Below are 144,179 nucleotides of genomic sequence, written 5' to 3'. Positions count from 1 at the left end.
CCCTGTATAGAGATGGCCGGTTAGCTCACTTGGGAGAACGTGGTGCTGACAACACCAAGTCAAGGGTTAAGATCCCCTTACTGGTCATCTTTAAAAAAAAAAAAAAAAGACAAAAAGCTCTAACAGCGTCCTTGTTGATTTTGGGGATCCTGAGCAAAATCTTTGATGCAGTTCATTATAATCAACATACACTCCTGCCATGTGCCATATGGAAACACTGGGAGATGATGGCTCAGACACCAGAGCCCTGATTACTGGAGGGCCTATACTGTCGGCCATTCGATTGCTCATCCTTTCAGCAAATATTGACTTACTATTACCTACCATGGGCCAGGCACGGACTTGGCTCTGGGGGCACACAGAGGAAAAGCTGTGGTTAGTGAGAAGAAAGCAACACAAGCCAACGGCTACGCAATATGAGAATCCCTGAGAAGCAGCTGGGCTGGACAGCAGAGAGATTACGGCAGAGGCACAGGAGGCTTGGACTCTGGGGCTTCACAGAGTCGAGCACATAGAAGGGATGCAAGAAACATTCGTGGGAGGAAAACAGGATAACCAGGACTTGGAAGATGAAGAGGAGACAGCAGAAAGAGCAGGCATCGCAGGCAGAGGAAACCCGGTGTGCAAAGGCAGAAGAACCATGGGGGCTTGGAGAGAATTGGGGAGAAGGAGTGGTAAGAGGGGAGGCTTAGCAGGAGTCAGGAGCCTGGTGGCAATGAGTCCTGCATGCCACGAGACAGACCGGACTGTGTCCCACAGGCATGGGAGTCATTAAGGATTTTGAGCAGAGGAATGACACATCTAAGTTGGGAGAGAGTTTCAAGGAAGGAGTAATGGGTGGAGTGTTAGGGGAAAAAAAGCTTAGAAATTCCTGAACGTTGGATTTGGAAACTAGGAGATGATTTGGGTCATTCTGGCATCTCAGGGGAGGGTATATTGGAAAGGGGAAAGGCTATAGCAGAGAGACAGGGAAGAGGGCACTCACTACAATAGGGAAGGTGAAACGGGCCAGGTCTGAGCCAGTGTGGGGCAATGGGAAGCAGAAAAGGGGACACATGAAAGAGAGATTTAAGGGGAAGAATTGGCAAGCTTTGGCAGCTCCTTGCTTGTGAAGGGTAAGGAACAGGCAGGATTAAAAAATGACCTCTGGATTTGCCCATGAGGAAATCCCCGGGATCCTTGACGAGAGAAGTTTCTAGGTAGTGGTATAGGAACAAAGGATCATTCTGGGTGAGTTTAAGAGAGGACAGGAGGTGGAGACAGCCACTCCCGGAAGGTCTGATGGGGGGAGCAGGGACATAGGGCCATAGCTGGAGGCCGCTGTGGGTTTGTTTGCAAGGGTCTTTCATTTACAGATGGGGAATATTGCAGCACACTCGTGTGCTGATGGGAACATGCAGGAAAGAGGGGGCCATGTGGGGCCAGCAGGACTGGCCCAGGAAGGTGTGGAGAGGTGGAGAGGGGACGCGGGAGTGCGGGTGTGTGGGCAGGAGGCTGGCAGGAGCATTCTTCTGTCTGTGAAATAGAAAGCTGCAGCGGGAGCTGTGGGTGAGGATGGAAGCAGGAGTCAGAGGTGTAAGGAGGGATGGAAGGGACGTCCTCACCCTCCGGGGGAGCAGCAGGAGGAGCTGGGCCTGGGTAGTGACACATCTAGACTGAAGAGGGAAGCTATGAGCCAAGTGCCCACACAGGTTACCAGGAGGTCGACAAATGACAAGGACAACAAGAGGGAGGGGGTGGGGTACTGAGGAGAGAGACTAAAAGCCCCAATGGGAGGCTCTGAGCTGCGTTGTGGGTGCAGAAAAAGAAGCCCCCTCCTCTCAAGAGAGCTGCGGGGGGACGGGGTCTTTGGGTAGAGCCTGGTTTCCATTTGGGTGAGAATGTGGAGAGTCAGGGGAGTATGTCAACAACCACGGTCTCCGGGGGCCTGCGGTGAATCCCAAGTTACCATATGTTGAAGTTACTTTTGCACATGACTTTTTGTAGTAGATTATTTTCTCCTTTTTTTTTTCTTTGACCGGTAAGGGGATCTTAACCCTTGACTTGGTGTTGTCAGCACCACGTTCTCCAAAGGGAGCCATGGGCCGGCCCCTACCTTTATTTTTATTTTTATTTTGTAAAATGTATCTGGCAGGCGTGGGGATCTGAACCCTTGACCCTGGTGTTACCAGCCCCGTGCTTTCCCCAGTGAGTAAAGCAGCCAGCCCCCAAACCTTTGATCTTGGTGTTATAACACCTAGTTCTAACCAACTGAGCTAACCGGCCAGCTTTTATTTTCTCCTTGAGAGTGGGGATCAGGACTGCAACCCCCGCAATAGCTAGGACAGTGCCTGGTACACAGGAGGCACTCAGGAAAGGAATCTCACTGATGGTGGCAGTGGTCACTGGCCAGCAGGTTCCTTGTTTGCCGCTTCCCCAGGGGAAAATGAACATATTGAACCACCCGTGCCAAACCAGCCCACTCCAAACATTTTTCTCACTAGCATTTCCTCTCTCAATTAATTAAAAACTGAACCAGGATGGAAGGCAGAGGCTGCTGGGTGGCACTGGGGTTGTCTCCCATGCTGGACTGGTTCCTTAGGCATCTTCAGAACTGCTCCTCACCATGGTAAACTGCAGTTTACCATGAGGAATGTGCTTTGGGGTGAAAATAGTCCCAACAGTCCCCAGGACTCCAACCTAGTCACCGCTGCCACTGACCAGTGGCCAGGTATGCTGACTTTGGCTCTCCCACTCGGTCTCTGGCTCTGGGCAGAAATGACTGCCCAAGCCACCAAGAGGGGTGAGGTGGGGACAAATGGGGGGAGGCTAGACACAACCCATGGAAAAAATAAAATGGCATACCCCATGGAAAAAAATAAAACGCACAGTAATCTTTTGGGGGCAAGGCAGAAAGTCTCCACTTCCAGACTCATCAAGAAGGGAACAACCACCTAAAAATAGGACCAGGGTAAGAGTAAGGAGGAGTGGAGAGAGAGATTGGTGTAAAGCATCGAAACAGAGAGGGGACTCCAAGGCAGCCACACAGCTGCCTGCACCCACGCCTGTGTGTTGCTTATCAAGGGAGCAACTTAAAGGAACACAGATTCCACTTGGGCAGTCATGTTTAAGGCCTTTACTGCCCTCATGCATCCACCCTGCAGCTCGAATCAGGCACGTCCCAGGCCAAGGTGGACTCAGAGACATGACACACTTCAATAAAGATTTTAAAGTTTTCATAACACAATATGTTCTCAATCTGCTCCCCAACTTCCCATCACCATGGCAAACAAATTCCCTGTCAAACTGGGCAGGAGGGGATGATTCCATCTCATCCAGGGACCACTGATGGTGCAGGGTTTATACCACTATCAGTTGTTCTGCACTATACTTGGAAGATTCCAAAGTACCTAAATGTTTACGTCAGTGGGGTTCCAGAAAGAGCAATGGTATTCTAAAGCAGTCCATTGGGATAAATTCATACCTAGCCAATGACCCTGAGGAAACTTGGTAAAGAACAGAGACAGACTGAAAGGCAACCTGAGATGCCCCTGCCTCTCTGAGTTTACTTATGAATCCAGTTTTACTTAATATCATCTTTTGATTAATAACTTATTAAAATTTCTCCACAATATGAGCTGGGAATTCAACAACTCCTGACTCCTCCTTGCAAATGTTGGAACCACTCACTCTTGAGTTGAAAACCCTTTGGGTAAGTACAGAGCGTTTGAGTCAGGACTAGCCACTGGGTATAACTAGCTGCCCTAGCAAACTAATACACCCTCCGTCAGTCACTGTCTGTTCACACAGCCCAAGGTTACAGGCCACTACACTTCCAGAAAACACCTCTGCCCACCCTACCCATCTCCCACCACAGCTCTGAGTTCTGCTGCAACTATACAGGGCTCTGCCTCGAGGGTACCTCAAGTACCCCCACCCAAGAGGTCAGCACTTGTGCCAAATACACACCAGAATCACTCAGTTGGGAACATTGTTTCTCCAACTGCGGTACCCCCAAATCAGAATCACTTCAGACAACTGTGTTAAGTGCACATTCCTGTGCCTGACCTTGAGAGATTCTGCGTGCAAGGAAATGTGGGGACTAACCCTGACTGCAAATAGGAACAACTGACTTTTACAGCAACTGGGTCAAAACAATAACATTCACTGAGCACCTACTATGTGCCCAACACTGTTGTGTTAGTCCATTTCTGTTGAGCTTACGAAAGGGACTGTAGTTACTATTTACAACCAGTGGGCTGAGTTAAGGGGACTGACAAGGACAGTGGGGCATGGAGCTGGGATGACCCTAGGCCTGCAGGGTGGGGAGGGAGCAGCATTACTGGAACCCTGGGGGCACTGGGGCTGGCCCAGCAGGAACTGAGGCTGAGAACAATGTCACCTCTGCCTGGAGGCTTAGGTAAGAATGAATACCTTGACCTCTTCCTCCTCTCACCCACTTATCTCCTGTCTGTGCCTCTCTCAAGCCAAACCCAAGGGAAAGGCAAAGGGCTAGGGAGCCAGGGTAGTGTGATCCATTGAGATCAGCCTGCAGGGCACAGGGTTCAGTGGTGAAAAGTGAGAGAGTGGGGGGTGGAGGGGGTAAGGGAGGGGAGATTAGGGGATAGGGTGGCCTCCGAGTCCCTTTGATAACTGAAGGACTTTCGCCCCAGCTTCTGGGAGTGTTGCTGGCAGACTGTCCTCAGTTGTCAGCACTTGCAGGGGTATTAAGTCCTGGTACCCTGTTTTCGTTGATTCCTGGCTGCTATAACAAAATACCTTAGACTGGGTGTAGTGGATTGAATTATGTCCACCCAAAACTCATTGAAGCTTGAATTTGGTCTCCTGAGTTTTATGTATTAGAAACAGCCCCCACTGTGACTGTTAAGAGGGTGGGAAATCCTATTATGGTAATTGAAAGGTGGAGCCTTGAGGATGTGATTGGATTGCAGGACCATGCAGTAGTGAGTGGATTACAAATGGTGGTCAGGGGAGAGAGTCTGAGGGCTTTAAAGGAAGAGAGAAGAGAGTCTGTCTTTCTCTCTGTTCTCCCTGCTTCCACCATCTTGCAATGTGAGACCCCGGGGTCACTGTCACCAACACCACATGGACTTTGGACTTTCCAGCCTCAGAAACTATAAGCAATAAATTTCATTTTCTTTATGAATCACCCAGTTCTGTGCATTTTGTTAGCGACAGAAATGGACTAATACACTGGGTGGCTTATAAAGAATAGAAATTTGTTTCTCACAGTTTCAGAGACTGGGAAGTCCAAGACCAAGGCACTGGCAGATTCAGTGTCTCGGGAGGCCTGTTTCCCGTGTCCTCACATGGGAAGGGGCAAGGCAGCTCTCTAGGCCCTGTTTTATAAGGGCACTAATCCCATATAAGAAAGCAGAGCCCTCATGACCTAATTACCTCCCAAAAGCCCCACCTTCTAATACCATCACTTGGGGGTTAGGATTCAACATATGAATTTTGGGAGTACACACTCAGACCATCACCCACCCTCGCCTCCATGGGGATCCCAGCCCTACAGTTCTCTGTGGGGTGGACTGAGGTCTTTGTTGAGACTGCCCCACAGCCTGATAGGGACTCTCCTCCCTTTGACAGGTGTTGACCCCAAGAGCACTCTTTAATAGATCTTTCCCATGCTAATCTCCATCTCAGAGTCTGTTTCTTGAGGACGTCTACCTGCAATGGGGTGCAGAACAGGGGGTGGGAGAAGGGGGGGATGCAAGGGAAGAACGAGCAGAACAGGAGGCACTCCCCAGCAACACCAAGGGTCTGCTGAGTAAACTGTAGTCCTACAGCATAGCTTGGATTAAGTAGAACAATGCAAAGTGCCGGCGTAAGCACAGTGCCTGGTCCCGAGAAGGCACTCAACAAACTTCCCTCCCCACATCAAGTTAGAGACTCAGGAGCTGGAGGGAGTTAGGATAGGCAAACCCAGACTTGTTAGAAATCTGTCCGATGCCCAGAAAGGCTTCTGTTTACATGTCCACCAGCCCAGGCTCCTGAAAAGGAGTGGAAACAGGCAAACAGCTCTTCACTCAAGGCCTGGGGCCAGAGCTCCTGGTCAGTCTCAGAGTCAGAGCAGGAAGGATTCTGAGTCAGTGTGTCCAACTCCATCACAGTAAGGACCTTCCGCGCTGTGGGAGCCTGCCTAACTCATCGTTCTGGTTTCCATGGGACCAAATGGCTGTATTGCTCCTCTGGTTTCCTTCCCTAGGATCACTCACGGCATTCATTTAACATATGAAGGCCTGGAGAGATGGACCTCCTGATCTGAGACTTTCTGCCACACACACTTAAATGGTATTTGCAGGTATGTAAAACTTTGTGCATCCTGGAGCAAAAACATAAAGAAGGGGCCACTTTTTTCTTCTCACAAGATTTTTGTTAATATTGCTAGAACAAGTTATTTATAAAAAAGTAGACTTGTTGGTGAGATATTAAAAAAAAAAAAAAAAAGAAGAAGCTCAGTTGGTTAGAGCAGTGTTATAACACCAAGGTCAAGGGTTTGGATCCCCGTACCAGCCATCCACCAAAAAAAAAAAGAAGACTTTCAATGCAACGATCACATATGATACTCAGATGTTGGTTTCTAACACCTTTTGGCAATGAAGAAAACCAGCACTCCTCAGGGAAATGGCTGATTTTAGGCCTGGGCAGGGAATCTAAAAGATGAGCCTGGAGCATCTTGTGGAGCCAGAAAGTATCAAAAAAAAGTGAATACACACACACACACACACACACACACGCACACACACACACACACATGCACACATGCACACATGCACACAAATGCCAAGGAAATACAGAAGCCAACTGAAAGAGCTCCCAGTGGCCAAAGCTAGAACAATTTAAGCAATAAAATAAATGATATCATATTGGACTATAACTCTAAATGTACAAAAAAAAAGTATGATGCTATAATGATAGAAATAATGATTGAATAAATGGGGGGAAAAAAAGCTAAAAATAAATAAATAAATAGAAGAGACTAGATAACTCCACCATGCAGAAGACTTACAAAAGTTTATGTAGATACTTGTCTCTCACGGAAGGAGAAAGCAGCTCCCACTCCTTAAGTGTGGGCTGTGCGTAATGACTTCCTTCCAAAGACTACAGTATGGAGATGGGGGAGGAAAACTAACTTCATAGCAAAGAAATCTGACATAAAGCCATGAGGGCACTTTGCCTACGTCCTCTTCCTCCCCAAAACCCATAACCCCAGCCCAATCATAAGAAAACTATCAGACAAACCAAAATTGAGGGACATTCTACAAAATACCTGAGCAGTACTCCTCAAACTTTCAACAAACCATGGAAAGTCTGAGAAATTTTCACAACCAAGAGAAGTAAGGAGACACGGTGGCTAAATGCGATGTGGTATTTTGGATGGGATCCGGGCAGGAGAAGCACATGGTAGGGAAATGTAAATAAAGTACGGACTTTGGTTAATAATATTATAATGATTACTATTTAATTAATAACTAACAATATTGATTCATTAGTTGTGACAAAGGTACCATACTAATATCAGATGTTAACAACAGGGGAAACTGGGTGTGGGGTACATAGAAACTCACTGAATTAGCTTCACAACTTTTTTATAAAACTCAACCACTGTAAAGGAAAAAGGTTTTTTTTTGTTTTTTGTTTTTAAAGTAGATTCTATTTAAAATAAAGGAAAAAAGAATGGCATTTATACACCCAGCTCGGAAGAGCCCTGAGCAGAAACAATCAAATGAGGCTAATCTCACCAATTCCTTCCCTCCAGGCATCTCCCCTGGCTGTAAAGAGATAGTGAAAGAAATGGGGGCTTGAGGTCATAGGATGTGAATGGGAGCAAGAACAAGGGAAGGATTCCTGAGTCCATTTCATCTTCTGTAAAGTGGGAACGAAGACAACATCCAGGATTTTATTTATTTATTATTTATTTATTTTTTGGCAGCTGGCTAGGATGGGGATCCGAACCCAAGACCTTGGTTTTACAAGGCTGTGCTCTAACCAACTGAGCTAACCAGCCAGCCCTGACTCTAGGATTAAATGAGGCCACGTGTGTCCACCACTCGCCACCCTGCCTGGATGTGAGTGGTGGCTGTTAGGAACTAAAATTTCCCTCTCTCAAAAGGCCAGGAGGTGAGGCAGGGGCAGGAACCACGGCAGCAATAATGAAGTCACCCTGCTGTGATCCTGCTCGGAGGCCAGTAGGAGCACACAAAGCTTCGGGGAGCCTTCACAGGTGGGGCACCCTTGTGGATTCCAGTCCTCGCTCTGCCACCTCCTTGTGGACTGGCAGACGGCCTCTGTACACCATGATTTCCTTCTTGGTGAAAATAAGATATTTGGACTACAGAGGAGCTGGTGGGAGGAGGGTGGGACTTAGGCTTAGACAGAGCTCGGTTTGAATCCTTACCCCCCCCACCAGTGGTGTGACCGTGAGCATGCCTCAGTTTCCCCATTTGTAAAAAGATGAAGATGCTAATATCAAGTTGGCAAGGTTCGTTAGGATAATTCAAGCAGATGATGTTAAAGAGACTTGCCCACAGTAGGTCCTCAAACATTGTCAGCAACTTTCCCTACTAAGTGTTTCCTAGCCCTCAAGTTCTAGAGTACTGAGAATGAATGAGTTTCCATTCCGTACCCACTGGATTGGCCAAACGTTTGGGCAGCACTGAAAGGCTGGTGAGGATACAGGCGACAGGAACTGCTACATGCTGCTACTGAGAGTCTAAATTGGTATTGATCATTTTGGAGACCAATTTGGCAATATCTAGTAAGGCTGGATATTTACAATCCAACTATTAACCTAGTAATTTCACTCTCAGATACATACTCCAGAGAAACTCTAGCGAGAATACAAGAAGACTGGTATTATTTGTAATAGCACAAACTTGTAATAGCCTGAATGCCCATCAGCAGAAGAATGGATAAATAACTTGCGGTGTATTCACCCGGTGGAATAATCTACAGACGTCAGTCTTCAAATGAGGGAACCACAGTTCTCTCAACATGGGCACATCTCCCAAATATAACATTGAACAACAAAAAGGGGAAGTTGCAGAAGGCCATATACAGAGTGATATAACAATTTACAATTTATATACATGTATTACATATTATTATCTATTAAAACTTTATATTATACATGGTACATAAACTTTTAAAATCTATATACAATAATACAATTATTTATGAAGACAATACAAGGGGTCTTCAAAAAGCTCATGGAAAGATTCATATTATCTTTTAATTCCACTTTTCCACAAACTTTTTGAAGTCCCTTTGCGTGTACAGTAATAATATAAAAACATGCCCGGGAATAATAACCAAGTTCAGAGCGAGGGCTGGAAGGGAATGAATTGGGGAAGGGTACGTGGAGGACTTTAGTTGTGTCTATAACATTTTGTTTCCTTTATAAAAGAAAGCCCTGAGGAAAAATATAGCAAGATGTTAAAATTTCATAAATCTGATCAGCAGGTGCATGGGTGCTCGTTGTATTCACTGCTATGCATTTCTGCTCGCTGAAATCATGCAGAAGTGTTCAAGGTCTCTCAACACTTCATGAATTTCATTCTGGGGCCCCTGGGCTCACCCTCTGAAATCACCCCTTCGTTAACGGAGCTGGTTCAGTCCTCCCTACACACGTCCAGCCGCCCTGAGAACCCTGCCCTGCCAGCGCTGGTTCTCTCCCCGCTTCCCTGGAATGGTGGCGCGTCCACTCTGGTTCAGTTGAGTGTTTGCCTCCACTTCGGTTAAGAGTCGTGTGATACACAGTCCTCCCCAGGAACACTCGACACGATTCTACTTCATCACCAGAGAGGCTTCGAGGACTGAAAAGGACCAGGGAAAACATTGATTTCTTCACCAGGAAACTCCTCTCAGTCATGGGTACCAGGAAGCCTGAGGACACCTGCCCAGAATCAAAGGCTTTGCCAGTCATCGCCACCGAGCCCCACCCAGAAGGCCCGAGACACTCTGTCCCTCACCTGGTTTCCGCTCAGGAGGCTTCTGGGGTTGCCGCCTGCCTTTGCCAAAAGCAGGAGCCGACTCCAGGGCTTCCAGAAGTGCGGGTGGGGCTGAGCCATCGCCCCTCCAAGTTATTTCCCGAAATCCACACTAAAGAGGCATTTAAGGAACTATCTAATCGGCTTGGCCGTGGGTCCTGAACCATCCTTCATCTTCCCCCATCAGAACCCTCCCCAGCCCCACACACCCGCGTCCATGCCATTGTCTTCTGCCTCCTCCATCCCCTTCTAGAAACGCAATGAGAACTCAGTAACTGCATATGGAATTCTGGGGAGAAGAGGCAGAAAGCTGGGAGAGCGGGCAGGTGGCTGGGTCTGTCCCAGTCTTGCCACTTTCCAGCCTGGACTCCATTCCATGAGAAATGGAGTGTCCCCACAAGGGTGTCCCCACCCCCCCACTGTGCTCCCACACTGAGCATCAGCAGGGGTGGCTCCAAGTGCTGCCAGATGGCAGCGAGCAGGCACAGAAACCCCTGCCCTCATGCAGCTTACGCTCTAGCCGGGGAGACGGACAATTTGTGGGTAGACGAATAATCACATCCATCCTACTACTGCAGGGGAGACATGAGCAAGACAGAAGCAAAGTGGAAGAATGGGAGAAGGGGGTCCTGAGGCTGGGGAGCCCACGTCTCATCCATGGGATCAGGAGGCCTCTCTGGAAAAGTCTTTCTGTGCAGAGGGGACACCTGAACACAGGGCGGGAGCCAGACATGGAGACATATGAGGGAGAAGTGGTCTGAGAAGAGGGAGCCAAGAGGAGGTGACAGGAAATGCAGGTGGTGAGATAGCCAGGGGCAGACCTTATCACTGTGCTGTGAGGGCAATGTCGTGGCTGCCATTCTAGAGAAGAAGAAACAGAGGGTCTAGGAGGTTATGGGGCTCACCAAGACCACAGCCAGTAGAGGCTAGCTGAGCCAGGTCATCTGACTCCGAGAGCTCCGCCTCCCATCACTTCCCACTGTCTCCCTGTCCTAAGACACGCACAGGTCCCTGTCCCTTAGGCACAACCCTGGGCCAGCTGTGGGTGAAACCCAGAATGCTTGCATTTTAAAATTTCATGCAGCACAAGCACAGCATCATCTGTGACACTCTCGGGGGATCTGGGATGGCACACCACACAGTTAAACATATTAATATTTCTATAGCAAAACATACTAATCTTCAGACTCAGTGGGTTAAACACAGAACTATTAATTGTCTCAGTTCAGGTGAGGTTTTGCCATCAAATTCAGCTCATGTTTTGATGCCCAATTAGTTACCAAAACCAACAAAAAACAACTTCTGGTTTTTGGAGCCTTCGGGATTTCCACTAAAAGCACTGGGGGGTGCAGTGTTACAAATTCTGAAAATGATAGCTCTGCAAATATGAGAGGTAGCAAAGCCAACTGGAAACTAGGTCACCCACATTCGCATCTTGGCACAGTCCTGACTGTGGGAAGAGCGGACAAGGGAATGGAGAGCCTGGGTGCAAACTTCCTCCTGGCAAAGGAAGCAACTGCAGCTGAGAGCTGCTGGCAGCATGTAGTCAAAAGTCGATGTGGAAGTCCACAGTCCATGTCCGACGGCCAAGTTAGGAAAGGCAAGGTGGAAGCTGTACAAAAGAAGCCACCAGAAGAAAGATTTTGTTTCAGCTCTTCTTGTGCCCTTGCTAGACCTTGGTTAGGTTGAAAATGTGGTCAGGAGCAGAGAAGTTACAGTTGGGAGAGACAGAAAAACATCTTAATTTTTAAAAAAAAAAATCACCTTAGTGCATGATTCTTGGTCTTCCTGCCCCATCCCACCTGAGAAATGCAAACCAATGCAGAGAGCCCTTCCTGGGCTCCCACCCCCAATGTGCCTCAGCCCGCCCCCCCCCCCACCTCTTCTGCTCAGCCCCTTAGAAGGGCCAGAACATGAGTCTGGGGACACTGAGCAGAGAAGACAGGCTTGGAAAATCCACCACTTCTCTCTGCAACTCAGCCTGGGGAAAAGGCATTGACCCTCATCCCCACCCCTGACCTTGAGTTTCAAGATCAGGTTGAAATTCACAGTTGTGGTCTCAACTTCCGCCCTCATCAGCTTTTAAGATTCAATCAGACTCAAATGGTAAGAACGAAATTATATAGCCCCACGCTTTCCTTGGGAAGTTGAAAAAATTCACTCACAAATGTTTATTGAGTACCTACCATGCACCAGGAGTTTTTGATACATCAACAATACAACAAACAACCTTGCTCTCACGTGGAAAGGGGACACAAACTTGAATCAAAATATTATGTGCAAAGGTGATATGAGTCTTGGGGAGAAGGTATCACAGAACGAGGGGGAGCAGGGTGACTGGGGAAGGCACCACGACTTTATACAGGGTGCCAAATAGACCCAAGAGTGGAAGCGGGAGTGAGGGAGCCATCCCAATAGTTTGAGAGTAGTGTTCCAGGAAGAGGGCACAGCAAGGGAAAAGACGTGGGGCAGGGAGTGTGCCTGGTAAGTTCCACATACTGTACGGTGGCCGGTGAGTCTGGAGCTGAGTGAATAAATAGCAGGAACAGTAGTAAGGTGGGGGGAGCAAATTGCTTAGGAACTGGCAGGCCACTTATGAGGACTCTATCCTAATTTCACTCTGGGTGAAATTTTCTAAATTTTCCAAGACTCTCCCAGCTACTCCTGACTCCCAAGCACTTCCAGGCAGCTTGGGAGAGGCGAGGCAGTGGACCAGTAGATCCAGGGAGTGGCCCAGGGACCCACTGGCTTCCTAGCAGGGCCCTACCTGGGAGCCAGGCAGAGGTGGGAGGGAAACCCCGCCCAGAGAGGAGGCTTGAGGCTGACTCAGCTGACCCCAGGGTCAACCCCTTCCCTCTATGAGAAACTTGTGACACCTTCTACCTTGCCCCCCTCCTGGAACTGAGAAAATATGTGGGGATGCTGCTTTCTAATCACTTCAGAGTTGCCTAAGCTGGATTTTCCCGGAGAAATTTAGTAACATTCATATCAGTAAAATGAATTTGTTGAATGTTCAGCTTTTTTTTTTTTCCATCCTGTTTTTGGCCTTATCAGAAACTCCAAAAATAAAGATTCTTTCTCAAGTTGGACCCTCACTGTGACCTTAGTGTTCCTCTTCTGAAGAAATCAAATACAACAACTGAAGCTCTTTCATGAGCCTGGCCCCACAGCTCACCTCCAAGCAGGGCTGTCCCTCTGGTGGCCATGGGTGAACCAGCCAACTTATGGTTTTAAGAGTCGGCCTCTCATGTAATTCCACTACAGAGAAAAGCTGCCGTGGTCGACAGACACAGGTTCTGATTGTTAGAAAATTATATTTATATTTAAAATTAAATTGTATTTCTCACTGTAAATTGTGAATTTTTTTTTTTTTTTTTTTTAAAGATGACCGGTAAGGGGATCTCAACCCTTGGCTTGGTGTTGTCAGCACCACGCTCAGCCAGTGAGCAAACCGGCCATCCCTATATAGGATCCGAACCCGTGGCCTTGGTGTTATCAGCACCACACTCTACCGAGTGAGCCACGGGCCGGCCTTAAATTGTGAATTTAAAGGCATTTATCCACTCCTAAAAGAGGCAAAGAGATAAGACTATTGGACAGATGGGCAAAGGCCAAGATTAAGGTGATGATGGTGGTGGTGGTGGTGATGTTGAAGAAAAAGATGATTTTTATTTATTTGTTTGTTTATTTTTTAAAAAGATGACCAGTAAGGGGATCTTAACACTTGACTTGGTGTTGTCAGCACCATGCTCAGCCAGCGAGCCAACCGGCCATCCCTATATGGGATCCGAACCCGGGGCCTTGGTGTTCTCAACACCGCACTCTCCTGAGTGAGCCACGGGCCGGCCCTGAAAAAGATGATTTTTAAAAAGCAAGAGAAGTAATGTCAGGCTTAGTGCTTTCTTCAGACCTGCAAACGTGAAATTAAAGCTGCAGGCACCATGAGGAGCTGAGCTAACAGTCTGATACCCAAACAAATTTATGCCTCCCTCTTGTGGTTGGATGAATTTCTGCACCGGCCACTTTACTAACAGAGATTCAGGCTCCTGCTTTTCTTACAACCAGCCAGGAATTGAGGCTTGGTCACTGGCTTTCCAGAGTCCACTTTTTCTCTTTTCATCTACCTTCCTGGTCTCTAACCTTGAACCCTACACTCTACCAAAGTTTCCTCCCATAGGTTTTTATGACCAAATATACCAAGTTCAAATTTTAGTATAAGTAATAATTTACATTTGTCCAGTAACCTAACATTTACAGTTTGCTTTCACATCAATCATCTGAATCCTATCCTTGTAAGGTAGATATACTCATTTTAAAGGCAAGCAGATTGAGTCTCCAAAAGGTAAAGTAACTTACTCAAAATCACACAACTAGTTAAATATAGCACTGGGAATTAACCTTGGATAGTCTAACCCCAGATCATAAGCTTTTCATTTATACTGCAGCTGACTTTCAAAAGGGGAAATTATCTGGTTAATCTGAACTACAGAGAAGTAGAAGAGAGATGCCGAATTTCAGCAATTTCAAAAACATCACACAGGGGAATATATATATAAATGAGGCTTGGTATAAGTGGAGAGGATTACACTGCCTCTAACCAAGTATGTGACTTGGGACCTGAGGGACTGGTTCATATAGGTTCAATAGTGCTACAATCTATGATTTACAGGGTGCTATGAAGTTGAGGTCTGCTAAAACTGGTAGTGGGTGCTAGGAATTTAAATGGGTTATGACAAACAACAGGCTTTTTGTGAGCCAGGCTGGGATACACTCTGTAATGTATTCCTTGTGTATTCTAGTACACTTGAGAGATAGAGAGCCTCCTGGCAGGCAACATATCATACAAAGGAATTTGTCAGCTATGGGTATCTCAGAATAATAGCCCAGTGACCCCAGGGTCAGTTCATGGAGGTATCAAAAGTGTTCAGTAAAATAGTGGCCCCCAAACTTCTCCCTGCTTTACCTTGGTCCACCTTTGGCCTTCATCCTTTTCCCCCTTCCCCAAGAAGACCCTTGAACAGACTCTTTACAAAAGAAGCTTATAAATAGACAACAAAGATACAAAAGTGTGCTCAATTTCTTAAATCAGATGGAAGTGCAAGTGAAACCACAGTGTGATACCAGTACACACCAAATAGAATGGCCAGAATAAAAGAGACAGGCAACACCAAGTCTTGGAAAATAGATGGTACAGCTAGAACACTCAGTGAGAGTGTAAACAGTACACTTTGTTGTCATATGCCTTATGACCCACTCCTAAGTATATACCAAATAGAAATACCTACATATATTAACTAAAATAAATGTACAAGAATGTCATAGCAAATAGCTAGAAGAGAGGATTTTGAATGTTCTCGCCACAAAGAAACAATAAATGTTTGAGGTGATAGATTTGCCAGTTACCCTGGTTTGATCATTATACGATGTATATATGTATCAAAACATTACATTGTTCCCCATAAATATGTACAATTATTACATGTCAATTAAAAATAAAATAAAAATTTAATAAACGAGCAAAAGAATGTCATAGCAGTTTATTCCTAAGAGCCAGAAGCTGGAAACAACCCAAAGCCCATCAACAATAGACTAGATAAATAAACTGTGGTATATTCAGACAATGGATGATGATGCAGTGAGGAGAATAAGCAGATCATTGCTACACAAAGCACAGATGAACCTCACAAAGATAAGGTCAAGAAAGAAACTAAACACACAGACACAAAAATACATGTTGAATGTGTATAGGTCTATTCATATGAAGTTCAAAGGCAGGCAAAAGTAAGGTATGGTCAACATAGCAGTTACCTTTTGGGGAGGGAGCATAAAGTGGGCTTCTGGGGTACTAATAATATTCTGATTTTTGATCTGAGGGCTGATTACCTTGGTGTTTTTACTTTATGATAATTTATCAAACTATATAGTGATAAATAGCTTGCTTTTCTTAATGAATATAATACTTCAATGAAAACATTTTAAAACTCTTATTTAATAAGAATACAGGATAAATATCTATCTAAATGGTAGTGGGTTGAAACTGTATGAACAATCTGGTATATTTTCACATTGGTTGAGTAGCTGGTTGATGACTAGAGGCATTGATAGCTGGAAACAGTTACAGACCAGCTAGCCAGGGAACTGCAAACGGGAACAAGTAGGAGTCCAAATAGGGGAGTCCAAAAATAGTGCAGATGGCAAATGGCAGGAATGGCATGCATTTGGCTGTTGGTCAGGACCATGCCTGCACACGTGGAGATGGATCACTGTCATGAGCCTCCTCATCCAACATAAAAAATGGCTTTTTAATAGACCCTCATACAATACCTGCGAAGGCAGGTATCTGCTGCCTATATTCATCTATTTACTTGTCTTCTATTCACCTGTCAATCCATCCGATGTGCTGTTTCTCCAACTGGGGCCCAAGGGTACCCAAGAAGTTCACTGATGGAAGATCTTTTGGGGGTGGTTATGAAATTTTTCCTGTGAAGGAGTCAATAAACAACTTAAGTTTGAGAAACCCAGAACAACAGGCTGAAAACTGTTCTAAAAATCTACAAGAGGTACAGAGACAACTAAGAGTCCTTCGAATATCATATCACAATATACTGTTAAGTAAAAGAACAAGTTCAAAATAAAATGTATAAATATGTAAAATATTTATATGTGCATGACATAAACTGAATGGATTTATATCCAGATGTGTTCACCCTGGATAATAGGATTGTGGATGATTTTCTTATTTGCTTTTCTGAGCTTTTCTGTATTTTCCACATTTTCTATCACAAATATATATGACTTTGGAAATTAGGGGAAAATTATAAATGTTAATTATTAAAGGAAGAAGACCCTTCCCAGACAGAAGGTGTATAAAAATCCCACTGCTCCTGGCTAAATGTACTTGTGCCCTCACATAAATAAGACTTAAGCCTGCACCTTTATTTAATCTCTATCACAGCTGCTCTATCCTCAATCTTATCCTAGTTCCTCAGTTTCTAGAAGAGAGGGAATGTGACGGCCACTGGTTCTATACAGCACCCAGCAGAGTGCTACCTGCAGGAAGACACCTGTGCACAAAACAACCATCATCATCATCAAGAACCAACAGCTTCTGGCAAATGTCAGGCACTTTTATATGCACCGTACATGTGTCCTCTCATTTAATATTTACAACAACCTTCTTCAGTAGGTAGTGCTATACTCCTTAATTTACAGAGGAGGAAACAGAGGCATAGAGAAATGAAGTATCTTGCTCAAGGTCACAGGCACTGCGTGGAAAGGCTGAACCCTTGCTGTCTAGAGCCGGCGTTATCAGCCCCTTCACTTGTCCAAAGGTAGGAGCAGCGGCTGTTAACATTTCTGAGTGCTCTCTCCATAAGCAAGGAGCCTGCTGAAAGCTTTATAGCCACGTCATCAAATTCTCTGAAAACCCTGTGAGATTCCACCTATTGGTCTTCCCAGTTCACAGCTGAAGCAGCAGAGGCTTTGTGATTTACCCAAGATCTCACAGCAAGCAGGAGAGGGGCCAGCACTCCCACCCCAGCAGTCTAGTCTAGCGCCCGCCCTAGAACCACAGCCTCGCCAAACGTCTGCGCACTTTTGATAATGCTTCTCCCCGTGGTGGGTTTCAAAAGCAAGCCTGAGCCCTACTGTTTTTACCAGGTTTTCTTGGAGAGGGGAGGGGAAGAGACCATGAGAATCTTGTGACTGTAGTTGGGGAAGGGAGTACACGGGAAGGGAGAACCTAAGGTCTCTCTTTAGCTCAGTCTGTAATGACCTTGAGACCAAAGACCTGCGACCTCTTAACTCTGTCACTAACCCCCGAGGAGTTAAAGGGGGTGTCTGAGAATGCAAAGCATTCGACATTTCCTCTGAAAGCTGGACAGAAAATATTAAGCACTGTGATCCAAAGCAGTGATACTGAGATATTTTGCCGTGAGCCATCCTGCTATAGGGAACGGCATGGGAGTCTGAGGAGTGATACCCCTTGTTCTGCAGGCTACAGGGGGGTCCCATGTGTGTGGCACTGCTCCATGGAAGTTCTTGTTTGTTCACCTTTGGTTGCTTGATGAGGCTTCCCAGAAATAAACAGTCTAACCTTTTGGCTTAGTATGGCTTTGGGAAATTGCCTGGAGTTTCTCAAAGAACATGTTAAAATGCATCGAAATTAACTGGTTTATTTAAAAGATATTGTCAGTACTAAAGGTGTTTTTGATACATGTTCCCAGTATGGGTTGGCTCCATTTAATTTTGTCATTAATCTTTCTTGTTAGTGATGTGTGCATGGACCCATTGTGGCTGTGGTCATGCTCTTGTACGTGTGGAATGAAGTTATTATGTTGGATTTCTATCCACCTTCCCCCAGGGAGACGGTGGGTCTGGGTGCAGTAATGTTTATAACTAATTGATCATCAACCAGTTACAGATTTCTTTGTTTCTCCCCACTCCCACAGTTTCACTTGATTTACCAAGAACATGTTGTTTCCCTAGTAATAATAAGAATGATATAGTGTGTTTCTGTTAGAGTAGGATCATTTAATTTTTCACTTTGTTCCTTGTACTATTCCCAGAGTCAATTGGTAAAAAAATTAGGAAGTTTTACTATAAAGATCAAAAGGTAAAATAGTAAAAATATATAATAAGGTTTTTGATATTCATAGATTTTGTTTAGATTAGTTTATAGTATAATTGTTTTTAATAGTAGTATAAAATATAATAGAACGTTATAATCAAGTTTCATTATATAAAATCATCTTGTATATATTGTGATTTTGGTCATAAATTAAAATAATAAATATAAACATAAGACATTAAATCGTTAAATATAAGTAAGATTTTATAAGAATTTAGAATGTAAGTTTATGTGTAAGTTTAAAAGGTCAAGAATTGTGATTCAGACCAAAAGTCTGATGCTCTCTAATGCCAAGCATGCTGCTATTGTATAGTTTCCTGGCCACAAGCCACAGGCTTTGGGGTGAACTATTGATGCATGAGTAGATGTTCTTGTCACAACATGAGTGCCTTGGAACGTTTTGACCTTTCTTTTTCAATAGAAACAAAATAAAAAATGGGTTTTTTTTGTTGTTTTTTTTTTGTCGTTTTTTCATGACCGGCACTCAGCCAGTGAGTGCACCGGGCATTCCTATACAGGATCCGAACCCGCGGCGGGAGCATCGCTGCACTCCCAGCGCCGCACTCTACCGAGTGCACCACGGGCTCGGCCCAATAAAAAATGTTTTGATTAAAAAATAAATCAATATATAAAAGATTAGGTAAAAACATATAAATAAAGCAAGATTCTTGTGGTTGTCGTCCACACTTGCACTAGCCATCTGTGGTCCGTCTCTCTTTCCTCGCCGACGCCACACCACCTATTCAGGTCCAACGAATCCTGTGGAGCTGGTCTCTGGCAATAGTTCATTGGAGTGAGACTCCACTTTCATTATGAATGATGATGACGTATTAAAAAAGAAAGAGTGCCCACACTGTGAGGTTGTTAAGATGAGTCTGGGGATCCTATGGAGCCTCTCACCAGGAGTGTGACTTTAGGCAAGTCAGTTCCCACTCTGAGCCTCAGTTTTCTTGACTGTGAAATAGTGATCACGGTATCATAGCAAGGCTTAAGGATGGTCAATAAATATTATTAGTGGTTATTGACTTATCACTTAATAAACATTGTTAGTGACAGCACCATGTTGAAATAATGAAAGTCAGCAGTGCCTGCACATGGTGGATGCTAGTAAGTCTTTTTTTGGGTGGCTACCTGGTGAGGGAATCCGAACCCACAATCTTGGTGTTATAAGGCTATGCTCTAATCAAGGATGCTAATAAGTCTTAATGAGTGCAAACAGGAAGAAGAGGCACATGAAAACAAGGTGCACGTTGGTATAGAAATGCTGCATCTTGAAAGTATGAGCTTGACAGTCATGAAAGAAAACAAAAATGAAGACTAGAGTCAGAAACTTGAGTCCAAATGATGAGCCATACTAATCCTCTACGAGATTACTCAACTGAGGGGTGTTTACTCCCCATCTTACTGGTTAATCACCTCTCATCCTTGAAAATCCTATGTTTGGGTTCTCTGACACCCATGATCCTGGGCCTCCTCCTACCTCCCCAGCTGCTCCTTCTTGGTGTCCTTTACAAGTTCGTCCCATTTCCAGAGTTCCACACCTGGGAGGCCTTTGGCCAGGTTCCACAAAGGCCCTGTTCTCTTCCCACTCTCTATTCTCTTATAAGATGATTTTATCAGACTCAGGCTAATTTCCAAATTTACATTCCAATTTAGATCAGACTACTGAGTGCCCCCAGTTAGCAAACAACCATACCTGGACGGATCAAAGGCACCTCAAATTCAATGTGTCCAAATTCAAGCTAAAGATTTTTCTGTCCTTGTCCACACTGCTAAACAAAACAAATCTCAGCCCACCAATCTGCCTAACCCTCTCAACCTGGGAGTCATAGAAATCTCTCTCCCCCTTGACCTCCTTGCCCAGTGGGTACCTCTGCTCCTGGGCACCTCTCAGATCTATCCACTTCACTCCTTCACCTGAATCCAAGGCATAATCTCTTGGCCAGACTCTTACAGTAGCCTTCTAACTGGTGTCTCCACATCTACTCCTGACTCCCCCAATTCAGTCTCCTCTGCAAATCAAGAGATCTCTAGAGAATACTGACCTGATCATTCCTCTGCTCCTCATAAATCCCTTTAATTGCTTCCTAATGCTCTGAAAAAAAAAATCCAAAATCCTCAACCTGGCCTGCAAAGCTCTGCATGATCTAGTCCCCGCCTACCTCATCACATACACTCTCTTCCCACATTTTCTGCCACCAACCACACAGTTCCTCTTTCAATTTCTCGAACCAGCCAGTTCCTCCCTGCTAATTGTGATAAGGAAAAAAATTTATTGTGAAACTTCTGGTTAATAACAATGGCAGATTAGGCACACATATTTACCTCCACCCTGTTCTAAAATCCAATAAAATAATAGTAAGAGTATTTTTTTTTCAAGACATAAATCCACAAGGCCAAATGGAACAGAGCCAAGTTATTCTAACCAAGACGATCCTAGACCAGCCAGCACCAGCCAACCCACAGCTGACAGCAAACACATAAGTGAGCCCAGCTGAATCAGCCACACCTGGGCCAGATCATGGGAAACGCCATCCAACACATAGACACATAATATGTAGTTGTTGTTTTAACCCACTAAGTTTCAGAGTGGTTTGTTACATAGCAATAGCTAGTTGGTAAAGAGCTTCCCCAGTAAATGGTCCAGTCAGACCTCTCTACAGAGAGGCCCAAAGTCAACAAGCCCCCTCACATGCAAAGAACATTCCAATCCGATTTCTTGTGCTTCCCACTTAAAAATGAGCAGACCAATATTGCCAGACATCTGAAGGAAACTTCTTCCATGAAAAGCAAAACAAAGAGAATAAAAGTAACTTGGAGCAACCTGACAATGCATGGAAATAAAAACTAAACACACATGCACATACACAAAACAATCACTTATATTTTTCAGGGACATTAGACAAGATGTTGTACCCATGAAACAAGAACAAGATCTACTGGAAGAAAGAGGAGGTGGAGGAGGAAAATAATAATGAAGGAACGAGAGCTCTTGGGAATTAAAATATCCTAGACAAAATTAAAAGTATTTAAAAGATTTGAAGACAAAATTGAGAAAATCTTTTAGAATACAGAACAAAAAGGCAAAGAGATAAAAAAAAAAAAATAGGAGAGAAAAGATAAAAAATAAGAGAACCAGTTCACACAAATTCCAGAAAGAACATAGAAAATGAAGGAAAAAAAAAAAAAATCAAGAAGTACCATTTTTTTTTTTTTTTTTTAAATCCCATAGCTGAAGGACATAAGTCCCAATGATAAGCTGGAGCTGTTGTTCTGGTTCATGAGAGTCACTTTTTAAATTTTCAGGACTTTTGCACAGTGGTTGCTAAACATAGCTACTATTAAAAATTGCATTATATTAACTTACAATTAAATAAATTGAGTTAAAAGCAAATGTAATGAGCACTCACAATTCACAACTTCCTAATTATTTTACATTTTACTAGATTTGACATTTTACTATCATCTGTGGTTTTGATGTTATTTATGCCTATTGTGTCTTTGTTGTATTTGTGTATTTGTGTACTTTCATCTTACTCCTTAACATAACATAAACAGAAATACAACTAATATTCATGTCAGAAGAAACACGAACAACTTCTTTGCTGAATCAGAGAATACACAGGTATTTATTCATAGTTTAATGTCAAATCGTGCTTGAATTGAATTGCAACCACAGGTTGGTTACAATATAAGAGCTCAACCAAAAAAAAAAAAAAAAAAGCAATATATGCAAATCAATTGGCCATATAGAGTTTACAGCTAATAGTATTGCATATTTTATTATTTTTTGCACATTATGAGTATGACTTTCCAGATGAAATCCCATCACAGATGAATGATGGGTAATAGGCAACACTGAGAGCCAGAAGATAACAAAGCCATGCCTTCAAAATTCTGAGGAAAATGATATCTAATCTCAAAATGTGTACGCAGCCAGACTATCGGTGAATGTAAGAATAAAGACATTTTCAGAGATAGGACTTCTCAGAAAGTTTACTTCCCATGAACCCTTTCTCAGGAAGCTTCTGGAAATGTGCTCCCCCAGAGAGGTTGACTTAACAAGAGGAAGGCACAGGATGCAGGGCACACCCAAACCTCCCTTTATTCCACTATGAATCTTTCCCACTCCATTGCCTATCTTTGAGTCTCTGCAAAAATGCAAGCTCTGAATAAATAACCTTTGCCTGTTCTCATTTGGTTGGTTTTCGTTTATTTCCAAAGAGCATTAAAGCAAGCATGGCCCTCAGTGCCCGGGGCCCTGTGACTGCACAGGTCACATGCCCACAAAGCCAACCCTGCCCAAACAGCCCAAACAAGCAAACTGTTGCCCTCTGCAGGGGTTTCCAACTGTCCTCCAATCTTGCAAGCCAAGACGACCTCAGGAATCCCCGAGTCTCCTGATGGGTAGCCTTCTCGATGGCCTCCTTCCTGGCTCCATGCCTGGACCTGGACTACTGGGCCCAGTAGAGTACTACCTGGCAATGCCAGCATCACCCAGGAAGTTTGTGCTGTGCCTGGGCTTCCTGGATTGGGGCATTCTGCACTTCCCCCACTTCTAAACCTGCTGCCATACTCTCTCACAAAGCACCCTCAAAAGCCCTCACAGCCGCAGTTGTGGGAAGCAGTTCCTTCCTACCTCAGAAGGCCCAGCTCCATTAACCTGGCCCAAGGGGTGGGGGGCCTGCCTGCAGTATTGGCCTGCTCAGGGCTAAAGGCAGACTTGTCAGGCACCAGAGGGTGCTAAAGCTCCCAAACAGGACTCGGTGCACAGACCCCATTGATTTCAGGAGCAAGGTTATTACAGATATTGGTGAAGATCTACAACCAGGCACCTGGAAGTACCTGCCCTCAATATGAGGAACTAATGTACCAGAAGGGAAATGTGCATTATCCATAAGTAAAGGGAGCAGGTAGCAGATGTCACAGATGTACAGCATACGTGGCCTCACCCCCTCGCCAGCTGTGTGACCTCGGGCAAGTTACCTAACCTCTCTGTGCCTCGCATCCTCCTCTGCACAAAGGGACCAATAATGCTTCCTCCCTCATAGTTGGTGGGGTAGAGGCAGCTGAACAAGTTAACACCTGTAGTGCATTTAACCTAGGACCTCGCCCAGGGTCAGTGCTCAGCGAACACTTTGGTTAGCATGAGAACTCTTTTCAGGCACAGACGAGAGAGCCAGTCAGGGGCTGAGGTGGCTGGGAGGGGCTTGAAGGAGTAAAGGGAGGCTATGAAAAGACATTTGAATTGGACTCTGGGGCAGGGAGAGAGAAGGCAAGGGCCAAGACATCTTTATTCTTCTACTTTAGGTAGACATATTCTGTGCACTTCTCCCCCCAGAGCGGCACCGCTCCTGTTTTGCTTCAACCCAGAAAATATGACCGTCTTCCCTTTCTTGTCTAATGATGTGCATAATGCCATCTACTCAACCACCCTCTGGTAGCAAACCATCATCCATCCCTCCGGCTTCTGGCAATGGGCTGGACCAGGTGGTATGTCACCTGCCTATTGCCAGCCCGGAGCAAGACTACTTGTAAATCAGCATTACATTTAATTAAACATAAATGGGCCATTGCATTAACTTGTAGCTCCACAGGGAGTGAAAAGCACCAGGCTAGAAATTTGGAATATCTTAAGGCTCATGTTTTAACTGAATTGCTTAGTCGATTTGCAAATTTGCTCCTTCAATTTCCATTTCTCAAAGGAAACTACACCATTACATTTCCTGCTCTGTCCCCAAGACTGTCTCACCCCATCACGTCCCTTCAACATGTTGGATGGATAAACAGGATAATTGGCGTGCAATGCTTGATTTGGTGTAAAAACACAAGATGTAAAACTCACTTATTTTCTTGACACCACATTATCATAGTTCCCAGTCCTCAATTAACGGACCAAACGTGTGCTTTTCTGGTCTATATTTCATGGAGTCACAGGCTCTTCCTCACGTGTTCAGGACTTAGGATTCTGTGCTTAATAGTTTCCCTATTGCAAGCTACAAATTTGCTGTCTGCCTCGCCCATGTATTCATTCTGAAGATCATTTCTCTTCCTCTCCCCAAGCTCACCATCTTCCCTGGGAGCTTTTACCCACTGGAAGTCTGTAGACTGACAAAATGCGAAATAGTCTTACCAAACTGGGAGATGGGACAGGGACCACTCATGGCACAACTACAGTGGGAAGCCTCCCTTCTTTCTGCCTGATGAGTGGGCAGCCTCTGGAGAAAAAGCACAGTTCTGTCCCTATGAGACCTTTAACCATACAAGAGATGCCCTACTGAGACAACAGGGATGTAACACAGGCTTTGGGCAGTGCTATCTTGTCAGAGGAAACCACACTAAACTTTGGGCTCAGAAGCCCAGGTTCTGGTCCCAGCTCTTTCACACACCATTCCCAGGACTTCAGGGAAAAAAGGCATAACTCCCTGTCGTGGCCTGTTTCCTCACAGAGCTAGCTGATGGGGACTGTGAGTGAAGGAGCTCTGTGAAGAATGGAATGTCAGCCTTGCCAGCATTCCTGGCAGCCTGTGCAGCACAGACATCCTGGCAGGCACAATGAGGCAGGAAGCTCGGCCATAGGCAAGGCGGTCGCGGGAGGGAGCGTTAGAGCCCAGACCCAGAACCGAGAGACAGCCTGTGTTGTCAGCATGGGTCCTGTGGCCAGACTGCCTGGCTTCACACCACAATCGCACACTACTGCCCATGGAATTCCTGTGGACAAGTTAGTAAACATGTCCGTGACTCAATTTCTTCACCTGTGAAATGATGCTAATCAAAATAGCACTTACTTGTAGGACTGTGGTGAGGTTTCAATAAGTTATCCCTGGGATGTGCTTGGAAGGGAGCCCAGCTCCTACTAAATATTCCATCACTGTTAGTAATTATTGTTATCTGGGATCATACCATCTGTTTTGCATCCTGGCCCTACCACCTACTAGTGTGTGATGTGGGACAAGTCAAACCAAACCTCTCTCCAATTTTTTTCTTTTCCGTAAAATAAGGTTAGCAATTCCTTTGTTGCAGAGTTGTTTGCAGAATTACATGAGATAATGTCCGTAAGAAAAACACCTTGCAGCGTCTCTAGAGCTATTCCTTTTCCATGGCAGACTTTTGCACAAGAGAACTTTAAAAAGCCAAACGCAGACAAGGAGAAAGGGTGGGGGAAGGGAGGCAGGAACAGGTGGAGACCCTTTGATCCCCATGAGCCTCAGGTTTGACCTGGCTCCAAGCACACAGGATTTTCACATGCGAGTTGGCAGATCCAGAGGTTCTCAGATCCCGCCGGGTCTAGACCCTCCTGAGTCTGCTAAGCAGCGAGCTGAAGCCCAGGGCCATCTCCTAGGGACCTGGGAACCAGGGCCAAGCAGAGGCTCTTTCTGCTTCATTCCCCAAACGGTCAGAGCTGCCTGGACTGGGCAGTTCCCCTCAAGGAGAGCTTCTGACAACTCAGGAAAGGCTCAGCAATTGGGACCGCGGTGACCCAGAGCTGAGGAGGCCCTGAAGTGCAGCTTCCCCCTGTGCGAAGGCTCATCCTGCCTCATTCGGTGTCCTGCCCACTCTCCTAAGAAGTCATCGCGGGCTGCCTGCTCTCTCTGTCTCACGTAATTGTTTCTGTGATCAGCAGCACCCTAAAGACAAGCTTAGGCAGGACAGCAACCAGAGCCCTCACAGATAGCTGCTGACTCCAGACTTAAAGTCAAATGAGAATTGACCTCCACCTCCATCACAGCCTTCAATCTTATCTCCCTGAGGTAAGAAATACCATCCTGTGGCTGACATGGAAGAGCAGGCACTGCCTATGCCTGCAGGCTGGCCTTGTCTTTTTATTCTGCTCTTTGTGTTCTGTAGAACTGCGGGTATGGTATGAGCTCCTCCAAGGCACGGCTCTGCCTCAGCCCACCTGGGCTTAGATTCCAGCCTCGCTACTTACTAAGTGACCTTAAGTCAGGCACTGACCCTCCTCTTGGCCTTTCAGAGCCCCGGGGCCCTCAAAGGCACCCACAACTCTTCCTGCTCCTGTCATTCCTGTCACTGCTGCCATTCACTCCTCACCTGGCCTCCCCTCCTCATTCACTGTTGACCTCAGCACCCAATGCACTGTTACCTTCCCTGCCATTACTGCTGTCACCTCTTTGGGGGACTTTAACATCTACACAGGCAAACCACCCAAAACCCTGGCCCTTAGTTCTTAATCAGCTTAGCTCCAGTGATCTTCTCCTTCACACCAAGAGCAGCCAGCGACCACCATAGTTACACTTCATCACCTCTGTAATAGTCACTGCCAATGTCCCGTCTCTGGCCACAGCCTCTCCCTGTCCTTCCATCCCTCTGACCCTAAAACTCCACACTCCTCCCACCTTCAATCCACTGATGCTATCACTATTTACCACCTTTCCCCACTCCCTGGCAACCTCTCCCCGCCACCCCACCAGTTTCTGCCTTATTGTAATAGTTTGACAAAACCTGAACCCAGATTAAATCCAACGTGCCACCTAATCCATCCCCATGCCTGAGCACCTGGAGAAAATACCATTAACTGGACTCACTTTATTTTTTTTTATTTTTTTTATTTTTATTTTTTAAAGATGACCGGTAAGGGGATCTTAACCCTTGACTTGGTGTGGTCAGCACCAAGCTCACCCAGTGAGCGAACCAGCCATCCGTATATGGGATCCGAACCCGGGGCCTTGGTGTTATTAGCACCGCACTCTCCCGAGTGAGCCACGGGCCGGCCCTGGACTCACTTTAAATTTATACCACAAACTCCAGTGGACCATCAGTGCTAACACGTCCTCAGTAAACTCGCTTTCCTATTCTCTCCTAATCGTCTCCACTGAGACCTTAACACACACTCCACACAGAAAATTGTTACACCCACCAGCATCTCTCCACACACTCCCCTTAGGATGGAAGAAATGTCATGCTCCACTCTAAGCCCAGTCCTTCCCCTGGTCACTGGATCTTAGCCCTTTTCTCTTCCTCAAGGATTTCACTCACACCTGTTCCCCCTTGACTCTAGAATGGTCAATTTCTCCTTTATCGGATCACTCCTATTAATGGATGCCTTAATATCATCCATCTTTTTAAAAAAAGTTCCCTGATGCTATGTCCCCCTCTGGCCACCATTCCCTCTCTCTGTCCCCTCACAGCAAAATCCTTCAATAGTTGCTCACGCGTGGTTTCCTCTTCCTCACCTCACGTGCATTCCACACCCCATTCCAGTAGGGCTCCTGCCCCAACACTTGTCCATGTTACCATCGGTGTCATCACTGACACGCAACTTTTCAGAGATAATAGCTAATTCCCTGCTACTCCCTTTTTTCACTTCTTGGCAGCATTTGACATGCCAGACTACTCTAGCCTGATGGGCTTTCTTCCATTAAATGGGTCACCTGGGTTCTCCACCTGACACCCAGGCCACTCAGTCTCCTCTCATGGTGCCTCCTTCTCTAGCAGAGAAAACTGGTCCTACCCTTGTAGGGCTCCAAAACGACGGTCTCAGTCCCTTCACTATTCACATCCTGCTTTTTAAAAATTTTTCAGAAAATTCTGTCTTTGCATTCCAAGAGAACAAGGACCATACCATATATATTTTTTATCTTACATACCTTTTCCTGAAGCAATTTGGCAGGACACAGTAAGGGTGAAAAGGAGAAAGGGAAGTACCATGTTATCAATGTTAGAAAGTTTTGCAGTGTCATGAAAATGTTGACAATCATGAGTGAAGTTTATAGCAGCTGGCCACTCACCCAGTTTGGGCTCCTAGATACCCAGTTTCACCATCGGAACAGTGGAAAAAAATAGAACTTAAAATAATAATAATGTTCACTCTGTAACAGGAATCAGGAATATGGAAATGAAGAAAAACAGTCCCTAAAGTTTTCAGTTTGGTTGGGGAATATGAGAACATGGTAAGTTTGATGGCAGGAGGCATGAACAAACTTGTCTCCTCATTTCAACGTTTAATATGTAACAAGCTGGTAAACAGAAGTGTCATTTATGGTCATGCTGTGGGACAGATTTATCATCTGTACAGCAATAACTACACATTACACTTCGTATCTTGGGGCACTGAGTTCAGTGTGACTGCACATGCCAGAGGAAAGGGGACGTTTATGAACTATAAAAGGCTTATTACCAGCATGACCTATACATACCCAACTTGGCATCTACCCCTTGGCTGAACATAATATTGTTAGGGCTGAAATGTGGCTCTAAGGGATTCATTTCTACATGCTGCAGTGCATAAAGAGAGTGGGGGTACAATTACGCCCACCATCACTTAAACAGATTTATGGAAGTGTGAGCATCTTGCATGTGTAATTAACCACCAATTAGGGTTATTTTTAAAGAAAAAAAACACATCAATTTTCCACAAGTCTGAGGGAGCAGCTTATGACCTTATAACTAAAAAGTTAAAAATATCTAATTTCTAAAAAACAGCTTTCATAGAAAATAACAGTTTTCAATCTTGCCAGTTAGCTCAGTTGGTTAGAGGTCAGCCTAATAACACCAAGGTCAAGGATTTGGATCCCTGTACTGGCCAACCACCAAAAAGAAAAAGATGAAAAGAAAATAACAGTTTTCAACTTTAGTGGGTAAAAGAATGATCAGGTGACCCAGTTAAAAATGCAGCTGTAGGCCCCGGCCCCATCCTCATATTCTGATTGAGTGGGCTTAGGTTGGAACCCATGAATTTGTATTTTTAATCACTGGCCTGGGCAATTCTGACGCAGTAGTGTAAGCTTCATGGGAAATTCTGTTCTAAACTTTCTAGTTTGCTCAGAAACAAGAAAAAATGTGGAAAGTAAACATTAATTACCTACCATATTAGCAATTCATTTCCAAGAACTAACCATTTAACAACTGAGGGCTTCTGAACTGAATATTCCTCATAAGAGATCATTTCTGCACTAATACATACTTCACTCTCACACTGTAAGGTTTTTGTGAATTTGACTTAGTGTAATCCTAAGTACTCTCTCTCTGTGTTCAGTGAGAACTAAAAATATGTTGGACAGTCAAATGTAGATTCTAGTAAATGTAAATAATCTATAGATAATTGTCACAACTTCAAGAGGTGCAAAGGAAACTGATCTGCTCCTGGCAAAATCATGGACCCTGTGATTTCAGTGATAGCATCCTCTAGAAATAAGAATTTAGCACATTTGCTTGCTAGACTTCCCTCAAGAATATGAAAATATTTAGATTAATTCTCATATACATAAATTCCCCTAGTTATGGTGTCATAAAATCAAGCCTATACCATAATAGTTTTCTTCGAATTTATATTCAAATGCTCTGAGTTGAGAAGACAGTTTTAACGTTCTGCTGAGTGTAAAATTTTTAGTTTGGAAAAAGAATGAAGAATACAATGGAAAAAACTACATAGACGGAATCAGAAAGACTATTGTCACAGTTCTACTAAGTTTGGCAAAAAAGAGCTATTTAAACTCCTAAAAAAATCAACACAATTTATCCTGGAAAAGAGCAGCACAGAATACTGTAAATACGAAGTGCTAGTCTTTACCAGGCATCTCGTATGGGCCACCCATGCTCTACAAGCATCCCTTGATCAGTCCTCCAGGCTTGAGCTCCACACGCAGCCAGGAACTGAGGAGCCCCACTGTCCAGGTTCTCCACATCTCTACACTCCACTTGCTGTTCACTAAATTCAAAACCCAAACTCAGCATCTGCAGCTAAACACACTAAAAATAAACAGTCTGTAACGATCAAATCAGTTCTAAATATTAAAAGCAAAATGTCTAATGGTATTTAAAAAATCAGCATATATCTAAAGATACAATGATAAACAGAAAATTACCTCTTATTAAAATTTAAAGAGATTTAGATGTCAAGTTAAACTTTTTCACTTTGATATAATAAAAATTTAATGAAAAAACTATTCTCCTATAATTAGGAATGATTCACATAGTTAGTTTACCTCCTTGTTAAGGGAGAGCTGGTACATACATAGAAGTATACTGATCTCTGGTTGAAGAAAAGAGGAGTCTGGGACTCCTGGTTTCAATTTACGCCTATCCTGGAACCACAGAAAGCAAATGTGTACTTATCAAAAAATCTTTATAAATCCAGTGCTGAAGTCACATGGGACAGATTACTGACTAATAAAGAACTGGGTGCTAGTCATGAAATTTTAATTTATTTTAACAACAAGCTGTCATTATTTGTCCCTAAAATCCATCAAAACTCCTTAAATGTTATATGGTAAATTTGTGCAATGCATTCATTCTAAAATGGTGTTCATTTTGTACATAACTTATAATTTCTCCATAGTGTCATCTCACAGTTCACCTTTCTTGCTCACAAAAGCTAATTCAAGACATTCTGCATTACGCCATGTACAGGCACCAACCATCAATAAACGTTTATGTAAATTATATATTGATCACATGTAAGGCCTATCATCTGCAAGGCGGCAGGCCAACACTGTCAGCCTTCTGAAGATCAGTCCTAAACACACTCATGCACATAACAGTGGCTTCCATTCAGTTTTCCTTTTAAAACCCCTAAGGATCAGACCAATAGGGGTACCCTGAAGTACTCAAAGACACAGGCACTGAAGACCCAAGTGTAACAGCTACCTACCCATTTAAAAAACAAACAAGCGACATAGCAACCCTGTAGTTTGTTACCGAGTTCCCTGGTTATAGTCTAGCTTCCTGCCTAGAGATATTTAAAGCTTTAAAAAGTGATCTTTTCATTTACCAGTGAACTGATATTATAATTCATACATAAAATGGAAACTCTTGGAAAGTCACATGAGAATACTATTGTACTTTAGGAATAAGCATTAGGAAATCAACATTTCCTAATCTGTACTAATGCCAGATTATGTTTAATTGATCCATAATTCTCATGTTCCCAAGGAGTCAATCACACAGCTACTATATGTCCCTGACCAAATCTTAATGGAAAAAGACAAATCTAAACACTGCTGATTCAAAGAATTCAGAGCTCAACAACAGGAACAAAATGAGAAAAGATGCCTGTGTAGGTGTCAAGCAGCGTTTCTGCTATTTACATTATAAAAGACAGGATCCATCTTTCAGCTTACCATTACATTAAATCAGTATAATTTATTTTGAAAACATAGTTTTTAAAGCATTCTGAAGACCTAAAATGAACTAGAAGGAGAAGATGGAAAAATAGGAATAAATATCAAAGTTTTTTAAAATACTAAATGTGGCTGGCCGGTTAGCTCACTTGGTAGAGCATGGTGCTGGTAACACCAAGATCAAGGGTTTGGGTCCCCATATTGGTCAGTGCCAAAAAAAAAAAAAAAAAAAGATATAGATAAAATACTAAATGAATCAAAATTTCCAGTGATGAATGACTATTTAAATGTAATTCTCCCTGATATGGGTTTAAGTCCTGAAACTCACCTTTTGACAGAAAAGATTAAACTGTTTCTTCACGTGCAATTTATGTTTTCTTTAAACACTAGTTCTGCACACAGTATTAAAATCTTCTCAGTAAAGTCTATCATAGTCTGTGGTCAAGATGGCAGAATAGACGGTTCCCAGCATCATTCTCTCCCACAAATCAACGAATTTACAAGTATAAAAATGTAACATCAGCCAAGCTGGGGCCGCTGGAGCTCAGGGGAAGAGGAGGAGAGACCTATGGAAATCATGAAGGCAGGAGAAACCATGAAGAAAGAAAAAACTGCTCTCGGCGTTTTGGGCTGTGGCCGCTTTAATGCTGGAGCACATGGAGCAGGAGCTGGCAGAAGCTGCAGCTGTGCCCTTTAGACGGAGTTACTTGGAGGCGGAAGGGGAGAAGAGGACTTTGGTGGCCCCCAAGACAGCAAGACCACTAATAGGCTTCCCGTGGACCCAAGCAGGAGCAAGGAGACAGAACAGCTGAAAAAGGGAAGCCATTCAGAGGACAGTGAGTCATCGCAAGGGACCGGCGTACGGCTTGTCCCATTGGAAGTGTTTGGAGCATGGGCGGTGGTGGAGACGGGCCCACCGGGAGAACACTGGGGCACAGCCAGGCCAGCCAATCCACCCCCCAATCAGCACAGGAACACTCAGAGGATGTGGAATATACTATAAAGCACATGTACTTCACAGGGCCTGGTTTTCCAAAGCCTTGCAGTTTCAAGTATTGACCTTGCGGAGGACTGGAAATTTCCCTCAGGCTGTAAGTCTCTGTTGCAAGATAAGGATTGTGGCACAGCAGGTTGCTGGCTCAAAGACAGACTAGTTACTGTTATGTAAAGATACTGAGAAATTGCTATAGGAAGGAATGTTTGCTAAGATCAAACTGTTGTTGATAGGACCACTTAATTGCCATACTGGAATGTCATCTGACTTGTTTCACTGAAAGTTACCAGCCTATATTGTTAAACTATAACCCCACCTATGTTTCTTCCTGTAACTTCCTGGTCTGGAAAATAAATACAGGGAGAGAACCCCAATTTGGCGTTAATTTCCCAAGAAAGGGATGGCTCTTGCTTGAGCATCCCAAAGGGAGATTAACCACTTCGGGGCCTCTCATTGCTTGGAAGAGATGGGCTTTGAGTAATCCTTTGCATCTCTGTCACCCAGGGGAAGTGGGGTGACAAATCCGTGGGGGGCAAAGCAATGCAAAGCAACAAGAGGAGATTGGTTGGGAATGCAGAATTGCATGGGGTGTAGTTTGATGAAAAAACTCAGGCCCAGAGTTTCTACACAACCCAGGTGCACCAAGTATCTGGAGAGCCGGAAGTACCTATAAGGTCAACCATTAAACCCTGAGCTGCACAAAAAGTCTTCCCCAGGGAAACAGCAGCAAAGCAGCAATTTACCTCAACCACAGGAAGTTCCCCTGGGTTAGAAGCAAAGGACAAAAATGTAGTTCCAGCCCAGGCACACCACGAATGCCTTGGGGACCACCAGAGGACATGAGACATGGAGCCAGGGGCAGGACCCCCACCCACAACTACACATGCTGTCAGTACCTTGGGGCCCCACCCAGGAACCTGAGGATTGGAGCCAAGGACTGGACCCCACTCCCATATACAGGCATACCACCAATGCCTAGGGGCCTGCCCAGGGACCTGGTGCTAGCAGCCAGGGACCAGACCCCTTTCCCACAACCAGGCACATTGTGCCAGTGCCTCAGGGCCCACTTAGGGATCCAGGATAAGGAGCTGGGGACTGAACCCCCCTCCCACAACCAGGCACACTGTGCCAGCACCTCGGGACCCACTCAGGGACCTGGGGCATGGAACCAGGGATCAGACACTCTCCACAACCAGGCATACTGCCAGCACCACAGAGCAGGCCAAAAACATTTCCTCCATGTGGGTGGCCCACCACAGCCACCACAATAACCATGGTCGCCATGAAGGCAGCTAGATGCCACAACCACCACGCCGATGGTCCACTAGCCACTGGAGTGAGTTGACACAAGGAGAGTCACCAGCAGAGATAAAGAAAGGAGGAGGATGTCTGTCTCCACAGAGCCCATTTCATAGTGATGGAAGAGATATCTGCTCTATGACAGTATCGGGGGACCTGATCACACCTCTCAGCATTGGACAGATCATTTAGGCAGCAAATCGACAAAGTAACCATTATTCTTTCAGAGGGAGAGAAGAAATCCAGGGTGATTGTGGGGGGGGAGAAAGGGGGCTGGGGAGGGATTGGACAAGGGGCATAAAGAATAATTACGATTTCTAACAATATATATGCTAGTACTACTGATTTGATCAACATATCTCAATGTTGAACCCCCAAAATATGTATAATCAATTTTGATTCAATACAAATTTTTAAAAATAAAATAAACTAAAAGAAAAAAGTCTATCATAGTGACTATATCGCTAAGAGAAGATGAAACAGAATATGAAAAAATAAAATTCACTATTTATTTCTTTGTTACACAAAGAAAATTAAAAGTGGTCCAAGATATCTCAGTCCATTTCCTATGTCTTTTCTGCCCTCATAACAAAATAATAGGAAGCTAGATTATGAGTCTAGCTCGGGGTCAAGTTTTTCCACTTTAATGATTATCTCCGGAGCTAATACAGCGGCCCCAGCTTGTTGGTTCTCTGCCTCCGACTCGGACAACACTTCTTCCTTTATTTTTACAGGCTTATTACTGGCCTCCTCCTCTTCATCTGAAGACTCATCGAGCTCCCATTCATCATCTATGTCCATTTCAAATACTCTCACATGACGGAGATTTGAGCTTAACTAAAGAAGAAAAGGCATATCAGCTATTTTAAAATTAATGGCTTAATACATTATATGTAAGGAATTAGAAATCAGAAGCTTGCATCAAAGAACTGATTTTTAGAACAGTTATATTCCCATCAGTTTACGACAAAATCACTAAACTCAGTTTTCATTCTGTATAAAAGAACTTCCACATACAACGGTGCCAAATTTCATGAGATTATTATAATCTAGAATTATTACTAACTACTTAATATGCTTTCTCAGAACAAAAGAACTAAATAGCTAAGGCCACAACATGATCACAAAATGTTTGTACAAAAGGATCTTATATATCATGCATTTGATGAAAGCTCCACAGGAACAACATCACTTTCCACTGTTTCTCTTAGTGAACAATCTGTAAATACTTACCACACAGGACACTTTTCGAAAACCATTCCCAGCAACATACTGTGCTTTCATACTTTCCAGTAATCTCCAGTGCTTCTCAAAATGCATGGTACGTGTGGGGATAGCAGTATATTGTTCATCTAGCCTAAAGAGGGACAAAAACCAACGCAGGAATAAAAAGGCACCTTCTCCTCCTGGTTGACTAGGGGTACTATCAGGGTCAGCTATGGGTTCCACTTCTACCCATATTCTCATCTCCTATATTATTCTAGCAGCCACTGTCTTAAAAAGTTGTGATATTATATTCTATAAAAATACTGCAATTCCAAATAGCCAGGATATCATCTTAGCAAGTTTTTGATTCCCTTTCAAGGAAAGTAAATGGACAAATTTTTAAATTAGAGAAGGGATCTGGTCACTTAAGTCTCAGTCAACCAAAGCCATCTCTTGGCACGGGCCATGTACTCTCCACATGGGTACTGAGGACTCAATTCTGGAAAAAAAATTCTGAAGGCAAATCTAAAATAAATTTAGATTATTAAGCCAAACTAGGGTTAATGCTCTCATTGAAAATATAACTAAAAGAAGTCTCATTTTCCACTCCAAATAATTCCTGGCTTTGTTGCAGCAAGTACTTCTTGATATACTGCTAAAGTGAAGGGGCTGAAGAGATACTAAACCACCATTTTTTACAAATAAAAAATAGGAGTATTTTTGCTTGGTTAACTCTACAGTTATCCCTAGTAACTAGATAACCATTATCTAGTATACATAAAAAACTGGAATCTATGATGTACATTAAAAAACATTTAATTGTTATATCAGAAAGACAATCTTATTAATGATTTAATTACCTTGTAGAGTAAGTCCCAGTGAATTGATATTCTGCAGAATCTTCACTGTTATATACTAAAGACAATGGCAACTGGACCAAGAGTCTATCTCTTCCTTCACGTCCTACAGTGTCTTTAAGAACTACTGTTACAGTTTCATCATCATAAAACTGTGCATCTAAACAACTGTAGGTGCTAGAATTAAAATAAGTTTTGTTATATCAAATATGATCTTGATTTAGAAAATCCTGTGTGCAGCAAGCAGAAAATAAATTTTTTAAATTAAGTGACATTCTGTACAATAACATTTAAAATATATCACTAGTTTGTACTAAAATCAGTTATCTTTGTACTGATTATTTACAAATATAACTAGGCCTTAAAAATTTTTCTTTTCTCACAAAAAAAGAAAAATCTGTGAGGCTGGTTCACAGCTCTAAAAAAACTCTTGACATCAATGGTTAGGCTTTAAGCCTATGGAAATTCCACGAATAACACTTCATATATGAGGGTACTTCAAAAAGTTCATGGAAGTTTAGTATTTGATGGAGTTTGGATGTGTTGTCCTCACCAAAACTCATGTGGAAATTTGATCCCCAATGTGGCAGTGTTGGAAACTGATTGAGTCATGGGGGTGGATCCCTTATGAATGGATTAATGTTCTCCCTGGGGGAGGGGGGAGTTCTCGCTCTATTAGTTCCTGTGAGAGCTTGTTGTTTATAGGACCCTGGCACCTCCTCTCTCTCTCTCTTGCTTCCTCTCACCATGTGATCTGCTTGTACCTGCTGGCTGCTGCCACTTTCCGTCATGAGTAGAAGCAGCCTGAGGCCCATGCCAGATGCAGCTGTCCCAGAATCATAAGCCAAATAAACCTCTTTTCCTTATAAATTACCCAGTCTCAGGTATTTCTGTTATAGCAACACAAAATGGACTAATACAGTATTATCTTTTAATTCTATTTTTCCACGAACTTTTTGAAGTACCCTCTATATGTTGAGTAAACAGTTAAATAGACAAAGTAAAAATAAGATTTTACACATGAAAAAAAGATAAAACAACTCCAAAGACTTAATCATAAAAAAACTTCTTTTATGTAAGGAAAAAAGAGACAGAAAAAGATCAGCTTATGATTAGTGTCAGTTCTTTCTCCTGCAAAGCCTCAGGAATGGCCTAGGTACTGTTACCCTTCCAAATCCTAAGAAAATCCCAGACTGGTGACAATGATATCATCTCACATTTTTTTGGCTTGTGATAAGAATATCAGCTCATTAGGCCATCTGCACCCAGGAACCACATTACTTTCCCGGTAGACAGGGAGTTCAGAGTATTAATTACAGGAAACCATGCTACATAAATTCCTGCAGGGCAGTAAGGTTCTATTCAATTATAAGTCGAATCACTCTCTATGTATAAAATATGTAAAGAATTCTGCCTCCTACGCTGAAAGTGACAAAACCCTTTTACCTATATCATTGCTATAATTGCATATGACCGTATTCCTATAACTGTATTTACTAAACATATACATATATCACATGCATCTATACTCTTCATCCAAACAAGACTCAAGACTTACCTTCTTCTGACTTTTTCAGTTGTGGCATAAGTGAAGCTCCCAAATTTAATAGCAATTAGTCCACTACTTACAGATCTTGAAGAAAGAAGGGGGAAAAAAGAGACTTTGTGGAACAACCTGGATAGCCAATAATCTAAATGCTTGAAAGAACATGATTAGCAGTGTTAGTACATTTACCTAAATACCAAGTCCCAGACCAAAGTATCATTGCTTTCACTCTAGAATACTGATAACTAATTTAAACACCTAGATAGATAAAACAACTTGGTCTAAAATCTTATAGTCACCAAAGTAGCTGGATACATTGAAGACATTTAGAACAACCAAATTATTTCTCTTTGGAATATCTAACCTGAGGCAAAAATCCTTTCCATAAAATATTCACTGATAACAGTTTTGAATTTCTAAAAGTTCATGAGATATAATATTGTCCTAAGTTTTCTACTGTCATATTTTTCCTAACCCTGAAAAAATCCTACAACAATGGCTAATACCAATACAAAACTAAATAATCTAGATCAAGAAAAGGAATCATATAGCTTCCTAACTCAGCATTATTACTAATGAGAATAGTTAAATGACACACCTAAAGTCACAAGGTAGCTTAACTATAATCTAAAATGCTGGGAAGGGAAACTGTATGTTTTATTATTAAAAATAATAAGGGCCGAGCCCGTGGCGCACTCGGGTGAGTGCGGCGCTGGGAGCGCAGTGACGCTCCCGCCGCTGAGTGCCGGTCATGAAAAAGACAAAAAAAAATAAAAAATAAAAATAAAATAAAATCTTATCTCTTCGATTCAAACTTTAGATTAATACTTACTGGGAAATATCAGTATGTCTCCTCAAGATGCACATTTTATAAAGTGAGTCTTCTAAAATAGTAAAAAGAAGATAATGTAGATTTGAAGTTTTATTGTTCCACCTAAGGAAAAGAAATTGACGTCATAACAATATTTAGCTATTGATGCACAGAACAAAAATGTACTGTTCACACAAGACAGGGGAGAAACACATACTTACAGAAAAGGAAATTTGAACAGTCTACGTGTAGAGTTCTCACTAAAACAAAAGGGGGAAAAAAGTGAGAAAAATTTAAATTGGCTGCTGACTTACACCACCCAAAAGGTAAACAGAATTACCTTCTAGCATCTCTATATAATGGAATACAGATTGCTTGATTCATCGATTTTCCAATTACATCCTATATAAAATAAAATTTGGAAATATAATTAGAGCATTTACATGCACACAGGTACTCTACAGAAAGTGACTGACCATCATGTTCAAATGCAGTAAAAAATCATCTGTATCACCAAAACTTGCACACAAGAAACTTTAATGACAGTTTTAAGAGTAAGGAAAAGATAGACTAAAAAAAAAAAAAAGAGAGAGAGACATTCTGAGCCAAAAAAGAACCCTGGAGCTAAGCACAGGCAGGTTAAGGACCATCTCTCTCTAGTCTCCTAACATCACTCATTCATTTATATCCTTCAGCAGTAAACGGCTCTGCAACTAAGACCGCTTGAAATGAGTTTGTTCTGGGAGCAAATTAAATACTAAAGATGCCAACACTTTTAATAATCTCTTATTATTTATTTATTTATTTATTTTGTGACCGGTAAGGGGATCTTAACCCTTGGCTTGGTGTCGCCCGCACCACGCTCAGCCAGTGAAGTGCACCGGCTATTCCTATAAAGGATCCAAACCCGCGGTCTCGGCGCTCCCAGTGCCGCTGTGCTCCCAGTGCCCAACTCTCCCGAGTGAACCACAGGGTCGGCCCATAATCTCTTATTTTTAAGAAAATTTATGTAAGAAACTAACCAGATGAAATATTAGGTTGAACCATCCAACTGCCATTTTTGTTAGTTGAAAGTGATTGAATAGCAGCATTTTCATATAGTTCATCCTAATAACTATGATCATTTTCATAAGTGAGCCACATATTGTAGATATTCTTGGTCCTACACAAAGACATGCATTCTTTCAAACTTACTGCTGGCTTTTGCAAACACTGATCAATAATGTTCTCCATCCGCCGTTTCACAAAATGCAATGATTTTCGAGGATAATAAGGAAACAGCAAAGGACTTTCTGGTTTCAAACAAAAACAAAAACGAAAACAGCTATAACAAACCGATGATTAGGAGAAAATAACCTACTTTTAGAGACAGCCCCCACAGTTTATGTCATGGTGGAATTCTCACTGGCCACTCCATTATATTTTCACACAACCTCATTAAAAATGGCCATAGCCTGCTGCCTTTCATGATCCCCCAATGACAGCCCACTAAAAATTTTTTTTTTAAAAGACACATTTAGTATAATCTTAGTCCTGCCAAAATCCAACAGCATGTTTCTGTTGGCTGTAACAAGAAAGGAATGATTTGGAAACCATAAGCTATATAATGAAATAAAACTCATTCTTCTTTATTCTTTGTCACAATGGAATACAATGGCAGTCCAGTACTGTTTTGGAAGAGTATGATACTAGAAACAAAAACAAGAGATAAGTAACTAGTTTTATATAAATAACCCTGTAGTTTTTAAAAGGCTACTTTATCACTAGAAAGTAATATATAATTTAGTATTTACTGACACCTACTATGCTAGGTTTTCTCATATCTGTTATTTCCATTATTTAGAACAGCCATACATAGTATGCATCATATTCTCTAATTTACAGATAAAGAATAAATGAGGCTTAGCAGGTTTAGGCACTTGCCCATTGTGAAATGACTAAGGATCTAGATCTATGACTCAAACCCAAGCCTGACTCTAAAGCCCACCCTCTTTCACTGTGTTGTGCAGGCCTCCCCTACATAGAGCATCTCATGTCCCCGCTCTGTTGGATAAAATGAATTTTAATCATTTAACATTTTAAGCTCCCAACAGATGACAGATGCTGTGGTATCACTGAAAGACATTTGGTCTTTGAGCCCAGTTCCCGGAACAGAGCTTCTAACACCCTTGGAATTTCCTGAGTGATAAAGGTGATAGGAGGGTCTTTTATTTAATGAGGTGATTCTGGCAGGCTCCTAGATGGCTACGGGTTAGGGGCTGGTCACCAGAAAGACCAACCCTTGAGTAGAAGCTTGTAGCTTTCAGCTTCACCTCCCAACCTCCAGGGAGGGCAGAGGGGCTGGAGGTTGAGTTCAATCACAAACGGTCTAATCAACTATGTCTACACAATGAAACCTCCATAAAAACCCCAAAAGAACAGGGTTTGGAGAGCTTCCTGGTTGGTGAATGCACTGGGTGTTGGGCGGGCATGGAAGCTCTGTGCCTCTTCCTCCCGTGCCCTATCCATCTCTTCTATTTGCTATTCCTGAGTTATATTCTCTATAATACACTGGTAAATATAAGTCAAGTGTTTCCCTAAGTTTTGTGAGCCATTTCAGCAAATTATCCAACCTGAAGGGGATCTCTACCCCAGAAACTGCTAAATTGTGGTCAGTTTATTCTTTAAGAAAGCAAAGAAATTCTTGCTTTAAAAATATTTTCATCTAAAATGGTTTTAGATGAAACATTTTGACATATTTAATGGTTGCTATTATGTGTTGCATGCCTAATAATGGTTATACTTTATGAACATTGTGGGATCCTAGACAATGAAAGGTATTACAAGTACACAAACTACAACCTCAGGAGAATACAGTTAAGCATCATTGTGCTTTTAGGTGTTAAACCAGAATTGGAAAAACAGACTTCTCTCAGTAGTTGGCTCTACAGTTTTCCCTTAATATCCTATTTTTTTAATACGGTGCAAAACAGACAATAAAAAAACACATAAGAATAAGCAACCTTACTACAGCACAGTTAATTTCAGAGTGTTTTCTATCACGGTAATGTCATACTCTGTTATTTTGCTGTTTCTCTAATCAAACTAAATGGACACAAAACATATGTCTAAAGAACTTAGATAAGTATTCAGCAAGCGTTCAGCAAAACTGTTAGGTGATATGCTGAAGACATGGTCTCAAATAAATATAAATATGGACCAAAGTATACTTGGTTCATGAAATACCTTTAAGGTGGCTGCTATTTTGAAGAAAGTCATACCACTGGTTTCCTTCTGTGTTAGGGGGTGACACGAGATCATCATCTTCATCTTTCAAGTACTGGAAATACAGACATAAAAATTTAAACTTAGTAAACCAAAGAATTAGGCTCCAAAAACTGTTTATATTTCCTTATTACTACTCCAAGAGAGGGGACCAAAATTTGCTAAATACCAAGCAACTAAACAAACAGCAACTACTAAAAGATTAGAATGCTGTAGATATAGAGACCATAAACTGAGTTTAAATTTTGTGTTTCATTTTCATGAGCATATTTTAATTTTACATATGTAAGTTTTAAACTAGTTTTATAAGTATTAAACGTCAATATCCTCTATGGGAGTCATTCTCAAAGTATGATCAGCGGATCCCTGGGAGTTCCCAAGATGCTTTCAGGGATTCATAAGATCAATACTAGTTTTATAATAATGCCAAGATGTTACCTGCCCTTTTCACCATGTTGACATTTGCACTGATGGTGAGTAAAACTGCTGGTGCCCTCACCAAGAGTCAAGGTAGTGGCCCCAGATCATACTAGCAGTCATTGTATTCCTTTTTGCCACGTACTCAGTTTCATATATCTTTGCTGATGCCATTAAATTATTTATTTTATTATATCTCAACCCTTGAGTACAAATCTTCAATATTCTGTGTGACAGAACTGGTATACATAAGGCACTTTTGCTGCATAAAGTAAGATAGCTATGTTGAGGGAAAGCACTTATGAAACTGTTTCAGTTGTGAGTAAAGCCAGATACTTTTTTTAAAAAAATGGAATTTCATTTTCACTTGAAAGAATGAATGGTGAAAAAACTATAATTATTCATACTTGGGTATCTGGCAGATATTTTCTCAAAAATAAATGAAGTGAGCTTGCCACTTTGAGGAAAACAATTGACAGTATTTGTTGCCAATAATAAAACTTAAACTTTCAAGCAAAAATTAAAATTTTGGAAAACCTGCATCAGCCACTGTGATAGCTTCGTAGTACTTAAAGACTTTTTTTTATTAGATTGGTGGTTCTATTAATGAAATTTGACTTTTGGTTACTGTATGATGAAAGGTGTCAGCATTTGGAAGACCTGCACAACTAAGTGAACCAGTATTGGGCCGAGCCCGTGGCGCACTTGGTAGAGTGCTGCGCTGGGAGCGCAGCAAGGCTCCCGCCGCGGGTTCGGATCCTATATAAGAATGACTGGTGCACTCACTGGCTGAGTGCCGGTCACGAAAAAAAAAAAAAAAAAAAATAAGTGAACCAGTATTTCCAAAACAACCAATGCATGATGTTACAAACTTATGCATGGATAAAAGATCCATTCAAAGTACAAGGGAGATGAATGGACTTCAATGTAACAAAATACAAAAAGTTCACTGATGCAATTTTAGATTCCATATTGAAACTAACCTTTAAGATACTACCACTTGCCAAGATTTGGTGTAGTATCAAAGAATATTCTCAACTATCTAAAACAGATTGAATGCAGAAGTCGATAGGAGACTCTGTCTTCTATTAAGTTGGACATCAAAGAGATTTACAAGAATATAAAACAAGGCCAGTCTTCACTAAATTATTTTTGTTTTGTAAAATACCATTATTTTTCACTAAAAATATTTATATGAACATGTAATAGTAAGTGTGTTTATTGTTATTTTTAAATGAATTAAAAAGTATTTTTTTATTTTGCTTAATTTCAGTAACTATATCTAATAATTTGTCTCATTGATAGATAACCCACATAAAAAAAAGCTCTTTTTGGGTCCTCAATAATTTTTAAGAATATAAAAGGGTTCTGAGATCAAAAAGTTTAAAAACTGCTGCTCTTCGGATATTTTACTAAAAGAGCAGAGCTACTATATCACTTGGTACTGCATTACTTTTTATAAACTGAACACTAAAGATTAACACTCTAATGTTTTAAAATTAGCTCTTAAAAATCAAAAAAGAGTAATAACTAAATTCAATCCAAAGCCCATACCTGACCAACTCTTTCAACATTAAAGTATTTTCCTTTCCGATTATAAAGGTCCGGGGCCTAGAAAGAATGAACACAGTTTAATTCTTAAGTCAACTCACAAAAAGGAAAAGGAAAAACACATTAAATTTAAACCAAAAACTATTTTAAGAGAGCTGTTTTGGATTATAACCACACACACACAAACAAAAGTTTAATTTACAGACTTTATGTTTAATAAATAAGTACTGCCATTAATTAGTTCAATAGTTTCAAAAAAATAACTGTGGGAGTGAATTCTGCCCCGAGAAGCTCGGCAGGGAGGCAGGGAGTAGCAATTCCTTGTGTTTCCTGCAGCCGGTGAAGCGACTGACAGGCGCTGGACAAGAGGTGAGGGGCGCTGGCCCAGAGGGCCAACCCAGGAGGCTGAGGCTCGGAGGGTGGAGGGGAGGGGAGGTTTGGCCGATGCCTGCATTTCCACCATTAGTCTCTCCTCTGACTTTACACACATGGAGGAAGGAGGAAATCCATTCAGATCTTCTTTGTGCTCTGGGGAAGTAGAAGGAGTCCTGGACTTAGGGTGACCAATTCATCCCAATTTTAAAACTGGAAGTCCAGCATCCTAGGAACCTGCCTTGGGCCTGGCCAAACCTGGACGGTTGGTCACCACTGGACAGGGCTTCAGGCTTGCTGCGTGTTGGGCACAAGGATCTTTTCTGAGTCTTCGGGAGCTCACTCGCTAAGGAGGAGACCTTAGGGTGTAGTGGCCGATAGCATGGACTTAGGACCAGAATAACTGCATGTGAATCTGGGTTGCCACTAACTGGATGTGTGACATTAGGTTCTTTTACCTCTTTGTGCCTGTTTGCTCATGTGTGAAAAGGGAGTAATACAGAATCTAACTCAGAGGACTGCGGTGAGGATTACCTGAGTAAAAATGTGTTAACCATAGGAGCTCAATAAATGTCAGGATTTTTTGCAGCACCTTCCTCTGAGGAGAGAGGGACAGGAATGAGGTGGGGTGTGTATTTACAAGCCTGACTTTCCAGCAAAAAGAGTCCACTTGGGACTTGGTCACATTGTGCCCCAGGTTCTTGGTGTCTGGCACAGTGCCCGACACAGGGTAGTTTGTTAACTGAAGGTATGCTGTTTATTTATTTTTTTGGCAGCTGGCCGGTATAGGGATCTGAGCCCTGGACCTTGGTGCTACAAGGCTGTGCTCTAACCAACTGAGCTAACTGGCCAGCCAAAGGGATGCTGTTTAAAACATACTGGTGATGTAGTGGGTGAGCTGGTGATGGTGGTGGGGGGACTGGAACTAGGAAGCAGAGAAACATGGGTTAACTTCTCTGAGCCTCAGTTTGCTAGTCTGTTAAGTGGAGACAAGTGCACCTAGTTCCTAGGGCTTTTGCAAAGACCAAGGGAGAGGACCTCTCTGTGAATGCACATTACCACCCTTGTCACCCCTATAGTCCAAGGTTTAGGCAGGATGACAAACAGGGTATACTTGTCTGTCCAACTATACCACACCTGTGATTTCTCAGAATTCTATCCTTGGAAGGGGCTTGGGTCTAGTCTAGTTGGCCCAACCACATTTCACAGATGGGAGAACTTGAAGTTTCAAGGGGAGAGTGGCTTGCTCGAGATCCTGGTGCTCACTGGGGCTGCACTGTGGTTGCCAGCCTGGCCCCTCAGGTGCGATGGGGGGTAGTAGGTTTTGTGTGTGTGTGTGTGTGTGTGTGTGTGTGTGTGTGCATGTGCGTGTGTGTGTGCGCATATGCGTGTGTGTGTCTGTGTGTGTGTCTCTGTGTGTCTGTGTGTGTGTGTGTGCGCATGTGCGTGTGTCTCTGTGTGTGTCTGTGTGTGTGTGTGCGCATGTGCGTGTGTGTGTGTCTCTGTGTGTGTGTCTGTGTGTCTCTGTGTGTGTGTGTCTCTGTGTGTGTGTGTCTCTCTGTGTGTGTGTGAATGTTTTAACAATGGTGAATATTGTTTTTGTAAAAAAATAAACAATACAAAAATGTAGAGAGAGGAAGGAAAAAAAAAAAATCACTACCTCCCCCCCCAAAATTTAAAAAGTAATTGCTAAGGGCTTAATTAAGTTGGGTTAAGTTTAATTACTTCTTACCATTACCCGGATATACTGCAATTATTTTGGAAAAAACCTGCATTACAGAAATACCAATTTCTTACCTCATTGAAATGTTCAGTAAGAAATTCAGCAACAAAGGTGATATCTTTTTGAGTCATCTAACAATAAAAGGAACAAAGAGAAGATAAATCAAGATATAAGAAAGCTTCCCAACAAAAAACATATTTTTTATTAATAAATGTGTCTTTTTTACTATCTATTAAAAGACATGGGAAAATAGGCAAAGTTCCTTCAAAGAAACACAGATTATGCAACTGTGAAAACATTAATTTCTGGGCTCTGAGAAGAATGTAATCAAACATCTTAGACCCATTTTCCAATCAGCAAGTCCAACAGTTTACAGAACTCCTTATTGCCAAATGTTATTTGTTTATTATGTTAGGCCTGGTGATAAGACTATGTGTGCAGTGTGTGTCCTTTGGGAAGGGGGACTGTAAGCCCAGATAAGTAACCTCAACCTTAGTTAAGAGCTGCAAGTAAACAGCATTGTTTGCTTCTGCGTTGGCCTCTACTTCTTACAGTGACCTTGTCTTCACCCCACCCCAGTTCTTCAGCCCTCTAAAAATTACACATTAAGGTCTCTCCCAACATTAACATAACTTATTTCCCAAAATAAAATTAACAATGATGTCAGAAAAACAACTACTGTGAAACTTTCCTGGTTTGCAAGCCAGTCATTCATACTGCAAAAGATCTTCTTAGTGTAAGAGCTGTTGAGAGTGGAGGATCCCTTACTCATTCAGTCCACATAGGCCAATTTGAATTATAGATAATTACAGTGAGAAATAAACTGTTGCTTACCAGACATAAACATAGGTACTAATACCGACGGATTTGATTCCCAAAGAAAATAAAAATGCTTTTAAGATTTAAGGAAGTTAAAGTAAGTAATACAAGGATGATACATTATATAAATTATAAATCCTTTTACAAACATGAAAATTATAAGTTTAGAGATAGCCATAATAAAGGTATTCTGTGAGATAAAAAAAAGTATATACAAAACATGTGCATTTCTTTAAAAAAAAAAAAGTCTAAAGGGATGTGTCTAATGTCTCCAGCCTGACACCCTACTAGCTATTAACTATAAGAGTACCAAGACCACCTGGAAAGCTGAGCTCCACCCGGAAAACATCAGCACATTAGGAAATATACTACTACATGCTACCTTATTTAGCTCGGGAAGCACGTGGTCTTCTGTCATTCTCAACATTGCTGGAAATACAAAGTTAAAAAATTATCATTAAAGGAAAACTACAAACAAAATTTTAGTTATAGATACATTTCAAAGACTAAATGTGTTTCACTGGGCTTTAATTTTAAGGAGCTTCTTTTCACCAAGAAAAATATACTTTTCCTCTGAACACTAAATGGTGAAGAACTTAAATTTGGTTTATATTTTCAGGTTCAAAATTGTTGGTCTAACCATTTTAAACTATTCTTTTTCTTTTTCTCCTTCAACTCAATCCATTGCCACTCCAGACAGACAAATCTAACTGCTGTTTTGTGCTAAGCTTATGAGTACAAGTATTCCTCCTAACCTGGTGATATTTCCTCTTAAAATCTCCAAGCAATTCTTCCTTCAAAAGCCTTATAATTCCAGAGAAATTTGTTTATTTCCCTTGACCTCTCTTGCTACACAATGAAATTTGCACTAAGATTTATGTGTGCATACACGCACTTACAAAAATGTGTATTTTTGTATTTTACTCTAGAATCTGTGATTGACCTTTTTTGCCCTTTCACAGGATTGTCTTCATCAGTCTGATTTTTATGTTATGTCCACATACGTCTGGACTAAGTACACTACATGTGCTTCTACAGTGCTTGAATGCACTTTTTAATCATGTTTGGTCAGTAACAAGCATATCAGAAATACTTCTGTAAACACAGTATTTTTAAAACTTTTTAATTACTCCAAACTTCTAAATTATCTGAAAAATGGGCTATAATCTAGTTCCACCCATTTGTTTATTTATCCATACAAAAAAATACTGAGCATACTATGGGTGCTAGGGATACAAATGTATAAAAGTCACCCATCTTCAAGGAGATTACATTTTACACAAAGGAAAACCAAGGTTATACAGTTACTGGTGGCAGAGCCAGGATTACAATTAGGTCTCCAGTTCTTCAATCCAGTGTGTTTTCTACAATGTCCTGCTCATAAGAACTGAACAGTAACTCATTTCTTTTCTAATCTTGATTCTTATTACACGTAGGAATGTAGTAATAGAAACTACTTAAACTACCTCCAATAATTATAAATAAAACCAAACTACTTCTGTCAAACAAAATGATTTCTAAGGTCTCATTCAGTTTTAATATTGTAATTTATTCTAACTAACAACTCAGATTTCATTTTATTTATTTATTTATTTATTTATTTTAAAAGATGACCGGTAAGGGGATCCTAACCCTTGACTTGCTGTTGTCAGCACCACACTCCCCCAAGTGAGCTAACCAGCCATCTGTATATGGGATCCGAACCCGTGGCCTTGGTGTTGTCAGCACCACACTCTCCCGAGTGAGCCACGGGCCGGCCCTAACAACTCAGATTTTAAACACGCTGGCCTGATAAACACTCAGGTTTCCCATTCTGGCTAGAGTTGGTACAGTTTTGAGAAAAATCTAAGAATGTCAAGTATCAACATCTGCAGATCACATTCAGTTTTTAAATAAAAGAAATAGACTGACAAATATAAAGTGTGCTTTTTACAATACTAGAATTGAAGATTTGGACATCTCTTTAAAGGATGTTAGCACATTATAGGTAAATTACCTTCTATTTCACTGTTTAGGATTTTAACAAATATGGGATAAATTCCCTTTACAGCCGTATTTTGTATATGTTGGAGGGAAATGTATGTTGGATTATTTCAAGGATATTGAGAGATCACAAAAACAGAAGTATAAATGGACCTAACCACTCATGGCTACTGAGAACTTTGAATGTGGCCAGTAGGACTAAGGAACTGAATATATATAATTTTATATAATTTCAATCAATTTAAAGAGCCACATGTGGCTAATGGCTACCGTAATGGACAGCATCGATCTAGAGACAAAAGACCAAAGTATAACACAGGAGAGAAGCTTTTCAAGGACAGAGGCTGTCACTTATTTTTTCCTTTCTATTTTTTTAAATCTAGCTCCTAACAGTACCTAACACAAGTAAGGATTCAAAAATGTTATTTTAATCTAAGGAGCCATTACAAGGTTTAAAAAAAAAAAAAAAAAAAAAAAAAGGGTAAACTATCTGTGAGTGATCAGGACAATCGGTTCTACAAGTTAGCTTTAACATCTCTGTGGGGAGGTGGGGCTGAGTAAGCATACAGATGAAATAACGCTGGCATGTGCTGATAACTTGAAGGGGGCTCATTATACTGTACTCTCTACTTTTACAGGTATCTGAAATTTCACTAGAGTAATTGAAACAGTCTAAGGATACTCCCACAATTTTTTAAATAAGAATGCTTCACTCAATTAACTTACCCACATATAGCCAACGAAAAAATGCTTTGAAGTTTTTCATACTGCTATCTATAACTCTGAAAGATAAAAATAAAAGAAATCAGAAATAAGTTTATTGGGGTTCATGTATCATTGTTCAATTGTCATGGAATATAACAATCTTTACTGTTCTATTTTATCCTATCTGGATGACATGTAAGTCTTCAGAACAGCGGATTTTACAAAGCAAACACATACCTAAAAATAAAATCTCAACAAAGCAAATCCTGATTCTTTTCAAAAATAAAGCAAATAATTCAGATTCTAACTGGTTATAATAGCCTTGCCACAACCTGTATAATAGTCTTTACTAGCATTCAGGACAGTATGAAATTATTTTCTGACATTGCAAATAAAAGAAGTCAGGAAAAAACAGTTTTCAGCATTATTTTCAGTTTTAAAAAGTATGCACTGGTCAGTAAGAAGAAAAAACAACAACAGAAAATCATTATTATAAATTTGTACTATGTCACTATCTCTGATGTCAACGGACATTGTTTTGGGAAGTGATTCTGACAATAACTGAGATCTCAAGAACTGAATTTCTGCTTTACACAAATGGACCCAAAAAATTAAGTGTTATAAATGGAAGCCATCTTCATTTTGATGAAACTGTTTCTGAATATTGAGATGCATGTCACTTTTTAAAAATCTCTTTAAGTTCACATCTATAAGATAATTACTCTAAGCAAACAATAGCTGCACTATTCATTCCTAAATTTCAAAGCCCTTTCCAAGCATTAAGATTCATAATATTATTAAAGAGGTAGGTCAGTGTCATTAACCTTTCTGTACAAAGAAAGACACTTGAAATAAAACACTGCATAATCTCTTATGTTACCAGTCAATACAGTTATCCCTCAGTATCCACAGGACTGGTTCTAGGACCCCAATGGACATCAAAATCCATGGATGCTCCAACTTTGCCTTCTCAGTGAGACCTTACTGATCACCTATATAAAATTGCATCCCACACCTGGCAAGCCCTAAGTCCTCCTTCCCTGCTTAGTTTTTCTCCCCACTACTTATCACTGTCTGACCTACTATATATATATATATATATATATTTTTTTTTTTTTTTATTCTTTTATTTTTTTTTTTTTACCTACTATGTTTTTTAAATATCCATTTGTTTATTGTCTGTCTCACCACATTAGAATGTAAGGTCCATAAAGGCAGAGATTTTTATCAGTTTTGTTCACTGCTATATCCTCAGCATCTAGAACTCGTTTAAAACATAGTTAAGTGCTCAATAAATGTCTATTGATCAAATGACAGTGCTGGACAGTTAAAGAAAATTTCTCAGAAAACAAAAAAGAAAAAGATATGAAAAATATGAGAGAAAAAGATAAGAAACAGGGAGGATCAATCCATGAAGTCTAATATTTAACCAAACATATTTCTAGAACAAAAATTTAGCTAAAAAGAGAGTGAAAGAGGAGGAAATTATCAAAATAATAAAACAGGTTCAGGTTAAGATGGTTTTTTCTTATTTGTCAGCACAATGAATGAAAAGCTGCACATCTTAAAATACTGTTATGAAATTTCAAGGATAAAGGCTAAAGCTTTTAGAGATGAGAAAAAAAAAAATACCCTACAAAGGAATAAGAATCAGAAAACCCCAGACCTTCCATCATCAGCAAACAGTCCAGAATACAATGGAGCAGTCAAAGTTCTCTGAGAAATGATTTCCCCCTCAAAATCCTAAACTCAGCCAAAACCATCAGTTAAGGATGAGGACAGGAGAAAAGACCCAAATGGACCCAAAAAGTTCACCTTTCATATCTGCTTTCTGAGTAAGTTATTGGAGGATATTTTCCAGCAAAATGATTAAATAAATCAAGAAACAGAGGCAATCCTGGAGGTCCTGGATCTAACCCACAAAAACAATGGAGAAAATGTCTGGCGCCATACAGGAACCCAATGCGCAGACTCACACGGGGGATGGAAGCTAGGGAAGGCATCTGGGACAGAGGAATTCCAGGGATAGGATACCATCCTAAGAGAGGGAGAGGATGGAAGGATGTGGTAAGGACAGACAATGCAAAAAAACAAGAAAGCTGAACAGAGTCTAGTAAAAGCAAAAAAACACAGAGTAGAATAATTTCTAGAAATTGATAAATAAAAGAAATGTAGTACAGTCATACAATGAGAAATACGGAGGTAACCTATAGAGAAACTAAAAACAGAAGCAGTTACGAAAGTTAAAATGATTCCCTCTGGAGTGTTAAAATTATTCCACACCTGTGGTGTGGATGGTTGGGACAGGAAATTATCACTTTACTTTATAAGATCTCTGTGCTACTGGCTTGTTTTAATCATGTAAAGGCAAAATTGGGATAAAAATTTAAAAACGCATTTTAAGAGAATGACAACATACTAAGCAAAAAGTGAAACATCTCAGGCCAAAGATTCCAGGTATCCTCAATACTTACTGAAGAAGTTCATTAGCCTTGAGTATGAAAGAACCCACAGCAGTGATAGCATCTAAAGGGAATAAATAAGTATCATTTGTCAAATGAGTAAACTATGTTTAATGTATTCTATTGTGAAATTAAATCACTACCTTCAATTCCTGCAGCATCTAGTCCAAGAGGTTCATATTTTTGCTTCCATGAAGCCATTCCTTTTAATTCACTCAAGTGGTATAATAAAGACTCAGAGCCACTATTAAGACAGAGCAGAAATAAATTACTATCATCAAGGAGACTGCTACCTCGCCTGAACATTTATAAATTTTCAGAAATAAAAACTGAAAATAACTTTAATTTTCTTTCTACAAAAAATAATTATTTCTCAAAACTACTTCTAAAAACTGGAGCAGAATCATGTGGTTGTAACGACTGCTGAGATGAATACGTGACTGCAAGATTAAATTTTAGAAGGTGACCAAATCATGTTCCATAGTTGGTCCTGGCACTTTGAAGATAGTCGTATGCCCATCTTGTTCACCCAATGACCACATATTTAGTACTCATCAAATATTTATGAAGCTCCGACTTAGGGTGAGGCACTATGCTAGGTACTGGGGACGTTAACAATGAATGTAAGGATAGGGTCCTCGTGGTATTAACAGTCTAATGGGGGAGACAGTCACAACCACACATCCATACAGTATACAGTTCCAACTACCATAAAAGTCTTGAAGGAAATGCATGGGGTGTAGATGTGACAGAAGAATCTGATCTAATGCGGGGATTAGCGAAGGCTTATCTGAAAAATGAATTTGAGCTGAGAGTTGAAGAATGCAAGTGAAGAGCAGGGTGGGAGTCTTCCAGAAAGTGAGAGGGATGCCCTGGGGGAGAGACAAAATGTCAAGTTTGAGAAAACGCAAGGTCACCAGTGTGTGTGAGGCAGAGAGGCAGGTATGCTAAAGGCCACGCAAATGCCTCAGCTCTAATAACAATGGGAAGGCACTAGAAGTTTTTAAGTAAAAAAGTAACATGATTAGATTCACTAGGCAAAATACATTCAAGGGACAGAGTGGACTGGAAGAGGTCAACCAGTCCAGAGGGCGGTCCGAGCAAGGTGACGGTGGCTAGGGCCAGGGACTCAACACAAAGGAATTTATTGTCCCACAAAGGAATTTATTGAAATTTAAACCATACATTCAGCATCCACTTGCAGACTGCTTCACTGACACAGCTGTGAACAGCAACAGCAGGAGACTTGAAGATCTAGAAGGATGCTTTGGCTCTGACACTTCGTCACTTTAAGCCAGTCACACCTGTATACTGAATCTGAACTTCACTTTCCTCATGTGTAAAATGAGGATAATGGTAATCAACATCTTACCAAGGTATTAAATGAAAAAATAAATATTATGCTTTTTAATCTGATAAACGTGAATTTCACATCTCAAACAAGGTATATACCCTAGTTCAAAATACACCTCATGGTTGTTTCAGTGAACGAAAAGCCCGGACAGGGTCTACCTGGTAAAAAGACACTGAAAAATTATTTCATAAAACGGAATTACCATTACTGATTCTTTAAATCTTGGGTACACTAAGATTCCCCTCAAATGCCAAGGCAACAATTTTAGCTAGAAAAGGCTCAAAAAGAGAATGCCAGATGATAAAGAAAAGGTTGCAGAAAGAAGACCAATGCCATATACATGTGGATGCAATATCAAAAATTCTACATCACCTTCATACCTCTGTAAGTGACTTATAACCAATTTTTGTATACTGGAATATGATGACTCTATAGACTGGCCAAGCTTTTTTAAGCCCTAATAAAGAGAAGAAAATATATTTAGCATACAATTAGGATTACTATATGCTACTGTAAAGTAAACAAACAAAGAATGTGTTCATAGTCATTTAAATACATAATTTGTAACACCAAGGTCAAGGGTTTGGATCCCCATACCAGGCAGCCATCAAAGAAAACAACAACAACGAAAAGACTAAATACATAGATACTTTAACTGCACCTTTACTGTTAACTGGTTCATCAAGAGGGTCTGAAGTTCAGCACTATAATGAAAAAGAAGGTATTTTTAGTCATTTTTCCATTCAAAGTCAGAATGCATCACTTTAAACTTTTAAATTTCAAAGCAGAAACAAAATTTTGAAACAAAGTAAACAAAAAAAAAATAGCACAACAAAAATTAAGACGTTTTTGTACTCACAAAGGAACAGACAGAGAAAACAGGAAACAATAAAGTCTAGAAACAGACTGAAGTATATCTGAGATACACTGTATAGGGCCAGCCAAAATGCCCATGGCTCACTTGGGAGAGTGTGGTGTTGATAACACCAAGGCCACAGGTTCGGATCCCTATATAGGGATGGCCGGTTAGCTCGCTTGGGAAAGCATGGTGCTGACAACACCAAGTCAAAGGTTAAGATCCCCTTACCAGTCATCTTTTAAAAGAAATAAGTAAAATAAACCAGCACTGCACAAAGTACAGAGAAGATATAACACTCAATAATCATATTGGGCAATTATCTAAATATTTACGGAAAAGAGAAGTTAGTCTTCCACAGCATATAACCAAATAAATCACATCTAGAACATGTAAATGGAATAAAACATAAACCACAAAAAAGCTCTAGAAGAAAATATAGATCAATCATTGAATATTCTTAAGACGGGAAAAGGTTTTTTTAAGAATAACAGCAAAAGCAGATACCATAAAGGAAAAGAATGGTTTGGCTACACAAAAACATAAGCACTTTTATACATTTAAATATGTACACACAAAATGATAACAACTATGTAGGGAAAAAAATAAGTGCATAGGAAAGCCTAGAAAGATATTTGTAAATTTTTTTTTGGTTCTTCTGTAACAGAAATTTTTTTTTTTTGTACCATGAACAAAACTTTTAGAATAAATAATAACTGCAAAAAAAGAAGGAAAGAAGGAAAGGCAAGAACACCTAATCTAAGTTTATCACCTTGCTTTCCCCCACAACAGCAAGTGCATGAATTCATCTTGAACTGATGTAGTTGTGTTTTTTTCCTAGAGAAAATGAAAAAAACTGTGATATATAATTTTTAAATTATAAGCATATTTATTCAAAATTATATGAACATGAATCCCTTTTTTTGCCTCAACTTCCCTCAAATCCATATTTAAATTGATCATCCAAATATCAGTGACTGGAAAACAACCAGTCAGCTACTCCAAGACCTGCCCTTATTCCCCACCTGCTCTACTTCACAATCCTGTCCCCACCTAAACTGTCCAATGGGAAGAGAACACTTTTTGCAAATCTCTCTAAGAAAACAGTTTGAGGTTAGACCAAGCCATTTAAAAGAAATCATGATTTCAGCCTCGGACAAATCATACCAATTTTTCTCATGTACCTCATAAAGCAAATACAGACATTAAGTATTCTTTCAAACTCCCTGTAGTTTCTCTCATAGGAAATTTAAGTTATATTACCTGTACAAACTTGGTGAGGCGAGAATCCATCTGCATCAGAATTTCTTCCCATGCTTCACACATACATGTTAGTGACAAACTTATATACTATTAGCAAATAGAAAAAAATAGTAAAACAGTAAAAAATATTTAGCCAACATGCTAACTAAATATTATGTGTTTCTTATGGTCAAGTGTCTCAAAGAAATCCACAATTTACTTTCAATCATTCTTTTAACTCAGTTAAGCCTGAGAAAAGAGAAGACCATAGCTAACATCTGGTAATCACTTAACTACAAAACATTCAATGATTCTTAGACCTTTACAATAAAACATTAAATTAAGCTTTTATCTGGTAAAACAAATATCCTCAAGCTTTTTATATAAGATATGTTTTCTGTACACTGTCAAAATACTGGTTTGGTGAGGTATTTAATTTTCAAACAGGATCCTTAAAAGATACTGATCTTTAGAAACAAATGACATCAAGTAAAATTAATGACTCTGGTAGAAGGAAAAAAATGGCCACAAATCTTTGCAGTTTCTCCATCTAGATGCAGAGTCAATTCCTCCAACCCCTGAATCTGGGCTGGCTTTGTTTCTCACTTTGACAAACAGACGCAGCAAAAGCAACACTGTTGAGTCCAAGGTCTTAAGTCTCTGCACGCTTCCATTTGCACTCTTGACACCCCTGTCTCCAACACGTGGACAAGCCTGAGCTGGATTGCTAAAGGATGGGGGGTGTGGGGCAGAGACAAAGCCACTATAGCCAAGGGACACATACCAGCTTGTATGATCAAACCTAGTCAAGATTAGCTAAACCTGGCCAACATCCTCAGAACCTCCTGGCTAAGCCTATCCCAAACCACTGACCAAAAGAATTGTGAGCTAATTTGGGGTGGGTTTATTATGAACAAAAGCTAACTCATATGAACTGTTTTTCTACAATACTTTATTTGCAATAAATGAAAATGGTATTTTATTTATGGGATTTTAAAAAATTTACATAATTGTTTTCTTTTGGAGGTGGTAAATAGGTTGGGTGGGAGCAGATTCTCAATTAAATTTCCTTTTCTTCCTTTAATGCACATTATAAAAACAGACAGCGTTATAAAACAAAATTCTGAAGTTTTTATTTATAAAACTTTAGAAGCTTATAGTAAATATTCACATAAAACAAGCTGTAAATAAATACCTGTAAAAGAGCTGAAATGTGAGTAAATTTTCTGGCCATCCGAGTTACTTCAGGTAAGAACGAGTACAATAGATTGGTTTCAAGCTGTAAAATCAAAAGAATAAAGTGAGTCACAGATACACTTGCTTCTTTAAAGATAATCAGTCCTGCCCAGCTTAAAAAAAAAAATCCTATAATTTAGAGAAGAGTCTAGGCCTAACTATCGAACAGAAAGACTATGTCAGAATTCTGCCTCTTTTGAACATGACACTGTTCAGAGACTAACAGATTCAACCTTAAGATTTCCTAACCTGTGCCTAACTGTGCAGAGATCACTCCCTGGGTCACCAATCCTTTCTATGTAGCTAGAATAAATGTAATAACCTATTTAGTAACACTATTACGAGGAAATTAAAAAATGATCACAAATACATGTAAAAATTTAAAGGAAGTAAAAATTCGAAGGGATTAAAGGCTATTGATAAATACAAGGAAAATGTCTATCAATGGCATGTGGGTTATATCTCAAAGTTATCATTGAAAAAAAAAAATCTATTACAAATGTCACAGAAATAGTGAATCATTTTAGTATAGTCCAATTGCAATCCTCATGATCATAGTTTCATAGAACCTTAAGATGAAGAGCAAATGGGAACCACCATTACAGTGAATCTTAAGTCCAGAGTTCTCTGATACTCTGAGTACAAGAGACTGTTGGAAGTCATCATATACACAGCATCTTGCATCTGCTTTGCTCTACTTTTGTTTGAGAGTTCACACGTACTTAGGTTAAGTGGCTGGGATATATAAGATGAGAATTTTGGGAAGATTTCTTGGCAAGGGAAGGCTATGACCTAAACAATCTACAGGAGCCCAAACAGGTTCCTCAATCTACAATACAACCAGCACACAATAAAAAAGGCTTCTCACAATATTAAGTGATCATTCTACACAAGAGGCAACATGACGGTTAAAAGCAAAGACCCTGGAATCACACTGTCTAGCATTACTTTCCAATTCTGTGAAATCAAGAAGTTCTGCACAGTTTCTCTGTGTGACCATGTACTTACAATAAAATAGAGATAATAATATTACCTGCCTATTAGGTTGTTGTGAGAACTCAAATTAACTATTTTGAAGCACTCAGTACTTGGCACATATTAAACAATGAAAAAACATTCCTTTATTATTATTATTAGGGATAGAGTACTAAGAAAATACTTGGCACAAAGTTGAACTGGTAGAGCAACCAACTAATATGGTTACTAATAGACCACCAAAACACTGTATTTATGAAAACTATATTGGAGCATGGGGAAAATAATATGGTATTCACTATAATAACATTCAATATATAAGATTTATAAACTCCAAGTAGATCTGTTTTGTTTTGATGACCATTAGAACACAGGGAGATAGGGACAATAAAAGTCTATAAAACCTGTAAAGTATGTATTTACTCTCTTCTGCTATCAAGTTCCAATACTCACCTGAAAGTATGAAACTTCTGAAGCACCACTGGTAGAAACTTCTGTGACCACTGACAATGATTTCAAATCACTTGATAAACATAATGCAAGACAAGTACCAGCAACCTGTAAAATAGTCAAATCCCCCCCCCAGTATATTTAGTACTACTGCTAGGTTGCATCTGTTGACAATATAGGAAGCAAAAATCAACACAAAGCTTTAAAAAGGAGAAACACATACTCTTGGCTCTTGCCGCATGAATGCAGCAGATGAAGGCAGGTGTCTGCCCATCCTAGTTGCAAGGACACAAAAACAGCTGGTTCCCACACCCCTCCCCACCTCCACCATCAAGGGTCCCAAATCAAGTGCTAGAAAACCAACATATTCCACAGAGCCTATAATATTTTCTACCCCTTTAGAGAATGGTAGCATGAGATGAAAATGCTATGGAGGAGACAGAGACTTAGGAACTATGGCAGGCTCAGTACTAAGCGTAAGGTCACTTCTGATGACATTCTTTACATTCCAGTCACAAATTGTAGCTCTTTTCCATCGCAGACAAGAAAAACATTAAATCAAAATCAACTGTATCATACTATCCTGTTAGAAAAAAAAACTGATTAATTCCACCAATAGCCCCTAATCTTTATGACATTGTATCACTATTATTTTATCTTAGTAAGAAAATTATCCTCTGTACATTTAATTTTTTTTCTCTGTACATTTAAGAACGAATAATTCCAATAATTGAAACTAAAAAAAAAAGAGTGTTTTATTCTTTTTCTGTAGAGACACGATATAGAAAATTTTAAAGAAAAACTTACCCCCGTGACTCGAGCTATTTTGAACATTCCGTAAGCATAAAGCTCAATAAATCCAGAGCTTCCTCCAAGGACAAGAATATTAAGCCTAATTCAAAATAAGGCAACGAGCTGAGAGATGACTGCATTCTTAAACTAAGATATAAATTGTTACCGCTCTCATATAATCTACATGCTAAAGCTCCCCCGCAGGGAGAAATGGAAAAACAAATCTACTTATACTCAATATTCAATCACATCGAAATCATGTTTTTTCAAAAGAATGACATAAATTTCCTCTAGACTAAAAAAAAATCAGTTTACAATAAATTAAGAATACATTATATAAACAACAATTGTATTTATACTTTCAATAACAAAGCAATCCTTTTTCCAGGTAATACAAAGTGCCATCAGTCTTATCATTGCTATGATGCTAAATATATTACGTGAGCTTAAAAAACCTGGATATTGAAGTTTAAATTTTAGAAACTCTAGTATTTCTACTCCTTTTACTCCTTATTAAAATAAACAAAAGTACATTATAATATTACAAAAACTTGACAAAATAAAAGACCATACAATAAAAACAATAGATACTAACACTGTATATTGTTTGGAGGTATTAATATCAACCATAAAAAATACAACAAAGGACTTGCTCTTGAAACTTCTGAAAAATGCTTCAAACATGAAATATCAACTTTAAGAAATTAGACTTATTTAATATATTTGCAAGATTTACCTGACATCTCCCAAGAGCTTAATAATTTCATCAGAATTTTCTTCACTAAAATATAAAAATAAATTGGATCATCTTTCAACTATATTTTTCAAATAATGATAAATTATCTTACTTGAAAATAAAAAAGGCAAATCTTACCTAAATATTTTTGAGGTGTTGCTATAACTAGAGAAAAACAGAGATTAGGATAAAAACACTCTTAATAAAAATATATTTTTAAAAACACGTGAGAAAATTGTCCTAGTGTTAAAAGTTGAGCAAAGAGAAATCTGTAAGATTAATTCCAAAGAAAGAAAACTCTGATACTTACTTTTTTGGCAATGTAGGTAGTTTAGGTAAGAGAAGATTTGATTCATCCTCAGCATTATAAAAGGATGTCAGAACACTAAAAAGGAAGAAGAAAAAAAACAAAGAAAAAAAAACAAGCACCATAAAAACACCAAAGATTTTACTTCTCTTTCCATTCAAAATTTTAATTTTTTCAATAGATGCTGAATTTTATAACATTACCAAGTAAACAGATGACACAAATATAGTACCACTGTAAAGCAGTTACTACAACAATCATCGAGAAATAGAAAAGCAGGTCTTTGTTATTTTTGCAAAAACAAATAAACAACAACAAAAAAACCCTACTCTCTTTACAGTTAGTTGAATATTAATAAACAATTTTCTCAGCATATGAAATGTATTCATATGCATTCAGTATTTAGATACTGACTGAGAATTTATGATTTCTTAACTTTCATCTAAAAACTCACACTAAACATATGAGTACTAAGAGCAATTTTAAAGAACACTGAAATTATTGTACCACATAATTACTGGCTGTACACCTGGAGTTTTGACAGCCCAGCAGGTATAAGGGACTACACCATGCATATTGTAATAGCTTTATTTATCACCTTTTCTTTCTCAATTCTACCTTTAAATAAGATTGGAAATAAATGAGCAAGCAAGTGAAAAAGTGGTGACTTCACAAGTTCTTTTTTTTTTTTTTAATAGTAAGTCGCTGTCCTGAGAGAGCACAGAATCTCCACATAACATTTCTGAACTGTTAGCAGAAATAACAATAAGTAGGGAATACGCTCAGCAGGTAAATGAGCTGGGATAGGAATTCCATGATAGACTCTGTTCTCTGACCCTCTACAATCACTCTGGTTTATCTACGGTTTAACCCCAGTCTACATCCTTGGTATCCAATTCTTTCAGCTCCCCTTAGGAAAGTAAAAATATTACTTGTAATATTCAGGATTTATAAATTCACTTGATATTAATGTAGTGAAAATTAATTAGGAAGAAAATGCTAACGGAAAGAAAATTATCACATCCCCCGCCCCCCCGCCCCGCAAAAAACCAATTTTTTCCCTAGTATTAGCCAAACCCATTGATCCCTTGGGTCGTCTTTACTGCAAGCCTGGTGTATTGCTGTATTGCTTGACTACACAGACTAAGGCAAAATTGTTTTCATGAAACAAGAAAACTATCGGGACCACGGACATTGAAAAACCCCTTCAGCATCAGAACAGAATGCTCCATTTAGCACTTTTCATAGCCTAAGAATATTCACTAAGACAAAAAACAAAGCTTCAGATGGTGAAACAGAAAACAGAACCTCAATATGCTAATCAATAATTTTAATTAATATTACTTGAAAGTATAAATCATTGATGTAAACTTCTAAAAGTTTAAGAAAAATCTTGGCCATTCAGGCATTATTGCTCCAACAAGAAAACGGATTTTTTCCAAAAGGAAAAAAAATAAAAAAGTAACAAAGCATTAAAAAATTTGAACTTGAAAATCTACATCAACGTTTAAATGTAATGTATACCTACTCAACACTCAGATACCTCTAAGTTTCCATTTTGAAAAATGAAAATTTCATGAATGCCTTTTTGTGACTACTGGAGTTTTTCTTTTTTGATTACCTGCTTTCTACAGTCACTTCCATCCAATGCATACAAGAAACAGGAGCTTCCACAGAAAAAGAGTGCAAGCTTTCAGGTTTTTCTACATCACACAAAACAATTTTCTTGGTATCAGCAAGAGCAAAGGCCAAAACTAAAACGAGATAAAAAAAAATTGTCAGAATTGGTGTAACATTCAAGAAAAATAAATGGGCATTTCACTTATTGCCCAGTCTTACTATTTTAAATACATCTTACTCATAGAAATTATTTGACCTAAAAATCCTTCCTTTAAACCACATTGAGATACCATCTAACCCCAGTTAGGATGGCTAAAATCCAAAAGACTATGAACGATAAATGCTGGCGAGGCTGCGGAGAAAAAGGAACTCTCATACATTGTTGGTGGGACTGCAAAATGGTGCAGCCTCTATGGAAAATGGTATGGAGGTTCCTCAAACAATTGCAGATAGATCTACCATACGACCCAGCTATCCCACTGTTGGGAATATACCCAGAGGAATGGAAATCATCAAGTCGAAGGTATACCTGTTTCCCAATGTTTATCGCAGCACTCTTTACAATAGCCAAGAGTTGGAACCAGCCCAAATGCCCATCATCGGATGAGTGGATACGGAAAATGTGGTACATCTACACAATGGAATACTACTCAGCTATAAAAACGAATGAAATACTGCCATTTGCAACAACATGGATGGACCTTGAGAGAATTATATTAAGTGAAACAAGTCAGGCACAGAAAGAGAAATACCACATGTTCTCACTTATTGGTGGGAGCTAAAAATTAATATATAAATTCACACACACACACACACACACACACACAAACCGGGGGGGGGGGGAAGAAGATATAACAACTACAATTATTTGAAGTTGATACGACAAGCAAACAGAAAGGACATTGTTGGGGGGGAGGGGGGAGGGAGAAGGGAGGGAGGTTTTGGTGATGGGGAGCAATAATCAGCCACAATGTATATCGACAAAATAAAATTAAAAAAAAAAAAATAATAAAATAAAATAAAATAGAAAAAAAAAAAAATCCTTCCTTTAAGTAATACTTTAAAAACTAAAGAGATCTTTGCATACAGTTACATTATTATCTAAGCTTTTGCTTTTCTTTTCAATTAAAAAATATTTTAACATTTACTTGTACACACTTGTGGGGTAAAGTATGTTATTTCAGTACATGCATATACTGCACAATGATTCACTTAGGGTAGATAGCATAGTTTTGTACCCATAAGTCCACCTCTAAGTTTATTTTCAAGTGCTTGTACTTCTTGAGCAATCTACTTTCTCAAGTATTATATGAGGGTACTTCAAACAGTTCATGAAAAAAATCGTTAAAAGCTAATACAAATCTTTCACAAAGTTTTTAAAGTACCTCATACTTAACATCTTACACATCAAAGTCTCTAGACTGAAACCCTGCTGTCAAACAGAAAATACAGAATGGGTCTCAACTAATAAACAATTATATCTTATCACTAAGACATACTGTCCCATAAACATGTGTAAAAGGTAAGTGATTCTATCTGCTTTGTTCTTAGAAGTCTTTTTATTTCCCTTTTATGTTTCTAACCCATAATGAGAAACAAGGCCATCAAATATTGATGAATCTTCTTCCTTTGATCTGGCTGAATTATTTAGCATAGTTTCTCTACAGAAGTCATTAACCATAACATCTTCCTAACATAGAAAGAGGGTAATGAGTTTCACTGCATACCACTACATCCAAATCTGTTGGAGGTGATGCAATCCTAGCCAGCCTTTCTCAAAAACAATTTAAAATGACCTTGAAATGATCATTATCTAACAAAAATATAGTTAACTGTCCAAAAACATGAGACATATTTTTTTAATGATAAACACCTCTATTTAAGTACATTTTAACACACACCAACTTTCATGATTTATCTTTGAGATCCTGTGTTTTAGGTGAATAATGCAAGATCTCAAGGTGCTACTTATGAAAGTCCTCTAATTTTACACATATTCTACATGTCCAAGAGGGTCTTCAAAAAATTCATGGAAAATGCATATTATTAAAAAAATTACGAATGGCTTGCAAAGTCTTCTTGCACCAAAATAAACTCGTACTAATTTGTCATATAACATGTGTGAACAGGATCTAGTTTGAGGCACTAAGAAGGATAAGGCATCATTATGAAAAGAACCCCATTCAGAGCAACATGAATTCTGTTAAAACTGAAGCAAGAACAAACTTCAAACTTGTGGTGAAGCTTGGGTGGAAGAATGGTGAAATCCCTGATGCTTTACAAAAAGTTTGTGGAGAAAATGCCCCAAAGAAATCAGCAGTTTACAATCGGATAACTCGCTTCAGAAGAGACAAAATGATGCTGAAGATGAAGCTCGCAGTGGCAGATCATCCACGTCTATTTGCAAGAAAAAATTAAACTTGTTTGTGCCCTAAGTGAGGAGGACTGACGATTAACAGTAGAAACAACAGACAACACCACAGACATCTCCATTGGTTCAGCTTACACAACTCTAACTAAAAAATTACAGTTGAGCAAACTTTCCACTTGGGTGCCCAGAGCAGAGAAGAGCAGAGCTTTCAAGCGAAATTTTTAAAAAGTAGGATCAAGATCCTGAAGCATTTCCTTGAAGAACTGTAACCCGAGATGAAACACGGCTTTACCAGTACAATCCTGAAAACAAAGCACAATCAAAGCCATGGCTACCAAGAGATGGAAGTGGTCCAGTCAAATCAAAAGAGGACAGTCAAGAGCAAAGGTTATGGTTTTGGGTCGCTCAAGGCATTTTGCTTGTTGACTTTCTGGAGGGTCAAAGAATGATAACATCTGCTTATTAGGAGAGTGTGTGTTGAAAGTTAGCCAAAGCTTTAGCAAAAAATGCCTGGAAAATCTTCAACAGAGTCCTTCTCCACCACAACAATGCTCCTGCTCATTCCTCTCTTCAAGCAAGGGCAATTTTGTGAGAATTTGATAGGAAATCATTCAGTATTCACCTCACAGTCCTGATTTGGCTTCTTCTGACTTCTTTTTGTTTCCTAATCTTAAAATATCTTTAAAGGTTACCCATTTTTCTTCAGTTAATAATGTAAAAAAGACTGCATTGACATGATTAAATTCCTAGGACACTCAATTCTTTAGGGATGGACTAAATAGCTGGTATTATTGCTTATAAAAGTGTTTTGAACTTGATGGAGCATATGTTGAGAAATAATGCCTATTTTTTATTTTTTTAGTTCCATTTTTCCACAAACTTTTTGAAGTCCCCCATATTCTCAGACAAATGTTTACAGAATGAGCATAGTATTTTAAAAGCATTCCTGGAAATTCTCCTTCTGTGAATTAATCTAAGGAGCTAATCACACAAAGTTTTTCCCAGTGTTCAGCATGTTTATACAACATTACTTATAAAAGCCAAAAACTGGAAACTAAATGTCTACCCAAAAGGGGATGGATTTAGTAAACTGCAATATATAAATACAGTGAATTAGCAGCCATTTAACATTGATGTGGTAAATCTATCCACACTGACAAGTGAGCCAAAAAAAGAAAAAAAGAAAAAAACCACATAACAAAATAGCATGCATTAAGCAAACTTCTTTTGATAAAACTGTACATAAACATACCAATCTCTCCATGTACATATTTTATCAGGAAATGTTGGAAAAGTGTTTATCAATATAGAAATCACTATCTCAGGGAATTTTTAAGCACTCATTTATATTTATCTAGAAAAAAATAAGCAATGAGAAGTACATATCATTTTAGAAAAACAATTTGCTTTTTTCTTAAAGCACCAATGATATAAGTGAACTTTAAAACTATATGATTTTCAGCATTTTACTGTACTGACTGCTTGTGTACAAAAGCTCAAATAACAACTGTTATTATAAAAACAACACATGGAAGAAGAGAGTTCAGTCATTTAGAGCCATAATGAGCTACCACATAAAGGGCACCAGTAGGAGAAAGATCATACAGAAATCGAAGGAATGAGGTGAGAGCTCATAGTCCCCCAGGAGAGGCAACATACATGCATGGAGAGAATATTTATGAGACACACATTGAGTGCTAATACATTTTTGAGAGAAAAAGGCCATGATGGAATTGAACTGACTGGTGAGTGGCAGGTGGTGCTTGGGCCAAATGGTACAGGAAAAGATGACAATGGAAAGAACAAAACCAAAGTATTTTGTATATTCCATCAGATTTCACTTCAGAGCTATCTTTGCCGGAAAGCCAGATTTCACGCAAGAGAGATCTTTGCCAGTTTCTATAAAAAAATTTTAAAGCATTCTAAAAAAAAGTTCCCAAACTAGCATTTATAATTCTAAAGCATACTAAGAATAATAAATTCTTTCCGAAAATAGGCTTTCTTTACATAATACTCTTTATGAAAATAAAAATATATTTGCTATAATATTATTATTACGTTTGCCATCTGGCCTCCAAGCCAGACAGGTCACCTCCTTTCCTGTATTTTCATTTGGTGGAAAACTCCAAACTCGATGAAAACTTGCAAGTCGATGAAGTAAAACCTAAGACAAAACAGATATAATGGCAGAAAATTAAAAATCCATTTCCAAAAATAAAACAAATCTAGATTCCCACTACAAAATGTTTAAAAATTATCATTTCTTGAGTATAATATTCAGCTATCAGAAGAACAGAGGAAGACAACAGTGTCTGAATACACATAAGCATCTTGAAAGAAATGGGTGAAACAGGAAGGTCTAATTTAACCTTGTTTCCTATACATTTTCCTATCTTTTATATCAACAAGACTTACCTTTTAGAAAGGAATAAGAAGGATTTCCAAGAAGACAACAAAAAAAATTAAAAACACAACCAACACTAGAAAGGTAGATGTAATAAGTCAAACACCACTAAACTTGGAATCAGACAACTTGGCATCTAATTTCAGTCCTGTCACTTATTAGCCATGGATCTTTTTTCTTAAAGCACCAATCATTCTAAATTTCCATTTCCACACCAGTAAATTCCCACCTTTGAGGGTCAAAGTGATGCCCCAGAGGTTCCTTGTGCTTCAAAAATAAGTTTGTCCATACTCCAGCTTCTATACAACCATCAAAAATAAGGAAGAGGCCTCAGAACTGCATGTGTCCTGAAAAGAGCCCTCTCCACCTCCTCTGTCCCCACACTCACAGCCTCACCACCCCTCCCTGTCTTATCTCACAGCTCAGAGGGCCCTTCACTCCTGGACAGGTTGGTCACCACAGGGAACCCAGGCCTCCTAAGGAAGCACTCATCTCCTGGGCTTGACCCTCTCTTTCTGAAATCATCTCCACCATTCCTTACTCCTGAAACTCTCCCTCTGTGTCCTCTGAGATCATCTTCAGATGACATCATGATCCCCTGTATCTTCATTCTTTTCTCTGAACCGTGCCTCTCACCTGAGGATGCTGCTTCCCTGCAGCATCCTCAGGTGGTGGCCGTCTTGTACTCCCCCGTACTACCACTAACAGACTAGGAGATGAAGTAGGTGTTGCCTTGATGCTCGATGCCATTTCTGGATGATCCGCTCACTTTGAATCACATGCAACCAAGACCATACCACCCAGCTATCCCTCTTAATTGCAGTCACCAACAGATCCCTAGACCATGCCCTTCATTCACTGAACATTTGGACTCCTGGCTTGCTCATGCCTTCCAACACTACTCATTGTCACTCCTGGTGATTTCAAGAGCTACGATGTCCGGGCTTTTCCATTCTCAACTACCTCTCCTCCAATAACCACATCTCCTCCCTCATCTCAGCCACTCCCAGGGTCACACCCTTGGCTTGGTCATTACCAAAACCTGCAATGCTGCCATACTCTCAGCTTCAAACTTCTCACTTTCCATTCACTGCTTCTATCTTTCCAGCTCACCTCTACTAAGACCCAGCTCCAATTTTTCACCCTCACCAGGGCATACAATCCATTGATTCTACCACCTATTCATTGTCCCCCACCCCACACATGCCCTCACTTACCTCCTGCATCAGGTTAGACTCCAAGGTTCATCATTACCATCACTCCCCTTGCACATAACTTCAACACTCTTACATCTCTCTTGCTTTGTCATACTTGCAAAACAACAATCCTGTTTAAACCCAGCCGCGCCTTCACCACACAACCAAACAGAAAGAAGAGACGCACAACCACACTCACTAGATTCCCTCAAACTATGACACCACTAACCCTGTGTGGCTCTTAATAGTGACTGGCAATCCTATTAGGTTTCCCTCGTCCATCTGCATTCTCAGCTTTTTCATACATTTTCTTTCTCCTCAAAATTCCAGTATTTTCTTCCCATCCTAACTATGAGACAACGTCCTTGCTTTTTCCTTCACTGAGAAAATGGAAGCAACGGTGTCCACTATCACACCTATCCATCTGATTGCACTGATGCCCATAGTCTCGATCTTCCCTCCTACTGCCATGGATGGATGGACTATCTGCACTGACAAAGCCATGACAGAGTTCCAAAGAACACTGGCAAAGGAGAGAGTCCAGAAGATTTCACGGAGCACCCTAAGAAACTAGACATCAATACCCTGGTGACGGACGGGGTCATGGCACACAACAAGTGGTACAGTTTTGCAGGCTGCTAAGATTTCTTTACCACCTACTCTCCAAACTTGGCTGCACAAAACACAACTCTAACTAGACCACTAGGAGAACTGCCAAAGGAAGAAAGACACACAAGTGAAGGTCTCCTTACAAAATGGCTGCCAGATAAAAAGAACTCTCAGTAGGAAGCTGGGTATAATCAGGTCATCCTTGACGAGCATAACATAATGTGAACTGGAAATGCTAACTGACAACAGTCATGCACATTCTGTCCGGAAACCAGTGAAGCATCACTTCCTCTTTCAACTTAAAATATTTTTAATGGAAAGTGGCCATCCAACCCAGGGTTGGACAACAGAACGTAGATCCTTAATCATCTTATGTGGCAGCTTCATGCATGCACGTGTGCAGCTGAAGTATGACAATTCATCTTTCTTCTGCTACTAAATTGTCAGCAAACTTTGGGCAGGGTCTGTGGGTCCACCACTATGTCTAACTCATGAGTGGCACATACTGGACTTTTAAAAAGACAAATAAAGGGCCGCCCCGTGGCGCACTCGGGAGAGTACAGCGCTTGGGAGCGCAGCGGCGATCCCGCCGCAGGTTCGGATCCTATATAGGAATGGCCGGTGCGCTCACTGGCTGGGCGCGGTGCGGACGACACCAAGCCAAGGGTTGAGATCCCCTTACCGGTCACAAAAAAGACAAAAAAAAAAAAAAAAAAAAAAAAGACAAATAAAAATGAACGAAGGATACCTGGAAATGCAGGATTGTGTGATTGCGTTAAGTTGTGTGAAAACTGTTGCTTAAGCCATAAAATACCCCAAACGGGCAGATAAATTATGTTTCGTATATATGTTCCTCTACACTTTCTCTTTCACAGCTGTCCTGGGAGGCAGGGGCGGGTAGACAGGTGGTCAGCCATGTCCGCAGAAGGGGAAACTGAGGCTCGGGCAGGCTGTGGCCCGCACGAGCAGGGTCAGGCTCCGTGTTCTCGGGCCCACCGCGGGCAGAGCCCGCCCAGGCGGGCTCCCCGCCGGCTCACTTACCTCGCCCGCTGTGTTGGCCAAAGCGATGAGATCCCGCTTGGGCGACCAGACCAGGAAGATGATCTCCTGGGGCAGCTGCTTCTCTCCCACCACCCGGAACGACGGGAAACAGGTCGGAAAACGCAACATGGGGGCGGCCCTGCAAAGACACCCCAGTCGGAGACCGGCAGTAGCCCCCGGCCAGCTGGCCCCCCGCGGGGACCCCGGCCACGGCGACACCTGCGAGAGTCCTTCCCGCCGGCCAGCTCGCCCCACCTGCCTCCTGCCCCCCCCCGCCGCGCAATGCTCTCCAGGCACTTCCGGCGCCGAGATTTCCTCGCGAGAGGACGGCGGCGGCGCGGGGTGGGGCTGCATCCAGCTGCAAACGGGAGCGCCGGGCGTCGGGTTTGCGGAAGGCAGGGCGCGCGCGGGGCGGGGCGGGCGCGCGCGGGGGGGGGGAGCGGGGCGGGCGCGCGCGCGGGGGGCGGGGCTGCATCCAGCAGAGGACCGGAGCGCCGGGCGCCGGGTCCGCGTGGGGCGGGGCGCTCCCCCTGCGACCGCACGCCGGTGTTTGGGTGAGGTGTGCATACACGTGTGTGCGCACGCTTGCAGATCTTTTCCGTTTGCCCGAAAGTTGGCTGCTGTGGGCCAGGGGACAGGTTCAGTGGGGAAAGGAATGTAAACTTTATGTCCTGATCAGCCGGAGCCTCCTTCGACAGTCTCTGGGCAAGTAGTTTTGTCTTGGTTACTGCGAATTTTAAAAATGCCCCTGTCCAGGCAGCCCTCCAGACCAATTGAAAGAGAATTAACAATGGGTGGGACCCAGAATTTACTCGTGTTAAAACTCTTTAGGTGATTCCAGTTTGCAGCCAAGGTGGCGTGGGGGGGGTGGGGAGAGAGGTGCTGCTTTAACACCTTTCTGACATAGGCAAATACTTTGATTCCTCGCCCCATTTGGGCCTCATAATTTGTTGGTAATAGTAGCCCCACTGTAATAAATGAGGACCGTGGTCTCCCCCAGGATTTATCCTATGCTATCTGAGCATTTACTATGTGAAAGAATGTGGGGCTACACAAATGCATGGGGACATGGGCTCTGCCCAAAAGGCTCACAGGCCGGCCTGGCAGACGTCATGTAAATCAGAACCCATTTGATGCTCCTTCATATAAATTTAAATGTTTTAACATGTTCAGTTCCCACAGGTATGATCGGGCCTAAAAGAATGTGACTACTAGTATCATCCTGGAATTCTTAGACTTAAATCTATGGTAGAAAGCCACCTACCCTTTACTCCTGTTGGTCAAAGGAGAAAGAGGTGTAAGGACCTTCAGCTTTCAGCAAGCCCCATCTTCTTGCCATCTATCTGGATCTAGTCCCTCAGCAACAACTATTCGAGTAGCTCTTCTGTGCCAGTAACTTCTTTCTTTTAACCGACTTGATGCCTACCCTGCTCCCTCTCAACCCTTTCCTTTGCTGCACATAACTTAGCATGTCCCCAAATTCTTCCAGAGTCAACGTTTCTAAGGTGGAAATTGACTTGCCTTTGTTTTTTGTATGTATTTTCAGGTGTTATATATTATTTGGGAGTGATAATAATAGATAATCTGGATGATGGGGGTCCAGTATCTATCCACTTAGACTTCTTATGAAAACTGAATGCCCATTTTTCTGGAACTTATCCTGAATATGAACCCTCATACAACACTCATGTTCACAGAGGTATAAACACAGTGCTACAAAGAACAGAAGAGAGTATAACCATGAGCACACTAAATCTTCAAAGAAAAGTATGACTTTCCTAGAAAGCATTACAGCACAGAAAACAGCATAGGTGTGGAGTACCAGGTGTGGGCAGTGTCACCTCTTCCAGGGTGACGGAGACACAAAGGATTACTGAAAGCCCATTTCTTCAGAGCAGTGAGAGGCCCGAAAGGGTTATTAATTCCAGAACCTTCAAGAGAGAAACATTCCTTGGAAAATAACCCGGAATCAGGTTTTCTCTCAGTATTTATTGTCCAGGCAAGAAAGTTACAGAAAAGGAACACAGGTGGTTACAAAAAGAACAGTAAGATAATTGTCATGGCAATACTTAGTTCCCTAAGAAACTTAAAGAAACAACTGAAGACTTTCCCATCATTAGGTTTAGCTGCACCAAGGATATCTGCCCTTAGAGCAAGCATTTTTGCTGTTACAATTTTTTTTATCTACAACAGAGACTTCAGTCCTGGGAAAATTTTCTGCTTTTTCCCAAGCTTAACATTTCTATGTGCAATTCTAAAAAGCTAGGCCCAGGGCCGGCCCGTGGCTCACTCGGGAGAGTGCGGTGCTGATAAAAAGCTAGGCCCTATAAAATACATTTGCTTTATTAATGCTGGTATCCTCCACAGGCAGGAAAGAGCAAATAGTACCTTATGTGTGTTAGTAGGGTGTGGGGGGCAGGGATTGTTACTAGACATGATCCAGAGTAGCCATAGGACAAGAGCTATTAACACATAGTGTTTCCAGCCTTTTCTTTATCCCACTAACCCACAGAAGAGATTTTGGCCTTACCACTCCATTTCTTTGCCTTCCTCATCCTAAGGAAAATAGTGCTTTATCAAACTGGCTCATTCATGGCACAGAATCAAGAGGAAAGGGAAAGAAAGCCCAGGGATCAGGCATCAGTGCTTTTTAAGGAGGCAAGTGCAGAAGATATATGGGGGTATTTCAAAAAGTCCATGGAAAAACTGGTGTTATCTTTTAATTCTATTTTTCCACGAACTTTCTGAGGTACCCTCATATACTGTATTTATGGAGAATGAGAATGAGGGGTGACCAAAATGGAGAGAAAATAGACTTGGTACTTCAGAAGGTTCACAGAAAAATAGATTAAAAGATAGTAAGATAATACCAATCTTTCTGTGAACTTTTAGTATTTATTTATTTATCTTTTTGACAGTGGTCAGTTCAGGGATCTGAACCCTTGACCTTGGTATTGTCAGCACCACTCTCCCAAATAAGCCTACTGGCTAGCCTTTCCATGAACTTTTTAAAGTACCCTGGTATTTCCATGCTTTGAATATCCTCTTCCTAGTGTTTGAGGGGGAAGAAAACCAAGAACTGCGTCTTTTGAAATAAGTATTTGGTTCCTAGGCTGTTTCTTTGATCACCACACCCCTGGGATTTTGAAGGGACAGCATCTGCCAACAGGGATTGGGAGGGAGCAGAGCATGTGACAGCATCACACTGGCTCACTGGTTATTTAGGACCTTAATTCTTGTGACAAGGGTGATGATGGGTTAGAAAGGAAAAGTATAGAGGTATAAACATGACAGGAAGACTTGTTAATGGGGTGGTGGAGTGGATTTCCAGAAACATTTCTGAAGTACAATGTCAAGAATTGATTATTGATTAGACTGGGGAATAAAAAGCAAGGGAATAGTCAAGACTCATGCTGGGATATTTGGGTGCACAGACTCAGGGAACAGAGAAGTGGGTTGTGTTGGAATCTTGGGGGTAGATGGGGATGAGAGTAGGCCAGGGCAAAGAAGTTCAGTGAGGACTACGTTATGGTGGAGGTGTGGCATGAAAATCTATCTGTGATGTCCAACAGGCAGGTTGGAAAGGCCGTTGAAGGAGAAAAGCCAGGGCCCGGGCAGGGATTTGGGATCCCTGTGTGCAGGGATGGAAGATAGAGTTGTGTGGGATGTGATTAATCTAGGCCATGTAAAAGGTTGCTATTTTGAGAGGTTTATTCTGAAGTCATAAAATAAGTGAAACATACAAAATAAGCAAATTGTGAATTTGCTGGAAAGAGAAATAAATGTATATAGTTGGTGTTAGAACCTCTCTGCTCAACTAAAGTTGCATTCACTGGCTTCAAAAAACCTGACTCAAAGTGACACAAGTAACAACTAGAATGTACTGGCTCATGTAAATTAAAAGTCCAGCAGTAGTGTGGACTACAGGGCAGGGTATTTCCAGCAATTTGGTGTCATGAGGGACCCAGTTCAGGGGCTGCATCATCATAAGACTAGCGCCCCCTGTGGTCAGTGGAAGACTGCAATCAGCAATTGGAGCTACGTGCTTCCTTATTCAGAGAATGAACCCCTTCCCACCAACCAGGAGACAAAAGTCTTGAGCCTCACTGCAATTATGCTAACCCCTATCCCAAGCCTAGCTGGAAATCAACCACTGGTAAGGGTGATAGAATTATGATGATGGGGCTAGCCTAGTAAAAAGTCTTCCCCAAGAGCTGGAGCAGTCATCCCGCCTCCAAATGCCATGGGCACAGTTGAAATGATGCTGCCAAAGCAATCAACAGTGTTCAATATAACAATCAATCACAACTACTTGAGGGGGTAGTTTTAAAAATGAAGCCTATTGTACTAGATGGGAGATGTCCCAATTTGGCAGAGTGAGTCTAAATTTTTCAATTTATGGTATTTTTTGTCTGTCTCCCACAACCACTTTAGTTGCTGTCCTGGGAAAGAAATTCAGAGACTAATTTATGTGACACCAATTTGAAGAAAAGTTCTAATAAGAGCTACAGAACCAGTACTCATATGTATAGGAAATATACATGTATTAATAAGTAACTATTATTACACATTAAACGTATTAATAGCACATTACATTATAATAAATTATATTAATATATTAATACTTAATATGTAACAAATATGTATTTATCTGGAGGAAATTAGAAAAGATTTGGTTATTAGCATGTTCGTCATAGGGCTGTTTACAATAGTGAAAAAATGCAAACCACCTAGATGTCCAACCATAGGAAACTGATTTTTTTAAATATGGTATATCCAACCTGAAGAATGATACTATTGTTGTAGATATAAATTGATGCTCACAATATATTTATGAAAAAGTGTAGGTCACAAAACAGTATGTATTTACAATTCCATTTTTCTGAGGAAATTTTAGCATGTGTCTGTCTACATACCTATTTATGCAAGTCTTTGAAAGAAGAGACTGGGAAGTTGTAATCGTGGTTATCTCTGGGTGGTAGGATTAGAGATGCTTTAAATTTTCTTTGATTTGCCTGTCTAGTATTTTATAGATTACTTTGAAGGGACCAGATATCAACTCAAATGTTTTTCTTTAAGTAATCCAGAAAACTGAATTATTCTAAGTTTAAAGACTTCCAGATAAGGCTACCAATCTTCCTCACACAGTATACCTCCACATTTAAAACGTCACTGTTAGGATAGTCCTCATATTGACTCTAAATCCCTTCCAATATTGTTTAAGTCTGTTTTCCTTTTCTCAGGCCTTAGAAAAAAACAGAAAAGAGCAAGTCCTCTCCATATGTAGACATGCCTACAAAGCCTCCAGAAAATTCCATTCTTTCATTGGATTTTTATTGAGCACTTACGAGGCACAAGAGACTTAAGAATAGATAAAATGGGAATTGACATTAACAAACTTACGTCTTTGGGGGAAATGAAATCTGTAAATATAATCGCAGAATAATATGTGAAAGTGCTCTAAATGTGGTACAGAATGCTAAGGGGCTCAAAGAAGAAGGTATTGGTTAGTATCAGGAACTCATGGAAGACTTCCCAGAAGAGAATGGGACCTGAGCCAGGGCCTGAAGGCTCCATAGGATTTCAATAGATGGCTATATGGAGGGCCATATTGTAAGAAGAACAATGGTATAGGTTGAAAAGAATTGGGGCATACCTGAAGAAATAAGTTAGTCTAAATATAGGACCAATATAGAAAACCTGAAATGTGATCGAGGGTGTACAAAATGACTTTGTATTTGATTAAATTTTGTAACATAAGCAAGAAACAGAATGAAATTAAGCTGTTAAAAAAGCTTAGAAAGTTTTATCTGGCAAATTTCAGGGATTTTCTTCTATTGCTCTTCTGAGTAGGTATCTTAATGTTCAGATGTGCAGATTTCTGATAAGAACAATTGACTCCCATCTCCCATCACACTAACTTCAAGAGACACATTTTTACATTCTACCTGTTAATTTATTCTCTGAGAAAATCAATGATCTGAAATCAGATAATGTAAAAATAATATGTATAATTAATGAAGCTTGACTTCTTTTTTTCCCCCTGAAAGGCTATGACAAAATCAATGGTATATTTTACAATTGAAGGTATCTTAAAATTAAGAAAATATGATGATGGGCCGGCCTGTGGCTCACTCGGGAGAGTGCGGTGCTGATAACACCAAGGCCACGGGTTCGGATCCCATATAGGGATGGCCGGTTAGCTCACTTGGGAGAGCATGGTGCTGACAACACCAAGTCAAGGGTTAAGATCCCCTTACCGGTCATCTTTAAAAAAAAAAAAAGAAAGAAAATATGATGATGATGATAACTGCTGGCCATCAGGACCCAATTCTTCAGCAGCCATGGTCCCTCAGGTGTCTGAGTTTCAGAGATTTCAATACATTTTATCATGGTATGGTGGACACCATAAAGTCAGGAAATGTGCTTAATCAGAGAGGGGAACTCACACAATGATTTTACAAAGTTCGTATCCAATCATCTCCAGATCTGCCCTTGTATCATCATAGCAATCCATGTAACAAAGGGGTCAAGAGAAGAGTTTCCTGATGTTTATTAAATCCAGGAGCTTAACTCATCTTTTGATGTTTCTGGGTGTACAGCAACACCACCACATTGATCTGGCCCACGCTTGAGTATTCCACATCATGCAAACAGACCTAACTTACCTGGAATGTAAATACCACATGGGGTGCAGTTCCTCTACCCTTACTCACAGGGCTCTAGCTAACCCCAGGCAAAGATGCCTGCAAATCTGCTCTAAAACAGTTGTTAGGGAACAAAAGGCATTATGCAAATATAAGTCATTCAAAACTATTCAATCTTAAGGAGATAAGATCAGACATCTAGCAGAGAAATGGGGAGATGAACTGTTTGTTCTGGGAGTTTAAACTACTCCCTTCAGTGCTATGCTACTGAACCAACAGATAATTACCATTAGGCCTCAGTAGTAGTCTTCATTTGTTAACACTGCTCACTGATGACAGGAGAACTGAGAGTCAGGCACATGTGTTTCATATTTAATCATGAAAACAAGCTTGAGGTGTAGCTATTATTCTCCCCATTATAACAATGAAGAAACTGGGCTTTCTAGAGAGTCAATGACCTAGCCAAGCCATACAGACAGGAGGTGTTAGGATAGAAATGCGGGGTTTAATCACTAGCTATCCTGTCTTCTGCTAGCTACTTTTATAAAGAGATGAACTTACTGCATAGGTTAAAAGACACTGACATGACACAGCAAGTCATAATTCTAAATGTCTCATTCATTGAACATTTAAGTGATTCTATACCATAAAAGGACAATTGCACAAAGTACTTGAAAAATAAATATTTAATAATAAGGTAACTATAATTAAATCTTTATATCTTTAAAGTATCTTTGTAAAAATTCTTTCCACATTTCAGATTCAGTCTAAAATGATTGTATATTGTACTTTTCTTTTCACATGGAGTTCAAACCACCATTTAATATTTAACCTAAAATGTGTTCATATCTAAATTAACACTTTTATGTCCAATGTTAACAAAACTGCACAGGTTTCACTTTCATTTTCTTCTGACATCTGCAAAAGAATGCTGTATGCCCATTTTTCAGATACAAGAGTTTAAAATAATATGATCGGGAGAGATTTAAAGAGAGATAAAAGCATGCAAAGAGCACTAATAAGCCAGCTAAGGATGGAACAACTCCCCAGGTCTCCAGAGAGGCAGGTGACGAGACTATGAATCAGCAAATGCTACCTGCCTATTATCTAGCTTAGATAGGTGCATACCTTTGAAAGCGACTGAATTTAAGTCCAGTGTGGCACTTTCAGAAAACAGCATCAAAGGTTGGACTATAAATCTTTCTTATTCTCAAGTCACTGGACGTTTAAGAGCAAAGATATTGATGGGCTCTTTCTCTCTTTTTCTTTTTCCTTGTAACAGATGTATGATTCATGGATTGTCTTTTAGTGGTCTCCATTTTCATCTTATTACTTTTTCTTTGCTTCTGCTTTCTGACAGCTCTGAAAAATAAAGTGCTAAATTATTTTATGGAATGAGCAAAATGAATTATGTAATTTTGCTGAAGTTTAATTAACTAGCTAACCAAATAAGAAAATAGAAGGGAAAGAACTTACTGTAAGCATAAACCCTCAGCATCCTAACTATAACAACAAGGAAATAGAGGCCTGACCAAGCAAAATGTTTGAGAAAGTAAATTTTTTAAAAAAATGATTATTACAGATGTAGAACAAGCTATTGGGAGCAAACACACCACAGTGTTTGTAAATAGCCAGGTCAATGAGTCTGTTTGGTTATTTTTTTGCTTGTTTTGTTTTGTTGGAACATCTGTAGTGCTCAGCTCAGCACTTCAATCTCCAAATCACTGAATTACATTTTTTAGGAAAGGAACTGATATATTTGGCAGTTAAAAGAGGTAGAAAAATGAAACAAAACAATGGAAAAAACTGACAACACTTGAAAGGGCCCACTTTATAAGTCCTACAGCTAGTTTTCCTTTTCTCAGTAGTTCTAAAAGTCCTGACAGGTGTCACACAGGATGTTCACGTTTTGTGGTCCTTACCTTCTTGAAGACTAGCTTCAGAATGAATAAGCTGGAACTCACCCTCCAAAAACACTAAGCCACACCAGACAAAACAGATCCTTTGCTTTTAGTATTCTCTGAACTAAGTTCCAGATGATCTGTGGCTTAGAAAGATTGCTGCTCCATTCATTCACTTATTCCAAGCTAGAAGAATCATGCCATCTGTCACATTGCAACAAACGAATGGGCTGGGCCAAACGGCGCTGGCAAACCTGGAAACTTCCCCTGGCTACCCAGCAATATCAATCATAAGATTCACCTCTTATAAGCCACAACAAGCTTTTCTGAGGGAAAAGCTTGTTTTTGATATTCCTAGGACAAAACCTGGGAAAAGAGCTTCATATAATCCCTTAATGGGTCAAACTTATGCCTCACTTTTTGTTCACTCAGATATATGTCATGTGTTGGAAATACAAAAATCAGTGGTCATACTCTTTGGCTTCAAGGAGCTGGGAGACTGAGACAAGACAGGTGTCTCCCCTTTTTTAGGTGAAGAAATTGAGGCTATGAAATCCTATAACCATTCAGTGAGAAAGACCAGCTTGATTCCAGAACCTGCGCTCTTAATCACCTGGATATCATATACTCTAAATTATTCAGGTATGTAAAATACTAACCATATAATAATCACTCAATAAATAGTAGCTATTATTAATAGTTCCACATGACCATTATGCAGAATTTTGCTTCACAACTTCACATTCTTCCCTATTTAGATTTTGCACTATCGACTGGGATACCCTATTGGTTCAAAATAAAAGTCATCTTTATACTGTTTTGCCCATGTTATGTAAATTTCTTTCCCCTGGCCATTTTTTAAAAGTAGGATAATTTCCTGATAAGTGATGATTTAGCAAATTTAATGAAGTATATAGTATAATCTCTAATGGCAAAGTCAGTGAAGCCATGTGCACCTGTATACAAAATGTAAACAAATTTCTCTTTGCCTTGTCCATTCAAGCAGGGCTAAAAATGAAACATTTCACTACAGGGTTCACTAAACAAAAACAGAAGGAAAATATTTGAAAATATTCATTTGTAATATGAATAAACAAACCCTTCCAGAAATAAAATCTTTGAACTGTGATTAACTGATTTAGTACTAATTGTTTTATTTTGCCTTAAAATTAAATTGACCTAATATGTGTCCTCTAAATTACAGGTATTTATGTAACTGATAAAATGAGCTTTAACCACAAGAGGGAGCCAGCATCATTCCAGTTCACGACCAAAAGAAAATTAACACTAAAGAAAACAAATGAATACAAGACAGCTATAAAAAAGCATAAGATGGAAAGACCTTTTATGCCATGTATGCTAAAAAGGCTATTAATATTATTTTTTACCGTTGTAAAGAAAAAAATAATTTTGCCTTGCCAGTTTCATTATTAAAAATTTTTGAGAGCAGTAACTGTTAACTGGAGTTTAGGAGACTTACCTGAGAGAAGAAACAAATACTATTTAAGAATTATCAGGTATACCACATGTCAAGGGATGTGCCCTTTGAACTGAACTTGATAAAATCTAGTACTGAATGATACCAAACGATTTCCCCCACTGAAAACAATATGTTACTACCAAATACATGGGTACTTCAAAAAGTTCGTGGAGAAATAGAATCAAAAGATAATACAAATCTTTCTATGAACTTTTTGAAGAACCCCTCATAGACTAGCTGGGACTATTTAAGAAGGAATGAAGAGCCTACAACATACTACCAAAATGCAAATTAAGTTTCCATGTGTCAAGTTCACAGAATTAAAGGCTGACCATGTTATTAACTCCTGTTTCCACCCAGAATTATTCTGTAAATGTTGTAATTCAGATCAATAAGTTTATTAGGCTGTATTCTATTCCTGAAAATTTCTAAGAAAAATATAAGATTCTTCAATAAGCCTCTTCAGTTAATTTTTTAAAATTCTACTTTTATCCTGGATACTTAGTGGAAATAATTATTTAAAGTAGAGTAAATTTATGGAAGAGGCAGTTTAAATAGTAGATAGAATTCAAGTGGATGGGCCTTAATGGAAAAAAATAATGACAAAAAATAAACAATTGGAAAATAATTCTAATATAATCTAAAGCATCAGATACTTCTACTACTAATTGATGTTTTTTCATCACAAGTCATGATAACTCAAAATTTTTATCTTAATCTCCATTTTCATATAATGTTAAATTTGGCTTCCTGGTAATCTGCAACTAATAACTGTGTGACATTAAGTAAAGTTTTCTTATCAATAAAACAAGAGGATTTAATACCTATCATCCCTGTTAGTTAAAAAAAAAAAATAGCAATAGTTTTTCTAAATACGCTAATGTCATTGGTATAACTGTGCTCTGAGTTATAATCAATACCAAATACTGGTAAGAGAAATAAAAACATTCAGAAAAAAACATAATAAAAATTTTAAATATTTAAGTATTAAGCATGTTTAAATATTTTTCTTAATATATGATGTAATTTGAAGAAATAACTACTTCATTTTACAATTTGTCTAGTGTGGAATTACATGCTACATTCAATCTGAAATGGCTTCTCCAGCCTTTCCTGCCATGAAGTGTCTAATCTGATCTGTGCCTCGCAGCCTGCCTTAAATATCATGTCCTTTACTAAAGCCTGAACTCTCACCCCCCAAATTATAATTTCACATGAATCACAGAGGAGGTAAAGTTAATCACTTCTTTCTACCTCATATTTTGGTTATTTTCGTGTTTAACATGTAAAACTATAAACTCCTGGAAAGTAAGCTCTTTGACTCATCTTCAAATCATCTCTCCCCTATCCATGCCATTAATAACAGAACAGTAAAAGTAACAATTAATTTAGCACTTCCAAATCCTCTGAATGCTGCATACTTTTGTGGACTGCTACCGTACAAAGCACACAAGGAAAGTTTTTTTCTAGTAAACAAAAGAATTCAACTAACTTGTTAGCTCTCTTAGATGTGGAGATGTTAGGACAAGTACTGCGTTTGTGATCTAATTCACCACAAATAAAGCAGCCATCTTTAGGACCCTTGCAAGAATGATCTGGAACAGCACAGTGATTGCAAATATGACAGTGGATCCAGGCTGTAAAATAAAAATTAAGTTTTAGAAGAAGCTCATTTAATATGATTTTTCATTTTATTAACTTTGAAGGTAGGACGCATGAACAGTGTTTACTTCAAATATTGTGGCTGGTTTGCATAGCTAGTTATAATTTGGCTAAAGAGACCAAAGTGAAGAGGTTGGAGTCCCACATGAACCAGCTAACTTCTCTCTGTTACGTGGCAACACATTCAGCCCTTTTCCAATGAGTCATGAGTTGACAGTCCGTTACAACGGAGGGTGGCTAAGTGATGCAAAGCCCTATTAAAATAAGTTAAACCAAATGCCACACTGAAATAGGTTAGCAGTCATCTCTCCCTATGAAGTACAGAACATACATGTTGGTAACAGTAAAAATTAAAAAGCAAATAAGTGAATGCAAGTCTCTACATTAGTTTTTTTTTTTATTTTATAAATAAAAGTCCTATTTAGGTGAAGAAAATCTCTAAAACGTTTTCATAGGCTTTCAAACACTAAGTCTCAGTACTTACAAGGCTTCACACACTTTTTGCAGAGAAAGCAATGGTTCCATTTCCTGCCATCCTACAAAAACAATTTTTAAATTATATTTAATTTGTTATTAAAAACCAACTTCCACAATTAAAAATTAAAATGCCTTATTAAAATCTGTGTAAATTATTCATTTCCTTATTTCTCCCTTTCCTAGGCTTCACAATTAAATACTTTGCTTTTAATTTATGCATTTCTCCACTCAAATGGCTCCTTGATGGGCCTCAATTTCCTTAACTGTAAAACTAGGAGATTTATCTAAATGATCTTGAAAACCCACTCCAGTTCAAGCAACTCTTCTACACAAAGGAGGACTCAAATGAAATTTCAAGAGAATTAGTGATTCACAACTTAGTCTGTACTGCATAATTCTTAATGAAATTCATACTTGAGAACTTTACATAATTTAGAATGATAGATTATAGGTTCCTGTTTGAGCAGTTTTAAAACTGTGAAACAAAACATATCTGGAAAAGTGCATACAAACATATATGTACAATTTAATTCATATTATAAAGCAATTGCTGATGAACCCCACCAGTAGAATACTACCAGCCCCCTAGAAACTTCTCCATGTGACCCCCTTCCCACTCACAGCATTCCTCCCGCCCCACTGAATTAACACCTATTTTGGTTTTTGTGGTGCTCATTTCCTTGCTCTTACTTTTACCACCTATGTGTGCATCTCTCAATAATAAAGTTTTATTTTCCTCAGTTTTAAACTTTATACAAGCTGAGCATCGTTTTTTAAAATGTAAAATACAGGTCATTTCTAAACTAATTGAAAATATACATAATTAGATTTATTACCATAGTTAAAGACAAATATAACCAGTAATAAAAGTATATATTTATGAAAAATGTACTTCTAATATTTACATAAATACAGCCTTTTCTTTGGAGAATAATTTCTGCTTAATAGCCATACTAAACATCACATGCTCTTTCTGACTGGATTTAGTTAAAATAAACAAAGCAAATTTACAGTCATCCTACCTTCCTAAAAAAATACATAAGAGGTTTTTTCACAACTGCCAAATCTTGGAAGCCACCAAGCTGTCCCTCAGTAGATGAATGGGTAAACAAACTTTGGTGCATCCAGACAACTAAATATTATGCAGCACTAACAAGAAATGAGCCATCAAGCCATAAAAAGACTTGGAGAAAGCTTAAATGCCTATTACTAACTGAAAGAAGACAATATGAAAAGACTACATACTGTATGATTCCAATTTTAAGACATTCTGAAAAAGGTAAAACTACAGAGACAATAAAAAGATCAGTGGTTGTGAGAGGCTAGGGGGTAGGGAACACAGGAGTTTTTTAGTGAAAACAGTGAAACCACTCTATATGATTCTACAGTAAAATGGTGGATATATGTCGTTATACATTTGTCCAAACCCATAGAATGTACAACACAGACAGTAAACCCTAATGTAAACTATGTACTCAGTGATAATGATGTGTCAACATAACTTCATCAACTGTAACAAAGGTACCACTCTGTTGGGGGATGTTGATAATGGAGAAGGCTGTGCATGTGTCAGGGCAGGGGGTATATGAGAAATCTCTCTACTTTCTGCTCACTTTTGCTGTGAACCTAAAACTGCTTTAAAAAATACAAAGGAGGTACGTCCCTTGTAGTTCCTCCTCATCTGTAAAAAAGTGAAGAGTAACTGCACCTACCTAGTAAGGCTGTTTTAAGGATTAAATGACTTAATCCATGTAAAGCTCTAAGGAAAGGGCCTGGCACATAAAAAGTGCACAATACATGTCCTCAATTATTATTTCATCAGAACAGAGATGGTATCTAATAGTTCAATGCCTTATCTGTTTTTTTTTTTTTTTTTTTTTTTTTAAAGATGACCAGTAAGGGGATCTTAACCCTTGACTTGGTGTTGTCAGCACCACGCTCAGCCAGTGAGAGAACCGGCCATCCCTATATGGGATCCGAACCCGGGGCCTTGGTGTTATCAGCACCGCACTCTCCCGAGTGAGCCACAGGCCGGCCCTCAATGCCTTATCTGAAAGATCATAATTTTGCCCTCAACACACATAAATTTAGCACTTATTTAGTGCCTAATTTGAAACACACATAATTTTAGCAGTCATACAGTACCATATGAAAATGAATCCAAATAATTGTTGATGATAATAAAGGCAATTAAGTATTTTTAAAAGCAAACTGTACTATATAATTACAAATAAAGCATTGAATTAAAGTATAATTAATAAATAACACATATTAATACAAATTATATTAACAAAATAACACTAGCATGTAATAAAACTAGTAAACTAAAACTTATATATTTAAATAAAAATGCATTCCATAAGAAAACTATACCTTGGATGTGCAAGAATTACACTGGTCACAGTGTTGATTCTCAAGAGAAACATACCGTTGACAGAGAGGGCAAAATCTAAAGAGGAAAGAAACGAAAACCAGCTATATGTATCTATTGAGATTCACAGAGTAGATAAAAATTTACAAGACACTTGTTACAAAACTTGGACGTAAACAAAATTCAATTTGATATGAAATTATGGACTAAATTTAAAATCAACAGAAGAACTATATGATTCAATATTAAAAGCATTTTACGTTTAATGTTAGACATATGTGACGTTATTTTCAGTGATTCGTGTATTTCAAAGTCCCACTGTGATCTTACCTATATCCTTCTTCAGGAGGAAGGATTATTTTGTTGGAAGGAATGTTGGTGAAAATACGCACAGGAGACTGTTTTCGACCTGTCTTTCCATGTTTATAAAGTGCATGATTGTCATAATCTACCTACAAAGTTAAAAAAATTAAAGCAAAAAGAAAATTTACTCAAACGAGTCAACATTCATTAAGATTCTTCAAACAATAAATGAACAAGCTATTGTCAAGATACAAGTTAAACCAAAGTACTGAACAAGAAATTCTTAAAGGCAAGAGTTTACTTATTAATCAACAGCTTCAGAGAGGGTCTATGGCAGTGAAATTTCACGTTATGACAAATTAGTGTTGTCTAGTATTAAGGAAACAACTCTAATCTCTTATCCAATACAACAAACTACATGAAAGTCTATTATGTAATTAAGAATTTAACTTTTATAGTTAAAAAATTATGCCTTTGAAGACGTGTGCTAGCTTGGTTGGGGCTTTCTATATTTGTGTGTGAAGTTCGCTTATGTCTGTTGATTCTAAGTACAGCCTCCACCACTCACTATTTGTTCTCTCATTTTGGTGGAGCGCAGTTCCGGGGGCCAGACAATGGGCCTGCCACTTGTTATGAGACCTGCGGCAAGTTTACATATTTCTCATCTGTAAAAGGAGGTTGTTGATACTTTACAGTTGCCGTGAAGGGTAAATGAGATAATGTGTGTAAAACACTTAGTTCAGGGCCTGGCATAAGGCAGAAAAATGGAGATGAAGAGAGGTTCACAACTACATTGCTGTCCCTACAATGACTATTTCAAACATCTACCTCTTTCCTCAAGATTCCTAACTCAACTTTTGGTTTCAGCAGATTATCTTGAAAGTAAACTGAAGCTGACAAGCATTTCTATTAGCTTTTTGCTTTCATCTCTTCCTCTAGCCTATTATCCACACACATTCTTCCTTTGGTTTTAAGCCTCCTATGAGTCCACCAGGCCATTAAATCCATCTTTCTTCAGATCAGTAATTCTCAGAGTGTGGTCTCTGCATAAGCAGCATCAACATCACCTGGGATCTTGTTAGAAATGCAAATTCTCGTCTCACCTAGGACGTAATAAATCACAAACTGTGGGAGTGGGGCCCAGCAATCTGTGTTTTAACAAGCCCTCCTGGCATGCTAAGGTTTGAGAACTACTGCTTTACATTATCCCCAAGAATACCACGAGATTTTTATAAGGTCAATACAGGTGGATCCAACTTTCAAATAAGTTGTAATGAATTATTTAGATTCTAAACAAGAATACACTTAAGAACTTAGAACTGGCTTGCAAGCTAGCTATTCAACAATCAAATCACAAAAATATAAGGAATTGATGGCCAGGAAAAGAGAGGCCTTTAATAGCAGTTTCCTAGGCTCTGTCTATAGCCCTGTCTAGTTTAACACCAATGCCTACCAGATTTCCAGATGAACAAATTTAGGAAGACTCACGAGTAAGGTTCAGCAGTGGGGAAAAACTAAGTACAGGATGAAGACACCCAAGAGACAGTGTGAAAAACCCCCAGGGGTTTCTGGCTGTCAGCATGGTAAGTCCACAGTCCTATCGCAGGCTCACAGTTGGCCTATTCGGAACTGTGGTATCCTGACAAGGAAAGTATGAGGGAAAATAATGGGAATGAATAGGATTTATAGTTTAACAAATTGGGAGTGTTCATTTAGAAAGAAGACTGGGAGGATCTGATAGCTGTTTTATAACTGAAAGGGTGTCATATGGGATAGAAATTAGACTTATCCTTTATTGTCTCAGAGAACAGAACTAGGACCAATGGTGAGAAGTTAATGGGGAGCATATTTCATCTGAAAGTGAGAAAATTTTCTAACGATTAGAGCTATTAAATAAATTGCGTTACCTTGTAAGGCTGTAGGACCCTGCTCGCTGAAAGCATTCAAGTGCAGCTAGATGACTGCTTGTCATGAATTTAGTGAAGAGGATTATGACATTGGGAAGTCAGCCTAGGTCACCTCTATGTTTCTTTCCAACTTTAAAATTCTATAAATATATGTTACCTATTAGAGGCTATGACACAAAAACATATTTCACTTCAAAATTATCTTAAAATAGTGCTTTAATGATTTAAATTCATAATTTTTCCCCTAATGCGCTCCTCTGTGTACTCGATAAATATATGGTACCTTACTAAATTTAACAAAGATATTTTGAACATTTATGAGTGTCATAAGAAAAAAATTCTTCCCAAGAGAATCTTAAAGATTTTCAGATGTTGGAAAACAGTCTTTTAGAAAGATTTCTAGTACATGGAATATTCTATGCAATATAATAGATAGCAGATGGAAGAGAGGGGAAAAAAAAAAAAACAATGTCTTTATGGTTACCCAAGGAGTTGGAGAACGTATGTGTCAGGAAGGTACTTGATTGCTTGATTTTGCATAACCTAATTGAGATTATTATTATTTTTAAATGCGGGTTTGTTGTGCTAATTAACTATAAACATATGGTATGTAAAGTGCATGCTGCTAGGGTAAATTAATGTACCTCTAACATACATCCATATTTCATAGCTTCATCCACACAAATAAACCTGCTATGGAAGTGCTGTAAAGCAAACACAATTTTGCAAATTGCCTATCACTAGTGGTAGAGCTGATACACCATTTTCCCATCATTATCCCTGACATTTCACTCACAATGATGATGAGAGGCATTTTCAAATAGAAAATTTCTCCCATGGAACTGATTAATGTGATGAAGTACTGTATAGAAATGAGGGGAAGCACAAAAATCTCTGCAATTCCTAACTTTAATTTTATCTGTACGCAAATGTCTTCTATAACATGAGAATGAAACCGAAGTTATGTGATGAGACCAAAACATTCAGGTCAACAGTTGTTTATTTTGTACCTACTATGTTCGGGAATCATGCCAGGAAACACAGATTAAGTAAAACAAAGTACTCGTATTTCCATAACTCCCTAAGGATTGTGTTATATTTAATTTAGTATATGCAAAAGGTCCTAAGTGCATTCTTCAGCTCCATTGACCAGTCTCTACCACAGCAATAAGGTCTTTTAGTCATATACCCATATTCCATATAACCTCTAATTTAAAATTACTATATATATATATATCTTATTGCCTTTTATCCCCTTATCAAGCCCACTAAATGTTTTATGTGTATTACAGATTGAACTTCAAGAATTTTTGTTGCCATTGTAATGTGCAATAATTTCCCAGAAATTTCTGTTAAAATATGTTCATTTCTGACTGTGAAATTAATCGCGAAAACCAGTTTCCTATACAGGCTGACTTTTAGAAAGGAATAGCTTTGACAAAAGCAAAGAGCTCTACTTTTAACACTGTGTAGACAAGGGTCCCATACTAAGTAGAAACAAGAGAGGATAGAATGTTCTAGATGGAAGGGATGTGAGATGATCTAATTCAGATATGGTAAATACAAGATTCAAACACCACCACTCCCTGACTCTGCCCCTGGGACTAATCAATCATGTTACTCTTTGTCACTGGGCCTGAGATTCTCAACAAATCCTCCAGAAAGTCACTACCAATTTATCAGGCTTAGCACTAAAAGTGAATCTTATCTGCCATCCCCTTTTTGGTTCACTCATTTTATTTCAAAGGTAGGGAAACGGACCTGGAGAAATAAAGTGACTTCTCCTAAGATTCAACAGCTTCTAAAAGGCAGTGCTAGGACTCAGCCTTTTCACTCTAAATCAGAATTTCTATTCATTATCAAATCCTTCCTTTCTAATCTACCCTTAATAAAAATCTTGGTTTTCTAGGTCTCTGATGACTACTTTATTTTGTACTCATCACGTGCTTTATCACTGAAGAGTCTACATAATTTATATTTTATGAAGATTTGCAGCATATCCACCTTCCTCTTAACCTGAAAAATATTTCCAAAAAAAGAGATATAGTGGGTTTTTTTTTTCTTTCCTGCATTGTGGTTTGGGATCTTATCAGAAAAAAAGCCTAATCAAGGTCTATGGGAAAAGATCTGTGGAGGAAGAGAGACTTTCAAATTTTTCATTTGATGAAAAAGGCTAATATAAAAGAAGAAATAGTACCACAAAATGAAGTAAAAGTATCAAGAGAAAGAAAAGGAAGCAAAAGGCTCAGAAAGGATAATAATAATAATAGGTCCAGAGAAATTTTCAAAAAATAAAAAAGAAATAGAAAAATTATCAAAGAGGATAAGGTTTATAAATGCATGAGAAGATACAGTGAAATCAGTTTCTCCAACATGGACATGTGAGAGGCAGTACTGTTCTTACCTTTAGCAGAAATCATGAAAAACTTGGATTTGTTTGGTTTTATAGATTTTATTCTCATTTTTCTTTTCAAAAGTTGGCTTTCTCTTTATTGAAATAACTATCTTTACCCTGTCAGATACACATGACCTAATCAGAACATTTTTTTCACCAACACATTGAATTGTATAATTATTTTCAGTAAGTGTGGACCTTGCAACTATTTCTCAGCAGTGTAACTCCAGTATATCCAGAAGTCCTCTCCCAGTCATACAGACTGCCCAAGCAAGCAGTGGCAGTCACCCCACATTAGCCTCTTGCAGCCACTATACTCTGGATCCACTTCTTTTGCTCCTCACCATTTCAAACTCTTACCCGTAGTGAACACTCTTCTGTAAATATGAATGCAACAGTTTTCTGAGGGGCCTTGTGTTATGCAATTTTTTTTTTTTGACCGGTAAGGGGATCGCAACCCTTGGTGTGGTGTCATCCGCACCGCGCTCAGCCAGTGAGCGCACCGGCCATCCCTATATAGGATCTGAACCCGCAGCCTCGGCACTCCCAGTGCCGCACCCTCCCGAGTGAGCCACGGGGTCGGCCAGTGTTATGCAATTTTAACATCTCAGATATTGTACAAAAAAAGGACCCGAGGAAGAGTTTTACCCCTTCCTTGAGACTATCTGAATGATGATGATGACAGTGGTGGTGACAACAATGCCAACAGCAATAACCTTTAACCTTTACTCTACTCTTGCTGTGTGTTAAGGACTAGGCCAAGCCTTTTCATGCATTATCCCATAAAATTCGAAAAGCTTCATGAGACAGATATATTATCACTATGCTCATTTAACAAGTAAGATGAGCTTAAGAGAGGTTAAGTAAATGGCAGAACCAGGATTAAAACCCAGATCCTTTTCAGCTCCAGAGTTCACACTCTTTCACCATTATTCATTCAAAATCTGTAGGGCACCTACTATGTGCCAAGTATTGCACCAGGCAATTATTCACAGCCAAAGGCAGCAAGTGCTGCTGGAAACTGGAACCAGTTTACTTAGTTAACATTTTTAGGATATGTCAGCTATCTCTACATTGCCAATGTCCATACTAGAAGCCACCCTCGGACAAGAAACAAACAACTGGATGCCTTAAAAAGAAGAGTAAACCAGATTTAAGAGGATTTAGGATGTGGATTTTGCCTGAAGCAGAGATCAAGAAGTCAAAGTTAAAATGGCTTGTGCTACATACTTTCAGAAAATAACCTGTTAATATGGCTCAATAACCATAAAAATGTCCATTAAATTTGAAAAAGTAATCTCAGTTTTGGAAATCTACTTTAAGAAAGTTATGTAAAATATTGAAAAAATTATATACATAAAAGATGTTTATACCAGTGTCATTTATAGTACCATAAAGGTAGAAGCAACCTATAGCCCAAAAAAGAAGGGAATGATAACATTGCCTATTCATGAAATAATTTATAATTATTAAAATAATAAAGGTTATGTAGTTATCTTTAAAAATGTACACTTATATAAGATAGTGAAGAAAGCAAAATTCAAAATTATCTTCTACAATTATAAATATATAAAAAGTGCTTTTTAAAAAATTAGAAGTGAATACTTCAAAATTAGAATAATTGCTTTTTGGGGTGGAATCACAGGTGGGGTCTGTCCCCTCATTTTTGGTAACATTGTTTCTTTCAGAATTTCAAAATAATTTTCATTATGGTAATGCCTTCAAGATTACAAAGATTAGAGCCAAGTGCTACCTTGCAACAACTAGTGAAGACATTTACAGTTAATAACTGTAAAGGGCTGAAAAACCTTAGAGTCTAGTCAATTATTCAGAAAACTCAAATAGAAAAATGTTATTACAGAAAGATGAAACTTGGTGACCATGCATAGTGATGGTAACAACGGGGTTAACTTCAGAACTCAAGGAAACGAACACAGGAAAATGGATGTTAAAGCAGAAGAAGGAACTTAGGGGACAGGGTAGATCTACCATGGACACTGGCCTCTATTCTCCCCTAACGCATGGGGAAATACCATGCGCAGTGCTGTGAAGGAGAGGTCTGCTCACCCCACCCTGCATCAGCACACACACAGAGCCATCTCTGCCTTCTCTGACACCCCGTGACTTTGGGCGCACCCCTCTTTAGAGCTCCTGGAATCATCATAGTGACACAGTAAAGTGTACATGGCATTCCACCAGCTAGAAAAAGTGACTTACTTTAATGTAGCCTCTGAACAGAGAAAACGGATATTCATGAGGATCCTGGGGGGCTGCAAAATCTTCTGGTGATAAAAGATTAGGTCAGCTGGTCTAAAAGCTAGCTTTGCTCAGAATAACCTGGGAAGCTTGGTCAAATATTTTTTGGGGGGGTTTACCTTCTGATTTTGATTTAGTAAATTTATTTTGGTACTCAAGAATCCACACTTTTTAAAAGCACCTTAGGGATTACAGACATTTAGGAACCACTGGACTAAGCTATCTATGGTATAGTTTTAGTGTTTAATACAGTTCATAGTATTTTAATTTACTAAAATTGACAGTCTTATCACAATATTTATTTAAGCAGAATATCCATTCCCAACCATGGCAGCAAACAGAGTATTTACTATACCTGGTAATCCAGCATGCAGAAGCTTGGAAAAAACTGACAAATTCGGGATTCAAAAAAATAGGGGAATATCCAGAAAATGGGTAGTTCTTTTTGACTGTCATCTAGTGGATCAAAGAAAAGGAGGGAAAAAAAAGAAACCGATATTAAAGAAAAATAAAAGAGATAGCTGTAACTGAAAAGCTTCTGATACCAGGTGAAATTGCAATGGTTTGATACACTAAAATCTTACAGAAAAAAAAGAATGTTTAATGGAGTGCCACTTACAACTTGACCTTTTCCAAAGGTCAATGGAAATATTCTTTTATATATAAACATAGCTACAAAAGGTATGTAGAAGTAATCCTTATATGTATGTTGCTATAGTCCAGATAAAAGCAAAGATATTACCAAAAAAGTGGAAAATAAAAAAGGAGTATCACTTTGAACCACAAAGGTAGTCAAGATATAGCATAAGGAACCCAGCACTAGAGGAGAGAGGGCCTTGGGTCTGAATCCTAGGTCTGCCACAACTCACACTTTTCAGGGTTGAATCAATTTTTTATGAAGAGTTTTAAACAATCTTATCAAAATTAGTTTTTATAAGAGGCAAGGAACATAGCTATTATTCACACAGCACATATAGTATAGGTTGAGCACAATGCTAGGTACTTTCTGTATATTGTCTCCTTATAAAAACCTCTGGAGTTAGATATAATAATCCCATTTCACAGACTGGGATACCAAAGCCACAAGCTATCAAGTTCATGCAGGTTATAGGTGGCAGAACAGGAATTCAAGCCCACAAAGCTCTTTATTGCTTACCCAGTAACACTGATTTTATCCACTCTGATTAGTGGAATTAAGAACAGTAAATAAGCGCAATACTTAACAGTATGAGTCATGTTTTAGATTTCATTTACATTTTGTCCCCCAAAGGACACTACTTATGTAGCACAATTAAAGAAAAAGCTTGATCACACAATTCCTGACACTTTTACACTTATCAACTGGCAAGCTAGAAACTGTATCTAAAAACCAACTAATTAGATAATTATATAATATACCTGGAAGTCCTAAGCCACTTTAAACTGAATAATAACCCTCAGCCATTAACCCACTTATAGGGCTGGGAATCTACATGTCACTGGTAACCACAATTAGCCTACTAATTGTCCAACTCCACACTCACATCTTGGCAAAGTTTAGAGCTCTGGGCCTGAGGCTGGGTGTACTCTAAGAGTTCTGAGCAAGACTTTATGAACAGGGAATGCAAGGTCCATGGAGCAGAGATAGGTGTCTGCTTTGTTCACTAATCTATTCGTATTACCTACAGAGTACTTGGTACGTAGTACCTACCCAGTAAATTTTTATTGAATTAATGACAACAGTTCACTGCTGTTCTTCATAAAGTCCCATTATACCACCAAAACCGAATATTTTACATACAAGCCATTTTAAAAGCACATGATTGGGATAACAGAAAGTGTATCATGATATTAAAGTTTGCAACACTATCAAATAAGCCTGTTTTTAAAAGTGAAGCCAAAACATGTACATACACTATCAGTGCTCTGATTCACTGAGCTCGGATGATATTTGACAGGAAGTAGATACACAGATACAGGTTTATTTTGCAGTAAGTAATAAATTATGCACCTTGGCTTTGACCTTCTTTCCACATAGCAATTAACTTTCTGAATGTAACAGCCAGAGGTTCAATCAAGCCACCAAAAGGAGGATCTGTCACCATAATGACTCCTTCACCTTTATCTTCCTGTAAAAATGCTCTGCATACTTCAAGGGCAGCCTGGAACAAATAAAAATTCATTTCTGAATTAGGACTAAAGAGAAGCACTTCATTCTATTTGAAGGAGAATGCATTAGACTTAGTCTCACTTTTAGTGCCGGAAAATTTACCAAGTCATCCTGCCACTGCAGCATCATCCCTCAGTAACATCCTGAAGCCTCTCTTAGCCCCCATAAGATTTTTATCTTTGGGTTCTTTGATAAGCAATTGTTAAAATTGCAAATTCAAACACCATCACTATCAGAAGACTACACATTTCAAATGGTTAAACTGAACTAAACTTAGAAACCTAAAAGAGAGAAACTCATTACCCACGAAAACTATCTAAAACGATAAATTCAATTCAACAAACAGAAGCAAGGACAGTGCTAAACCCTGGGGCCACAGAGGAATGATATTTTTTCCTATCTTGTTTGTCCAGTGCCGTGAATTCAGTTTAATAACAGCTACAAATTACCAGTAAATATGCACGTTTCTGAGTATCAGGTAAATGACAGACATATTTGAACATACACAGTAAGTAATAAATGAAAGTTCACAAATGACAAAGCTTATTCGGTCCATGAAACCATGCCACTAACATATTAACATGTTAATATTTAACATAATATTAACATATTATCCCATAAAACATATTGATGTAAGAGTTTTTAGTAATTGCAAAGTTAACATTAAGTAGGATATTTATCATTTTTTGCTTTGGGTGAAGTTAACAAGAGATAAATCTATAATGGTATCTCCAGTCTATTGACTTGGAAGTTCTTCTCAAGTATTCATCTATAAGAGTCAATCAACACTTACAGTACATAAAACAACACAAGATTTTAAAGTTTAATGGCTTTTTAAACTTTAATAAGCCTCTATGTACTTTATAATGAAATATATATTGTTCTACTATTAAATCAATTTAGAAGACACAACTGATGAGAGAAAAACTGTAACACCCCAATCCTTTTTCCCTAGGAGAGTCTTTCTTAACTTCTACTGGAACTCTTACAATAGGGGATGGTGTGTCAAGAAGGTTAATTATTTTTCAGGTACTGCCTGGCACTTACTTAACCTACTTACATGAAAAAGGACTTAAAGCACAGACGTGATATTGAAAACCTTCAAATTCCTTAGAGTTAAAAATGAAAAAAGAAAATATATAGTTGGTTCTACATATCAGTGGGTCTTGCATCTGCAAATTCAACCAACCATGGATGAAAAATATTGGGGGGGGGGGACCAATAAAAAAATAATATAAAAAAACAGTATAATAACCATTTACATAGCATTTACATTATAAGTAATCTAGACATGATTTAAAGTATGCGGGAAGATGTGTGTGGCTTATATGCAAATACTACACCAGTTTATATAAGGGACTTGTGCATAACCGGATTTTGGTAACCACAGGGGTCCTGGAACCAATCCCCCACAAATGTCAAGGGATGACTGTGCAGGTAAATGATGCCTAAACTTCTAAACTAATTTAAAAAACATTAATATTTTTTTCCAGGGAAGAATCAAAGGCATAAAGGCCCACTGAGGGCCCTAATGTTGACCACCTATGGGAAAGAGATGCTTACTTACGCCACCAATGTTGACAGTAACTCGATTCTTTCCTTCATCTCAGTTATCAATAAAAAAAAATACTTGGCATTTTAAATAGCCATCCTTTATATTTAATTTAACCCTCTTTACCATTAAGGCGTATGACATTTTTTAATACCTTAAAGACTGTATTATTTGCTATGAGAAAATCCTGTGTCCTACTTTTTAATCCAGAGGACTGTAAAATGCAGAGACAGAGTCTTCTATTCTTCAAAGCACTCTGGACAGCCTCACAGGTACCAAGTAGACACCTAAATATTTAGTGATTGATGAGTAGGTGGTAAATCTCTACTGAAAAACTTGACTCAAGGAGTAGCTAGAAAAAGGGCAGATAGTAAAATCATTAAAATAATAGTTTTCTGTAGATCAATCTCTACAGTTGCAGTGCTATTTAGAGGCTGCTGCTAAAATAGAGTAAGGAAAGCCTGAACTGCATGGCTGTTTTCTTCAGAGAAAGATAATGTGGAGCTCAGTCTTGGCAGCTTCTTCCAACCAGTATTCCAGAAACTTAAAAGGTAATTCTATAAACTTTCAATATTAAGTTACACAGAATTTCCTAGAAAAAGGCTAATTACGTTACTTTCTAAAAAATATATAAAATTGTTAGCCAACCATTAAGTATTTAAATGTAATTTTGCCCTTGTTTTGACTCTGCTGTTCAAAATAAAAAGCAAAACCATGGTATGGTATTAAAATCAAACAAGCAAACAAAAAAACCAACCCTAACCCATGATGGCAGCATCAAGTAGTGATATAAACTCTACTGCTTCCTCTCTATGTCACAGCCCTGTGCTCATCGTGGAACTCCAGGACCCACAGTGTCAAGTGGCCATACTGGGCACCCCCACATCAATACCCCATCAGCCCCATAAACTCAACATTTCCAAACTTTACTCCCAAACTTCCCTACCCTCTGTTTTGAAGAATAAAATACAAATCCAGGCCACACCACCAAGTCAGCTTTGACTTCTCCCCCAATACACTTCCACAAGTCTTCTCATTTCCATCTGCGAAATACCTACAGAATTTACTTCTTCCCTCTCTTTCTCCCACTGCCACTGTCCCAGCTGAGAAGTCCATCATCATCCATCGCCAAGTGATTTTCAACAACCCACTCTCCTTTACATTCATCTAATCAGTTCTCAAATCCTCGTGATTATCAACCACGTAAACCTTTTGGGAAGGAGTGAAATATTGCTCTTTTTTTTTTAAAGATGACCAGTAAGGGGATCTTAACCCTTGACTTGGTGTTGTCAGCACCACGCTCTCCCAAGTGAACTAACCGGCCATCCCTATATAGGGATCTGAACCCGTGGCCTTGGTGTTGTCAGCACCACACTCTCCCAAGTGAACCACGGGGCAGGACCTAAATACTCCTAATTCTTACTGCTGTTTATTTAAATACTTGGGTTTAATGACTATCGCAGCTGAAAAATATATATCCTAACGCTAAATTTATTCAAATTGAAGGAATGCTACACTTACTAAATCAGGAGACTCATTTTTCAATCCCAATCAACAATTTCATATTCGTTTTTATTTCCTAAACACTTATTTTTATGGTCTTCCTTGGTTTTCATCCTATCATTAGCTAATATCTCAGAGCACAATATATAGGTAAGAATTGTTCACAATTTTTAAAAAATTATATACAGGTAATAGATTTTATTTTGTAAAATGACAAAGAGCTTAATCTAGGTACAGACATATCAGCTCTGCTACGTTGTTTATTCTCAGTGACATTATTAACATCATATTGAAAGAAGCTTTTTTAAGTCACTGTTCTTTTTTAAGACTTTATTCTTCTGGAGCACTTTTAGGTTCACAACAAAATTAAGAAGAAGGTACAGAGATTTTTCCATACACTCCCCACCCCCCACACATAAATTTAATCACAGTATGGTAAATCCACAAAGGAGAACTTGACCTCATCAGGGGCCAGGGGTGGCTGGAGGAAGTGACCTGGAGCACAGCTTTGACAGATAAGTAGAAAGAAAGAAAGAAGAAAAATGAGTAGAACTTATCAAGGCAGAGAGGAGAAGCCAGGGGAGCAGCAGGGCCTTACCTGCAGTGGAAAGGTCTCTGACCGGTTGTAGATAAAAGCCGGAGAAGCCCCATGGGGCTTGGTAAGAATGTGGGTCTTACCCAAAAAGCAGTAAAAAGTCATGAAAGGAGAATAACAAAATCACTTCTAGATGCTAAGTGAACACTCAGTGAATGAACAAAAATCAATACCAATAAATGGCAGAACAGCCACAATTTGATTTTGAGGGAATTTAGAAAAACAACCAAGGGAGTACTCCTGAATTTGTTACTCCAGAAAAAGAGAAGAAAGAAATAATGATCATGATTCTTACCTTTCCATCAAAGAAATGATGGTTAAACATGTTATAATGGCAAAAGCTATCTTCCATATAAAACTGTGAATACCTGTAAAATAATTTGTTACTAGAGTTACTTGCCCCGTCACAGCTATACAGTAAATAAATATAATCTAAATTTTAAAACTATGAAATCACACCTTTACTAAAATAAATTTCATTATTCTTTAGTTTTTTAAAATACTTTAAAAGTACTTTAAAGTATTTAAATACTTAAGGTATTTAAAGTACTTTAAAATAAGTACTTTTCAAAAGTTTCAGGAAATCTGTAACAGTGAATAAATAACAAACTTAAATTAGTTTCCCAAGTTTAATAAACCAGTGGCAAGACTACATAACACTCATATATAAAACATACATGTTCCAATGGACCAGAAGATTATACATAAACAGTTACTGACAAATAATTATGCAATTTAAACTTGCGATGGGTTGGCAATTAAAATACATCTCTCATGGTTAATAATTCTAAGGAAAATACTAAGTCAACATTTCTGCTCAACAGCTGTTAATTATTTTTTTGTGTGGTTAAAAAAAAAAGTATTTAATAAACTTTTTCTTGCTAATGCAGATTATTTTAATAACATATGCTTCTTAATATTAGAGTAAAAGAAGTATGTGCATTTTGTATTTACTGAATTAATGCCAGGAAAGAAGAATATTTATTTACTGATTGAAATATTTTATTCTTCTAACATAATACTTGTTTTTTTTAAGGCAACATAATTGATTGTATGTATTTGTGGGGTACAGAGTTTACTATTGGTATTTGTGTACAATATATGATGATCAAATCAGGATAATTAGCATATTCATCATTGCAAAACATAATCATTCTTTGTGTTCACTAATTAATTTCTCCTTAACCTCCTTCCCCTCCCCTTCCCACCCTCTGAAATTTCAACGTATTACTGTCATCTTTATTTCTTTGCTCCCATTCATGAGTGTGGACATGTGGTATTTCTCTTTCTGTGCTTGCCTTATTTCACTTAACATAATTTTCTCCAAGCTCATCTATGTTGCTGCAAATGGCAGAATTTCATTACTTTTTATGGCTGAAATATGGCCATTGTGTATATATACCACAATTTCCTTATCCAGTTGTCCATCAATGGACATTAGGTTGGTTCCACCTCTTGGCTTTGTAAACACAGCTGCAATGAACACAGGAGTTCAGGTATCCCTTGCCAGCATTTGTTATTCTCAGTCTTTTTGATAATAGTCCATCTAACTGGGGTGAGATGATAACTCAATGTGGTTTTGATTTGCATTTCTCTGATTACTAGTGATGTTGAGCTTTTATTCATTTACCCATTGACCATTTCTATATCTTCCTTTGAAAAATGTCTATTCAGCTCCTTTGCCCATCTTTTTAATTGGATTATTTGGGATTTTTTGCTGTTAAATTGTTTGAGTTCCTTGTATATTCTGGATATTAACCCCTTGTCAGATGTATACTCTGCACATATTTTCTCCCATTCTGTAGGTTGTCTTTTCAATCTGTTGATTGTTTCCTTTCCTGTGCAGAAGTTTTTAGTTTCATATAATCTCGTTTATTTTTTTCTTTTGTTGCCTGTGCTTTTGAGGTCTTATTCGTAAAGCAGATATATACTTTGCACATATTTTCTCCCATTCTGTAGGTTGTCTTTTCAATCTGTTGATTGTTTCCTTTCCTGTGCAGAAGTTTTTAGTTTCATATAATCTCGTTTATTTTTTTCTTTTGTTGCCTGTGCTTTTGAGGTCTTATTCGTAAAGTCTTTGTGTCAAGTCCTACATCCTGAAGTATTTCCCCTATGTTTTCTTCTAGGAGTTTTATAGTTTCAGGTCTTCTATTTAAGTTTTTAATCGATTTTGAGTTGATTTTGGTATATGGTAAGAGGTATAGATCTAGTTTCATTCTTCTACACATAGATATCCAGTTTTCTCAGCACCATAAGAGGTTGTCCTTTCCCCAATAAAATAATACTTTAAAATGCCATCAGCAATTAATGAGAGTACCAGCTTTGGGTATTAACAATTTATAAATTTTTGCTAATTTACTAGGCAAAACTCATACCACATTATGGTTTAAATTTGCATTTTTTTGATTACTAATAAGACAGAGTTTTCTATATTCCTTAATTGTATTGGTATTGTCTGTATGTTTTCCCCATTTATGTATACAAGTCGTAATGTCTTTCTTGCTGCTTTCTGCATTTTTTTTGTATACTATAGAAACCTCCTTGTTATCTCAATAGAATTTTGAACTTTGACGATTTTATTATAAATAATTCAAATATGAACCATACCATCTTTCTTTGGAATTCATAACCTAGTGGAAAAACTGTAAAATATCAAGGAAACATCCTTATTTATATGACTTCTTGAACCAAATCATGATAGTTGCACTTCTTTGCTTATATTTCTACTCTCAACCACTGCTACCTATAACTGATTGATCATCCATGGTTAATATTTAATATAATGGACAGCCCTGGTTTATCCTCTTCCTATTATACTGTGATTAAGAGCACAGGCTCTATAGTCAGATGGTCTAGTTTCAAACTATGGGTCTCTCACTTATTTACTGTGTAACATTTGTAAGTTATTTAACCTTTCTGAGCCTCAATTTCTTCATCTACAAAGTGGGAAAAATAATAAGCTTCTATCTCATAGGACTTGGTAAGAATAAATGAGATAATGTATGCAAAGTGCTTAATACAGTAGCAACTACACAGCATATATTAAAATGTTAAGTATTATTTTAATCAATAGCAGCTATAAAGATTTATGTCTTAATGCCTCTAATATTATGGAATTGTGTTTATGTTCTCCATAATATAATCTAAACCTATTTAGATTTATTTTTGTTCTGCATAGATGGAAGAACCAGCTGTTCTCACCATTTTCAGTAAAATATCCCTTAATATCATTTAAAATACTGTTTGCACATCTGCTGATTTCATAAAATATAAATTTGCACTACAGAAATAAACAAAAGATTTGGATAACTGAAAAATATTTAAACTATAAATGAACATTCCAAAAACTATGGGGCAATGTCAATTACCATTAATAAACAAATATGTCTTCCTATTTAAGTTTCAAATAACTAATTTAAAAAAGTTATATCAATAATAATACAACCATAGGTCAACTATCATTTGAGGGTTTTCGCTCTCTCTTTTTTTCTTCTTTTTTTTAACCCTTGATTTGGTGTTGTCAGCACCAGGCTCTCCCAAGTGAGCTAACCAGCCATCCCTATATAGGGATCCAAACCCGGGGCCTTGGTGCTATCAGCACCACACTCTCCCAAGTGAGCCACGGGCCAGCCCTAGAGGGTTTTCTCTTCTGCATTGCTTTATATGAGCAATGGAACATACAATCCCTTTTTAATCTAGTCCTTATATTTTTTCATTGCTTCACAAAGACAAAATAGTCATTTTTAAAAATTAAAAAATAAAATTTGATTTATATAAAATTCAGCACTGCACACCTATCCAAAACATTCTGGGAGCAGTGTGCAGGGCCAGAGAGATTTCAGTTCTAAGGTCCCATCAAATACAAACAAGGGAGCATAATTATTCATATTTTAAATTATAAAAAATCACTCAACATTGCCCTCTTAAAATGAAACTTGCCACAAAGAATTATTCTCTCCACTGAATAATGCAAACAAAACCAATCAGAAATGTATGCACTTGAAAACTGCTCAAAAGGACATTCATTTAATTTGGCCATTCATTCTCTTTAAATGAGAGTCAGTTACCAAGTGTGAAACATGCTCTACACACAGGAAATATAATCAAGAGCTGAATAAAATTGGTTCATGAAATGAACCTAAGAAATTCATTTTTTGATATAACTATTTGGATAATAGTTTGCCAAATAGAGTTTCACATCTTTCATGCTAAAATTAGAGCATATAGAAATCCAATCTTAGCAAATGCTATCTTCATATGTATACCCCCTGAAAAGATATTTATAGCACATCTGCACACGACACTGGAGTTGAGGCAGTTCTGCAGCCCTGGATGAACCTTTCCTGGGGCAATTTAATTGTGGTCTTTGTGAAAGATGTGAACCAACCCCACATTCTGTCATACTGTAAACACAGGCAACAGCCTGAGCTCATTCTGGCTACTATGTGTTTCAAGAAACCAGCTCTCTCTGAACCTCATGTTGACCTACAGAACTGATTTAGTTCTGTAGAAACTAAGCTGCCATATCCACAACAGAACACCATCAGCTCTTATTTGCATGTATACAGAGAAGTTTATAGACATGAAAAGAAAATAAGTATCAATATATTCCATAAGTTATAAAATAACTTGACCCACATCTCCTACCCCCTACTCTGACAAGAAGAGTCCAACTACAGGAGCAAGAAAGGTAAAACTACAAGGCATGGCATTAAAGGTGAAATAGTTAAAGGGACAATAAATCTTTGAGATTAAAAGTAAATAAAGCAATAGAAGTGTTGAGAGTGGGCATTTGTAGTGGACTGAATTATGTCCCTCCAAAAACTCACTGAAGCTTGAATTGTGTCCCCAATTTCATATATTAGAAGCTTAATCCCCACTGTAACTGTTGAGGATGGGAAATCCTATTATGATAATTGAAAGGTGGTGCCTTGAAGAGGTGATCTGATTGTAGGACCATGCTGTACTGAATGGATTAAAAATGGTGGTCATGGGTATGGTTTGGAGGGCTTTGAAAGGACAGTGAATGAGGAAGTTGTCCTCTTGCTCTCTCTCTGCTCTCTCTGCTTCCACTACTTGCAATGTGAGACCCCTGGGTCACTATCACCACTACGAGATGGGCTTTGCACTTCCCAGCCTCAGAAACTGTAAGCAATAAATTGTTTTCTTTATACATTACCTAGTTTTAGGTATTTTGTTATAAGCAACAGAAATGGACTAAAACGGCATTCTTATTTTACTCCTGAGCTTAGAGGAAAAGCCTTCCACTTTTCACTGTTCAATATGATGTTAGCTGTGGACTTACCATATATAGCCTTTATTGCATTGAGGAACTTTCCTTCTTTACCTATTTTGTTGAGCGTTTTTATCATAAAAGGATGTCGAATTTTGTCAAATGCTTTTTGTGCATCTATTGAGAGAATCATGTGGATTTTTGTCCTTCATTCTGTCAATATGGTGAATCACATCTATTGATTTGCATATGTTGAACAAAACTTGCATCTCACAGATAAATCCCACTTGATCATGGTGAATGATCCATTTAATGTACAGTTGAATATGATTTGCTAGCATTTTGTTGAGGATTTTGGGATCTATGATCATCAGTGATATTGGCCTATAGTTTTCTTTTCTTGTGGTGTTTTTGTCTGGCTTTGGTATCAGGGTGATGCTGGCCTCGTAAAATGAGTTTGGAAGTATTCCTTCCTCTTCAGTTTTTTGGAAGAGTTTGAGAAGGACTGGTATTAGTTCTTTAAATATCTGGTAGAATTCAGTCTGGTCCTGAACCTTTCTTTGTTGAGAGACTTTTAATTACTGATTCCATCTCCTTACTCATTACAGGTCTGTTCAGATTTCCAATTTCTTCATAATTCAGTCTTGGTAGCTTACAAATTAAGTGAAATAAGGCAGGCACAGAGAGACAAATACCATATGATCTCACTTAGATGTGGTATCTAAAAAAGTTTTGAATTCATAAAAGTAAGGAGTAGAATGGTGATTACGAGAGGTGGGGACTAGAGGAGAGAGAGAAAGAGGAAGACATTGGAAGAATAAGTTCTGTTGTTCTACTGCACAGCAAAACGGATATGTTTAATAATAATGTATTGTATATTTCAAAATAGCCACAAGTAAGAATTTTAAATGTTCTCACCATAAAGAAATGATAAATATTTGAGGTGATGGATTTGCTAATTACCCTAATTTGATTATTCCACAATGTTTACAATGCATCAAAACATCACATTGTAACCTATAAATATATACAATTATTATTTGCCAATTAAAACTTTTTTTAAAAAGTAAATGATCAAAGATGGCCAGTTAGCTTAGTTGGTTAGAGCACGGTGTTGTAACACCAAGGTGAAGGGTTTGAATCCCCATTCCAGCCAGTAGCCAAAAAAAAAAAAAAAAGGCAGGCAAGATGAAAAAAGATCTGGAGATTGGTTTAAATGACATGAATGTGCTTAACACTACTAAACTTAAGATGGTTAAGATGTCAAATGTTACATTATACATATTTTAGCACAATTTTCTTAAACAGTAAGTCAGGGTACTTGCAATAAATGCTACAAAATGAAATTAAGGAAATAATTTCATTTAATTTACATAGGACCAAGAAGAATAAAACATTTAGAAATAAATTTAACGGGCCGAGCCCGTGGCGCAGTCAGGAGAGTGCGGCGCTGGGAGTGCAGCGACGCTCCCGCCGTGGGTTCGGATCCTATATAGGACTGGCCGGTGCGCTCACTGGCTGAGTGCCGGTCACGAAAAAAGGACCAAAAAAAAAAAAAGAAATAAATTTAACAAAAGAAGTATAAGAGTTGTACACTGAAAACTGTAAAATATCACAGAGAAATTAAGAAGATCTAAATAAATAAAAAGATATCTCATGTTCATAAACTGGAAGACTTAATATTAAGATGGCAATACTCCCCAAATTGATCTATAAATCCAATTGCAATCTCTATGAAAATCCCAGCTGGATTTTTTGTAGAAATTGACAAGCCAATCCTAAAATTCATATGGAAATGCAAAAAGCCCAGAATATTCAAAACCAGTATTGAAAAAGAACAATAATGTTGGAAGACTCATACTTTCCAATTTCAAAACTTACTATAAAGCAATAGTAATCAAGACTGTGTGGGACTGACATAAGGATGGGAATTGACAGTCCAGAAACAAATCCATACATTTACGGTAATTTGGTTTTCAACAGGGTTCCAAGACAATTCAATGAGCGAAGAACAATCTTTTCAATAAATGGTGCTGAGGCAACTGGATATCCAATGCAGAAGAATGAAGCTGAATCCCTACCTCATACCATACATAAAAATTAGTTCAAAATATATCGAAGACCTAAATGTAAGAGCAAAAACTAAAACTCTTAGAAGAAAACAATGGGTGTAAATATTCATGATCTTGCATTAGGCAATAATTTCTTAGTTATAACACCAAAAACACAAGCAACCAAAGAACGAAGAGAAGAACTGGACTTCATCAAAAGTAAAAAGACAACCCACAGAAGGGGGGAAAATATTTGCAAATCCTATCTCTGGTAAAAGGTCTAGTATCCAGAATATATTAAGAACTCTCTCAATTCAACAACAAAAAGACAAATAACCTATTAAAAAAATCAGCAAAGAACTGAATAGGCATTTCTCCAAAAAAAGATAATCAAATAGCCCATAAGCACATGAAAAGATGCTCAATATCATTAGCCATCAGGGGTAAAGTAAAATAAAACAACAAGTTATCATTTCAAAAAGACAGACGATAATAAGTTATGAAAAGACCGTAGAGAAATTAGAACCCTCATATAGTCCTGGTGGGACTATAACATGGTGCAGCCATCTTTGAAAACAGTTTGGCAATTCCTCAAGAAGTTAAACATAGAGTTACCACATAACCCAGCAATTCCATTTCTAGGTATACCTATCTGGGCTGAACTGTGTCCCCCCCAAAATCTTTATGTTGTAGCCTTTACTGCCAATAATTCAGCATGTGACTATTTGGAGATAGGGCCTGTAGAAAGGTGATTAAGTAAAAATGAGGCTGTTGTAGTGAGCCCAAATCCAATCTGACTGGTTTCTTTATAAGAGGAAATTTGAACATACAAAGAGACACCAGAGATGTGCACACACAGAAAAAAGGCCATGTGAAAACACAGTGAGAAGGCAGCCATCTGCAAGCCAAGGAGATAGGCCAGGAAAAACCAAACCTGCAGAAATCTTGATCTTGGACTTCTAGCCTCCAGAACTGTGAGAGAATAAATCTCTGTTGTTTAAGCCACACAGTCTGTGGTATTTTGTTATGGCACCCCTAGCGAACTAATATAAAACCCCAAAGATCTGAAAAACTACGTTCACATAAAACTTATGCACAAATGTTCATAGCAGCATTCTTCATAATAGCCAAAAAGTAGAAGCAACTCAAATATCCATCAACTGATGAACAGATAAACAAAATTTGGTATATCCATACAGTGGAATGTTATTCAACCATAAAAAGGAATGAAGTGATCATACATGCAACAACATGGATGAATCTTAAAAATATTATCCTAAGTGAAAGAAATCAGACACAAAAGGCCACTATTATATGATCACACTTACATGAAATATCCAGAATAGGCAAATCCATAAAGACAGAAAGTACGTTAATGTTTATCAAAAGTGGGGGACAGGGAAAATAGGGAAAGACTGCTCACTGCGTGACTGTTTCTTTTTTGAAGGTGATAAAAATGTTCTCAAATTAGACAGTGATAATGGTTGCATGACCCTGTGAATACACTGAAAACCACTGTTTTATGTATGTGAAATATATATCAATTTTTTTTTAAAAAGGCAATATGCCTGAAATATAGCAAGTGGAAAAAAAGACTACATATCATAAGTCTACTATTTAAAATGTTTATATGCATACAAACTGTTTAAAAAACCAAAATCCAGAGTCTTTCGGGTGGCAGAATTAAAGATCACTTTTGCTTTAAAAAAAAAAAAAAGTAAATCGGCGATTGTTGCAGTTTGCACAAGTTCTTTGAGATGACACAGTATAATTTTTCCTAGTTTCTTTTTGTATACATTAATCTACCACAACTAGCTTGAAAAAAGCTTGTCTTTAATGAAACCAGGATCATTATATAACTTTTAATGCAAATTGAAAGAACCATACTATTGGAAAAATAACACTGTCCCGTTTTCACTGAACTAAAAGTGCCAACGGTAGGAATCTGAGTGCTGCTGACAACTGCATATATTGTGTTAAATAATTCAGTTACACACATCTGACTTTTTATCTCTCCAGCATCTATATTTCTGCTCCTTCAGTCGAACACCTATTTCCTGTGGAGAACCTACTCCATGAGGTTGGTCAGGGGCTGGCCAGAGAACCCAATCTGCCAAGCTGCAGTGATGGGTCTAGAATGGGCACATGACCCCAGCGAAGCCAGTTGGAGTACTCCCTGGAGTACTGCTGCTGGAGCTCTCAGGAAAGACTGCCTCTTTCCACTGGGCAGTTAAGCTGAGGCTATATAAGCTTAAAGCTGCTGCCATGAAAGCCCATGCAGTATGACAGAAGCTGTCTGTAGAACTAAGCTAATACACAGAGAAAGACAGAATGAGAGGTAAAGAAAGAGCCCTAGGAACATTGTGTAAGGCCCAGGATCTCGAATGACTAAAACTTGCCATAAACTACACTGTAGTAATGTGAACTAATAAATTCACTTTTACATGAATGGATTTCTGGGACACCAGTGAAAAATTCCTGACTAACATGAGTGCCTTATTCTAAATATATAAGTAACCTGAAAACCAGTTATTGATTTATCTGAAATCCTTTGCAGAAGAAGGCAGGGTGAGAAAGGGAGAGAGAGAAGGATGACAGGAAAGAAATGGACTATATGAAAGGCTCATATACAAGTTCAAAAGCAAAGTTGTTTCCAGAGGATAACTTAATTTTCAGAGCCAGACTGCCTGGGTTTGAATCCTGGTTTGGCCACTTACAAACTGTGACTCTGGTCAAGTTAGTTAACGTTTTTGTACCTCAGTTTTCCCATCTGGAAAATGAGGGAGATAGCAGCATCTAGATAGGGCTACCATGAGGAATGAGTTAGAACAGAGCCTGACACATGTGACCAGCACTCAATATATACCAGCTATTGTTAACACTGATACTATAAGAACAAAAGTTGAACTTCTAACTTTAAATTAATGCATTTATAACAACAAAAGGAACACAGAATTTTTAAAAAGAAATTGATATATTCATACTGTGAAATATTACCACATAGCCATAAAAGAAATTACTCTTATACGCTGTGACATGGATGAACTTGAAACTATGCTAAGTCAAAGTAGCCAAACACAAAGGTCAAACACTTTATAATTTCATTTATATAAAATCTCCAGAAAAGGCAAACCCATGGAGATAGAAAGTAATTGTCAGAGGAAGTGAATACAAACTTTCTTTTCAGTGTGATGAAAATGTTCTGGAAGTAGACAGTTGGTGATGATGGCATAAAAAGTGAATATACACAAAAATCACTGAAAAATACACTCTCAGTGAAATTATGAAATGGTGAAATTGTATAAATTATACAGGTTGAGCACCCTTAATCTAAAAAGCTTAGGACCAAAAGTGTTTTGGATTTCAGAATCTTTTGGATTTTGGAATATTTGAAGAACATATACTAGTTGAACATCCCTAATTCAAAATTCCAAACATCAAATGTTCCAATGAGCATTTCCTTTGAGTGTCACATTGGTGCTCAAAAAGTTTTGGATTTTGGAGTATTTCAGATTTTGAATTTTTAGATTAGGTATTTCTCAATTAAAGAAAGAAACTGAGTTTACCTTTAAAAGAAGTCTATATTATGATTTTGTCAAGGATCACTCATGTCAAATAGATGTTAGTAAACTGTGGTAGTTCTATTAACAAGGCATGAGTGGTTAATAAGCTAGTTTTGTTAATAAAGAATGAGTGTAGGTAATTTCTGAGAAACGTTTATATTAGACAATGTAAAGTTGACTTGGAAATCTAAAGAAAAAAAATGATAAAAGCTGTACTTTTTAATGTGACATTTCACATAGGGAGAGAAAGCATATTTAATTTCATAGATTCTCTCCAACAAATATTGGAATATTGGCCAAACAGACTCTACTAGACCTAAATCAAAAGAAACACAAAGCTTGATTCCTTCAATACATTCAAGAACATGTAAAAGATACTAAGAACACAGTGTCTTATAAACCTACCATTTTAAACTCCTGGAATTCAAACAATTACAGAAACTAGAAAGAGTACTTCCAATCTACAGAATTAGAGACAGTGGGAGGACACATCTGCCACGTGTATTATAAATCAAAGGTCTGTATCTTCTAAATTACCAGAGAGGAGATTCGAGGTGTGTTCCTCACTCCGTCTCATCTGTTTGTCCCAACATATTAGCTGCCATGTAATCTTGACCCTCCCCAACAAAGCTAATCCGTTAATCCCCTGCCTTGGAACCTGTCTATTTCCTAGTTAGAACTCCATTCATTTCAGGCAATGTCCAGTGAAAAACAATATGCCCAGCATCTGGTAAAACATATTAAAAGAAATGTCTTATTGTACTTCAGAGATCTGAAGATGAAACAAAATCCTGGAAATCTGATTACACGTGAAGCAGTTCAGAATTATCTTTATTTATTTTATTTATTTATTTATTTATTTATTTGTCTTTTTGTGACCGGCCACACCGCGCTCAGCCAGTGAGTGCACCGGCCATCCTTATATAGGATCCGAACCCGCGGTGGGAGCGCTACTGCGCTCCCAGCGCCGCACCCTCCCGAGTGCGCCACAGGGTCGGCCCCAGAATTATCTTTAAAAATAAGTATATGAAAAGAAACAACACTCAATAGGAATCTGTTTCTAAGTTATAAACCAAAGATAATTAGAGGCATCCATAGAGAAAATCTAGGAAGCACAGTAGCAAAAAGAGAAATCAACTGTCTCCCTGTTTGAAATACAGAAGATTACATGCTCAGTTTATGTGACTAAAAAGGTGCCTCATAACCAATTACTACTTCTAAATGTTAATTTTAAAGTTGTAACAGGTGATAAAGAAGAAGAGAAAAACACTAAAAAGAAACAGGAGACAATGAATGAGAATGATATTTTTTATAAACCTACCGAAAATCAATATCCAATAAAAGGCTTTTAGTGTTAGACTTCTTGTCATCTGATGCTGTCAACCTGATCAGCTCATGCAACCTAAAGCAATTAGTGAAAGCAAATTTAATAAGAAATTACAAATATCATAGACTATAAGCAAACAAACAACAAAACCCATCAATGTTATTCTGATATTTCTAATATTTCAGTGAAACATTAAAGAGAATTTGGCAGATATAACCAAGGTTTCACTTCATTTTTAAAAGGACAGAACTTATCTGAACCAGAGAAGTCTAAAATTATAAGCAATTTAGGAATCAAATCAGAAAGAATCTCCTATCATATATCAGAAAGAAATCTATAAAGATTTCTCTCAAATGGAATATAGGTTGCAAACGCCTTAAGAGGACCATGCTTTACTTAAGGCTTCATGCTGTAGTCTGCACGGAATAAAGAGCTACTTGGTAAAATTTTCCTACAGTTTAAATAGTGGTGAGAAGAGAATTTTTTTAAAAAATCATATAACATACCTTGGTGTTCCAACACACAGTACTCTTCTGAATCCAAGAGTAGAAAGTAGGTCTACCAAGAACTGACAGCTCCTATCAGCAAACAGATACTGGGCATTTGTCTTCTTGTTTTCCAATGGATAAAGGAGTTGACTGGGCCTTCTTAACTGGGTGATAGAAATATCACACATAACCGGATGCTCACAATGCTCCCCCCAGTCGTCTGGTAAGAGTAACTGCTGACATCTTTGACAAAACTTTCTCTGAGTCAACGGCAACTCAATAAACTTCAAGTACCTTCAAGACACAATAAAACACAAAATAATATATTTTAAGTTTGTTGTTTTAAAGACAATGTAGTTTTGCTATTTTTGATATCCAAAAAGTAGTCTTACTTCCTAAAGAGTATTGTGTAAAGAAGCAAAGGTAAGAAAAATCCTCACTAACATTACACAGATTTATGTCTGGCTGCGTATCTCCAAGTGGAAAAGAATCAGCAATTTCATAAGAATTGAGATGCTCCAATTTAGTCACTGAATGAAGATCAATATCCATTTAAAATGTGAATATAATATATTACTCAAACAACTTGGTAGTAATGACAACTGCTATCTCGTTTAAATTTATTGACAAATCCATGTGTTCCAACACTGAAGTGTTAAACAGTCTGGCTCAGCTGACAGTCATTTTAAAATGAGAAATTAAGATCATTCTTCAAGTTCTTATAGCATACTTGGCAAGAAAAATTACCCCCTAAAAGAAAAGATGTTCCTACAACACTATTCTGTTCTTAGCAGTACTGATGGAGGGAGTTATAAGCTTATCCCCAAAACAGCCAGACAATATTCAAAGCCTTAAAAAAGACTACATTGGACAATCCATTTCATCTCTTTCAAGGCACCCCTATATCTGATTTCAAAGTCATCTTTTTTTTTTTTTTTTTTTTTGCTTTGTTTTCATTTTATTAGAGATTATTGAGGAGAGAAAATAACCATGGTTGGTACATTTTTAAAACTGCTGATTTTCTATATGTGATACCAGCTATGAGAACAGAGTAAGAAAACAAAAAATAAATAAATAAGATTATTAAGGACCACATACAGAGGGTCAGAAATGTCTAAATCCAAGCATGTTAAGTAGTACACTAAAGGATTCTTATAGTCTGAGGACAGTCATACAGTTTTTTTTTTTTTTTCTTCCAGTCATGCAGTTTCAATGGAACTAAATTCAAGAACTGCAGTGTAAAAACTGTGAACTTAACATGGAGTCAAAGTGAGTATAAAACTTTTAATGTCTAAGCACTGTTTCACGTCAAAGAACACAAGGCAAAGACAAATAGGTATTCTGAATGACTACAGCAAGAAAGCTATTGTGCCAGTAACTCAAGTGTTTCTATTTCCATGATAACAGCTTTATCTATGACAGGAAAGAAAAAGGAGAGAGATAGAAGGATATTAGAAAAAACTTCTTAGCAATTCAGAGTAAGAATGTCAGTAGAGAAAAGGGCCACTAAGACATGAAATGTGAGTGGAAAGAATGAATGGGTCAGAAATACTGAACTTACTACTATTACTTTTCATCACTAAATGTTAAGTATTGAAGACTTCCAGAGCCAGCCATGATTTACCATCCTGGCCCTCAAAAAAGTTTTTTTAAAGACAAAATATATAAAACATCAGTTTTAAGATATTGGACAACTGGCAGCCCAAAACCATGAACCCTGAGAAGGGAACAGATGAGGTGAGTCTACAACTGGCCAGCTTACTACCGGTGGAGAGCTGGCAGCCCAGGGATGCAGAAGCCAGAGCTCCCTAATGAGACCAAGGGGAGAATTTGGGAGGCTAAGGAAGCCAGAAGTCCTGGGCAGAGTACTGTAGAATACATACGGAGTACGTGGAGAGCAGAAAGCTGTACACTGAGAAAGAGAGAGAGAGAGGGGCACACATTCCAAGATTTGCTGATAATGACCCCCAAGTCTTTAGCCAAGTTCTGACTGATCAGCATTTGTGTGTGATGAAATGACCCAAGGCGAGGGAAAGAATCACTAAAAAGGAGCAGGTGGAATAATCACTGAATATACACAGAGAGCCCAGAATAGTTTGTTTACCAACAAGCAAGAGTAGAAAAACCTCACCAGACACAAGCATCATGTAAAGTACTCAGAAGGGTACAGACTCAGTAGTACGGAAAAATCAGCCCTGGAACAAAGGCTGCTCTGTCTTACCTAAAAAGCTTACATACAAGTCATCGAAAGCAGAGTCAGCAAACTTTTTCTGTAAAAGATCAGAAACTTAATATTTTGAGCTTGGCAGGCCATGCAGTCTCTGTCACAACTATTCTGTTGTGATAGTATAAAAGCTACCACAAACCAAACGTAAATGAACAGGCAAGGTCAGAGTTGGCCTATAGGCTGTAGTTTGCCAAATCCTGCTCAAGAATATCAAACTATAGCCAAGCAACTTAACTGTGTCTCAGAAATATGTAAAGGAATACAAAGTATCCAGTATACAACAAGGTAAAATCACACTGCCATCATCCAATCAAATATTACCAAGTATGCACAGAAACAGGAAAATATGACTCATGATTAGGGGAAAAATCAATCCAAACAAACCCAAAAAAGATGGATGACACAATTAGTAGGCAGAAACATTAAAGCTACTTATAACTATATTCCATGTGTTTAAGAAGGTAGAGGTCCTAAAGGAAAACACAGGGGAAACACTTCAGGAAATAAGACTGGGCAAAGACTTTATGAAAAGACTCCAAAAGCACAAGCAACAAAAGAAAAAATAAATGGTATTATATCAAAATAAAAAGCTTCTGCACAGCAAAGGAAACAGTTAACAGAGCAAAAAGACAACCTACAGAATGGGAGAAAATATTTGCAAACTATACATCTGATAAGGGATTAATATCCAGAATATACAAGAACTCAAACAACTACACAGTAAAAAAACAAATAACCCAATTAAAAAATGTGCAAAGGAGCTGAGCAGACATCTTTCAAACAAGAGGCCAACAGGAAAACATGCTCAACATCACTAATCATCAGGGAAATACAAATCAAAATCACACTGAGATATCATCTGACCCCAGTTAGATTGGCTATAATCAAAAAGACTGAGAATAACAAATGCTGGCAAGGATGTGGAGAAAGGGGAACTCTTCTACACTGTTGGTGGAACTGTAAATTAATACAGCCATTATGGAAAACCACTATGGAGTTTTCTCAAACAACTACAGATAGATCTACCACATGATCTTGTAATGGGCCTCACTTCATGACATGACTGACTCCATCTTTGTCCTAGTTGTGAACTTTAAGCAGCTAAATGCATTTCTGCACTCTGTAGCTCTGTGGTCACAAGCCTGTTCCTGTGTTAGCAAGAAAACCACAGACTGCCAGCTCTTTTCTGTGTAGATGAGAGACAAAGTTGCTCTCTAAAGCAGACCCCTCCTCAAGTAACCACATTTCCTGCCCTTGCATCCAGGTGTGATAAAGACCCTTACCCAAAAAGCTTCTTTACCTAGTTTTGACTCGTAACCACAGTAATCTAGTTAACCATCTGTTAAAAGACCACCTATTTAGGGGACTCGGCCTGAAGACAGGCAGAAGAGTCTACAGAAATGGCCTTACATTTGCTTATTCTGGCTTCTGTATCTGGCTTTGCTAGACAATTTTAGAAAAACACATCTTGTTTTGCCCAGGGGCCACATAGTACAGGATGCAGTTTTTGCTTTTATAAACCCTTCCCTAATGGGGCTGGGGGCTGCTCTCTATCCAGACTGCCTGGAGAGACAGCCGCCAGCCAGCGAGAGAAATAAACCTTCCACGACCCCTAACAAATTTTGTGAGTGTTCTTTTCTTTGGGAGACTGCGCCTCACAACAATCCAGCAATCCCACTTCTGGGTTTGTACCCAAAGGAGTGGAAATCATGCCAGAGGTATACCTGCATTCCCATGTTTATTGCAGCTCTATTTACAATAGCCAAGATATGGAACCAACCTAAATGTTCATTGACAGATGACTGGATAAGGAAAATGTGGCATATACACACTATTAAATACTACTTTTTGAAAAAGGATAAAATTCTGTCACTTGCAGCAACATGGATGAGCTTGGAGAAAACTATGTTAAGTGAAATCAGCCATTCACAAAGGGAAAAATACAGGATATTCTCACTTATAAGTGGGAGCTAAGAGAGAAAGAAGGAAGGAAAGAAAGACCACAGCAGTGTGTTGGACTTTCAGAGGGAAAGGACATACCTAGGTTTACTGGAGGTGGAGGTGGGGACGGGGAGGGAGGTTGGGGAGAGGTTGGTGGAAAAAAAATAGAATATAAATTGTATAAATTGGGTATTTCTACTGGCATTGAAACATTTGAATAAACCTGTATTAAAAAAGAAAAGGTAGGGAAAGCATGAGCTTGTTAAGACACAGAAAATATTTAAAAGAACCAAATCAAACCTATTAAGACATTTTTTAACTGTCTGAAATGAAAAGCACCCTAGATGGGATTATTATTAGCAGTTGAGGAACTACAGAAAAAGAGCTGTGAACTTGAAGGCACAGTCTTAGAAATTACCCAAAATGAAACACACAGGGGCTTAAATATATGGCAATGGAGCCCCCAAAATGGAGAAGGGGGAAGCAGAAAAAATTTCTGAAAAAATGGCTGGCTAGTTAGTTCAGTTGGTTAGAGCATGGTACTAATAAAACCAAGGTGTCCAGGGTTCGATCCCTGTACCATCCAGCTACCAAAAAAAAAAAAAAGAAAAGAAAAAATTTTGAAAATATAATGGATGAAAATTTTCAAAATCACATCAAAAGATCCAAGAAGCTAAGAGAACCACAAGCACAAGAAACAAAGGAAAACTACAAGGAACATAATAATATTAAGGGGAATAAGATAAGAATGACATCAGATTTCTCACTGAAAATAATGCAGGCCAGAAGACAATGGAGCAATGCCAGTTCTACACAAATTCTTCCAGAAAATCACAGAGGAGGGAATATTTCCCAACTCATTTCATGAGACTAGTGTTACCCAGAAAAAAAAAGAAAAAATTACAAGAAAACTACAGACCAGCATACCTCATGAACACAAACTCAAAAATTAACAAAATTTTACCAAATCAAAACCAGCAATATATAAAAAAGGTAATACATTATGAATAAGTGTAATTTATCCTTGTAATATGAGGGTACTTCGATGTTAGAATTCAATCAATGCAATTTACCATATTACAATCTAAAAAAAAAAAGATCATCTCATTAGATGCAGCAAAAAGCACCTGACAATATCAAACATCCACTGATGATAAAGATTCTCAGAAAACTAGGAATAGAAGGGAACTTCTACAACCTGATAAAAGGCATCTAAGGAAAACCACTAACGCCATATTAATGGAAGACTGAATGAATGAATCCCTTAAGACTGGAACAAAATAAGGATGTCCTGTCCTATACTTTCTACTCAACATTGACTAGGGTTTCTAGCCAGTTAAAAAAAACAAGATAAAGAAACAAAAGGCATAGATTGGAAAGGAAACATTAAAATTTCTTTATTCACAGACAACAATCTCATGTAAGTACAAAGTCCTACGGAAATCCTCAAAAAAGCTGCTAGAACTAAAAAGTAAGAGTTTGCAGAATAAAAGATCAATACAGATGGTCCCTGCCTTAAGATGGTATGATTTATGATTTTTCAGTTTTATGACGGTGCTTTGAAAGGTGCATGTTAATGGTGAGTACCCATACAACCACTGTTTTTCACTTTCACTACAGTATTTAATAAATTATACAAGATATTCAACAGTTAATTATAAAACAGGCCTTGTGTTAGATGATTTTGCCCAACTGTAGGCTAAGGTAAGTGTTCTGAGCACATTTAAGGTAAACTAGGTTAAGCTATAATATTTGGTAGGTCTATTAAATGTATTTTCGACTTACAATTTTCAACTTATAATGGGTTTATTGGGATATAACTCCATTGTAAGTTGAGAAGCATCTGTGCACAAAATTAACTGTACTGTTATAGACTAGAATAGACAATCAGAAACTGAAATTTGAAAACACTACTATTTAAAACAGCATTAAAATATATGAAATACGTAGGGATAAATCTGACAAAAGACGTGCAACCCCAGTACCCTGAAAATTGCAAAACATCACAGAGAAAAATTAAAGATGACTTAGTAACTGGAGAGATTAACTATGGTCATGGATTAGAAAACTCTGTATTATTATGATGTTGGTTTTCCCCAAATCTATCTATATAATCAACACAATTGCCATTAAAATCCCAGCAGGACTTTTTGTAGAAACTGAAAAATTCATTCTAAAATTCACATGAAAATGAAAAGAACCTAGAATAGCCAAAACAACTTTGAAAACAAAGGACAAAATTAGAAGACTTATACTACCTGCTTTGGAGATTTATCATAAAGTCACAGTAATCAAGACAAAGTGGTATTTATGTAAAGATATACAATAGATCGAGGGAACAGAATAGAGTCCAGAAAAAGACTCATACGTTATAGTCAACTGATTTTTTCACAAAGTTATCCTAGCAAGCTGAATAATACTCCCCATGCTCCACCCCCAGCAAAGATATCTATGCTAATATGGAACCTGTGAATACAACAGAGACTTTGTACATCTGATTAAGTCAAGGATCCTGAGATGCAGATATTATCCTGGATATCTGGGTAGACCCAATATAATCAAAAGAAACAGGCAGTAGAATTAAGAGAGAAGTTGATGTGATGACAGATGCAAGGACTGGAATGATATACCATGGAAATGGAGAAAGGGACCACAGCCAAGGAATGGAGGTGGCCTTAGACGCTGGAAAAGGCAAGGAAACGGATTCTCCTCTCAAGAGTCTTCAGAAGGAACCAGCCCTAGCAACAGATTGACTTTAACCTAGTGAGACTGACTTTGGACTTTGGACTTCCAAACCTCAACCCTTTCATCACTTCGTATTTAAAAATTAACCCAAAATAGATCATAGATCAAAGTCGAAGAACTAAAACTGTAAAACTTCTAGAAGAAAACACAGGAGAAAATAATAACTGGATTTGGCAAAGATTTCTTAAATAGGACACAAGCACAAAGTATAAAAGAAAAAGAATCAATGAATTGGATTTCATCAAAACCTAAAACTTTTTTCTTCAAAAGATTCTCTTATTGTGAGCAACAAAAGAAAAAATAAATTGGACTTAATCAAAAGTAAAAACATTTTTACAGCAGAGGACACCATCAAGAAAGTGAAAAGAAAGTACAAGAATAGGAGAAAATATTTGCAAATTATACATTTTGTAAAGGAATTATATCCATAAAATAAAGAACTCTTACAACTCAATAATAAAAAGACAATTAGCCCAACTAAAAAATAACAAAGGAACCAAATGGCCACTTCTCCAAAGACAATACACAAATAGCTAATAAGCATATGAAAAGATGCTCAACATCATGAATACAAATCAAAACCATAATGTAATATCATTTCACAATGGCTATGATTAAAGACAGATAATAACAATTGTTGTGGAAGGTGGAGAGAAATTGGAATCCTTGTACATTGCTGGTGGGAATGTAAAATGGTGCAGGCACTTTAGAAAAGTTTGGCAGTTTTATAAAAAAAATGTTAAACATATACCCACCATATGATCCAGCCATTCTACTACCAGGTATTTACCTAAGAGAAATAAAAGCATGAGTCCATACAAAGACTTATACGTAAATATTCACAGCAGCTTTATTTGTAAGAGTCAATAAATTGAGGAAACCTAAATGTCTACAACAGGTGAGTGGATATATACATACAGTGAATATTATTTGGGAATATAAAGGAATGAACTATTGACAAACACATCAACATGGATGTATACAAAAATATTTATGCTAAATAAATAAATACATCTCCCCTCAGAAAACAGTACACACTATATGATTACATTTATATAATACTTCGAGAAAATGCAAAGTAATCTATAGTGCCAGAAAGTGGATCGGTGGTTGTCTGGGGACCCAGAGGGCGAAGGGATATGGGACAATTGGGTAGGAGGAAACTTTCAGATAATGGATATGTTCATTATCCTAACTGTGGTGATGGTTTCACGAACAGATGCTTATGTCAAAACTCATCAAATAGCACATTTTTAATATGTGCAATTGTATCTAATTTATTAGACTTCAGTAAAGCTGACAAATATGAAAAAAAGTTAATTTCCCCCTAACAATCCTCATATCACCAGGGTAACCATTCATCCCTGTTTGATCAGGACAGTCCTAGTTTACATCTGCTGTCCTGCAGTTCCCTCTGGTTAGCACTCCCTCTCAATCTCAAAAAGTATCCTGGTTTGGATTAAAATTATATGGTCATCTTACATAAAACCCCCATCATAAAAGTTAAATCAAATTCAAAAAGTGCTATATCAAAAAGAATAATGATTTCAAGACTAAAAAACACCAGGTTTTTAAAATACATGTTTTCATAGTGGTATTAAAAACATCAAAACAATGAGCCCAATTAGTCCATTTTCAAAGCAGCTGGAGTACCAAACCACTCAGAAAACTGGTTAAAAAGGACCAGAAAGGAAGAATTAAACATTAATCTTGTCTTTCCCATATGAACTGTAACAAGGTAAACCAATAGTTGATGAAATAAAGTTCTTCTTTATAGAAGAATTACAGCTATAAATGTATAAACAATGATAATATTTTGTAACCCTTTAAAACCTCTAGGCAATGATCAATTACTGCTAAAATCATTCGACAAAAGGTTGATAGGGACCTTTATAATGGATGTTTTAGGCTGGCTAATACTTGAACATATGATCGATCTTAATATCACAAAAAGTGAGCCACCAGACATCTCACTTTTGATGTGATACAAAAGGAAGTGTACTCCACAGATAGGAAGGTAAATTCTAAAAGAATTAGCTAAAACAGCTGGCTGTAGTTGCTTCTTGAGAGGGCAAAATGCAGGGGTGGAAACAGGAGCGGCTGTTCTTTGTAAAACCTCACAGACCTGTTTGATTCTATTGCCACATACAGTTTTTTTTTTTTAATTGAGATATAATTCACATACCATACAATTCGCCCTTTAAAGTATACAATTCAGAAATACAATTATATTCACCAAGTTGTGCAACCATTGCCACCATCTAATTCCAGAACATTTTCATCACCTCAAAAGGAAACCTCGCACCAGTCAGCAGTTACTCCACATTCCCTCCACCCCCAGCCTCTAGCAACCACTAATCTACTTTCTGTCCCTATGCATTTGCCTATTCTGGACATTTCATATCAATGAAATCATATAAGAGCCACATAAAGATTTTGATTTAAAATTTTTTGATTAATAAAACTTCTGTTTAAAAAAATAAAAACTGCTAGAGGATAAATCTCAGCCAAGTGGATGAAGAAAGAAACTACAGGAAAAGTGCTGTCAGCAAGCACTGAATCCATTTAACCACAGAATCAAAAGAAAAACAAATGTGGAGATTACAGTTAGAGTATAAGATGTACATAAGATAAATCCAAATAAAAGGAGTAGTGGAAAGAGAAGAGGTGGGAGACAACGTAAGCATACTGATTTTCTCATGTTTTAGAGCCATAGGACAAAAGATGTAATTTGAAACTGAAAATCAAGTAAAAGAGGTAAAAGCAGTATTCAAAGGCATAAAAGTTAACCCTGAAAAGAAATTAGCACCTATAATCAGATAGTGATTGTACAGAAGAAAAAAGACAGGAAGAAAAAATATACTGAGTTCATCATTTCTCATTTTTTAGATGGACGAAGACAAAAAAGGATTAAATATGGTACAAAAAATCACAAAGGTAACCACTAGAAAAAAATATAGAACACATATTTAAAAAAAAGAAAACACAGACCATATAGTGAAAGAGAACAAAAAGAAAAACAAACAGAAAGCGTAAAACTAAGACCAAGCATAATATACACGAAGAGAAGAAAGCCTAATAAAAGAAAGCCTACCAGACTGGATCACAAAGCAAAATCCAACCACTCTATTACATTACTTCTAAGATGCATATTTTTTCACATTTTAGCATCTACAGTATTAACAGATGACTTATAATTGTCATCAGCCAGAAAGAGGTCATGATGTGGTTCTATACTGTCTGCTCATGTGCGAACTTGGTGCTAACCCTTGAGGCTGTCATGGCTTCAAGTCAGCATTGTGCCCTGCTAGAACTACAGGTGGAGAGTTAACTGCCATCACCCTATCATTCAGTACCAAAACACAGTTATTGTACATGCAGTCAGGCACCTAAACAGAGCAATGGGGTATACATTTGATATTAGAGAAATAAATATTCATTGCTGAAAGAATGACAGAAACAATCTAGAGCTTTAGATGACCTGAGAAAGGAAGATTCCACAAACAGATGAAGTTTTATCAGGTTCTGTTACTCAAATATGGTCAAAAGGACTCCCTACCACACACTAACACCAACTGAAGGCAGGAGAGGCTGTAAAATCACTAGGAACAGAGGAAAGAAAGTTTAAAGTTGGTGTGACAAGTCACCTACCATAAGGAACTAAGTTTAATTATTTTCAAAAGGTAAAGAACACTGCCAAATAAACATGATACATGAGGGCACTTCAAAAAGTTCATGGAAAAATTCGTATTATCTTTTAATTCTATTTTTCCACAAATTTTTTGAGGTAGCCTCATATTTTTGTGCCTTGTTGATTAGCTCTTTCCTCTAAGTATTTCCGAATTGCCCTTCAGAAAGCTTTATTGCTAGTTTATTAACCTTCTCTTGACAAAAGATAAACTGAGATCTTGCGCATATCACAACATCATCATTCAACCATACTGCCTTAAATTTAACATTCAGATACAAGTTTTTTTAAATTTTGTAGAAAGAACATGAGAAAATAAAGCACTAAAGACTACTCAGCGCTCCCTCCTTATTCATATTTACTACACATACCCCCAGGGGAAAGAAAATTCATTCTGTTGCATGGTTCAGCATGAGTCACAAATTACAGGCTAGCATTTTGAAATGTCATTTTTATTGATCTCCATTTGATGTTCCATTTGCCTTTCCTGGAGTACACAAATTATGTTTATAGCATTTCTCTAATAGCAGACCTTGAAAATCTAAGTTTAAATGAGCTCCCCCCAAAAAAACCAAATGAAATATCAACTAAAAACTATCTAGATGCACATAAATTAATGCTGATTTTAGTACTCATATATCTTCCCTAAGACTTCATAGGTCACAGTAAGGGTGCAAACATACTATATAATAAAATAATAACAGATTTCAGAGCATAAAAGGCAGATAAAAACTATAAAGAAAAGCAAATCTCGGGTATGAAATGTAAATCTGTCAGCTGAACACATACGAAAGATAAAGCATGGTTCAAAGAGTGGGATTAGAAAAATGAATATCAAATCCTATTCTGTAAACCTAGAAACCTGTGCAACACTGTCAGTGCCATAATAAAAACCAGGTAAAAAAGGTCAATTTATCTCGCTAGCTACCCTCACTCTTTTCTAATGGTTTCAAAAATAAAACAGTCAACTGAAAGCTATTGTTACTCCACAATAACAGATGAAAAGTTTGCTTCGTAGAATAGGTATAAAGTTTAAATACAGTTTAATACTTTCAAATATAGAAGTTATTTAATAAGCTAACTTATAAATGAGTTCTATAAAATTAAATTATCCACACTGGAAACAATTACAATCTCAAGTAATAGTACATCATCGTTAGGTCCACTTGTACACAAGAATGAACTGCTAGCCTCAAGCTGAAGACAAACTAAAAGAATACATAATTTATTAAGACTACAATTTTAAAAAGCCAAAATTTAGTAAGATTTTCTTCTGTTAAGGCACTGAAAAATCTGTAGAGGAATGATGAATTTCAAACTTTTTACTCCACAGAAGGCACATAATAAAGCATAGGAACATCAATTACAAAGTGAGGCAGTGAAATCAATTACATTATATTCAAAAAGCTTAAACTTCTTCTCATCTTCTAAAACCTGTTCAAGTACCATGTCCTTAAACTATATTGATCAGCAAAGGCATAAGTTAGTTCTAATGCTTCTGACTCTCCTGAGAACTTAGTTTTTTCTATGTATACTATAGACAATTAACACGTCTTCTTTATACTGTATAATCTTCATATGTTCTTCAAATCCACTACTAGCATTTTAAGTTATTTTGGGGCCCCCAACAAATACCTGCTGAATGAATGAATGATTGGATGGTTGGATAGAGGCTTCTGGCAATAAAAGCTAAGGTTATGGATCACAGATGGTTTAAGATGCTAAAAATCATTTTATTAAGACATGCTCTCAAGAATCAGCACTAGATAAAACATGAAATTATGGGTAAGAAAAAAAATGAGATTATGGACCCCAAGAAATAACCTTTTGGAAATTCTATAAATATTTCATATTTTAGCCAGTTTTTATGTTTTAATTAACATGAAATATGAATTTCAAAAATTCTTTATTATCATGACCACAGAGGAGATCTACAAAAGAAAGAAAAATTCTTTATTATCAAAAAACCATATTCTGGGAGTACAAACACAAGAACAGTGGTTTAGCTCCAGACTAAAATTTTATTATGCAGGCAGGGAAACAAGATCATCTAGATTTTCTTACCGAGGTTAAGTGAATCACCAATATACCTATGTAACAACATGAAAAACACACTTATCAGATAAAAGTAAAAAATAAGGGCAGAATACAAAACTAGTATACATTATGACTATGAATAAAACTGGCATAGGGAGAAAGGCCAGGAGGAATTACTACAAAATGACCAAGGTGATGGGTTCCAAGGGAGAAACTGTAGTCGATGTTTTTCTACTTTCCGCATCCTCAACATTCTATTTTTTTTCATTACAATAATTTCACTATGATATATCTCTATATAAGCCTTTATCTTTTCTCCTTATATATCCTTAAAATTAAATCACTACATATCATACATTAATTACTACCTGCTTTTATGTTTAAAAATAATGTTTTAGAATCTGAGAGGCATAAGTTATGAGTCATAGCTCAGTCATTCTTGTAGTATAAATTTCATGAAGTTACTTAACTTCTGCAAGCCTCAGTTTTCTCATCTAAGTAAACCACCTCTGCAGGACTAAATAATTTCTACATAAGACACAGCGCAGTACTACCTACCTCACAGGTAGGTAATTTCCTTTTCAACATTATTTTGTTGTCCACTGAATTCCCATATGTAAGTAAGTTGACATGTCTAATTAAGTACCGTAGTTAAGGGGCAATCAAGTTATCTTGAGAAATGCTTCCTCTACCGAAGGACTTTAAAATGTACTACTAAGAAGCTCAGGAAAGATAGTTTTAATAGATCCCAGTGCTACTTTACACTTAGCCTAGATGAGGCCTTATAATCCTTCTGAACACAGCAGCCCAGGTAGCCTGAAGGAGCTGCCATCAAAATAAAAACCGATTTGTCAAAGGTGAAAGTGAGAAAGACACAACAATCACAATAATTCCTTGAACTTGTTAAGTGAACAGATATGATATTGATGTGGGGGAGAGGGAGGAGAACAGGGGAAAAGGAGGAATTGGTTAAGGGACATGAAAATCAACTACATTGTATATTGATAAATTAAAATAAAATAAATAAAAATTTAAAAATAAAAGAAGTAAAAATAAAGTTTGGAAACAAACAAAAACCCATTTGTCATCAGTAACCCAGACCAGGGGATTCTTAAGGAGCTTCTCCCAGTACATACTGCACAATGCCTATGACACAGGAGAGGGATGAATTATTTTCACAGCTTTGCCAAAGAATTAAATCTATGACTCAATTCCAGTCTACCCAATAAAACATTTTAATAATAAAGACTTTAAAAAATAGGTGTTTACAGCTTTTTAAAAAATTTTTGGTTTAGTAGTTCAAAAAAGAAATATTACACTAAATCTTCATGACATTGGGTTTGGCAACGGGTTCTTAGCTATGACACCAAAAGTACAAGGAACAAAAAAAAAATTAATAAACTGGACTTCATTAAAATTAAAAATTCTTGTGCATCAAAGGACATCATCACGAAAGTGAAAAGACAGCTTACAGAATGGGAGAAAATATACGCAAATCATTTACACATTACACGCAAGGGTGTAATGTCCAGAACATATAAAGAACTCTTGTTACTCAGTAATAAAAAGACAACCCAATTAGCCAATAAGCACATGTAAAGATGATCAACATCATTAGTAAGAAGGGAAATAAAAATGAACCCCACAGTGATATACCACTTCACAACTACTAAGATGGCTATAAAAAATAATAATAATGTGTTGGTGAGGATGTGAAGAAATTGCAACCCTTGTACACTGCTGGTAGGAATGTAAAATGGTGCAGCCACTGTGGAAAGCAGTTTGCCAGTTCTTCAAAAAACTAAACAGAATTACAATACGACCCTGCAACTCCACTCATCTATGTATATACCCAAAAGAACTGAAACAGTCTCAAACATATTCGTACACCAATGTTCGTTGCAGCATTATTCACAATAACCAAAAGGTGGACACAACCCAAGTGCCCACCAACAGATGACTGGATAAACAAAATGTGGTATATACAGTAGTCCCCTCATCCTCAGGGAACACGTTCCAATACTTCCAATGGATGTCTGAAACCACAGACAGACCAAACCTGACTGCCATTAATTGGAACACATTTCTGTTCATGTCTTCCACCCACAAGTTTAATGCCTTTTCCATCTTAACTAAGTACTTATCGTGCACTGTTGCTGTAACTTTCACAGTCTGAAGTACAACAGCAAATTAGAACAAATTTCTTTTCTTTTCCACAATTTCATAGATAGAAGATTCATTCTTACCACAGATCTTAGCAACCTCAGCATACAATTTTTATTTTATTTAGTTGAGAATTTTCATCTTTTCACTTAAAGGAAGAACCTTCTGGCTTCTCTTTGGCATATCTGAATTGCCAGTATTACTACGTTGGTGCTTCGGGGCCACTGTTAAGTAAAATATGGTTACCTGAGCACAAGCACTGTGACACTGCGACAGTCAATCTGATGGCTACTAAGTGGGTAGTGCAGACAGTGTGGAGATGCTGGACAAGGGGATGTTTCACATCCCACATGGGACAGAGCAGGATGGCACGAGATTTCATCATGCTACTCAGAATGGCGTGCGATTTTAAGGTTATGAATTGTTTACTTTTTGAATTTTCCATTTAATATTTTCGGGCCACAGTTGACCATGGGTAACTGAAACAGCAGAAAGCAAAACCGTGGAAAAGGGGGACTGCCGTACAAACAATGGAACAGTACTTAGTCCTAAAAAGGAATGAAGTTCTAATACATGCTACAACATGGATGAACCTTGATGACATTATGCTATGTGAAATAAGCCAGACATAAAAGGACAAACACTGTATGATTCCACTTATATGAGGTACCTAGAATAGTCAAATTCATAGCAACAAAAAGTAGATTAGAGGTTACCAGGGTTTGAGCAGAGGAGTAATGGGGAATTATTGCTTAATGGTGACAGTTTCTGTTTGGGGAGATGAAAAAGTGTGGGGAATAAACGGTGATAATGGTTGTAAACATTGTGAATGTATTTAATGACACTGAACTGCACTTAAAAATGATTAAAGTGGCAAATTTTGTATTTAAATATATTAACACAATAAAAATAAATAAATGAAAGTAAACTTAAAGGCACAGAAAACAACAACCAAGAAACATTATAGCTAAAATAATAAAGAAAAATGACATGGCATCAGTACCTTTCCACACACTGCCTTCGCGATAGGGGAGGCTGACATCTTTGGTTATGAGCTTCTCTGGCAGCAAGTCTAGCTCCTGACAACTGAAAGAGAGTACAAAACCCATTTAATATGCTATCAAACTTGCTACCATCCCAGAAAAACTAGTTATCACATTCTGACATCAAGAAGCCAGAAATTCAACCAACTCAGTGTTGTAAACAAGCATTCATTTCAGGGGAAAACAAAACAAAACACAGAAAACAGGAAATTCTACAGCCATCTGAAGCAATACCCAACATATTAAAAAGCACTGAGAGACTAACTTACACAAGGTGATCTTTTTTTTTTTTTTCTTGTCAGTTGGCCACTACAAGTATCCAAACCCTTGACCTTGGTGTTACAACACTGTGCTGTAACCAACACATAATAATCTTAACAGATTTGCAGAAGAGTGGTATACAAGACTGTGTTCCAATTAATATAACAAAGCTGAATATCCTCTAGTCAAAGCTTTTGGAAACTTTAACTGGAGCTGAGTCCAAGAGGATACCAAATTGATAACTATATCTTTAAGTGCTGTTATTTGTCGTCCAGTAGTTGTATAAAGAATGTTAAATGCAAATGTTCAAAGAAAGTGTTTTGTTAACACTTTCTGAAATGATCATGACCTAGACTCCCTAGAAAAAACCTACATTTGCAAAAAGAGTGTATGGACTAAATATGTCTCCCCAAAATTCTTAGGTTGAAGTCTTAACCCCAATGTGATGGTATTTAGAGGTGGGGACTTTGGGAGGTAATTAAGTCATAAGGGTAGAGCCCTCATGAATGACATTAGTGCCCTTATAAGAGAGAGAGCACTCACTTCCTCTCTTTCTCCAGCAAATGAGGATACAATGAAAAGACTGTCTTCTGCAAACCAGGAGGAGAACTTGCACCAGACACTGGATCTGCCAGTACCTTGATCTTAGACATCTCAGCCTCCAGAACTCTGAGAAATAAATGTTTGTTGTTTAAGACACCCAGTCTATGGAATTCTTTTACAGCAGCCCGTAATGACGAAAACACGGACGGTCAGCCACCCAATACTAACACCTCAGAGCTTCTTAAGGGGAAATAAGTCTTTGAGACAGTAGTTTAAGACACTGGTCATCAAAGTATGAACTCCAGTCTCCGAAACAACAACAACAAAAAACTGTTATCTCCATCTCTCTCTAAAGAGATTTATCTCATATAATAATCAAACCGCATATTTTTATTGGTTTACGCAATCTCAATGAAGTCATATACATCAAAAATAAATTTCAAAAAAGTTGATATACCTTTTCATCTTCCCATTGAAAAAAATTGCAGTCTTTTCTATCTCTACAGGCTGAGCAGGCATAAAACCTCCTCCTTTCTTCTTTCTCTTGGCTCACTTTTACAAACAGAAGAGTGGGTCCTAGTTCCAGAAAAGGAAAAAACACGTCAAACAATAGTCATCTACATCAAGTTTCCAGTTTTCGTTGTCCTTATATAAAACTTGCTTTGGTTTTATAAACAATTTGTCATAATTAAATCCACCACTCTGTCTAATAAGCGTTTTTTCTGTCAGTCACAACATTCAGACTCAGTAGGAATAATGTTTGAAAACTGGTCTCTCGAAGAAGAAAATGCTCTGTCACTATAGTTGCTGTCTACATTGTGAATGCTACAAACCTGGCTCCTAAGACTAAAACAAGGAGAGCACTTTGCCATCTCCCGAGCAGCTATCCTTTCAGTGAAAACCTGAGCTTTTAGAGCTGGACACACCCTCTTGCTGCAAGTTAGAAAAATTAGGTCTAGTTTCCAGGCAAGAACTTATTTTACCGTTCTTCCTAACTTTTTTTTTTTTTTTTTGTATTGAAAAGACAGCAAATCAACAAATAAAATCCCTAAATACTTATCAACGGGAATGATTCAATACCATGCATCCTCCCCTTTGTCTATCTTCCACCTCTTCCCCCCACGAAAAAGAGATGGAACAGCCCTGGAGCCAAAACGACAACAGTGGGAACTCTGAGGGTTTCTCGAGTAAGCTGAAACGTCTCGAGGAAAGGGCATCTTGCAGGCATCGCACGTGGTGGGGTGAGGGGCAGATAAAAAGTCGGGAGCCCTGAAAGCCCAAGGCACCTCCGGGCCAACGCACGCCCTTGGCGCCCGACCGCCAGGCTGAGCCCGGACGCTGACACACCGTGAGGGCACAGCGGGGCGGAAACGGTGGGATCCGACGGAAGCACCACCTCCACCGCCGAGCTCCCCCGGTGCCCCACGCTCCCCTTTGCCTCCACTGCTCGAAAACTCTCCGTGGGGGCCGCCATCTTCCCGCCGCCGTCCTGAAAGTCTCAGTCCGCACCAAGGAGGCTGAAAGGAGCGACGCACAACCCGCGAGAGTCCACAGCGCCCCCGCGCGTCTAGGAGGAGCGGGGGGCGGGCAGCCGCCGCGGAGGCCACGCCCCGAAACGCAATCCCCGCCCGCCCGGGGCTTCCCCTAAGCGGCCCCTAGCGGTGGGGCTCGCCCGCCACATGTTGGACCTGTGCCTTGGTCTCGCCTGTATCTGCCTCACCCTCAGAGCCTATAAGCACCCTCCTTTCATAAGAATATAGCCAGGAGATGAGATGATTCTGGAACAAAGATCTGGTCAGATTGTAGGTCCAAAAGGCAGTATCACCACCAACAGCAACTGACAAATAGCTGAAATAACTGCAGCAGATAGAACCACCTTCTTGTTTTCAAAGTCACAGTTACAGTGTCATCCTTTGACTTTTGGACAGTGTATCTAGTTGCACATTATAGTTGAAAACCATTAACATTTATAAGACTGCTCCCATTTGCAGATGACATGATTGTCTATATAAAAAATTCCAAAGAGTCTACCAAAAACAAAAAAAAAACCCTCCAGTTTAAACTGAGTTGGGCAAGGTTGCAGGATATGAGATAAACATACAAAAATTAATTGGATTTCTATATACCAGCAATGATGACGTGAACACTAAAATTAAAAATAGAATACCACTTACAATTGCTCAATTAAGTGTAAATCTAACAAAACACATATGGGGCTTGTATGCTGAAAACTACAAAATGCTGATAAAAAACATTAAAGGAGATCTAAATAAAAGCAGAGACATATTGTGTTCATGAATTAGAAGATAACATAGTAAAGATGTCAGTTCTTCAGGTTTAGTGCTTATACAGGTTTAGCACTATCAAAATCTCTGCCAGATTTTTTGTAGATATAGGCACTATTATTCTGAAATTTACATGGAAAGCAAGGGAACTAGAATAGCTAAAGTAATTTTGAAAAATAATAAAGAGAAAACAATCTGCTCAATTTCAAGCCACAGCAATCGAGACACATACACACACGTATGATTGCAGATGAAACAGCCAAATGTCTCTTTATGTTATTTAAAGAATTTATGGTGCACACACATATTTAACATTACACATTTAGTATCATGGAATATAAATTTAGAAACACTGCACTTTTATTTATTTATTTTTTGTTTGTTTGTTTTTTAAATTTTATTTGGTCAATATACATTGTGGCTGATTATTGCTCAATTGCTCCCTATCACCAAAACCTTCCTCCCTTCTCCCTCCCCCCTCCCCCCAACAATGTCCTTTCTGTTTGCTTGTCGTATCAACTTCAAGTAATTGTGGTTGTTATATCTTCTTCCCCCCCCCCCCGTTTGTGTGTGTGTGTGTGTGTGTGTGTGTGTAAATTTATATATTAATTTTTAGCTCCCACCAATAAGTGAGAACATGTGGTATTTCTCTTTCTGTGCCTGACTTGTTTCACTTAATATAATTCTCTCAAGGCCCATCCATGTTGTTGCAAATGGCAGTATTTCATTCGTTTTTATAGCTGAGTAGTATTCCATTGGAAACACTGCACTTTTACATTCACATTTCATGCAATGGTTTCAGTCAAATTCTCCACCTGTGCCTGTAGTATCTGTCTTTGACTAATAGTGCCCTTTCTCAAGTTGTCCAGCACAAGTTCCCATGCACTTCTACATGTTTTGAGATAGGAAACTTTCTGGATCCATGTATGATGATACTTTGGGAAATTTTGTCTCAAGACCTAACTAATCACTTACATTAACATTAGCTCTTTTATTTTAAAATTTTGTTTCATATATACAAATTTGTGATCTTTAAAAGACTTTATAAAATTTGTGATTCAATTTGTAAAATCATAAAACCAGAAATAGTTACTGAATTTATATTTTCTTTTTCTCTTTCCAATAAGTGATTCTGTGAGGTGGCCTGTATAAACAGCCTAAACCAGTATAGATTTGTAGCCTTTACTAATAAGCTTCCCCAAACAGTAACAGTACAATAAAGACAGATGCAAATAAGATAAATGAGAGAGCATCTCATAATGTGAGAGAAGTTGAAGGTTTCAGCAGTAAGGCAGTTCCCACTTTCTGAGGAATAACACTGGGGAGAAAACACTCTCACCTTATATTCAGATATATATGGTAAAATAAATAGCCTATGTTGAATATTTGCTAAGGGTGGGGGGAGGTCATAAATATGACCAATAAGTTATGAATGTTTCATTTTATTGCTTGATGGTGTTCTTTGTGAGGAAAATACTTGAGCAGAGACATCCTGAAAGACCCGGCGGGATTCTGAAAAGAAATCAGAACTGAAAATAGCCCCATAGAGGCCTGAGCACCGGAATAGATTACCCTCCCATCACACAGAGCAGGATCCTAATGCTGCTATGACTTGTTTGAACTCAGCAACGTCTCCAGCAGAGGGTCTGGACAAACTGGTGAGCTTCCTATAGAGGTCAGGAAACCTCATCTTTTGACTTTATTAATAGAATAAGTGTCTTTTGAAAACCTTCAATTCCCAATCTCCTTCAGAAAAAATGGTTGAAGCCAGAGAAGGATTTTATAGTGATGCCTGACCATCTTCTCTATCTTCTGGTAACAGAACCCTACTTTTCCTTTGGGAAGCCAACTGTCCCCAATTTTAGCCCATGTAGTTTGAGAGGTACAAAGAACAATAGCCAGAACTGCTAAGAAAGAAGCTCTAGTAGTAAGATTTTATCATTGCAGTGGCATCCATAATGTTGATTTCTCATATATCTGAGGGGTTCAGATCTCCAGTGTTGCCTTGCTAGGTCATGCATCTAGTATTTGGCTGATCCAGGTTCACCTTGCCCAGAGTAACTTAGCTCTGTTCCATGTCTTTCATCCTCTCCTGGAACCAGCAGGCCAACCTGGGCATATCTCTTTCATGGGAATAGCAGACACACAAGAGTTAGCAGAAACAGACAAGCTTGGGAGACCCAGACTTGAAATTGTACACTGTCACTTCCACTTCATTCCTTTGGCTCAAGCAAGTCATGAGGCCAAGCATTGCAGTTACATAGCAAAGGGTGTGAATCAGGAAGGGGTGAAGAATGGGGCCCCATGATGCAGTCTGTCGCAGAAGCACTCTTCCCTGGGTGACACAGTGGTTGCTGGCATTGTTGCCTATCCCTTGAGGAGCACCTGCTTTAGCATGAACCCAATAAGAGGGAAGCAGAACTAGGAGACAAGAATATGTGAGGATAGCATGTGAGCACCTAGATCCAGCCATACTTGAAGTTTTCAGTTACGGTACATGAGTCATAAATTCCTTTGTCTCCTTAAGCCAGTTTGAGATGGGGTTGGTTCTGCCACTCACGACCAAGAATGCTAAAGCTCTGTGGCTGCAGCCGTAATACTGGATGGATGTATCTGTCCATCAGTATACCCTGAAACCCTTTTCCACTCAGGATCAACTAGCCTTGACCTCCATTCTCCCTGCCACACTCCCTGTGGATCTGCCTGCTAGCCTCCCCTCCATCATCTCTGGGCCAGGAACCTGGGTCTCTCCTGCCTTTTGTCTTCTGCCCCTATGTAAGCACCCAGACCCATTTCTTTTTAAGGGGAAAGCTGTCAGGGGAGACCAGCAACAAAAAAGACCTTACCATGGCAGTCTCTGCCCTCTGCTTCTGGATCCTAATTCCCTGTTGAGATAGTCATGAAGCCCCCTTGATTTCCTCTCTCTCTCTCTAACTTCTGAGAGTAAAGATCACCAAACCTCCCCCCACCCCTGAAAGCTTTAACTGTGAAAATTTGGCTGGGGAAGGACTTGGATGCAAATGGACTCTGTGTAGCTTTTCTTGGATGTTTGAATAACAGCAACGTCACTGCAGAACCAAACACCCTGAAATGAAAGACACCTTTTGTTAAGCTGTTGAGATTCACTGGTCATTTCTGCTGTTGGACAGAAGCCCGTATGGAGGGGACCTTTGAGAAGCCAATGAAGACCTGTGGACATGGAATTCTGCTGCCAGAAGGTGTTCCACCGGCTCTCAAGGAGCTGTCCCCGCTGGTGTGAGAGCTGGGAATGAGTGCAGGAGACCCCATGCATTTATGTGTGTGAAAGTGACCGCTCCTTGTAAACACATAGAAATGAAGCCTTGAGATAAATAAATCTGGTAAAAAGTAGAATTCCACATGTAGCAGGCTGAATAGTGTCCCCCTAAAATACATGTCCACTTGGAACCTCATTGCGTTATCTTACTTGGAGATGATTTTTTTGCAGAAATAGTTAAGGATCGAGATGGATCATGCTGGATTAGGGTGAGCCCTAAATCCAATGACTAATGTATTTATAAGTACAGGAGAAGACAGAGAGACACACAGAGAAGGCCATGTGAAGACAGAAGTAGGCAGAGATTGGAGTTATCATCCATAAGCCAAAGAATGATTGGAGTCACCAGAAGCTAAAGGATTCTAGAAGCTTCTAGAAGGTCTCTAGAAGCTAAAAGGTAAGTCTCCCTTGAGCATTCGGAGAGAGCATGGCCCTGCTGATGCCTTGATTTCAGACCTCTAGTCTCCAGAGCTGTGAGAAAATACATTTCTGTTGTTTTAAGCCACCCAGTTTGTGGCACTTTGGAAACTAATCCAACTTTTCTGAGAGCTCAGCTTTGTCATTCACCAAACTCCAGCTCTGCCACTTACCTTTCAAGTGACGTTGGAGAAGTCACTATCTGAGCTTCACTTTCCTCATCTGTAAAAATTACAATATCTACCATCTCAAGGAGTGGGGTGTTGGAATACATGAGAAAATGCATGGAAGAGCACTTTGTTAACAGCCCAATAAGATGTAATATTAGTTATTAAATTATTATTTTAAAGCTGTGTTCAAATATATAAAAGTACTATTATAGGAGAGATTTTCATTTTTCCTGGATTGCTCAACACAGTAGAACCTGGGTGAGATTATAAAGAGGTAGATTTTGGCTGAAAAGTAACATATTGTTGGGTTTCTAGAAGCAGAGCCTGGGATGGAGATTCTTCTGCAAGTCCTTTTTTGGAGGAGAAACCTGTAAGGAAGTAAGGGAAGTTGGAGACAGCAGGGGTAGAAGCAAGGCAGAGATGTGGTTTTAGCTGCAGATGTGGTTTCTAGACTCAGCCTGATAGCACAGGGAGCTCTGGTGCATAAAGAACTGTGGCATTGTTTGCTTTGAGGCTGGCAGTTTTTGTACCCCTCTATCAGTCAGTCATAGGCTGTGAGCTGCCTGCTCACCATACCAGATTTAAGCAGAAGTCCTGCATGGGGCTTCAGAGAAGCCTCCTTAAAGGAACTGACTAGGAGGTTTATCTTCTTATTCTTTTTTCCCTCCTCATCCCTGTTGCATGGGATGCAGATGACTGAAGCTCCAGCAGCTATCTTGGACCATGAGGTAACCTTGAGACAGAAGCCAGAAAAATAGGAGGAACTAAACTGCCAAACTCAACTTCTTTTACATGAGAATAAACCCTTGTCTGTTTAAGCTACTTGTATTTTGTGTTTTCTGTTATATGCAACAAAAACTTAATCTCAATATAGGCTTGGGGGAGGGAGTTAATGGTCAAAAAAAAAAAGCTATTTGTAACTAAAATTATATGCACTCTATATTCTCCAAACTGTGATGTTCTTCCCTTAAAAAGAGGATTAAAACTTGGATAGTAACTATAACTTTTTTGAAAATTCTACCAATGTGTCTGGTGCTTTAAATATATAAGCCATTTCATCCATATATCAATTCACAGACGCTAGGGTTGTACACATTATACAGATGAGGAAGCAAGGAACAGAGAGGTTAGGCTGTTTAGGGCAGTGGAGAAGAATGTTGGCTCTGGAGACAGATTCTCTTGTTTCTAATCCTTGTTCTACCGCTTCTTAGTTTAGGCAGGTTACTTAACCTTTCTGTGCCTCAGTTTCTTATTCTGTAACACAGGGATGATAATCATGGTACCTACACTTTTAAGGTACTGGTGGGAGCATTAAAAGAGAATCCATGTGAAGCACTTCCACAGTGCCTGGAACATAAACAATTAATAAAGTTTAGTTATTATAATGGCTCAAGATTGAAGCTGAGCCAGAATTTGAAACAAGATCTACCCAAGTCCAATGCTCATGGCTTCTTCTGCAGTCTCAGCAGATACACCATACTGACCCTTACCCTATGGGATTGAGCATGCAGCCTGCTCCTTCTCCTCTGTCCCACCTCTTACCCCCCATTTGCTTGGTTAATATCTGTTCACCCCTCAGGTCAGTTTAGACATAACCTCCTCTGGTAAAGCCTTTCTTGAGTCCCAAGATTGGGTTAGATACTCCTCTTCTGTGCACTTTAGCATTCTGAATGCACAACAGTGTATTAACTATCACTCTACATCCTAACTGCCTAATTGCTGGCTAGTGCTCCCCTTTATGCTTTAAGCCCTTTGAGAGCAGTAGTGTGTTTTTCTTATATCAATATTATTGGCACATTGTAGATATTTAATACATATTTATTAAATAGCAAATATAATGTTTTAAAATCTGAGAACATTTGAGCTGGAAGGGACCACTAAAATCATCTCATGCCACCTCCTAAGAGGCAGTTTGGGAATGTGTGAAAGTGTTTTTGGCTTTCACAATGATTGGGGGACACTTCTGGTATGGGGGACAAGGCTGAGTGCTAAATGACCTGTAATGGTTAGGTCAGTCCCACACATTTTAGAGTTTGGACAGACATTTAAGTAGATGACTAACTTGTTTATAATTACTTGATCCTATAGAATCTAACTTTGATTTACACAAAGTATTTTTGTACAGTTTTAATATATCTGAATATTCCAGGAATGCAATTAGTGTACATTTCAAAGGAAAATTTTACTGTGTTTTGTCCAGAAAAAAAAAAAAAAAAAAATCACATGAGCAATAGCAACATGGCTCATGGTATCTGAATTCCCAGTATAGTCCACTTGTATCATCTGCATCTATAGCTGTTACATTCATAATTGTTTCTGTCGGCAATTCTGTGTAACAAACCATTCCAAAACAAAACAGTAATCATCCTCCCCACGTATCAGTGGGTTAGCTGGAGGTTGGCTGGTTTAGGCTGGGCTCTGCTGGGCAGTTCTGCTTCAAGCATGATCAGCCAGGCTTTGCTCCTTGCTTGGGTTGGGCCCAGGTCTGCTCCATGTGCCTCATTGTGGGGCCCAGGATGAGGGGGCTGCAGACACTTGGGAGAAGCATTTATTTTTTATTTTTTTAATGGCCAAAGCAAGAGAAAGCAAGCGCCCCTCACCCCACGCACAGCACATTTCAAGCCTTATTTTAGTCTTGTCTGCCATTATCCTAAGTGCCAAAGCAAGCAACATTGCAAAGGTCAAAATCAATGGGTAGAAAAGTAAAAGTACACTCCCCTGTGGAGATGGAAGGAAGTGAGTGAATATTTTTGAGCAAAAATCTAACCCATCTCAGTGATTCTATCTGAATATACTAATTAAGCCCCGATTTCAAAATGTCATATATAAAGAGAAAATTCAGTTTTGCCTTATTTTCTTAAATCCAAATGTACTCTTTATAAGAAAGTACATTTCTCTCATGACTTCATTATAACTTAACCATGTGGTCATGCCTGAGTATTTACATATGTAACACATATTTTATTTTAAATAATTGTCCTTTTATTTTATTTATTTTTTTAAATTGTCCTTTTATTTTTTTAATGTATTTATTTTATTTGAAATTCTATGTTTAGGAGGTTTGCAAAGTATTTTTTATAAAAAGGGGGCCCTGAGCCCACCAAGGTTAGGAACTGCAGAGGTAGTCCCAGACAGTTCAGCATAGGCAGGGACAGTGGAGTCAGACAGACCTCCCTGTGAATCCTGATATCCCATTTACAAATTATGTTACTGCAAGGAAGCTATGTAACAGCTCTGAGACTTTCTCAGGTGTACTGTGGTTAATAATACATATCTCGGGCTGGCTGGCTAGCTCAGTTGGTCAGAGCAGAGTGTTATAACACCAAGGTCAAAGGTTTGGATCCCCAAACCAGCCAGTTGCCCAAAATAAATAATAATACATATCTCTTCTGGGGTGCAGTAAGAATTAAATGAGATCATCTGTAACATTCAGGATCTTGGCAGGAAATAGATGACACACTTAAGAGGGATAATTGAAGGGTGTTTCATAAAGGAACTATTTGCCAGGTTGTGGGCAAAGCTCAGGGAACATGTATTACCTGGGGGCTATGAAGAGCAGAGAGCCATTTCCACCCCTAGGTCTACAGGGCCAAGGGGAGACAGCGGTTTCTGGAACCCAAAGAGAGTAATCATATAGAAGAGCCAGGGCCTTCAGTACAGGTCCTCAGCCAACCACGACAAGACCACAGGGCAGAAGCTGGAGGATACTCAAACCTCACCCTCCTCTGTGGCCCTCTGCTCTCTCTTCTGTGAGTATCTTCCTATTGGCAAAAAGCAAAGGAAATGAGAAGTGGAGGTGGCTGTCAATGCTGCCTGTAAAGGTCAGACTCCCAAAGCACAAAGCAGAGGGAAAGACGGAGACTAGATCTGGAGGAAAAACTGGAAGGTGTCCAGAGCAGCATGGAAAAATTGGGATTTCTGCATCAATGATAACAACTTATCCTGAGCCACAGACTTTTGAAACTTCAAATAAAGGTAATATTTTCCCTCAAGACATACTAAGGAGATGCTGTCCCAGTAGAGGAACAGCACTTTAGCTAGAGATTCAGAGAACTATGCATTTCCAACTCCTTACAGACAGCATAGATAGCAAGCATAGCTGGACGTTAAATTGCTTAGAAGCTATGCCAGAGCGCTAGCAATACAGGTTTAAACCAGTACATTGGTTTAAATGCAGTTTCTGATTACCTTTAAGTACCACAATTTAAAACAAATACTTGAAGTTTAGAAGTGCTTTCTGGATTGTTCCCAAAGCCTGAAATAAAACGCAGTGTAGGTCACCCAGACTGGCCTTCTGTTCGGCATAAGCATCTGGTTAAACCAGTTCTATTGGCCATGGGGTCAGCCCTAGATGTTTATACAACTTTCTGACTCTTGGAGAAGAAAAGTTACTGGATTTTTCTGCATTCTGCAGGTCTCAATAGTTTCAGAAGACCGGTAAGGGGATCTTAACCCTTGACTTGGTGTTGTCAGCACCACGCGCTCTCATGTGAACTTGTTATGGCCAACGTCTGAAGGGTAAAAGAAATTTGCCCACGAGAACCAGGTGATAGGAAAAGGAAAAGAGTTTATTTCTGCCAGCCAGGACTACGCAGGCCAATCCAGGAGCGCAGCCCCGAGTTGAAACCTCTCGCAGCTTTTAGTTTTAGCTAGGTGGGCATTTTTCGCGCCTGACACAATCTAGCCAATGCAAGCAAACCAGCGGTACATAAGCTAATTTTGCAGTTAGCCCTGTAGCCCCTCCCCACCCTGGATTCCCCATAGGGACTTTCCAGCCTAAAATGGCGTTGGTTATGCTACTTTGTTTATTCCCCCATTTATTTTAGCAAGCGATTTGTACAGAAGCAGAATGCATATGTTAAGGTCAGTAGGGGTTGGGGCGTCCCTTAACAAGCTAACCGGCCATCCCTATATAGGGATCTGAACCCGTGGCCTTGGTGTTATCAGCACGACACTCTCCCAAGTGAGCCATGGGCTGGCCCTTAGTTTTGGAAGTCTTAACTGTCAGGTAGGAATTGTGTAACCAGAGCTTCTGGAGCAGGCAAAGGTTCCTGGAGTCAAAGGAAAAATAGACACAACTCTTTGCTTACAGAGATTAGCTGCTGCTTTTTGAAATCACATGCTTTCAATTTCCAGATCTAAAAAAGCCCACAGGGCGACGTGCAGAAGCACCAGCCACCGACTGCCAGGTTAGCATTTCACTGGCTAGATCCAGGCGTCAGGATTCTGAACAAAAATCTTTTGCAATGTCGCTTAGTTTCCTGGGGAGGCAGGTTTGGATAAATCTCTTACCAGTGACTTCAGGTGTCTTTTCCTCTCAACCAAAGTTTAACTGCACGTGTCACATACAGAAAACATTAAAATAGCTTTATGATTTCAAATTTGTCACCATGCTCCAAGAAAGACAAAGCTAGAAATTTGCATGTGCACATATTCCCTTGATGCAATAATCCAAACCCATGAACACAGCTGTATGCTTTATTTCATCCATTCACAAAACCAAAAATCCAAAAGTGCCATTAATACACACAGCTGCTCAGATGGAAACTGAATATATAACTAACAGCGTTTGTACTGCATTTTTTGCAAAACATATCTATTTCATCCTTGGTACACACCTCTGAAGTAACTATCAGCTCATGTATTTTACATGTGGGAAAAGAACTGGTTTTGGAGATTGCAAGACCTGTCCAAGGACATGGAGCTAATGAAGACAGAACCAGGGTTTAAACCCAGGTCTCTATTCCAAATCCCAAACTCAAAAGATTTGTCAAAAGAGAATTGTATGTACTTTCCATTTAATGAAGATAAACAATATTTAGAAAATAAGTTTACAGGGCCAAGCCCGTGGCGTACTCGGGAGAGTGCGGCGCTGGGAGCGCGGCAACGCTCTCGCCGAGGGTTCGGATCCTATATAGGAATGGCTGGTGCACTCACTGGCTGAGTGCCGGTCACGAAAAAGACAAAAAAAAAAAGAAAGAAAAGAAGTTTACAGTATTATGAAATGACAAAAAATACACCTAATGGCATTGCTTAGTAGAATAAAAACTTTAAAGTTTAAGAATTTGTTTCCTTGAAGAACTCTTTACATGGATTCTAAAGCAGGTTAAAACTTATTTACTAAAGAAAATAGTGCTGATTAATAATGTGGTTTGCTTAGATAAAAACACATTTTTGTTATATCCTTTACTGTTTAATCCATGGGCCTACATAACATTTAGGGATCTTTATATAAGAAGCACTGGGTAGGAGCAAAATAGCTCACATCAGTGAAAGACAGCTCACAGATTAGAAGTCAAATACTACTTTGGTGCAAATTATGTATTTTGTTCCCTTGAGACTTTATGCTTAATTAATATAATTCATAACAATATTCTTTTGATATTGTGACAAAATTAGTAAGTTTGCTTGATGAAAATCAAGACACTACTACAAAGCTATAGTAGTCAAAATTAGTATGGTACAGGCATAAAAACAGACACACAGGCTAATGGAATAGAATAGAGTCAAGAAATAAATCCACACATTTATGGTCAATTAATTTTTGGCAAAGATGCCATGAACACACAATGAGGAAAAGACAGTCTCTTCAATAGTGCTGGGAAAACTGGATATTCATATGCAAAAGAATTAAATTAGACTCTCATCTCATACTATATACAAAAATCAACTGAAAATGGATTACAGTCTTAAAGAAGTCTTAAGAACTGTAAAACTTGTAAAACTACTAGAAGAAAACAGGGGAAATGCTCCATGACATTGGTCTGGGCAATGATTTTTTGGGTAGGACTCCAAAAGCACAGACAACAAAAACAAAAATAGACAAATGTGATTACATAAAACTAAAAAGCCTCTGCACAGCAAAGGAAACAATTAACAGACCGAAGGCACAACCTACAGAGTGGGAGAATATATCTGCAAATGATACATTTGATAAAGGGTTAATATACCAAGTACACAAAGAACTCAAACAACTCAATAGTAAGTATACAACCTGATTTAGAAAAATGGGCAAAGAATCTATATATACATTTCTCAAAAGAAGATATACAAAAACTGGCCAAGAGTTATATGAAAAAATGCTCAACATCACTAACGATGAGGAAAATGCAAAGTAAATCATAATGAGCTATCATTCAACACCTGTTAGGATGGCTATCATCAAAAATGAAAGATGATAAATGATGGCATGGATGTGGAGAACAGGGAACCCCTGTATGCTGTCAGTGGGAATGTAAATTAGTATAACCACAATGGAAAACAGTATGGAGGTTCCTCAAAAACAACTAAAAATAGAGCCACTGTATGATCCAGCAATCACTACTGGGTATATATCCAAAGGAAATGAAATGAGTATGTCAAAGGGATACCTGCACTCCCATGTTCACTGTAACATTATTCACAATAGCCAATATATGAAATCAACCCAAGTGCATGTCAACAGATCAATGGATAAAGAAAATGTGGTATATATACATAGTGGAGTACTATTTGGCCTTTAAAAAGAAGGAAATCCTACCTTTTGTGACACATGGATGAACCTGGAGGCACAGGCACAGAAAGAAAAATACCACAGGAACTCATTTATACGTGGACTGTAAAAAAGCCAAACTCATAGAAATAGAGAGTAAAACGATGGTTAGCAGAGGTTGAGGCTAGGGATATCAGGGAGATGTGGTCAAAGGACACAAAGTTTCAGTGAGACAGGAGGAGTAAGTTCAAGAGGTTTCTTGCACATCACGGTGACTACAGTTAATAACAATATATTGTATACTTAAATTATTGCTAAGGGTGGATTTTAAGTGTTCTCACCACACACACACAAAAAAAAGCACATGAAGTAATGCACATGTTAAACAGCTTGATTTTAGCCTTTCCAACTATATATGTATATCAAAACATATTGTACACCATAAATATAAACAATTTTCACTTGTCAATTAAAAAAAGCAAATTGAAACACTTATCCTCATTACAAAAAAAAGAGATAAAATAAGAAAAACTCATTGATGAAGATGGGACGAGAATTAAGTTTTCAAGGAAGTGGGGGGAAATATCTAACCACATAGTACATAGACAAGAGCATTTTATGATTTGTGAAGAGTTCCGGATGCCACAGCACTCTTGTACTTTGGGACTTCCCTACCATGATGAATTCTTCAATTAAAATTAAATATCTTTTATCTAACTCCTGATGTAAATGCAATATGAAGTACACAGCCCCAACAAGGAAATATTCTTGCCCAAAATATTTAATCTGAACCTATTCAAGCTTTTTAAGCTTACTTCCAGTTTATAGGAAATGCAGAGGATTAGAGGATCAAGTTGAACATGAAGAGGAAATCATCACACAAATCCAGAATGGGGGGTATTCCAAATGTTACCATCATGGGGAAAGTGAAGGAACTGTTCTAAATTAAAGGATATAACAAATGCAACACATATAACTTGACTGGATCCCAACTCAAAAAAATGTAGCTATAAAATATATATTTGGTGAATAACTGAAGAAATTTGAATATGGCCTATATAACAGATAATAGGAATTTTTTGTTAATTTTCTTAAGAGAGATGATATTGTGATAAGTAGGAGAATGACATTCTCTCTTTCCACATGACCTTTCCACGAGATTAGCTTGGACTTCCTCGCAGTGGTAGATTCCGGGTAGTCGGGCTTCCTACATGGCAGCTGATTTCCCAACAGAAGAGTGGAGGCTGCCGGGCTTCTTAAAGGCCAAGGTGAAAACTGGCCTAGCTTCACTTTGACCACATGCTGTTGGTCACAGAAAGCTGCAAGGCCAGCCCAGATGACAGGGTAAGAGAGGTAGATTCCACTGCTGATAGGTGGAACAGTACATGCTTACAAAGAGCAATTCCAAAGATGGAAATGACAGCAGCCATCTTCGGAGACTATCTACTCTGCAGCCCCAAAGATCAGATTAAACATATCAAGAGGTTGAATGAAAGCCTCACCCTCCACAATACAAGAGAAATCTAGACATTGAAAATATGCTTCTATCATAAATAAAACTGTAGAGAGTTCAAGTTAGATAGTCAACAAACATTTAGTTAACAAAGTATTTAGTTTTCCTCTCTTGTACGCAAGGAACTTATAATCTAAGAGGCAAATGTAGAAATGTGCAGGTTTAAGACACATAACAACAAAGATGAGGACATTATTCCCTAGAAAATATTTGACTTTAGACCTACAACCATTTTCAGGCTCCCTCCCTCACTTTGTATAGTATTTGAAGAGTGAATCTGAGATTTGAAATAGTATTTTTATTGGTTTTTGTATGCCTACTTTTTTTTTTTTTTGAGAATCTAACATAAAATGAGTACGCAGTGTTTGCTGAATTCAATGAGTGATCGATATCTATCATACAAATCTTTATCCGTTCAGGAGTTGGAATTTTAGGAAATAAAGGGATACAGCAAATTCATGTATCTGCCATGATTGAGAAATGAACCGCTCTGGCTCACAACTATGTAGAATAGAGTCATGAGCCCAGTAATAAGCAAGACATTTATCTCAGTAGCCAAAATAGTTATTACAAATCCAAGTTGAAAAGTTCCTACACTTATTAGGAAGAAAGCCCCTCAGACTCACTTCAGAAAACATTTACAGGTGGGTGAAGACTCAGTTTCAAGATCCTGGTCCTACTATCTCAATCTTCTACTAGGGATTTAACTAAGAAAGTGGCTGGGTCGTGGCTAATGCATATACAGGTTCATAAAACATTTTTACTTTGGGTGGTTTTGCGGACTGAATTATGAATCAAATTTACATGTGATTGACCCCCCGACCCCCAATATGACTGCATTTCAAGACAGGGCCTTTAAAAAGGTAAAGTTAAGTGAGGTCATAAGGGTGGGGCCCTAATTCGGTATGACTAGTGTGCTTATACGAGTAAGAGGCAGCAGGCATGTGCATGCAGAGAAAAGACCATGTGAAGACACAGAGAGAAGGCTGCCACCTAAAAGCCAAGGAGAGAGGCCTCCCCAGAAACCAATCCTGCCAGCACCTTCATCTTGGACTTCAAGCCTCCAGAACTGTGAGAAGATAATTTCTGTTGTTTAAACCATCTTATCTGTGGTATTTTATGGCAGCCTTAGCAAACTAATAAAGGTGGCAAGCAAAGCATTTAGATAAATGTGCTCCCACATAAAAATTAAAAATTGAAACATGAAAGGGACGGCCCACGGCTCACTTGGGATAGTGTAGTGCTGATAACACCAAGGCCGTGGGTTCGGATCCCTATACAGGGATGGCTGGCTAGCTCACTTGGGAAAGTGTGGTGTTGACAACACCAAGTCAAGGGTTAAGATCCCCTTACCGGTCATCTTTAGAAAAAAAAATTGAAACACTGAAAATACAGAGAATATGAAAATACTCACCTATCACCGAGATTTTAATAAATGTGGACATCTATCCAGATCTTTTTAAAAGTTTATTCTAAGAAATAAACTTTCATACTTGAAGTGTGCTTTGGTACCCTCTGAGTTTACTTCCATATCCTTCTACCCCAGAGATAACTACTATTCTGAAGTTGGAGAAGACCATTCCTGCCTGGATTTTCATATATTTACATGAATGCATATGTCAAAAAACAACATATGGTACTGCTTTGTATTTACATAAATGATGTGTGTAAATACTTGTGCAATTTCTTCCCTTCAACATTGTCTTGACATTTATGTGTACATTTTTGTACATGTACATGTAGCTATACTTCACTTATTTTCACTGCTTTATAGTCTTCCATGGTATGAGTACACCACACTTGACTTACCCATTTTCCTGCTGACAGATGTTTAGGTTGTTCTCAAATTTTCAGTATTATAAACACTGCAGCACAGAACAATCTTGCATGTCTCTTTGCATGCATTACTACCACAGGGTATTCTGCATCTTCAATTCTACTGTATATTGCTCTCCAAAATAATTGTACCAATTGTCAGGTTTTTAATTTTTCCCAAATCTGATAGGTTTGAAATGGTAATTCACCACTTATGATTTTATAAAGAATGATTTACTTACAATGAACTGTGCGATTTGATAGTCTTTGACAAATGTATTCACTTGTGAAACCAGGACCACAGTCATGATACAAAATATTTCCATCATTTTCCCAAAGTTTCCTCATGCCCCCATATAATCTATCCCTGCTTCCACCTCAATCTCCAAGCAATCACTGGACTTTCTTTAACAACAGTTTTCATTTTTGAAAATCTCATATAAATGGAATCATACAGTATATTCCCTTTTGTGTCTGGCTTTTTTCAGTTAGCATAATAATACTGAAATACATTCATGTCACTGTGTGCATCAATAGTTTGTTCCTCCTTATTGTACAGAGATGCAACAGTCTGCTTATCCATTCACCTGTAGGTGCTCATTTGGGTTTTTCTAGTTTGGGGTATTACAAAAAAGGCTGCTCTGAACACTTTCATGTGGACATTTGTTTTCATGTCTCTTGGGTAAGTAAAAAGAAGTGGAATGATTGGGCAGTAAGATAGGTTCATGTTTATAACCTCACTCATGACTTTTATTTGAATTTCCCTAATGACTAATAGTGTTGAGCATTTTTTCTGTGCTTACTGGCTATTCTTGTATCTTTTTTTGTAAAGTCTCTACTTAAATCTTTTGTTAGTTACTTAACTGGGATGTTCTTGAGTTGCAAGTTCTCTTTATACATTCTGGAATTCTTGGTACAGAACTTTTATCAGATATGTTTGGCAAATATTTTCTCCCAGTTTGTGGCTAGAAATTTCATTTTTAAAAAATTATCTTTTGAAGAGCAAAGTTTTTAATTTTGTTGAAGTCCAACTTACCAAATTTTTTTGCTTTTTTTATGGTTTGTGTCACTTATGGTGTAAGAAATCTTTGCAAGCCCAACGTCACTAAGATTTTCTCTTAGAGGTTTTAGTTCTTATCAACTCTCTTTAAGCTCTTTTTGGTCTATGTATGAAGTGAAGGTGAAGGTCTGTTTCTTTTTGGGTTTTCTGTTTGTTTGTTTTTTGTCTTTTCTGGCATGAGTTGTTGCAAAGACTATCTTTCCTCATTGAATTAATTGACTTGCACCTTTACTGAAAATCAGTTTACAGTATGTGTAGGGTTTATTTCTGGGTTCTCTATTCTATTTCATTGATCTGTACGTCTATCTTTACACCAATACTACATTGATTACTGTAGTTGTATAAATTTTGAGATCAGTTAGTGTAAGTCCTACGACTTTGTTCTTCTTGTCCAGTTCTTTTGGCCAAAACATTTCCATGTGCATTTTAGACTTAGCTTGCCAACTTTTACAAAAATTTTGGATAGGATTTTGTGTTGAATCTATAAATTTGGGAGAATCAACACCTTCACATTACCAATACATAAGCATGGTGTAGCTCTCATTTATTTAAATTTTCTCTAATTTTTTTCCATGCTATTTTATAGTTTGGTATACAGATCTTGCACATCTTCAGTTGATCTTATTCCTAGGAATCTGATGTGTTTTGATGCTACTGTAAATGGTATATTTTTAAATTTTCCTTTTCTAACTAATGGTGCTTGTATAAAAACCTTGCAAAATTTACTTATTAATAGTTACCTGT

At 38.6% G+C, this 144,179-nt stretch overlaps 2 protein-coding genes across 8 annotated transcripts; both read right to left on the bottom strand.

The window, feature by feature from the left end:
- Positions 1-34,501: 34,501 nt before the first annotated feature.
- Positions 34,502-76,691, bottom strand: ANAPC4 (anaphase promoting complex subunit 4). Of its 3 annotated transcripts, XM_063108028.1 has the most exons (29): positions 76,677-76,691; positions 68,902-69,040; positions 65,710-65,815; positions 61,282-61,414; positions 59,664-59,738; positions 59,492-59,518; positions 59,354-59,398; positions 58,633-58,717; positions 57,829-57,933; positions 56,360-56,443; positions 55,186-55,272; positions 54,695-54,759; positions 53,728-53,770; positions 53,447-53,523; positions 51,856-51,956; positions 51,725-51,776; positions 49,272-49,327; positions 46,942-46,991; positions 45,818-45,874; positions 43,652-43,708; positions 41,642-41,735; positions 39,611-39,708; positions 38,757-38,818; positions 38,638-38,676; positions 38,438-38,539; positions 37,618-37,692; positions 36,063-36,236; positions 35,230-35,353; positions 34,502-34,833 (listed from the first exon to the last, which is right to left on the bottom strand). In XM_063108028.1, the coding sequence occupies exons 2-29, from the start codon at positions 69,028-69,030 to the stop codon at positions 34,606-34,608; spliced, it is 2,430 nt and encodes an 809-aa protein (XP_062964098.1). In that variant the 5' UTR covers positions 69,031-69,040; positions 76,677-76,691; the 3' UTR covers positions 34,502-34,605. The 3 variants fall into 3 exon arrangements, with proteins under 3 accessions (XP_062964098.1, XP_062964097.1, XP_062964099.1); XM_063108027.1 differs by lacking the exon at positions 76,677-76,691 and having other exon boundaries at positions 68,902-69,163; XM_063108029.1 differs by lacking the exon at positions 76,677-76,691 and having other exon boundaries at positions 46,945-46,991; positions 68,902-69,163.
- On the bottom strand, positions 76,340-126,884 carry ZCCHC4 (zinc finger CCHC-type containing 4). 5 transcript variants are annotated; one of them, XM_063108030.1, is made up of 13 exons: positions 126,757-126,884; positions 125,867-125,985; positions 124,566-124,648; positions 108,780-109,055; positions 108,268-108,348; positions 96,395-96,467; positions 92,291-92,441; positions 90,656-90,756; positions 83,770-83,891; positions 83,442-83,517; positions 81,076-81,127; positions 80,422-80,566; positions 76,340-76,910 (listed from the first exon to the last, which is right to left on the bottom strand). In XM_063108030.1, exons 1-13 carry the CDS (start codon positions 126,881-126,883, stop codon positions 76,775-76,777), a joined length of 1,542 nt encoding a protein of 513 aa, XP_062964100.1. In that variant the 5' UTR covers position 126,884; the 3' UTR covers positions 76,340-76,774. The 5 variants fall into 5 exon arrangements, with proteins under 5 accessions (XP_062964100.1, XP_062964102.1, XP_062964103.1 ...); XM_063108032.1 differs by lacking the exon at positions 108,268-108,348; XM_063108035.1 differs by lacking the exon at positions 80,422-80,566 and having other exon boundaries at positions 76,845-76,910.
- Between the last annotated feature and the right edge of the window lie 17,295 nt (positions 126,885-144,179).

This window comes from Cynocephalus volans, chromosome 9 (assembly GCF_027409185.1).
Source record: "Cynocephalus volans isolate mCynVol1 chromosome 9, mCynVol1.pri, whole genome shotgun sequence".
In the NCBI taxonomy this organism is placed as follows: domain Eukaryota; kingdom Metazoa; phylum Chordata; class Mammalia; order Dermoptera; family Cynocephalidae; genus Cynocephalus; species Cynocephalus volans.
This window is presented reverse-complemented; position numbering and strand designations above follow the sequence as displayed.

What these genes read in the sequence shown, in the direction of transcription:
- ANAPC4 (XM_063108028.1), bottom strand. Translation starts at nt 69,030, where the DNA reads ATGTTGCGTTTTCCGACCTGTTTCCCGTCGTTCCGGGTGGTGGGAGAG. An exon ending in TTGGAGGCCAGATGGCAAAC is followed by an intron (nt 61,415 to 65,709) that starts GTAATAATAATA and finishes ATCTCGTTTTAG; the next exon opens with TTTTGGCCTTTGCTCTTGCT. An exon ending in TTCCCGAGCTAAATAAGGTA is followed by an intron (nt 45,875 to 46,941) that starts GCATGTAGTAGT and finishes TTTTATTGTTAG; the next exon opens with ATGACTCAAAAAGATATCAC.
- ZCCHC4 (XM_063108030.1), bottom strand. Translation starts at nt 126,883, where the DNA reads ATGGCGGCCCCCACGGAGAGTTTTCGAGCAGTGGAGGCAAAGGGGAGC. An exon ending in CTGTGTGTTGGAACACCAAG is followed by an intron (nt 108,349 to 108,779) that starts GTATGTTATATG and finishes TAATTGCTTTAG; the next exon opens with GTTGCATGAGCTGATCAGGT. An exon ending in CAAAAAGTGTGTGAAGCCTT is followed by an intron (nt 80,567 to 81,075) that starts GTAAGTACTGAG and finishes TTTATTTTACAG; the next exon opens with CCTGGATCCACTGTCATATT.